The 144,179-nt window shown below is 34.5% G+C and overlaps 5 protein-coding genes across 5 annotated transcripts; 1 reads left to right on the plus strand and 4 right to left on the minus strand.

The window, feature by feature from the left end:
- Window positions 1-38,150: 38,150 nt before the first annotated feature.
- LOC132549610 (putative neutral sphingomyelinase) lies at window positions 38,151-49,732 on the plus strand. The gene is made up of 8 exons (XM_060213559.1): window positions 38,151-38,185; window positions 39,576-39,678; window positions 40,025-40,101; window positions 43,222-43,405; window positions 43,907-44,116; window positions 47,457-47,580; window positions 48,265-48,384; window positions 49,173-49,732. Exons 1-8 carry the CDS (start codon window positions 38,151-38,153, stop codon window positions 49,496-49,498), a joined length of 1,179 nt encoding a protein of 392 aa, XP_060069542.1. The 3' UTR covers window positions 49,499-49,732.
- A 1,024-nt stretch (window positions 49,733-50,756) lies between these two features.
- LOC132549539 (deoxyribose-phosphate aldolase-like) lies at window positions 50,757-57,942 on the minus strand. Its single transcript, XM_060213481.1, has 8 exons — window positions 57,899-57,942; window positions 56,161-56,258; window positions 55,510-55,657; window positions 55,078-55,176; window positions 54,189-54,323; window positions 53,504-53,632; window positions 52,769-52,881; window positions 50,757-52,464 (listed from the first exon to the last, which is right to left on the minus strand). The coding sequence occupies exons 1-8, from the start codon at window positions 57,927-57,929 to the stop codon at window positions 52,258-52,260; spliced, it is 960 nt and encodes a 319-aa protein (XP_060069464.1). The 5' UTR covers window positions 57,930-57,942; the 3' UTR covers window positions 50,757-52,257.
- A 7,472-nt stretch (window positions 57,943-65,414) lies between these two features.
- Window positions 65,415-71,663, minus strand: LOC132549487 (uncharacterized). Its single transcript, XM_060213431.1, has 16 exons — window positions 71,627-71,663; window positions 71,258-71,304; window positions 71,056-71,122; window positions 70,617-70,654; window positions 70,204-70,276; window positions 69,813-69,844; window positions 69,371-69,443; window positions 69,055-69,089; window positions 68,733-68,805; window positions 68,456-68,487; window positions 68,175-68,217; window positions 67,022-67,990; window positions 66,353-66,402; window positions 66,082-66,178; window positions 65,812-65,854; window positions 65,415-65,574 (listed from the first exon to the last, which is right to left on the minus strand). The coding sequence occupies exons 1-16, from the start codon at window positions 71,661-71,663 to the stop codon at window positions 65,415-65,417; spliced, it is 1,869 nt and encodes a 622-aa protein (XP_060069414.1).
- Window positions 71,664-78,792: 7,129 nt separating this feature from the next.
- Window positions 78,793-86,414, minus strand: LOC132549497 (putative autophagy-related protein 11). The gene is made up of 15 exons (XM_060213440.1): window positions 86,409-86,414; window positions 84,446-84,512; window positions 84,009-84,046; window positions 83,595-83,667; window positions 83,197-83,228; window positions 82,736-82,808; window positions 82,420-82,454; window positions 82,097-82,169; window positions 81,820-81,851; window positions 81,539-81,581; window positions 80,386-81,354; window positions 79,731-79,780; window positions 79,460-79,556; window positions 79,190-79,232; window positions 78,793-78,952 (listed from the first exon to the last, which is right to left on the minus strand). The coding sequence occupies exons 1-15, from the start codon at window positions 86,412-86,414 to the stop codon at window positions 78,793-78,795; spliced, it is 1,791 nt and encodes a 596-aa protein (XP_060069423.1).
- An 11,908-nt stretch (window positions 86,415-98,322) lies between these two features.
- LOC132549659 (protein-methionine sulfoxide oxidase mical3a-like) lies at window positions 98,323-126,798 on the minus strand. The gene is made up of 26 exons (XM_060213616.1): window positions 126,532-126,798; window positions 124,368-124,575; window positions 123,766-123,882; window positions 123,146-123,247; window positions 122,644-122,900; window positions 121,790-122,047; window positions 121,090-121,295; window positions 120,547-120,665; window positions 120,093-120,234; window positions 119,453-119,649; window positions 118,779-118,885; window positions 118,243-118,317; window positions 117,773-117,982; window positions 117,263-117,455; window positions 116,943-117,037; window positions 116,627-116,714; window positions 114,948-115,155; window positions 114,252-114,278; window positions 111,951-112,150; window positions 108,739-111,510; window positions 108,306-108,373; window positions 107,827-108,037; window positions 107,189-107,285; window positions 106,640-106,713; window positions 103,764-103,878; window positions 98,323-102,495 (listed from the first exon to the last, which is right to left on the minus strand). Exons 1-26 carry the CDS (start codon window positions 126,796-126,798, stop codon window positions 102,378-102,380), a joined length of 6,531 nt encoding a protein of 2,176 aa, XP_060069599.1. The 3' UTR covers window positions 98,323-102,377.
- Window positions 126,799-144,179: the final 17,381 nt, after the last annotated feature.

The following is a 144,179-nucleotide window of genomic DNA, read 5'->3' on the forward strand; positions in this document are numbered from 1 at the left end:
ATATTTGAAAATAGTATGAAAATACCGACATATTATCAAAATCGACTCACAGTCAAACAGATCAAACGAGAACATAAAAAAGAAAGAAAACATTTACACGGACGCCACTGAAAAAGTTCAAAAATAATAAGACCAGGTATACCGAAAGGGTAAGCGCATTCTTCTTTATCGACGGTATACGCCATGTAAATCCGGTTTTTTAATCTGAATAATGTCATATTCTAAAAATGAGTGGCGACTCAATTGAAAAAAAACACAAGGCTTTCTAACGAGTATCATATCGCAAAAGGAAATAGAATGTTTGCCTATGAAATCATGTTGGTGATCATACATTTTCCTATTGCATTTATCAACAGGCATCTCGTGAATCCCTCCTGTGTTGCAAGTTGTTTCCGTCGGTCTGTGATATGTTCTATCATGGAGACAAGCCATTGATCAACTGCAACATGTAAAAACACCACATGCAGTGGATGTACGGATGTCTAGAAATGCAAAACTCACCGCAGGGAAATTTAAATAATCACGTTTACATCTTAGTAGGAAACTACACCTGCTAGTTAAGATATACAAGGTAAGCACTTGACGTTAAAAAGAGTACAACGTGTCTTTGATTTCCAATGCTGGGTTGTATTTTAACTGGACATACTCCATATATACTAGTTATTTAAAGACATCTTATATTCAATATATCCAAAAAGTGAATGATTTGTTATGGTAATTACTACCTGTTTCGACATATTCAGCCTCGTGTGAATCAGGTGGGTATTCCCTATACTCGCTATATGGATTAAGTCAAAGCGAAATTCTTTGTTTAGATTACACTGGAACAACGAAAAAATGCTTGACGGTTTAAAATCGAAGGTATTAACATGTTAAAAAATAAACCGAACTATTGCAGAAATCAATATGCACAGGTCTTGGCCAAATTTAGAATGTATCATATGTCTTTGAATGCGCCTCTACTTCATACAGGATGATCTACCATTAAAACATGGTATTCAGAAATATATTTATCAATATATGAAAGTGGTGTGTATTTTAATTTTGATTGAAACATATTTTATTGTATCAGTTATATACAAAGGATTGGGCACATGTTACCCAACTTATATTACGCCCTTTCCCAACAACATATTTACAAAATATGCATATTCAAGGTGGCTTTTTAAAATATATTATAGAAAATGAGTTCTGCTGAGATGAAAGGAGAGAGTAGAAAGAGAGCGAGATGGAAAGACAGAAGGTGAGGAGGGGAGGAGAGAGATAGGTGGATCAAAATCTATTTGTATTAATAATAAATTGCTGAGTGTGAAGACATATTTTACCGTTTTCGTCTTTGAATAATTCATTACTTCCATGTAAGATTAGCTGCAGGTCTAATGGGATGTATTTTAATATAGACTACGTTCATAAATACGGATACCCGTCAAAGTGTTTTACACAGCTCTTAATAAAATGATTAATAAAGATAGCAATTTACCAACTATCAGATTAATAGTTTAAATGCTCGTTGTCCTCAGAGTTACCGACAAGGTGGGCGTGTCCTCAATGTTAGAATACATACACAAGATGTCATCGAAATCTTAGTTAAATCCTATCTTGATAAACCAGAAAATTTATTTTCATGACATCCCATCGAAAAACAAATCGACGTAATATGACTTTCTGTTTAACAAAGTCACGTAAAATGTTGTTGAGTTCCGCACAATACGGTGGTTTACGATAAAAACGCCAATGAAAGAAATCAGAAAAAAAGGAAGACACGAAGATACCCAACCAATACAACATTGCCTCAAAATTTATCTGGGTACATAAATTGTGATTAGCTAGATTACCCCGAAATGTCATATTTGATGTTTCTCACAAGATCGCAAAATTACAATGGCACAACTTCCATCCATAGTCTGGATCCCATATGGCGTAAACCAAAATAAAATATCCTAGACATTTAAATTGAGGAGATAGATGAATCATTTTTACGGAGCAGGAGTTAACATTTGGTGACGAGACCTTCCAACAGACTATTGGCATACCAACCTATCAATAGTGTCGTAATCTATACTCAAATGAAAAAAAAAATATGAACAAAGGAAATATTTAAACGTAGACTCATAAAAAAAGTACAAAGAGAATCGTAGTTCTGGAAGGTTAATAGTCTTTTGATTCATCAATGCCACACGTCATGTAGATCTGGGTCAATTCATGTAAGTAATGTCAAGTTAACAAACGAGGTAAACAACACAACAATGGAACCCCAAAGTATCTTAATATCGCATTAGGAAATGGAAGAATATTTCACACTGACATCATTATGACGGCCCTAAAACGTCTCCATTATTCTCATCAATCTGCATTTCTCGAAACCCTGTTCTGTGAGTTCGTCTGTTAGTAGCCAACATCTTGCACGCAAATCGTGATCTTGAAAACAAGCCCTTGAATATAATTAAGGCAAATGAATGAATACCAACAATGCTTGCAGTCTATTGGCAAATGAAAAAAAAAAAAACATCTAAAGTGATCGAGCGGCAGATCGTGACTATCTTTTTCGCTCTGGTACACAAATCTCAATGCCAATATTGAACTTATCCGGAACATCGTGCGCCACATTTGTTAAGTAAAATGATGGAGGGACGTATCCATTGACCAAGTAGTGCCTACTAAAGTATTAAGGCTGTATGGCATGTAACATTGTGACACAAAATCACAATGACCTTTAAAATTGTAAACCAGGTGCCCACTATACAATTTCAAGAAATGCGCATATCTCAATTATCATTACATGTGGAGTAGTATTGTACCACCAGCGTGTTCAGCTGTACTTTTCACATTGTTAAACTTCGACAACCAATTTGACATCACTCAGAAACACAAATTCGTACTGTAAAAAATACGCATCCGTTCGTGATGCGTGCCAGGAAATGGTTCAAATATACTCATTGCTAGAAGGAACACATAAAACAGATTAAAACAAAACACCAGCAATATGTTCCATATAATTCATGAAATTTACAATTAGAATTCCGTATCAGCAAAGAACGAATTCTGTATCAACAAATACTGAGTAACACCACTGTCCGTATCACATGAATTAAACATTCATTAGTGACAAATGATTCAAGTCGTTCAGTTTTTAAGGCCACTTAATTAATACAATGCAAAAAATATAAACACTTCTTTTATATGTTTAAAATCTTAAATATGTTATACAAGTATCAAATATATATGATATGTTATTATCTACAGTTACAGCCAACACATGTTTAGTTATTGTTACAGCCAAGATAATTATAAAAAAAACTCTTATTGCAACAAAATCATGCCTTTTGTCATCATTGCTACAATTCTTTTCTCTGTCGTGAGCCATAATTGGAACAAAACAAACTATTAGTGATGCACAATCCAACCAGCGATTATCGACTAAATAGCGAGTATTCGGATTATGCCCATGTAAAAACAAAAAAGAAATTAAATATAGGGACATATTATCTTCCTTTCGACATGCAGTGTGTATCTTCGGAGGTTTTATTACCAAACCCAACAAAGAGATACAACTATCGTCGATAATTTATTTTAAGTTTTTTGTGGTCACGGAATACATATTTGTCTGTCGGTTCTTATATACCTTATTCTCACCTGAGAACGTGACACAGCTTACTCAGAATGACCGAGAATTACATGGTGGGTGGCGTCGATGAAGCACGGGACGTTTACTCTTCAGGAACGTTTCTCTATGCATTGTTCCAGTATCCTCTGTGTAATTATTTTCTTTCATGGGTTGCACTAATTTGGATTATGAGTATATCGACATTTTGTATTTTCTTGTTGTTTTTAAAACAACAGAATCGGAAATCAACGACACGAAAGACTTTTTTCATATCAGTCGCTTATCGCGATCTTTTCCTACAATGAAACCAACATGGACATATTTCCACCAAGCTCTATGATAAACGTGATGATTTCAATTTCCCTTTTGTAATTTTTTCCATTTCTGGATAGCGACTTCCCTGCATCCCCAACCTATGGTTTCTACATGTTGTAGTTGATATTCAAGGGGCTGTTAAAAAGATGCAGGTTGGTGAAAATTATGGGGAAGTTTTACGGTCGTCAATGTGATCTCATTGAGAAAAATTCTGTTTCTTTGCACGATATGCTGCTAAGCGTGTTCGGTGCTCATTGTTTGCCTTTTGGTTCCATTGTTGCATGCCTTGTTCTCGTTTGAGAACTTAACATCACTTATCCGGATTGACCGTCAAGGAAGCAGAAGGCGCTTGCATTTCTGGAGCACCTGGTCTTATTCTCCTTGTGCTTTTACATGACTCTCTATTTGAATCTTTCTGTTGTTCATATTTTGCTCTAGTATTATTGAATTCGATCTGTTGTTATGATAATGATGACATTGTATTACAAATACATGTACTTGTTTTCATACTCTCATAGGTTTTCTATATATTCAATTTTGGAAACTGTGATTCGTCAACCACTTTCGTATACACGCCTGGTATATATGCCAGCCGATCTCAGAACGACCGTTCGAGATTTTAGGTGGCCAACTCTGCTGGTGGTCTTAAGTCTCCGAGATTTGTCGTAACCTGCATGCTACTTTTGCTTTCATTCGAATAGTGGCACAGTTCAACATAAACACACGTAACTGACTATCTTTCAAAACGATCAGCTATACATATATGACGAAATTTATTGAATCATGGGGCTAATGCACATTTCATTGGATCATTTTTGCTTTCCTCAGTCACCTCCTAAGTTTCAAAGTTAAGGTTCCTAGCATCACTAACGAGTCCTAGAAGAAAGAAACAGCTATTAGATGCAGTACAATTTATTATTTGTTTGTCTTGTATCTATCTTTAAATTTGTAATAAAAATGTGCTGGTCACTTGTGTGTGTTTTGTAAAACCTACAGAAAACTGTCACTTATACTGTCGGCACGGTATCTTTTGGACAATCCTGACAAGTGTTATGTTCTGATTTGTTATGATATAATTTAAACTCCGAGTCTGGTGAAAATCTTTCAATCAGTTATCAAAATTCCAACGTTACCTTCCGCCAGTCCAGCTGGTCGGACTAACCACACATTAAGTCGTAATCATGGGTTGAAATGTTTCGCACATAACTAATCATTATCACTGGTCGTGGTGTATATAATTCCTGGTATCCAGACGTGAAATCAATTTTCAGCTTTCTACAAGACTTGTTACGGGAATGAATAGATATAATATTAACGCCTACAAACATATTATGGTCGGATGGCGCCTGACTGGACATAAACATATATCTAGGCAGCTGTCCGGCCATGTTTCTTTTCCCTTAATTGGTGCAGCAGTTTGTACAGACAACCAATGCATTTCCGCGCTATATTGGTTTGAAACTAGTTTACATTCATGCCACCATTTTGCATCGTAACAAGAGGACACGTCATTCACATCTGTTCACAAGTAATTGTAAATATATTACGTACTATGTACTTCCCAACCACTTCCCGTCTAACATCTTTATTGGTACAAGTTAGACTTTAGACCATGATAACGAAACATCTGTCATGTTATGAACCATTATAAGATCGGTAAATGATAAAAGGGGACTTTCATTAAACCGAGAATTGATCACATCGTTTAGTTCTGGGAGTCTGTGAGGTACTAAAAGAACACCGATATACTTTGTGTAAGGTTTTGGTTTGACGAGACGGTCACAAGGGTTTTTCGTCTGATATGTAAAGGGTTCACGCGGCTTAACGTGTCGATACTTAGAACAGTAGTTTTAATGAATTCTGTCTAAGTCACCAGTGTGACTGTTGACTGTTTTCCTATCACGTGTCCTGTCTGACTTCAAATGTTTCTCAAAACCCCTTATCAGAAATAAGTAAAAATATGGTTTGTAAAAATGTACACTTATAGCTGATGTCTAAAAGGTACTGGTAACACTGGTCTTGATATTCAGTCTCTCAAGCATTTTACTATCAATAACTCACTATTTCGTAAGTCGATTTTATTTTTTTAACATCTTTATTCGGACGTTAAATAGTACAAAAATGTGAAATGCAAATCTGCTTATCAAATGATGTTGTATTGGTGGATGTTCGCCCCACGATATTGCATCAGTCACGGTTAATACATTTCCCTGTCTTTCCAATTATTGCATCACTGAACCTCTTAACAGGTAAGATTAGTGAATGGACTGTTTCTGATAGGGCAGCATGAATCAGAAAATTGATACAATAGTTATACGTGATGTATATATATATGAGTTTATCTCGTAAACTGTAGAGATGACAAAATGTTTTGTATACTCCCCTGCAATGGCCATATATAGCAGTGTAATTTCCTTACTACGACGTCCGCACGTCACCACAGACAGCCAAGGGGAAGTGATGCGTCTCTACCGTCTACCGGCTATACATCATCTAAATTCGACGGTCCTCCCTACTGTTACGTCATAATAAACCATTAGATCCGTCACGCACATGTTGATGTCACATAAGATTTCAATTTTCTGACCCAATTCACACGAATGTATTCCAGTGACCTATTACTGCAAAGTATTAAAAATAAAATCGTTTAAATTAATTGGTACTTGAATTTTAGAACTACGTACTATTTACGTATAGCCTTACCATTTGCGTCATATTGCATTTAATCCGTTACGCACATGTGGAGCTGCGCATTCTCACACTTGTGTATTTTTAGTATTAATTTACAAATGCTCGGATATCTATCTGGCCTATTCTTATTTTATTTTAATCAGTCCTGCTACTGGTGGTTCAGTTAGTGCTTTGGATTTTAACTGAGATAGAAAGTTTTCCCATTTCAAAATAATCAGAAACTATTAAATCAAGAAAAACGAGGATACCGAAAAATGAAAATCAGTCCCTTTTTTTTTTTTTTTTTGTTGTTGAAGAAAATGGTATTCCATACTGATTCTGTTGTATTTTTAATTGGGTAAACAGATATCTGATTATAAACAACAAAGCTAGGAAAGTTTTTTTGTGAACATGACCTTGCAATTGGCAAGTTTTCTGTCGAAGGAATTCCGATGAATCTTTGTTGAATGTATTTTAAAATAATTGTTTCACCTCCGTAAGTAGAAATACTTCAACAACAAACAATCATACACACCTAACATTCCTTATCGAACTTAAGTGATTTTTACGAATGAATGAAAACTTAAATAAGAAATTAAAATACATCGTTGCAACTGATTGACTTGTGTGTGTGTGTGTGTGTGTGTGTGTGTGTGTGTGTGTGTGTGTGTGTGTGTGTGTGTGTGTGTGTGTGTGTGTGTGTGTGTGTGTGTGTGTGTGTGTGAGAGAGAGAGAGAGAGGGGAGACAGAGAGAAAGAGACGGAGAGACAGAGACACAGAGAGACAGAGAGAGCGTCTTTTTTGGAACTTTACCATCTAAGAATTTAATATTTGAACATAAATGTTAAATGATTAACAAGATGGAAAGACCGACCACAGAAGTGCGCGCATTACCTCAGTTGCCGGAGGTAGAATAATTCATTACCTTACCAATTCCCGTAAATAGCTTATCTAGGCCAACAAGTGATTTCTCGATTATCCAAACACAGATCAGTGCAGCCCAAAGCTTACGTTCTCGTCAATTACTAACAGAATAAACCAAATTCACAAAATAAGGAAAGAATATAAATTATCCGAGGTACAGCATTTACCCTTTGTTACTGGGAGGGTACCAATCGGTCACTTATCTTGTATATATTGAATCCTGCAGAGGTCTACGTATATACTACTAAAAGGTCATGGACGGCTGATAGATGGAAATCTACATAAAATACGACATATTCAGTGAAAAAAACTAAAGAAATTACAAAGTTTATGATGAAATATATGCGTGTCTCTTGTCATCACATATGTCTCTTGTTATCACATTTGTGTCTCTTGTTATCACATTTGTGTCCCTTGTTATCACATGTGTGTCTCTTGCTATCATATTTGTGTCTCTTGATATCACATTTGTGTCTCTTGTTATCACATTTGTGTCTCTTGTTATCACATGTGTGTCTCTTGCTATCATATTTGTGTCTCTTGTTATCACATTTGTGTCTCTTGTTATCACATTTGTGTCTCTTGTTATCACATGTGTGTCTCTTGCTATCACATGTGTGTCTCTTGCTATCACATCCGTGTCTCTTGTTATCACATCTGTGTCTCTTGTTATCGCATGTGTGTCTCTTGTTATCACATTTGTGTCTCTTGTTATCACATGTGTGTCTCTTGCTATTACATGTGTGTCTCTTGCTATCACATCCGTGTCACTTGTTATCACATCTGTGTCTCTTGTTATCGCATGTGTGTCTCTTGTTATCGCATGTGTGTCTCTTGTTATCGCATTTGTGTCTCTTGCTATCGCATGTGTCTCTTGCTATCACATGTGTCTCTTGTTATCACATGTGTGTCTCTTGTTATCACATTTGTGTCTCTTGTTATCACATGTGTGTCTCTTGCTATCATATTTGTGTCTCTTGTTATCACATTTGTGTCTCTTGTTATCACATTTCTGTCTCTTGCTATCACATGTGTGTCTCTTGCTATCACATGTGTGTCTCTTGCTATCACATCCGTGTCTCTTGTTATCACATCTGTGTCTCTTGTTATCGCATCTGTGTCTCTTGTTATCACATCTGTGTCTCTTGTTATCGCATGTGTGTCTCTTGTTATCACATGTGTGTCTCTTGTTATCACATTTGTGTCTCTTGCTATCGCATGTGTCTCTTGCTATCACATGTGTCTCTTGTTATCACATGTGTGTCTCTTGTTATCACATGTGTATCTCTTGTTATCGCATTATCGCATGTGTGTCTCTTGTTATCACATGTGTGTCTCTTGCTATCACATGTGTCTCTTGTTATCACATGTGTGTCTCTTGTTATCACAGATGTGTCTCTTGTTATCACATGTGTGTCTCTTGCTATCACATGTGTGTCTCTTGTTATCACATGTGTGTCTCTTGTTAACACATGTGTGTCTCTTGCTATTACATGTGTCTCTTGTTATCACATGTGTGTATCTTGCTATCGCATGTTTGTATCTTGCTATTACATGTGTCTCTTGTTATCGCTTGTGTGTCTCTTGTTATCACATGTGTGTCTCTTGTTATCGCATGTGTGTCTCTTGTTATCACATTTGCTTAGTGTCACAACCTTTGACAAGCAGAAATATATTAACTGGAATAAACTTGAGTACTTTTTATTTACTAAAATATCTTGTTGATTTAAGAATCAGCTTTGACTCTCTACGGTTCCATAACTTCTGTTAATCAAACAATTTGAACCACAGATAATGTCTACTAAAATCAGAAAGATGTACGACTTATTTAGAACACGTGACTAAACAAACTTAAAAGTGACATTACCTGATAAAACTACACTGACTGGGGATTTCTGGCTCATTATGACCAACTTAGATGTCTTGTAACGTGTTTATAGGGGATGCGTTATCGGTCATGGTCCATCTCCCGTGCTTAGAGACAGCTAACGAGGACGTGTCATGTGAAAATAGGTGACAGTAAGGCCTAGAACGCTATAGTTAAGTAAACAAGCATTTCATAGCATATACTTATCGTTATGTATTTGAATTTTGTGTACATTAGATTGATAAAAACAATTTCTGTATTTTAAAGTTTCTGTTAAAATATTTTTTTTTTTAAATCATTAAATTATCATTATGCAGAAAACAATTACTTTAGACATTTTCAAAAAAAGTAATTACCATATCTTAAATTAGCAGAAACCAAAATGCCATCCTCGATACTCCAGTGGTTACGCTTACTTTCGCTCTCCGCATCCCTGAAAGATTTCATGGTAAAATTAAACGGACCAATCACAGGCTGATACACTCGTTTTGAAGATTACAAAGGAGCGACACCCAACTTCAAAAACCAGTACATTATAGCGTTATGCGATGAACATCAGATTATCAAATTAGTCTTTACGTCTTATCAGCAAGATGGCGCACATTTAACCTTCAATAATTTTTGCCATAAAATGTTCAAGGGTTTTAAAGAAAGATAGTGAGCGTAACCCCTGGAGTATCGAGGATGCAAAATCGCCAGTTTGAATCTACCATTGTTATGTTGAAATATTGTTTCAAAGATAACATTCTCTTTTTTATATATATATATATATATAGATAAATTAAATTATTTGTAAAAACTGCCCTAAACGTAAAGACTCCACGCCTCAAGCCTGGGCTCAAATTTCACCATCTATAAAACGTTTTCATTCAGATTCTGATCTTTGGTACAACAAATTCTACATCAGACATCGCGATCGAGTAACGACCTGATGTAATCTTACAAAAGATAACATATTGTTATAGTATGATATATTTCCTTCCTAATATGAAAGTAATATGTTGCATTATCCGTGGGCTAGAAAGAAAGTGTAAGATTGATGATAGCCAGTTATTGACAAGCAGGAAATTAACCAGCTATCTCATGAACAGATCACGTGATATATTATACGACCACGTGAACATGATGAGTTTGTTGTAAACAGCGATTCCTGTCATTGTCTATCACTAAAATAAGTTATTCTTTCTTCGTGTCTTCTCCTGTAATCTCCAAATCACATCACAAAGAAGTACATTATAAATTCTGATTAACTCGACTGATATTTCTGTTTATTATCAGATAAATAAGCATTTCACCATCCCTTTAAGATTATTCGTCTTCTTGCTGTTGATGAACGATCTGCTCTTATCGATATGAATTTTTTACTTGATATTAGGAAAGTAGATTTACTGTTTCAAGAAGTATTGGTTTTCAACCTTTTAAAGAATAAGTACAATATACAACGGAAAAGCACAACAAAGGGTTAAACGGAAAACTTAATCTTCTCTAATTTTTTTAGTTATATTGCATAGATGTTATACTAATGGACAGGACCCAAGGTAACACAACTATCAACGAATTCCCCATAATAGGAATCAAAAAGGAAATATTATATTCAACACTTAGGTAAATGACACCATCTATTGATCTATACTTACGTAAGTTATTTACTATCAATAATTAAGTTTGGAACAAACTTACAAATACATTGGACAAAGAAATATAACATGTTCTACGTTCTTCATTTGACTAAATCGGCAGGACGTGTTGTCTATAAAACTGACATAGATTTCGTATACGACGATATAATATGTTCACGCGCCAAATTCTCATCTGGGGGTTTATTGTTTAGTTTAATGGAACTCTCAAAATGTTAAATGAAAAGTGGTGCTATTTAGAGGCATTATTTCCTCAAAATACAGGTATTGTGTTAAAAATAACACACAGTATGACAGAGATGAGAATGTTGATATTCTTCTCTGTTTCTGAGACTATAAGCAGACATATCAGACACTTTGGAAGTTAGATGAGAGGTAAGACATTTTGGTGAATTTTCTGATTGAACATTATAAAAGAAGACTGGATTTTCTGAACATTTTCTTCTTATCAAATGATTTATTTCCACGCCGGGTTATTTCAACGATACCAAGCACGGAACAGGCCAAAAAAAATACATCATTTCACACAAGGAAATAGAATGTTTCAACTTTGGATCGTTATGGTGACCACTAATTTGAAAGTTGTCCTTCAGCAAACGGCATCAAGGATTCCAGTTCAAAATAGGGATAGTTTGATCATGGTGTTGTAATCACACAGCAGCTGTTGGCCTCGTTGATCGAGGTAAGCAGCTGAAGCAAAGATACCGTAGAGTCCTTGATTCCAAGTTCATAAACGGTAACTCACTAAAAGGGCTCAATATAGTGAACGGAATAATTCGCCTTTGGGAATAAAAGTCATAACGCCCTGTCGTCTTGATCTATTCTCGCGTGTTAATTTATCATCCTTATGAATTGTTTCCAACTGTATTCCACCTAACTCCTTAAGCATTCCGTCTTAAATATCAAATAATAAAAAAACCTATATATCCGGATGTCTATATATAGCTTCTTATCTGTTATCTTGTCTACTGTTTTCTTAGTTTGAAATTAAAAATAATCGTATTTTGTGAATGTATATAGAATTCATTAATAAGCTAGGAGTGGACGCTTTTGTTTTTTAGGGAAACAGTTGATTTCCTTAACAGTGAAAGCTTAACAATAAATCATGAAACTGATAATGTCCCCTTCCGGCTTTGTTAGATCATATTTGAGGTGTGTCGATGTGTACAACATAATGCTTCTGTTGGGGAGGAATAACAAAATAAAAGCCCTTTTAATAACAGATAAACCGTTCAAACAGCGGAACCTCGAGACAGGTCGTAACACTCGATCTGTTTTAATAAATCTTATAAATCACATGTGGTATACGATTTGCGGACTCAGCAGATCATGTTTTGGAATAAATCTGTTAGATTGACATAGTATGTTGATTTTATTCCGTTAATCTACTGGCTTCCAAACTGAAATAACACCACTGTGAAATAAGATGTAAGGGAGATAACTCGAAGACTCTACCTTCCCTGTCACCTTTCTATCCAGCTTATTGACTCCATATTACTTCGAAAGCAATGTATACAAAATGAAGCATTCATTTGTAAATATTTGTTAGACTTAAGTGAACATAAAAACAAATCAACAGCACAATCCATGAAGAAGAAAAACATAAACAAATATACATCAAAAACCAAATATTTTGAATTTGAATCATGTTTTTGTGTTTAAATGTTAACAAAATCATTATTCAAACTAAACATCGATATTTCTCTTTTTCTATTTGTCTAGATTTTTACCTCCATGTAAATATTGTGTAGGAGTGATGATCTTTCTTTTTTCTTTTCTTGTTTTTGTTTCCATTATCTCGTTTTCTGTTGTCTTCACACTTTGTCTACCGTACGTACGCTGCGTATAATATTATCATCATGCCGTAATATAGTATATGAGTATAAGCCTGAATGATTTTTATTAATTCAGAAACAGAATCATAACCTACCGATTGACATACAAACTATACATATGTAGGTATTGCATACTTGTACATGATTTACTTTATCAGAAACTTTTCTTCTCTGTGACATTATATTTTTTTCATTTTCAAATAACGCAACAGCAACTGGGGACTTTACATATACCATATGATGTGCTGATACATAAGGACTTGATTTTCATGGTCTTTATCATATTCTTTGCGTTTTCTTAATTCGTATAATACTGCCGAAAGGTAAATTCAGTAACCAATAGCAGCGTGGTGCAATGGAACAGCCATATCATGCTTATTTTGTCATATCTGTAACACCAACCTCCCTTTCTCTGCAAAGATGAAAAATAATGCATCTTTTTTACGTCGTTCTTTTGATTCTTTGTGACTGAGGGATCATCAGTTTAAATATCTATTTATAGATTCATATAATCTGATTTAAATCTTTATTTAGTCTCTCTAATATCAATAATTAGTTTGGAATATATTGGTGCAGATATATGAGAGTCAGCGACCGTTGATACAATACAATACCATACATTACAATACATTACAACACACTACATTACAACACAATACAATACAATACATTACAATACAATACAATACACTACATTACAACACAATACAACACAATACATTACAGTACAATACAATACAATACATTACAACACAATACAATACAACACAATACAATACAAAAACAATACAATACAATACAATACAACACAATACAATACAATACATTACAACACAATACAATACAATACATTACAACACAATACATTACAACACAATACAATACATTACAACACAATACAATACATTACAACACAATACAATACATTACAACACAATACAATACATTACAACACAACACAATACATTACAACACAATACAATCCATTACAACACAATACAATACAATCCATTACAACACAATACAATACAATACATTACAACACAAAACAATACAATCCATTACAACACAATACAATACAATACATTACAATACGAAGCAATAAAATACCACACGATACAATACATTACAATACAATAAAATACAATACATTACAATGCGACACAATACATTACAGTACAATACAATACAATAAAATACAACACAATGCGATCCATTGCATACATCAAAAAGCCTGGAACATTACTGCAAGTGACAATAAAGAGGTCAGCAACAACCATCCAGCAATATTTATTCTAAACATGTCTGGAGATATGATCAGTCAAGTCCTATTTTCGCCGGTTTGGGCTCGTATTACATTAACATTCCCACCAACTTTCAGCTCAATGGCACTGGTAGAATTTGAAAAAAAGTTTAAAATAGGTATTCCGGGAATACATGATTGTGCAATTATGTTACAATACAGCTGCCATGGTAGCCATATTGAACTTTTGAGAAGGCAAAGAGATAATAACACTTTGTCACCAACATTTCGTCTGGATTATATTTCAGTCAAGTTTCAGCTCAACCCCACAGGTGAAATCTGAGAATAAGTTTTATAATGTTAAAACATTATGAACAGCAGATGGTACATGGTAGACGGGGCACAAAGATGGATAAAACACATTATCAGATGACCTAACAAAATGTATTCAGAGATTTTCAAGAATATTAACATATCTATTTGGAATGGAACAGGCCTCCCCTCTTTCCCTATCAAAGGCTAAGGTACACACACATTGTTATTTTTGGCAAACTTTCTTAACGATATGTGAATGTCAATTGTAAACATTGTCATACCTCATCAAAGTCGGCGATGATTTCATTGAGGAGACGTAGACACTCTTCACCCTCATTGTTTCCCTCCAATTCCATGTAGAACTCGGAAAAGTTAGTGATTCTTTGAATCCGTGTAGTACAAGTCCTTCAACACATAAACATATTGTAAGCCTTAAAACAAACATTGTAATAACTGATTTGTCTGTAACAAATCTTAATGACCAATTTGCTTGTTAAACGACCGATTTATCTGTAACCGATTATAATCACTGATTTGTCTATAACCAATTGTAATCACTGATTTGTCTGTTACCAATTGTAATAAAACAGATCCTGTGTTGTATGCCAGTCCTAACTCGTTACTGTAGTTTTGATGATTAATATTGATAAAAACAGTAAAGGTATTGTAATATGCTTCGTATCACGGAATAACAGTAAAATATGACCTAATTTATTTTCAGAATTTTGTCTATCTATTATCTGGTATATCTGTTACACAAGTGTCAATAAGACAAATGATCCACATCCAGTGGCCACACTCACTGGCCACACCCACTTACCCTGCATGCCTAAATAGCTATATCTACTGGCTAACTGCCTGCCAAGTCACACCCATAGACCTCACCTAGTGACTATATTTACCTGCCTACTACATCAAGTGACTCAAATTACACCCCACTGTCATTACCTTCTCACCACAACCTGACACCCCACTGTCATTACCTTCTCAACACAACCCCACACCCCACTGTCATTACCTTCTCAACACAACCCCACACACCACTGTCATTACCTTCTCAACACAACCCCACACCCCACTGTCCTTGCCTTATCAACACCACCCCACACCCCACTGTCCTTACCTTCTTAACAAAGCCCCACACCCAACTGTCCTTACCTTCTCAACACATCCTCATACCCCACTGTCCTTACCTTGTCAACACAACCCCACACCCCACTGTCCTTGCCTTCTCAACACAACCCCACACCCCACTGTCCTTACCTTCTCAACACCACCCCACACCCTACTGTCCTTACCTTTTTAACAAAGCCCCACACCCAACTGTCCTTACCTTCTCAACACATCCTCATACCCCACTGTCCTTACCTTGTCAACACAGCCCCACACCCCGCTGTCCTTACTTTCTCAACACAACTCCAAAACCCACTGTCCTTACCTTCTCAACACATACTCAAACCCCAATTGTCCTTACCTTCTCAACACAACCCCACACCCCACTGTCCTTGCCTTATCAACACAACCCCACACCCCACTGCCCTTACCTTCTCAACTACACCCCACACCCCACTGTCCTTACCTTCTTAACAAAGCCCCACACCCAACTGTCCTTACCTTCTCAACACATCCTCATACCCCACTGTCCTTACCTTGTCAACACAACCCCACACCGCACTGTCCTTGCCTTCTCAACACAACCCCACACCCCACTGTCCTTACCTTCTCAACACCACCCCACTGTCCTTACCTTTTTAACAAAGCCCCACACCCAACTGTCCTTACCTTCTCAACACATCCTCATACCCAACTGTCCTTACCTTGTCAACACAACAAACCCACACGCCACTGTCCTAATCTTCTCAACACAACTCCAAAACCCACTGTCCTTACCTTCGCAACACATCCTCATACCCTACTGTCTTTACCTTGTCAACACAGCCCCACACCTCGCTGTCCTTACCTTCTTTACACAACTGCAAAACCCTGTGGCCTTACCTACTTTACACAACCGCAAACCCCTGTGGCCTTACCTACTTTACACAACCTCAAACCCCTGTGGCCTTACCTACTTTACACAACCCTAAAACTCCTGTGGCCTTACCTACTTTAGACAACCGCAAACCCCTAGTGCCTTACCTACTTTACACAACCTCAAACCCCTGTGGCCTTACCTACTTTACACAACCTCAAACCCCTGTGGCCTTACCTACTTTACACAACCCTAAAACCCCTGTGGCCTTATCTACTTTACACAACCGCAAACCCCTAGTGCCTTACCTACTTTACACAACCTCAAACCCCTGTGGCCTTACCTACTTTACACAACCCTAAAACCCCTGTGGCCTTACCTACTTTACACAACCGCAAACCCCTAGTGCCTTACCTACTTTACACAACCGCAAACCCCTGGTGCCTTACCTACTTTACACAACCGCAAACCCATGGTGCCTTACCTACTTTACACAACCGCAAACCCATGGTGCCTTACCTACTTTACAGAACCTTAAACCCCTGTGGCCCTACCTACTTTACACAACCCTAAAACCCCTGTGGCCTTACCTACTTTACACAACCGCAAACCCCTAGTGCCTTACCTACTTTACACAACCTCAAACCCCTGTGGCCTTACCTACTTTACACAACCTAAAACCCCTGTGGCCTTACCTACTTTACACAACCGCAAACCCCTAGTGCCTTACCTACTTTACACAACCTAAAACCCCTGTGGCCTTACCTACTTTACACAACCGCAAACCCCTAGTGCCTTACCTACTTTACACAACCGCAAACCCCTGGTGCCTTACCTACTTTACAGAACCCTAAACCTCACTAGCCTCTCCTACTTTACACAACCCTAAACCTCACTAGCCTCTCCTACTTTACACAACCCCAAACAAAGTCAGCTTACCTCATCCTTTTTGTATTTTTCATGAAGTGTTCTGTAACATTAATAGGAAGGATGTTTGTTACAAGCCTTTTGTCATAGGCTTGAAGGCTTTCCATTTCTTCTTTCTCATCCGTTGCCTACAAGATAGCGATACAATTATTCGTACATATGAAGATTCATCCAGATTTTATACCATCATTCCTGAAATAGTCATACCATTATGTTCTATAACGAGGACAGAGGACTGACAAAGGAATAGCCATCTTCACAAGCACTAACCTTTCACAATATGATACAATATCAAATCATGACAAAAAATGCATGATAAATTAGAGAAGCAAGAATATGACTATAAAAAAACAGAAACATCACATTAGGAACATTGTTATAAGACAGCATTGATATATAAAATAGTGAAAATGAGGCACTTTATTAGTTGTTCAAATAAAGCTCTTTGATAAATTCAGATTTGTAAGAAAAGCAAAAAGAAGTTGGTGATGGGCACTTACCTGAATCGACCACTTGTACTGGATAATGACCTGTGTTGACTGTTAATTATTTGTCCATCTAATTATATTGACCTGTACATCATAGAAAAAAAACTGTCCATTTAGCTATATTTACCTGTACTTTCCAGAGAAAATCCAATCTGGAAGTAGATTCCTGTTGTGTTTGTACAAAAAGAATTCCAACTAGCACCACAAGTACAGCGACCGTCTCCCACTTCAGAGAGATAAACGAAACAGGGTCACCCAGCTCCTTCTTAATACATAAAACACACCTGATTATTACACCTTACATGTACCTGGAGTATTATCAACATTAGGAAACTGTTACTTTGACCAGCTATTTAAAAACAACCCACTGATGTCAGATAAATTTAGATCACAAAACAGATTCAAATACAGTATACCCAATCAATTTCATTGCCATTTCTGTGAACTGTAGATGAATTTCTAGATCATCTTATTTCCATTTCGTCAGTGACTTAAGTACATAGAAAAAACACCTAATTTCGTTATCATTAAAAGTTTGCTGGAAGAAACTTGTACAGGTAATTGATATACAAATGTGTATATGTTTTTTCTAAAATCTAGACAAATTTGTATGTGTGATGATTTTTCTTTGTATTCTTTGCCAGTTTTAACAATCATTTTCAATATTACAATCCGGTTTTTATTCTTAAAAGTGAAAGTAAATTTTCATACAAGGTCTAAAAACTTCATCTACAGGTACAATTTATAACTTATTTGTAATATACAAGTAAACAACAAAATTCTACTTACCCACTTTCTGCGACCAACAGTAAATCCTGATTGTCATACAAATTTACAAAGAACACTTCCACTAAAATACAGTACACTAGTAACATTACAAGCAGTACTATAAGCTTGAACACACTACTGGCTTTTAGTATACTGCACAGCCAATCATAGCCATCATAACACAGAATGTAAAATGTTCAGGGAAATGTGTTGTCGCATCTGATTGGTGACAAATATTAGTTTCTGATGCTCGTGTGATATTAGCCAAATGTACCAAGCTTAAGTTGAAACTTGAGGGATATGCGCCGAGGAAGGATGAAAGACATTCAATATAACTTTTTGGTTGAACCATGCACCTATTAAACTATGTTTTGTAACAATTACACACTTAAAAATACCGTGAAACAATTTCACAAAGCTGGGAATAGGCGTCCTTATACATTGCCTAACAGCAAGCAGTCGTTATGCGTGGCGGAAAACCCCGATCTCCGTTGCATGGAACTAGACCAATCATCTATTACAACAAGCAACATGTCATCAAATAGTACATGATTTTATTCAATATAATCGAATCTAGTTTTGAAATCGGTTTCACCCGTATTTTAGGAGTTTCCTTAGGTAGTTTTCTAACCGGTGTAAACGGAATTAAGCGCCAACCAAAAATTGGACCGGCTTGAAAAAAGTGAACAACGCATTACTTTCATTTCATTGCATTTAATACTGATAAAACGAATGCCTTTCAGGCATTTCAGCAAATAAAAAAATAAAATGAAAATGATGAATGATAAAAAAACATACATATAACAAACGAAAAATAAAAAGTCAAAAATACAGACATTTGTAAGTTAGATATATGTAAATTGAGAACTTTTTAAAACTCTTGTATCTAACGGACATTGCAAATAATCTACTTAATACATCTAGATTTTAAGCATTTTTTTTCAAAAGTTTCAGAGTTATATTGCTTGAGGAAAGCAAAAGCAAAAATGTGTTTCACCTTTTTATAATTTCACGTAAAGAGAGAAATGGGGTCCTTTCGAAATAAATGATCACAATATTATGAACCATTAATGTGTATACTGGTAAATAATCATCTATTGGATATATAATGCATTTTGGCACTTAACGAGAAAATAATTAAGAAAATAAATTTAAATCACAAAACATGTAATGAAATACCATTTTGAATGGATCTTTCAATTACATGTATACACCAACAATATTTAAATGTGCATTATACAATTAATTCAAATTGGATTATACAATCAATATCTAGAAAGCAATACCATTTTGAACGGATATCTATATCTTATGTAAAATACCATTATGAATGGAGATGCACCATACAAATTACCCGCGTAGAACCAGATTCAAAATGCAATAAAAATTTTGATCTCCTGATAACAAACGTTTTGTATAAATTCAATATTCATTTGGCATGACAGGTTTTGGAGTTATGGTCAGTGGCCATATATTTCCAATACATTTCTTTCTCCTTTACTCTCTTTTTATGTGAGAAAATTGTGAGTCTGTTTTCTTTTTTAACACTTCTTTAAGCGCACATGTACCTTTGTGAGAAGTACCTCTGAAAAACTGCTTTGTTACAATATCGCTGAGATTTTCTAAACCCTGCTGGGTTTTCTGATGAGTTCACCTACATGATACCTAAGCATATGAATGTACTGGGTAACATCATTGGCTTGATAACAACTTATGTACAAGTCACACCACAACTTTACTTTGTATTCTATGTCATCAGCATCTGGGGTGTCAGATTTAATAAACATGTTCAGCTCTCTAAACCCATCCCATAACTTCTGAATCTGAACAGCTTTTTTTCGGTCATCAAAAAACTGCATCAAAACGTTCAAACAGCAAAAGTTTCTCTGGACTAGTGAGCTCACAATACTCCAATGTTTTACGATCAACGTTTACACCAAGTTCAAAATGTATTCCCAACATTTGCAACACATTTTTGAGCTTCAAGACATTCTTTAACTTATATTTATCTTGCACTGTAGAGGTAAAAGTTGAATTTTCTGTTGTTTTCCATGCACCTAAGATCAGCGACAAGAAGATTAAATAATTTTCTAGCAATGCGTAAAAACATGTGAAGGTGATCAATCACAACACGGGTGGATGGAATTGTAGGGAATTAAGGTTTGTTTTACACAGAGAAACAATTATTGGCATTTTTTCTCCTTTTTCCCTTGGACATATTTTACCCTTGTGCCTCTTTGTACTTGTATTCAAGCCTAGCCCCTTATGTAATATCATCCATAGACCAATATTTTGACAGATCTAATTTCTCATTTTTGCTACATTTGCAGTAAAGGCAAAAGTATTGGCAAGCAATTGAAGGTATTCCACAAACTACCAAAAGAAATTTGTAATCACGCCCAAACATTATTTTAACTTTGAAATTTCTTTCATTGACTGTCAGTATAGTTCCCTGTAACTGGCCTACTTCTTTTCTGAGGTCATCTAGACCAATTTCAAGGTCTTGATATTTTCTTTTGTTCTAATAATAGCTAATGGGTCGTTACCCTGCGCAGAAGCAATCTTGTTCTCATTGATAATGGTAAAAGTCAAATTTACAACATGAACTCTCTTTCCCACATTAGTGCCATCCCTAGAAATTCTAATTCTGATGTCTCCATCTGGTCCAAAGTTTTTGTTCATATCTAATATATTACACAACACATTTATCAAGTGTTTTTTCAGATATTTTTTAACACCAAGAACATCTGGAGTAATTTCAATATTGAACTTAGAGTTTAATTCAGACACAATCTTACTGAAATAACATACTCAATTCTTGGTATGCTTCATTACTAGTATTGAAAGTATCCAAGACGTATATGAGGGTATTTATGTCATCAACATTTTGATTCAACTCTGAATTTTCGTGATCAAAAAGTTTCAAAACCTCTTCTTTGTTATTTCTCATAACTGTAACTGAAATAGGAGTAACCCCATTATCTGTCAGGAAACTCAATGCTGTTCTACACTTATCTGTGTCTCGTTTCCTAAGCTTTGATTGATACCCAGGCGTACATTCTGTAAATGGTTTGCGCTTCAATGTTTTTTCATTTCTTGAGTTTCTGTTGCTAAACTAAGCTTTCATAACTTTTTCTTAAGTCATTGTTTTCTTTTTCCTTTTCTTCTAACTGCCTCTGACTGACTGCCTTTATTGTCTCAACCATTAACTGTGTCTCTTCCTTGTCAACCATGACATCACAAATATGTTTTGAAAACCTGAGTCAATCCTTAAACTTCTTGATCGGATTCCCACCCTTTACTTTAGCTTTCAAAGCCTTTGTCTTTAATCTGAAAAGCTCCGCTCTTAGATATTTAAGACTAAGGTCATTTGGCAAAAGTTTAAGTGTACAATGCTCTTGCACAGCTAAAGAATTTTTTCAACTGTTTTTAGATCCAAAGTTTTTTCTTCAAAAACTGATCTGATGATAAAATCTCATACAAAATCTCTCTAGAAATTACAACCATTTTCTATGATAGAATAACGAAGTCATAAAAACAGAAGTCTTTTGATTATTTAAAGTAAGGGGTCATTCAGGAGATGTGGCAACTTTCTGTGGTTTCTGGCACACTTAACAAAAGTTAACTCTAGCTATGTTCCTCTAGAATTTGAACAAGCTTTCAATTCCACTTGATCACTCGGGTTGCTTCTTGATTTCATATTCTCTCAAATCTCTTCGTACTCTTAAATAGAATTTCAAAGTGGCAGTCTTAACATAGCAATTGTCCCCTTCTGCATTCAACACACGGAAGTTTTTCCGAAAATTTTGGTCAACATAAATCTGGATGAAATAGTATATGTGGTCCTAGATCTTGTCACTTTGTGGACAATAGCAACATCTCATAATGTTTCAAAATCTTTTTCAACTAATGGAATCCTTAGACATACAGAGCTGTCAATCTTGGTACCAACAGTAAGTAGTTCTTTGATAAGGACACGTAGATCCTCCAGAGCCTGAGGGTTGTTTTCAGTTTCTTGGTTCCAATTTATCTTCTTCTATTAGACAATCATATTTTTTACTCCAAACTGTAACAGAAATGGAATTATATAGTATATAAAAATATTTGTATGATAAAGAAATATAAAAATGTCTCTGCTACCTTAAAATCAGTGGATCGCTATATATAGTGATTTGGGACAGGGCACAACGTGGCGAACAGATGGACATAGGTGCAACTCTTGATACCCCTCCCTCCCCACCCCTCTATTTAATGGCGAAGGCATCATATATTATTGTTTACATTACGTCATAATGTTGTTACCAAAACATTAAAGTAATCGCCTGAAGATAGCCGAGACACGGCTTGAAAACGTTAGCGATAATCAAGTTTATTTGCCTTGTTGGCCTTTTATGTTTACATATATATATATCTCACATCTATATATATAGATATATATTTCACATATATATTATAGATATATATACAAATATATTTCACACACATATATATAAACATATATATTACACCTATATATATACATATATATTTCACATATATATTCAAAGTGCGGTGTAGTTTGATATATAATATTGCTATTGTACAGTTTCTTCATCCAAAATTTATATTTTCATTAAAACTTTTCGGGTTTATTTATTTATTTATTTTTTGTTTTGTTTTGTTTTTGTTTTGTTTTGTTTTTTTGCGTCTTTTTTCACATCCTTTAATTACAATATGTGCTGGAACTATCTATAAGAAATCCTAAACATAATGACATGAAAACCTGTGTGACTGTAATCATTATCTATGTCGAAAACAACGCAATTTATCGGTCAGTCTCCATATAAATCAATACATTTCTCGGTTAATCCATTCAAGTAAGACAAAACAAACATAGACCTTCTTAATCATTTGAGAATGTTGTGGTTAGTTTGTACGTCATCTGCTTAAAGTTTGCTTGCTTCACAACCGGTATTTAAACCATGAAGTGTTAATACATTAAAAACTCTATATTTAATCTGTGCAAGAAAAAACTAAATACATTGTATCTTTGACTGCATCTAATTTTGTCATGACAGAATGTTATTATCACCACAAGACTTATCTGACCACAGACACATCAACTGAGACATGTTTATTATATCTATCATGCAATGGAGTTGCTTTCATCTCAATAAAACAACTATTTGGCCCTGTCAGTGCATAGCTATGTCTCTTTTTACGACATGTCACATCAATTTGGCAATTATTCGCCAGTGTGTTTTGTAAACAACTTTCGTTGTTCTAGGCAGGCCTACGTATGTGACATGAGAATAACAACTTCGAGGAAACATATTATTTTAACCTTTACATAACGTTTTTTGGCTTAATCTTATTTTTTGCAGAAAGCTGTACTCGCTTGCAAAAGCGGAGATTTATACTGTATATTCCGGCTAGATAACTCTTGCCGCGATCATTGATAATCACGAACAGTATTAAAAATCAAAGGTTCAGGCCTGGATTAAAACAATCGACAAATTCAAATAATCGCGGACCCATGTCTGTCTTGATGAAAGCACTGTTTTAGCAGCCTGAACATTGCTAGGTTTATAAGACAGTTCTAACCTGGATTGTCCAGGATTTGTCTGATGGCAGTCACCGTGAAACAAAAGACGCTTACGCTTCCGTAACATCTGGTATGATATATCTCTTATTGTATCTTGTAAATCTATTTCTTGTTCTTAGTTTGCTCTTGTTTCATAGTTTTGAATTTTGATTAAGATTTTTATAGAGAAAAGACTGCAACTTTTACACAAGGAACTGGTTGGTATTTATGGACGTAAATAAATGGATCATCTATATTTTCAATTTATCTAACACCTGCAAATAAAACAAAATGTTTGTAAAATGATGGAAAGTCTCATCACAATATTGATGTTAAACGTATGAAAATTTTCAGACTACATGTAAAAGATAATTACCGTTACATGTGACAAGTGAGTATATATTTACCTGCTACAGGATATACACCTATTCGTCAGGTTAAAACGTCTAATGATATTAACATGCAGGTGATGGATGGAAATGTCAAGGTATCGTTTATTTCATGGACTGCAATGTTTACGTTTATCATTCCGTCGCTATGAAGTCGTTCCGTACGTTTTGTAATAGTTTCCCAGACCTCTTTTTTGGACGAATTTTTTTCCCAAACTTTACGCACTTATAAAAGGGCTTTCTGAGACAAGCTCGAGCTTCAGGGTTGTATAGTGTCAAGGCCATCGTAACTATTTTGAGATAATTCTTGTCAGTGATGTAGCAGTTTTAATTCTAACGAGAGTTTGATCACACTTTACACAGTTATAGAGAATCATAATATCAAGGGGAAAATGGAGTTTGATGGTGGTAGGGTCAAAGCCAAGGTAGACATCACCATCGGAATTTCTAAAACATTTGCTGACCACTTGTATCTGTGGCGATGTTGATCTCATTCTTAGCCATCTTCTTTAGAAGTAATTCAAATGAAACTGAGACTGGATTAGCACAGCTTTTGTAATAAACATGTATGTTGTCTGTCAAAAATATTACTCTGAGACAACATAATCTAATTGTCCTTGCTTGACTAACGTCATATATTACATCACAGACCTTACTTTTAAAATATGTATTTAAACACTGTTGACAAAGGATATTTAAGATGATTTACTAGATGACAGAAGTTTATGCCAGATATTTCAGAATTCGGCCATTAATTGGTATTTGCCCCCAGAACTTTATCTATCTACTATACAGTGTTTTGTTTGTTTGGGTTTTTTTAAATTTTTTTTTATCAAGTACACTCAAGTAGACATTTTATAGCTAGACACATATTTAACCTTAGTCTGGCTGGCGTGGGCTGGTGATTGGTTCACCAGCATTTTAATGGCTTCACCACAAATACCTTAACATTATAACCATTCTGTGTCACGGCAAAACACACAGGGTTTCTTCCGATAGTTACAAGTCTACTTTTACATTGTTATGTTATTTCATTTGATTACAAATCATTGATGTTGCTGACAAACTATTGAAATGTCAGGGGGTAACAGATCAGTTAAGTTTCTGGATGAATTTAAGAGTCTTTCTAACTGATACCTGTATGTGCGGTTTACTGTTAACATAAACACTATTATTAGGTTACATGACCGACGGTACAATAGACACAAAATGAATAGCACTTTTCAATATAAATTTAGAGTTAGTCAAATAATGACTTAAACTGCATCATACAATTGTTTCGTCCTTCTATGATCTATGATCAGTGATGCATGTCTACGCTCTGATTCATTTATGTCCGTGTCTCTTTCATTCGATGTTTCTGAATATGATTTCCATAGATAGAGATTATGTTTATAAAATGAACTACTCAGTCAAATCATTAACAAATTCAGTTCAGAACTTCAAAGAAATAATAAAAAAAAACCCAATAAGATAACATAATCAACAAAACAAAAACATGTAGAAAAACGAAATTTGTCCTCTGTGGCCCTAATCTAGTGTATCAATTACAAGGTCAATTAAGGTCAAATAACAATTTTTGAAAAAATAACAAAAACTAGCGGCTAAATTATCATTGTAACAGAATTTTTATAGCATTAAAATGGGGTTTCATTTCTGATGCTTTGAAAGCGTTATCGGCATAAATAATATCTAAACAAGGTGGTGGTTGAAAATACATTTACAGAGGAGATTAAAGTCAATTCTATTATTTATTTGAAAGCGTCGACGTCGCATACCGATGTACTAGCGTATCGATCAGTGTTAACTCTATGCCAGTTATGGTCTGCTTCCCTAAACTGTAACAAAATAATTCACAACAGCTAAAGTGTGACGTAAACAATCATTAGTCTGAATCTTATTGACACTTTGAATATGTATTTGTTTGTATATTATCGGTCCTTAAACCGTAATAAAAACTATGATAGTTCGGAAGGTCAGACACCTTGGACGTAGAATAGTCCATGCGTGTTTTTTCCACATGCTTATGGGGCGTTCTGTTTTGATTACAAACTGGAATGTTGCGGTGAACAAACAACACACAAACAAGCACATTATTTTGCCCAGTGTCTATATAACCATATACTAACATAAATAACTAACTAATTAACTTGTTTACTAAAGTCTTGAGCAACATGACGGCATGTTTCCTCCAATCTCACCCCCGCAGAGGTCGTAACGCTCGATTGCCTTTTCTAATGAACCTAGACAAGGGAAACACATAAAACGGACGGCCTGCTATTGAGTAGACATGTACTACGCATGCTGTTCATGAATGAAGGTACACTGCCGTTGTAAGGATAAATCCTTGCAGCTATTTCTTACATTACATATGTGTAATCACATGATTTTTAATTATTTGTTATTGTGAGTTATATTGTATTCGAGTTTAACAAACTTTCCTGTAAAAGGCGAATTTTGACTACACAACCTATTTTGACAGGACAATCCGTGAAGGAGTTTGCGTTTTGATTCGTCCAGAGACCCTGAAAACAAACTAACAAAATGAAGGCTTCGGTGCGACAGGAAGTAGCCGAGAATGGTACAGTATATTAAAGGGCAGCTGTATATATATAGATAGCCCCCATTCAGGATATATATAAAAGCCCCAAGGCTAACTATATTTACAGTGCTGGAGACTGCTGAGCCGGAGTGAAACTGTTGGAATCTCATTCCAGTCTTCTCACACGATGACGCTTACGTACCTGGCAGCATTTGTTTATATTTTTTGTTTTAGTATCATATATGGACGAAGATGCCCAGAATATCCTTCCTTGATAAACGATCTTATGGATGGAGACTGCTCAGCTCAACTTGAAGACATTTTACAGGTCTTGTGTTCAGTACAATTGCAAGGTAAGTTCTTCGTATGCTGTGATTGTATTAAAATATCTTAACAGACAAAACTAAAACTGTGATTCGTTTATACACAAATGAGCAGAGTTGTTCATTTTTCGTATGTCATACAGAAAAAAAGTTTTCTGTGTTAATCAAACTTATCATTATCAATTTATAGGTTTCAGCTTTGAAAACGTGAATCAATCCATATTAAGTTAAAAAAAATGTACAGGTGTGTAACAGAATCAAAATCTTTAAGTAATTTTTTCTTCAAACAAGAGCAAAAATATTTTCAGAATATTTTCAGTTAACACAGGGTATATTTTCCTAGGACGTCATGAAATAATTTGCATCTAAAAGTGTATAGAATTGTTCTGGAAATTTAGGTCTTTTGATCTTTAAGACAATCAGCTAACACCGATTTTGTTTTACTCCTTATCAATCTCATGATTTTAAAATCGATACTGCCAAGGTTATAAAATACTCCATAAAAAAAACAGCAATGCACAGTCGAATCCTCGTAATCGCGATACCGGCGGGACTTTGGTATTATTCGACTTGAGTAAGATCGACTGTTTAGTGTAAAGTTTGGCCGGGAATGACGAAATACTTCAAACCTTAAGGGTCTTCGAGTAATATGAGTTCGAATAAACGAGGTTTGACTGTATCAACTTATTGTTTATAGAAAAACTGAATATGGACTGCAATGTAAGAAATAAGATGTTTTCTCCAAATTTAGATGAAGTTTTATACAAACGAACACAGACATTTTATAGTTACGTATTTGTCACCGTGATGGAAAAAGAATTGTGGATTAAACGAAACAGAATTACTATTGAAATGGTTATGGTGTAAGATTAATCTTTTTGGGTTGTTTTGTTTACATGACAACAGGACGTATACATTTTTCTTTTGTTACGTCTCGGAGTAGTAATTAAGGAAATAAATATCACTCAGTCATTATCAACACCTTTAATGGACTGACGACATGAATAGTTGTTTTTCTCCTTTATATGAAACCTGACTTTATACAAAAAACGACTCCTGTAATTAATTTGTCAAATATCAAACCACACCCACATTAATGATTTGTTAATAGTTTAAATGGGAACACGTGTAATTGTAACTATTGTTCAGTGGCGAAACATAACATATCGTGACAAACACAAATCACTTCCTCATCAATTCGAAAGATCTGGGGCCAAACTCAATTATATTTATAAAAACTGTGTATCATAAATTGTAAAAGTGAAAAAAAAAACTTATGCGTTCTCATTGTGATATTACAAATGACTTAACGAACGAGTTCGGGAAACAGGTCGTCTATTGACAGCAACTCTTGTTAGAATGAAAAAAAAGAGCAATTAAATAAAATCATGTTTTTTCTATGAATAACAAAAACAATACCATAGGTTACTCAAGGTTTTGTTTCTATTCTTTATTATTCATTCGTTTTTTTACTCATTGTTTATTTATTTATTTTGTCTTATTCTATTTATTCAGTTTCATTTTGTCTATCTACAATCTTGCAAATCTTGTAAAATATTACTCTGGCTTGTCAGGAAATCAAGAACATCCCAAACCATGATGAATAATGTAACGTTATGAGTGCTAGATGGATTTATTTTTTAAGGTTTTTTTATAACGAGTGGCATGAATACTGCCACCATGGCTTTCCGTAACGTATTTTGCTTATTTTTCATATTTCGGTGTCACGTTTTAAATTGGGAAGATAAAAAAATACATGATATAATGTCATGAGTTCTAGACATATCAATTTTCCAAAGTTTGTTATAATGATTGGGCATGAATACTGCTTTTCGTTACATTTTTAGGTAGTTTTTGTATCAGCGCAGATTCTTAATTTTGATTTTGGTTGTACGTCTGGTAGCATGAATTTGTATAAAAATAACTAAATCTTTGTCAATTTCACGTAACTCATTTTCATTACTTGTACTATGAACTCACGCCCAATAAGTTGGAAAGTAATTTATATATGTCCTCGGTCGAGTTAAATACCCAAGACTCTTGTGTTTACCAATCCGAGGGACATCCAAGGTCAACATAAACCATAATACTTATGTGACCTTAATATCAATAAAATGCTCCCTATTTAGGACGAATAATCACGTATTAAGATTGGGTTGAAAAGAAATCATGAAATCAACATATGACGGGATTCTACACGTTCACATTCTGACTAAAGATATCAAAGCATTAAATATGTCAGATTAATTTTGGCTAGGATGCATGTATCTATAGCTGACGCATATTAACAATATCGATTTGCAATGGTATCGTCGTGTTATACATGGTGTTTTCGTTGTTGATATCCTCTTTCTCATTAACTTGCATGGATTGACCAATATTAACATAACGGATGTGGTATAAATGATATAGAAGATGCTTACTTTTCCGGAACAGAAAGTCCTATTCTCTTGATACATTTTCAGGGATCTCGGTGTAAAAATTTCTTTCATTCATAGCGTTGAAGGTTACGTCGACGGGTCGGTATTTCTTGTGATTTCTGTATGCATTTAATTTCTTCCTTGTAGAACACAAGAATAAAATTATCTTGAAATATATTTTGTCGATAGAAAAAAAAGTAGAAAATTGCAAAAAGGAGATCTCAGAAATACAAATGTATGTTTATAATTTATTCTCCAAGCCAGTAAAATGCTTTTTTGTAATGTTTTTGTTATGTCACAATATGTCTCTCTTTTCACTAAAATGTATAATTAAACATACCAACCATAGGACTCCGACACATTCCAAATATACAGGTGATAGATAAATGCCATTATCATACCCATAAAATAACATGCTACTTCGGAACTTTTTCCGGATTTGACATATTAACAGAATCAAACTTCAGTGTGATATTTCGATGACTATACGGTCACCTCCGACAAATTACCAGTGTGTAGCCTACAGGCACAAACATAATCTTTCCCACGCTTCACACTGTTCACTTGTCTGATGAAGGTAACCGTGTAGTCATCGAAACATCCCATTCAAATGTTCTACTGGTTGTGTTATATTCTAAAGTGAAAGGATATCTGGACGTTGTCCCCGGCTTGCCTTTTCGTGTTAGCGGTGTCCCTCCTGTTCCTGTAAATCTACTGAAATACATTTCATATGATTCAGAATATACACATGTACTTGACGTTGTATTAAAATTACCAAATTTATGAAAGAAATGTCAAAATTTATTTTGGGGATAATGCACCTTTCCATTTTCTCCTATAAATTTTGACATTTCTTTCAATTAACTGATTTTTCTGAATCGCCTCCTATGGGCTTCCACATGTGGTTCCTTTATATCACTCACGCGACTAAGAAGGACGAAATAGCTGTTTGAAGAAGTTCAATACATTGTTTAGCTCTTCTTTTTCCAGTCCAACATTCATATTTAAAAATGTCATTCGTTTCAGTGTCATTATACAATTTGTTCAGTGAGTAATTAGGTTCATAAAATTCTATTCTTTTGCTTCTTTAGATATACCTTACAATTTACATTTTAGTGATACAGATAAAATGAATTGGTCAAACATTTATGTCCTGCTAGGAAGAATAATCCCATCTCCATCTGAGATATTATAATTGATATCAGTCGGTAATGATTTTTCGACATTTAAACTTTCCATATTTTTTATACCGTCACTTGGAATGACTTTTACATAAAACATAAAAATGAGATGCGGCGCTCTATATTATTAATAATTGTATGAAATATGGCGAAGGATATCGACGAAAGAGTCTTCTTGTTTTTAAATTCACAAAATAACCACATCATGAAGTTTAAGCATATGAACAGTTGAATTCAAACAAGCCTAAGTTTAATTACACGTATACTTTGCTTGTGCTTAAAACTAGCAGGACTTTGACAATAACAAAATATGGTTGAAGAATGATGAAATCCCGCACTAAGATATCTGTTAAGTAGGTTTTTAAGTGCGACCGTCCGACCGTATTTTCTACTTAACTCCTGAAAGAAATGTTTTTCCATACAATCTGAATGACCTTGTCTAGCTGACGTGCCAAGGTGGCACCAGATTAAAACAAATATCAGCGTATGTGGTTTAAAGCATTGAGGGCACAGGTGTTTACGCTCTGACGTTAACTGTAAGTCGTGTATTGAGAAGGCCCTGTCTTTTTGAAATAAGCAAATGTAGATCTCATGTTTAACAAAAATAGAATATCCAGCTATCCGAGAGATGTTGTACATATGTAAGTGTTTTGTTTCGCTGTGTATAACTTCAGGTTATGTTTAATATATTTGGAACAATTCGGGTTGTTTTTTTTTTTTTTTTTTTTTTTTTTTTTTTGTGGGGGAGGGGGGTTGGGTGGGGGGATGTTCAAATTTTGTTAGTGATTCATATTGTTATCATATGGTATGGCATTTCACTTTTGGTTTGGTGAGTCTGTTAAAATCAGATTTGATTTAAGAATTGACGTTGTTGTTTTGTATAATATAGGTACAGTGATGTGATATTGTTTCATTTTGAGGAATATATGCTCAAGGGATAAAGAAACGCAGATTGACATTTTTTTGCAATATCTTGCGAACGCGTTGTTCAAAAACAGTGAAAATCGGTCGAGTTACTCTCTTGGTTACAGTGCATGTGATCCTGTATCGAATGCATTATTTTGTGACACTGAGTTGCACTGCTCGCCATACCATTTGGTATTCTTCAAAGAGACACGCCATTTTCCAATATCTTGATTAATTTTTGATAGCATTAAACAATGGCACGGCTGACAGAAGTTCAGACGGGTCAGGCCATTGCGATGATTATGCAAGGTCACAGGCAAATACAAGTTGCCAGACATTTTGGTGTCCATATTTGCACTAAAGAATGTCTTGTTAGACGTCTAAGGGAAACTTAGCGGGTTGCTGACAGACCTAGGTCTGGGCGTCCGCCCGTGACGTCACAACGTCAGGACATGTTTATTCGTCTCACGCATTTGCGCAATCGGCACAATTCTGCCACTGAATATGCCGTTCATACATGAGTACTCATAACCTTCCTAACCATGCAAAAACTGTAAGGAAACTATTGGGGGAAATTGGTCTGCGGGCACGCCACCCGTTTGTAGGTCTGTCACTTACCGCTGCTCGTCGCAAGCGTCGTATGTCTTGGGTGGCGCACATGCCCCCAGAATATTTCCATTGAGGCATTGGAGGCGGGTCTTGTTTACTGATGAGTTCCGGTTCACCCTGTTTCTAGCAGACTTTCAACGTCGTATATACCGACGTCGTTGAGAACGTTTTGCTGACAGCTGTGTAGTAGAGACGGATAGGTTTGGGGTGGATCGGCTGTGGTGCAGGGAGGAATCTCACATGGGGTTAAATCACCACTAGTTATGGTAACGGGTAATTTAACTACAGCTAGGTATACAGATGAGATCCTCCGATCACATATTGTAGCAAAACAACCTCACATTCCAACAGGATAATGCTCGGCCCTATGTAGCGATGACCTGTCACGACTTTCTCACCAACAACACTATCCACCCACTGGACAGGCCGCCATACAGCCCCGACCTATCCCCTAATGAGCATTTGTGGGACAAGCTGGATAGACAGATTCGACGACGCCAGCCTCCCCCTGTTACTCTGGCCCAACTGAGAGCAGCCCTCGTGGAAGAATGGACCAAACATCCCAATGAGGAGGATAAACTAACTCATGAACTCCATGCTTAAGAGAATCAGGGCTGTGGAGAGAGCGAATGGGGGACATATCCGGTATTGACTAGCCAGCTCCCGGAATCAGTTCATTTCGAATTTATATTACAGAGTTCTTTAAATTCCCTTCAATTACTCCTAAATCATTTACCAGAAACAAATCGTTGATTTTGCAGTTTGTTCTGTATGTATTAATCTTCATTCTTACTAAAATTATTGAACATCATACTTGACGTCTTGCCTAGAATCGTCTTAAAAGTTTACCATGCGTTTCTTTATCCATTGAGTATACATCAAAAAGCCATTTTAGAGACCATAAGACAAAGTGCCAAATTTACAAAAGAAAACCACAACATATAAAATGTATTGGATAAGATAACTCATTAGTTAGCTATGCAACAAGAGCACTGTGTACAGATCAAATCTTATATACATTTTCTTTGTTATTTTATTAACAGGTAGAGTGGTGCAGCACAGTCGTGTTAAACGTGATCAGGGAATGACGAGACTCGTGTGTGACTGTTGTCTACGGAGTTGTAGTATTCAGAGACTTCAAGATTTCTGTTGGCTTTTATAGTCCCACAACTGCCACCAAAAAGAACCGAATATGGAAAGATTAGTAATGAACATCTGGCAAGAATTGTCGGAGAAAGCTTAATAATAGGATTTAAATAGCTTGTATTGAATCTAATGCTTATATTTTCGAATTTTAAAAAATTCTTGTTTGTTTATTGATAAACATTAGCTGAAATTGTGAAATTAAAGGTGCGATAACTTTGAACATGAGAAACTTGACATATAAAATGTACAATGTAATCATTGTGTTGTTGTTATTGTCAGTTAAATACTGGTTTAAAAATATAAGTTTCTTAAAGACCTGCTCGTTTTCATCCTAGCTCCCAAAGCGCAAACATTTACACTTCATCGTCAGGAAGAAAACTAGATAAAATATATCCTGTTTCACACTGAAAATCGGTGTTATTCAAGGAAAAATTACTGTCTGTTTCTTTATGGCACTTATATTCCCTGTGAAGCACTCAGTTGTGCAGACATATAGAGAGAAAAGACGAAGAAAAATGTTATTGCATGCAAAACTGCTTCTGTATGCAAGCACAAAAACGAAAATTCAAACCTAAAATCGATGAAACGAGATATTTCAACACAATATCACAACATTTATTCCAAAGTTTATATCCAGGATATTCCATTGTGTGAAATGATAGCAGAAGGTTACTTTACAGCTAGTATCACAAGAAAACAAAATGTCAGTTCGTGGATATAATTTTTTTGTTATACATGACTCCAGAAGGGATTAAACAAACGACAAATGCATAAAATCTTTCAAATACTTTATAGAAACAACATTCCACACATTCTGATAAATCTAAGCATTCAATTGTTCTCTGCTGACATTTATGATCTTTATAAAAACCAGAACTTTGCCTGCAAAACTTTGTCATTTATAACAACTATAAATGCCAGAACATTTTAATTCAATTCTTATGTTTACATTCACTACCCATTTTGCTGTGTATACTGATTATGACTTTATTTAAACTAAACGAAATGATTCATGGCAGGCCATTTTGATGGCAAACTGTCGCTGTTTGTATAATTTTATGGTATGACGTCCATTTTTTATGACCGGTTCGTAAATATCGAGCTAAGAAAATATGGCTAGCTTAGTACTCGTGATCAATAAACTGTTTTTTCAATACAGCATTTCTTTGTATATCTGGGAAAAAAACGGAGAACTAGGTGAGGTCTTTGCTTCCTGTTTTCATAAACTCTCAAGGACATGCAACATCAATCGAAAACAAAATACGAGATTGTCATGACAGGAACAATCACCGTTTGTTCCCGAGGGAACACCAACGGCCTCACAGAATACCTTGCTCAACATGATTATCAAAAGCCGGAACCCATCCCACGCATACTATTATTCGTATCATAATAGCATCACATCTGTTTCGTGATATTTTAACACAAATAGGTTCCATTGTAGCTCAAGACTAGATATAAAATTTAATGGAAACCTTTTCAATCGAAGTTCGAAAGAATTTATGGTCTTAATGTTTACAGATAAAGATGATATTAAAATTAGACATTAAAGTCTTTACTATGTGCATCAGAATGATGTCTATCACATCTGATGTTGAGACTCGTAAGAAACTTTGAAGAGATGGCCTGTTGTAATTCTGATAGTTACAGTGATGTTGAGCATCCAACTCGTCTGTGATGTATCTGGATGTCTCTGGATTTCACTTCATTATAGACAGACGTAGAGTTCAACCTCCTAAATTTCAACAGTGTCTACACGATCCATCAGATGGCCCCTCTTTTCACGATTGTTGATTGATGGCAAACGTGGAGGAATTGATGGCAATCACATTGAAGTGTTTAAAACACTTGAAAGTGGAAATGTCAACGCATAGAAAAGGGAGAAATGTATGCCGATTTTAAAAAAAAAATGCATCACAAATAAATTCCTTGCTATTGTTTTGCCATACTGCTATATTTCTAGTAACATTTTCAATATCAGAAACACTATTATAAGTTAAATCTTAAGATTATGCTGGACAAACCTGGATGTTTCTTTCAATTGGAAAGGGGTATTATCCATTTATCTAAAAAGAAACATTTAAACATCGATGTTCAAATCATGGATAGCGAATGCAGTGGCAACAGGATTTCATCACGTAGAAAGCTGATGGGAACAAGCGAACGAGAAACAGGAACTAACAACACCAAAGTCTTTGTTTTGAGCAAACACAACAACTCCGATATAAGAATCTGATATATATTTTAAGTTTTTACCCATTTCTAGCTTCCATTTGCTGTGAATTTGCGTCTTGAGACATAACAGACGAGGTATCATTGTAGATTTTCATAGACTTCCATCACACTGACACCACGTCATTTAAGCGAGCCAAGTTATCATTTATTCATAGAAAATGCATGGTTGATTCAATTCACCAAATTATGCCATGAATCTTATTACATCAGATGGTTCATATAAAAATAGAATGTTTTTTATGATTATATAAGGTATTTTATATAATTTAGTTAAGCACATGATCACCATTGGTCCATGAAGAAATGATTACTTGGCTTCAGTTCCATATCACCGTTTGAAAAAGAAACATGCCACAAGTATCCAAGTAGGAAAGTGAATGGGAATGAAAACATACTCTTCTGAATTCTCTGGGGTCTCTAATCCTTTAGTGATATGGTTGAAGGGAGAAAGCTAAAATACAGCTGTTTTCCGTCACTGCCGAATATAGCATAAATATATTTGGCAAGTGTATTCCGACAACGGCAGTGCAACTTGTAGGATAAAAATGTATTTATATCTCTGATCATAAGGGTATATCATTCAGATTTAGATTTCTTATTTTCAGTTATAGACATTTGAACAACTTGACTCTTTAAGGCTTTTTGGTGACACTTTCTTTAAAACTATTCCTGTCCAGACCTATCATTTCTGTTTGTGATCATCTCTCACGTGTCTCGGGCGAAAACAGCATATGTCGCTTAGGTTCTTCTAAAGCACATCACTAGTTCGAAGTAAGTTTTGATTTTACGCTGCATAGCCGGATTGCCAATTTGTCATTTATTCACGGGGAACCGTTGATCCTAGACCTAACTAAGATATATAAAATATCTTATCTTTTATGAGAAACATTTCTTATATATTTTTTTCTTTAAGATATGTTACATGTTACATGAAAAAGGACGCATAGATCATCACGCTGGAGACTTTAGATCCGGTTCAAATGATGTCGGTGCACTCGACAGAAAAAAACGGTTTTCAGGCCTGTTTTTTCACATATATAAGATATCTAACTAATAAAGATATCTAATATGGAAATTATACAGAGATAAGGTATCTTATATACTTTAGTATTGAATAAATATTGCTCCCTGAATTAGGATGACGATATGGCTTGCCATATTTCATAAAAAGTTGTGATTAATGTTATGTGAAAAATGAATAATGATATTACGTGTAGAAAAAATGCATTTCTAGCATTTTATTGTGAAACACAAGCCTTTTCATGTAATGTGGTGATATAACACTGCTCTTTATTCTCTAAATATAACTTTCTCAGCTTGATTTTTAAGGGTCCGTAGATTTATGCACAGTGTTTCATTTAGATATCACTTTTTGAACGATTATTATTGATATCCGATACTTTTATATATAGTCGAAACTCGTTATCTCGAAATTCAAGGGACAGTGGAAAATATTTCGACTTATCCGTATTTCGACTCAAACGAAGTACAAGGTTGACGATATCAGTTTCTTACGAAGTAAGGCTACGATTGCACGAAAAATATCGTACATTAACATGATACTCGAAATGGCAGTAAATAAATAAATGAATTAATCCTACTTTCTCTTTTTATTGTTTATTCATCCAAATAACAAAACTTGTAATAACAACTCTAATCAAATGCAATTGTACTCGCGTCGTTCCGTCCCCACACGTGTACAATACCCTTACTGACCAAACATATATATGTGTAAACATCCCCCACCCCCACCTCCTTCTTCAAATGATCTTCAAAAGAATCAAACATGATGTATGTACACATTGTATATTTAGAAGTTTGAAAAAGAAATGTGTTTAAATACAAAATACATGTTCAACAATGAATTAAGGTTTTTATCGTAAGGTGCCGCTTAGATTCATATGTACCTTGGGTTACAGTCTTTGAGAATCCAAAAGAATTATTGTCAGTCTACAAATATGTGTCTTGAATGCGGTCCTAAAAAAAACATTAAAACCTGGTACGTATATTCTACAGTTTAAAGTTTGGTGCAATTAAGGTATATCAGAATTATAGAAACATGCGGAATGACTACATGTCTTTGTGATACAGTATTTTGCTAATCTGATATTTAAGGAGTGAATATATCCAGGGACGTTCCGACACAGGCTACTTTCATTTTCGATGTATATTCGGATTTCTCGGGTTTTAACGTCACTAACGACGGATGTTTACTTTTACCTTCGGATTGCTCTAGACTTTTCTATATTTATTTAGCATTCCAGTGGACCTAAAATGTCGCAGCTGAAGGTTCTAACCCTGAATTGCTGGTACGTATACTTTACACGTGTAAAGGCAACACACATACATAAGCATTACAGGACATCTTTATTGTACAAACTGTCACAAAATTATTGTAATTTTACGCTCGTATTTGCGGAAGTGGTAAAGTAAGAGCGAGTGTCATCCATTTTTTAGTCTATTCACAGGTGTGTGTTTCACTGAAAGTTAAATTTCCAACTCTGTGGTAGATGCATTTCCATAACAGATATTTTATTTAAGAAGTTCTCTCTATATAGTCTAAGCTAAGCACGGATTGTTTACATATTGGTGTATATTTTACACAGTGACCATTATTTTGCTCACAGCAGCCTTGCAATATAACCTACGCCCACCAGTCTCAATTTTTTGTCATTAGAAATGTGGTCACTTTCCAATTGAATGTTAGAAGCTGTTAGAAATGTGCAACAAAAAATGAACAATTGAAAGTAATGCCTGTAAAATGTTTTTGCTATCTGCTTATTCTTTTCAATCCCTTTAGTCAGGTGGTATGGTGTCCAGCTGGAAATCAAAGGGTCCCTAGATCAAGCCCAAGTGGGAGTTGGGTATTTTACATTACTCCTTCCTATTGCATATTAAGTTTAGAAGTTGAAAGTTGAGGTTGCCGTACTAGTCTTGTCCTGAGAGAATTCACCATTAATCAAGTAGTAGATTGTCCAGTTAAGACTGAGGGGTCACTAGTTTGAGCCCCGATGGAGGCAGGATATTTTTCATTACTCCTACCTACATGATTTATAGAATTGGTGCTATTTACCACTCCGACAGTAGACATTTTAGGAGATAGAAATGCTTGCATTAATGATATCACACTTGTGATGATGGATTGTCATCGAAGTTGAAGACTTTGTACAAACTCTTGCAGAACCTGTAGCAAGTTGATTTTTATTACACCTTATTTTTTACACTACGATTAACGTTCTGACCATGATCTACTAGACATTTTTGGTTTGTAGATCATTATAACAAATTATCTGCACATACTTGCCAGTGTAAAATAGCCTGTGTCATTTGGTTTTGATTCACAATGTAAAACATGTTCCAGACCTATGTATATATTTACCTCAAGAGAGATAATTGTTTATTATGTCCCCCAAGCGAAGTGGCCAAATTTTAGATATTGTCTGTGATGTTTTAAAAATTTACTTTCTCATTTCCATTCAAAATTGGTGTCTACATGTTCGGCATGACTGGAGGTCTGATTATTGTGATCATTTACTGCTGAAGGGGTCGTCTGGGGGACATTTGCAATGGTCCCCATTACAATTAGTACTTGTTAGAAAAAAATACATCTGACTTAGCGAGTGACTTGGCTTAAGGAACTGTATGTTCTGGTGTATACCTCACTTAATCTCTCTTGTTTAAAACTGTTTGTTCTTAAAGGGGTGTTCCTACCCCAATAGCATGCCAACTGCGCTTGGAAAGGATGACAGCGATTGGTGACCGCCTAAAACGAGGAGATTACGACTTGGTTGTCCTTCAGGAGGTCAGTATAAATGGTTGGTGAGAATGCAAACTTTTCAACCATTCAATATTTCAACATTTATCATAGTTGTACAAGTCAGACACAATACCTATTGTTCAAAATGCCAGTTTTCATTGTCAATTTATAGAAATTACAATGAAATACTGAAGCTGGATTACATGTCCAAAGGTATATCAGAGTTACCTCCCTTCTCACTATATACTTTTCCTCGAGATATCAATCTATCAATGCTAATGAAAAGATATTATGGAAAATACTTCATATTTCAAAATTTGATATTTAACTGAAGATGTTTCATTGTTGTGAATGGACAAATGTAATTGTCAAATATGACTGTTGTTTGTAGGTTTGGGATAAAGCTGACTTCAAAATATTACTAGACAGAGTGTCAGGAGTGTTTGTCTACAATCACTACTTCTACAGGTAAAATTTTTAGCAGTAATTTTATTTCTATGCTTTTCACACTGAAAGTATCACACATGACTGCTTATTGTCTCTTCTGGATAATGTTTATATATAGCAATTATATCTGATGCATGAATTTATCATTGCAGTTATTTTGCCAAAAAGTGATAATGCACTAAAAACTCCTTTGTGCTAAATTAAGGACATTTACAGTAAATATTCATGATTGGATTTTATCTTAATTGATTTGTAAACACAAAACAGGTGAAAATACGTAAATACTTTAACACTTCAAGCCTCAGATGGTTCCTAACATTTGTGTGAAAATCTATTACAGATTTCAAGAAAGGAACACAAACATACCTGATCCTCCCTTCGGGGGGTCAGTGTTCAAATTTCTCCAACTTCATGTTTTCTTACAAGTTTGATACTGTTTTACCCCTAGGCCTCCAAGCTTGAACTGAGAAAGGTTTTATGCCCCAGACTGCCTAACTGGAACTTGAAAGGTTTATGCCTGCAGGCCTCCTAACTATAACTAACAGAGTTTTAATGTCCCAGGCCTCTTGTCCTAACTATAACAAAGATAACTGTTTTGCTCCAATGCCTCCAAGCTCAAACTGAGAAAGGTTTTATGCCCCAGACTGCCTAACTGGAACTTGATAGGTTTATGCCTGGAATGCCTCCTTACTAGAACTAACAAAGGTTTAATGTCCCAGGCCTATTTTCTTAACTATAGCTGAGATAACTGTGTTGCTGCCCTCCCCCCGACCTCCAAGCTCAAACTAAGAAAAGTTGTATGCCCCCAGACTGCTTAACTTGAACTTCGTAGGTTTAAGCCTGCAGGCCCCCTAACTAGAACTAACAGAGGTTTGATGTCTCAGGCCTCTTGTCTTAGCAACAAAGGCGATAACTGTTTTGCTCCAAGGCCTCCACTCTTCTTAACTGGAATTTGATATGTTTTAAGCCTGTAAGCCTCCTAACTAGAACTAACAAAGGTTTGATGTCTCCTATGTATTGTGCCCTCAGGCCGTTGACTAGAAATTGGATATTTTTATGCTCGCAGGACTCCTAAATAATTAAGTATTTTGATCATGAAAAGGTTGAATACTACAGAAATCCATATCAGTATTTTGGTTGATTTTATGTAGAACTGTGCCTGAAGCACAAAATCTGAATTAAAAGTGATTTGCATTGTCTCCTCCGCTCCTCTGCCCTTTCTTCCACTCCTATCATCATAGTGACGCTTGCCCTTGACAAAATTATCATACACTCATTTCATCTTTATCTGTCATGACATTGCGGATTTTTTGCAATGAAAGCGTTTGTCACATATGACGTCACGGATAAGGGCGATAACTCAGTCAAGGCCTTTGTGTTTCGCAAGATCGACTGAAGAACGGCAGTTTTTAAAAACTCAATTAACCTACCAAACACTCTAAATTTGTGTAAAATAGCACGTTTTTGTTTTTTATGATACTTTTATAACACTCTGGCATCATCGGCAGTTATTTTATTGGTTTTGGCTTTCTGTCACCTTTAATGCATCTTTTTAGGTCATCTGACCCAAAGGGTCAAAATGACTGATAGCCATTGTGCATCATGGGTCGTGTGTTAAATTTTTCTTTAAAACACTACTCCTCTTTCATACATGAATGGATTTCAACCAGATTTGGTCTGATGCATCATTTGGTGAGGGTTATCATTTCAGAATTTTGATTCAACTCCTAGGGATTTGGGGACGGAGTCCCAAAAGGGGAGTTGATGAAATTAGATTTAAAACTTCCTTTCTGTCTGGGTGGATTTCAACAAGCTATGGCCTGAATCATAAGTTAGGATAGGCAATTATTTCGTAAATTCATAAATTTGATTTTACTCTTAGGGACTTGGGGGTGGGTCCCCAAAAGGGAAAATAAGACAACATTTTGTTTCAAAATGTTACTTCTTTTTAATGCTTAAATAGATTTTAACCAAATTTGGTCTGAAACATCATTGAGAGTGGAGAATCATTTCTTAACTTCAGAAAATTGATTTGACCCCTACAGACTTTGGGATGGGGGCTCCAAAATGAGAAATTAGTCAATATTTTGCATCAAATCCCTATTCTTTCTTAATGCTATAATAGAATGGGTTTCAACCAGATGCTTTAATAGAACTTGAGAGTTTCAACCCTTAGATTGGGGGAAGGCCCCCAAATGTTGAAATTAGACAATATTTTGCTTCAAAATGCTATTCTTTCTTGATGCTTGAATGATTTTAACGAAATTTGGTCTGAAACATCTTTGAGAGTGTAGAATCATTTCTTAAATTCAAAAAGTTGATGAACTTCAGAGAGATAAGTTAGTCAATACTTTCCTTCAAAAACCTTGATGCTTAAATTTGGGAAACATCATTAAGAGTGGAGAAGCAATTTTTTAAATTCAGAAAGTTGTTTCAACACCTAAGGACTCAGGGACGGGACCCCGAACAGGGAAGTTAGACAAGATTTTGCTTCAAAATACTACTGTTTCTTAATGCTTTAATGGATTTCACCAAATTCAGTCTAAAACATCACTGAGAGTGGGGAATAATTTCTTAAATTCAGAAAGTTTATGTGAACCCTAGTTAATAGAAATGACCTTGTTCTGCTTAAAAAAGTTACAGGGATTAGATGTGTTAAAATCTTAAAATGACTTCTTCTCACTAACCAAAAGGGCAATGATGATGATATTAGGCCTATAGCATGCTAGGATGGAGGGCTACCAACTTTGTCAATATGAATGACATTGACCCACTTTCAAGGTCACAGGGGTCAAATGTGTTGAAGTACTGAAGCTACTTCTTCTCAATAACCAAATGGCCAATGACTACATGTTTGCAGAAAATGTCTCTATGAACCAGCCAATGTCTTCAAAGTAAGCTGAGGTGTAGTTGAGCAACTTATTTAAGGCCTATTTTGCCTCTTTCATATATAGGTCTTTATAGTCAGATCACTGTTAAGGCCCATGGGCCTTTTGTATGGTGTATTTTTATGTTGTCTTTTAGATTTTTATGAATAGATATCTATGTCAAATGTTGTCTTAAAGGTATACTGTTGTAAAATAATTGGTCTCAAACCGAAAATGTCATTCACTTAACTCTGTTGTTCTGACACCCTTTCAGCGGGGCTATTGGAAGTGGAGTGTGTGTGTTCTCCAAGTTTCCAATCCTGGAATCCTTTTATTATCGTTTCTCACTGAATGGCTACGCCCACAAGGTGTTTCATGGTGACTGGTTTGGAGGAAAAGGTGTGGGAATGTGTATTGTTAAGTTCCAGGACTTCAGGCTTGGTCTCTTTTGTACTCATGTAAGTGTAGCTGACTGACTATCCTGATATTGTGGTTGGTTTATAAGTCACATAGAATTAGAAATAAATGTCTATAAAAAGATCAACCTCGAATAACAAAAAGATGTTATTGTGTCATTGTAGTGAAAAAAAACATGGAAGTACATCTGTGCTATATTTTGTATTTTGCTTTTTATTTAAGATATAATTTGTTGACTAAATTACTCTCATCATTGACTAAAATTTGTGGACTATTGAACTTACCGTACGATTGCACCGGACATTGGATCTCTTTTCCTTTGTAAAATTTAAAATAATGAGCTTCATAGTATTCTTTTAACATTGATATATTACAAACATACTCAGTATTCTATAGAATGCTTCAAAATTTTTTTAAAAAATCTGAAATATTTAATGTTAATATGACAAGTGATTGCAGTGTCTTGTTTATTTATAGATTTTGTATAGAGATGAAATGATAATAAATACAACAGGAAAGGTATTTTGTATGCTTTGTTTCAGCTCCATGCAGAGTATAGTGAAGCAGATGACGAATACTTGGCTCACAGAGTCTCACAAGCGTTTGAAATGAGTCAGCTGATTAAACTCACAGCAACCAAGCACCTGTGTGACTTTGTTGTCACTGCGGGAGATTTCAATCTCCAGCCAACAGATTTGGGATATAAACTCCTTAGAGAAAATGCAAAGCTACGTGATGCATGGCTAGAGCTAGTAAGTGTGAACAGAATAAATTTTGAAAGTGAAGCATCGCTTACTAATTGACCTCTTGAAGATCTGTAATGAAACTAAATACTAAAGAGTCATTTTCAATGTACATGTATCAGATATTTAACATAAGTCACAGCAGTGTTAGGATCCAGATCCTTATAAAACTGGATCTTCAGTCTGTGCATGTTCTGGCCAAATTTCCTATACCATCTGACCTAGTGCTAGCAATATTGCACCATGAATGCACAATTGTAGGTCCCATATACATAATGGAAAAATTTGGTCAACATGACCTTGACCTTTGATACCAATCATATAGTGATAAATGTTTTATTTGAATTAATTCTTCACTATTTTAATCAAGTGTTGCCACTGTTACACTGTGAATGTACATTTAGACGGAATGTTGCATAGTAAAATGGGTTGGAAGATGGTACAGTGGTCATGCACTCAGCTTTGACCTAGTCAACTGAGATTCACTTACCCAATCATATGTGAAATGTATGGGGTCTTCTGCAGGACCACATGGGTTTTCCTTGGATGTTCTTGTTTCCTCACACAGTAAGACCCACTTTCATCCAGGTCAACAAGAATAATTGATATAAGATAGTATAACTTGTTTTCCAGTTTTTGTAAAAAATAGATATGAAGTTTATATTATGTCTTATAAAATTAGGGGACTGTGACCTTGAATTTGGTCCTCAAAATTGTATTGTTTTCTAAAACTATATTTCCTATACAGTTTGACCTGGTGTTACCAAAGTCTTGACACAATATCACAATGACCTTGGGTTGGCCAGGTGTCATTAAATATAATTCTGTTGTGTTAACTTTGACCTTAGACATTGATAATGTAAATAGCTTGTTTGGATCATACTATTTAACCTAGTACCACCATTACTTTGCCTTGTAAATAAGGTAACATCAGTGCTTTAAGAAAAATGTTGTTTATTGAAATTGTTTATCATATCTTTCCTTCTGGAATTCATATTCATATGACAAGAAATAGGCTGATGTGACTTGTGCTTAGTGTTAAATACCGTCTCTGCCAATATCAGAAAACATGTTCCTTTAGCTCAGCTGGTAGAGCTGTGGATGACACACCAGAGACCTCAGTTCAATTTCTGTATGGGAAATTATCATGAACTTGTTTTTCCCAGTTCTTCCTCACTTACATCCAGTATATTCTGATAGATGGTGGAATTAAGAGTCTTGATTGAGATTTAGGAAATCTTTTGAAAAGCAGGAAGAATTCTGTTAAAAGAGTAGGTCATTTTTACATGAGTGTTAAATACAGTCTCAAGTTATCTCCTGGCTGAAAGAGCGTGTTGTATAAATAACTAAACAAATACATAGACTGCTACATCCACAATTTATTGGTCAGCTCACAACAAATAAACAAAAGAAGAATGGAGAATATATCATACCCAGTGGTATATATTCTGTGCCATTGTAAGTGCTAGTATAAACTGAACATGTCACTTGATGCAGTGCTGTTATGCTGTCTGCTGCTCAGACACTCCTCGACACTACCTCGGTGAAATACTGGCCAGCCTCTGCCTAGGTGTACACCATCATGGTCCACAAACTATCCCCACTTCACCTTCACCTTTACTGCGATATCTAGCTCTCACCTGTGGAATGGTCTAGACCGCTGACCTGAGGATAAGATAACTAACATTTACCACATATCTATAATACACAATGTATACAAATACAGGTAGATATTACAGGTGACACCTGAATAACTCAAACACACGTGAACATTCATTACGTGCCTCAAATGTCTTCCTGACCCAGATACAATTTTGCTTTGCACAACAATTCATGGCTTTACACACATATTCATCACAAAACAAATATGTTCATTCAGTGACCCATCCACTCTCCATACTTACAAAACATGGCACCTTCTGACTAAAACACTGGTAAACTTATAAACTCATTCACAATCTACAATGTACACAACAAATTATTACATAAAAAAGTTTAAATTTTCAAAATTATGATATTCATCAGACTATGAATATATATACAAGTCATGCCAAACAAAAATACTTTTCCAATAATGCACTCCCCCATCCCTTATAAAGTAGGATGCCCCGTCCTTCCCGTCCAACAAGATGAATACAGTAAATAATCCACATTCCACATGAAACTCAATTTAACAGAAATCATTTTATTGTCCCACTTCATCACTTCCCACATATGTCATGTTCTGTGTATGGTATGTCCCACATAACACATATTCTACCAACTCTTTAATATGTGATGAGCTTGTCACCGCAGATTCTCCATCTGGCCCAGCATCATCTTGTTTTCACTTCCTCATGCCGGTATCATTTCACTGGTATGCTGCATTGAATGGCTACATCCACAATGACAACGTCTGGTTGCTGCTCTTCTAAAACTATAGGCGTACAGTCCTGCATCTCATTCCCAGTTGTTAGCTCACCTGGCCTGAAGGGACAAGTGAGTTATTGGTATACTGCAGCATATGTCTGTCTGTCAACTTTTTCTACAAATCGCAACAAGTCATGAATGACATGGTGGATTTAAACTAAAATTTGTCAAAAGCATCCTTGGTGAAAGGGGGATCATGCTGTATAAAAGGTGGGTCTTGGCCCCAAGGGGCCTGAGGGGTGGGGCCACAAAGGGGAAATTTAGCATGTTCTTTAAAATACTACAATTCCCATAGGAATCATTTGATGTGCTCAAATTTGGTCTGAAGCATTCCTGGGTTAAGGGGAATCAATTTTGTATACAGAGTAGGTCTTGGCCCTCTGGATCCATGTTTATCCAATGAGACCCACTGAATGGGTCCTGTAGCAATTTTTTTGTCCAAATTTAGTCTACAGCATTCTGGGGTAAAGGGAAATCAATTTTGTGTAAATAGTTGGTCTTGGCCCCATGCCGCAGTGCCCAATAGGGGAAATAGAGCAAATTAGATGATTGTACTTTCATTATGAAACTTAAATCGCTGGAATTGTGCCCAGAGGGATTTCAGCTCGCTCCCCTCAGTGCTGACATCCTTCCAATCAGGTGGATTCCCTGTTGGACCCAGTCAACTATTTGACTGATTGTTTTGTCTTTCTTTTGAGCTTCAGTAATCGGCTTGTAAAACTATTTTACATTCCCAAAATTATTCTTTACAGGTAAAAGTACTGATGATACTTAATTAATAGAAATACAGGTAAATTTTACAGACAGCACCTAATTAATAGAAACACATGTGAACATTAATTTCATTAAGAATGTGTACTATCGCGGTTTTTTTTCATATGTATCAGATATGCTGGAATATTAAACTGTTTATTGAAGGCAAACCGATTGTATCTTTCAGAATGATGAGACAGATTCTGGTAAAACTTGTGATATTCCCAGTAACTATTTCACAACTCCAGCTCAGCTGAAAGTTTGTCCTAATGGCAAGAGGCTGGACTACATCCTGTTTAGGAACAATGAAGGTGAACTGTCTCTTCTTAAAGACAGAATTTTAACTCATATGGTATTTGTTCTGGATATAAAATTAAATAATTTTCATACTGAAACATATCTATCATTGGCTTTAAAAGATGTGTAACATCAAATTAAAATTTTTTGGCAAATTATGAAACATTCAGTTAATTAAGGAAAATCAAATTTTCCAATAAACAAGGCTTCAGGAAGTAAAATCTCACATAAGGGCAAAATTGATGAAAATTCTTCTTCACTTGTGTGTCTTTTGTCCAGTCTTTCAGATGGCAGGTGGTAGACACTACTGGTGGACTTTAAGTCCCTGTGGTTCGCTGTAACATGCTTGCCACGTTTTTATTAATTTGAATAGTGACCCAGTTCAGAATTTACACATGTACTTGACATTTTTTCTAAAATTGTCTGATAAATGAAAATTACAAAATCTATCCAATTTTTTTAATGCTACACCTCCCTGTCTAGTGAGTTTGACTTTTCATTCTGTCACTTTGGTGTTTTGCTCAGTTGCCTCCTAGGCTTCAAAATTTAGGTCCTTAGCATTTCTGACGAGTCCTAGAAGGATGAAACAGCTGTATAATGCAGTTTAATGCATTGTCTTGCTGTACTGTATCTAACACTTAATTATTAAAAGGTGCTTTTCACTTGTATGTCTCTAGTATAGTCTTTCTTTGACTCAGGCACTAGTGTGGAGGTAGTGAACTGTCAGGTTACCATGGGGAAGATACCAGGACACCCGTATAACTACTCTGACCATGAAGGAGTCGGTGCCACCCTAAACATCTCCAAAGGCAACAATGGTCAGTTGATATCTAAGCTATATCTCACTATACCACCAAGAAAAAAGAACCACAAACTATCGATATATTTTATAAAATGCATGGTTTAGTAATTACCATTTATTGATGTCAAAATGTAAAAATTACAGATTTGAAGTGCCATGGTTAAAGTTACTGAAAAGTAAGATAAATTTATTATTTGAGGCTGGCAATTAGGATGAAAAGCCTAGAGTCACCTAGAAAAAAAAACCAGAATGGTCATAAAAACAGCCATGTTTTGTGGCAGTTTCAAATTAAAGCAGTATTTTGAGTCATAAAAAGGGTTCATCTGTGTTGAAAATTCATATATGCTCTGTACTTTTGATCCCAGGTTTTGGAAATATCTCTAAAATCATTATATTATTTTGAGGTCAGATATTGTAAGGAAAAACTGAAATATTTAGCACACAAAACATCTCGCTCACAGAAGGGTCTTCATGTGGGCTTATTACTGAACATCATTTTATGGTATACAGCTTTACTTGGCAACTACTGGATCATAGCAAGTTTGTTGTGATTAATTTTTACCAAGCAGACTATTATTTTATGCTATTCTTTAATAATCATCGATTGTCTTTGACTTAATAATTGTGATTTTTTTCCCCAAATTTGTTTCGATCTCTATAGTTGTGAAAGTTAATTATGTGAATGAAAATTGGTAAACTATACATATTATTTGTTTTGCTGATATTGCGATATATGTGGATGGTTTTAATGGGCATGTATATGCTAGATAAAAATAGTATGTATTTTGAACGTTTCCATTGCAGCACCTCATGATAATGGCGACCCTACCCGCTTGGAACCATTATTGTCAGAAGCCAAGAGCCTTATAGAGCGGGGAATTGGAAAAGTGTCATCAAACAGTCAGTTCTACACAATCTTGGCCATCATATCTGTATGTCTGCTGTATATGTTGTCCTCCCTCGACATCCCGCCCTGGCTTGGTCTGTTCCGTGGCATGTTATTGGTGGCCCTCACACTGTTGTTTGGGTTCTGTATATGGAATAAGGCTATCCTCAGCCGTATAGAAACACATGGACTTATGGCCACAAAGAATGATATCAGAAATCTTCTTAACTCTCAAAAAAGTTAGTGTGTAGTGGAGATCTTTTGGTACAATCATTGTTTACAAACTCTACACATATCAACATATTCACCCACACATAATTTAACACATCATAACATACTTTAATCATTTTCCCAAAATGAAACCAAGATTATTTTCTGAAATATCACAAATGTTCCAAAGATTACTTTATATGTACGTTCATAAGCTTATATTTACAGTATTTATTTTGAATGAAGTCTGATTATTGAATTGAGAAGGACCAAGATTTTGTAAATCAAATACAGAAATTAAGTATAAAATTGTGCAACAATATCATGAAAAAACAAGATATCAATATATAATTTTGATAATTTTCCTTATATATGGGACCAGGAAGAAATTTGTGTTTGATAATCTACATATTATTTGAATTAATTATCAGTATTGTTTGAGTGTAAAATGTTTGACATATCAGAGATAAATGGAAATGTACATGTATAATGTACCATGTAATAAAATGAGGCCTTAACATCACTTTACAATTTGTTTTAATTGTTACTGTTTGCATTTTTAAACCAAAAGCTTTAATACAGGTACTGGAATTGATATACAATATAGAATAAATGGATGTTTCTGATAATATGTATATTTCTTGACCCAAAGAATATCTTTTACTTATCGGGAAAAATCATCTTTCAGTTGTTTCGAATATGGTAGTCACATATTTCATCATGTTACATCGTTACAGGTAGTATTAAACAATGTTGTATATTGTAATGTATGTTATATATCAATGCATCGTAATTCTGTTCTGTGAATAGCCTCAGTGGTAACATCATTGGTAATAGCAGTCTAGTCTCTTAGTGCTGTTTATATAGCATAATGGTGCAGCCAGCTATGTACTTCCTTGTAATGTAAGCTTGGCCTGGAGTTTGTCCGTCAACTCTCCCAATCAGATCTGCTTTATATCGAATTTGAAGTAAATGTTGCTTCGTATTGCATATTGATTAGTATCATTGTCATCTGTCAATTAGCCATATGTGTAACCAATATGGCTGGGAAACCCCGGGCTTGTCTGTTTGGTGATCTTGATTATTTATTTATTTTATAATTAATTCATATTTTGTGGTTAATATGTAAAAATAATCACCTGATTAGTACCCCACTACCTGTACTATAGCCAAGGTAATACTGACATCGTTATGTTACAAAGTACAGCTTGACACCTTCTTTATGTTGTGAGAGTGATGTGTAAATGAAAAAAAAACTGAAAAAATTATGATGTAATAAAAACTAAAGGAAATTTTGTCTTTGCATTTATCTTTATTGAAGTATATTGTACATACAAACTTAATTGTACAATACAAACTAGCACTTTTTGTGTTTATATATTTCATAAGGGTAACAATTCACCATACAGCACAAAGTGTATCAAACACAAAACTAAATAGGACAAAACACATAACAAACAAAAAACACAAGAACCAAAACATACTGAACAAATTTAAAACACATTCAAACAAGGCAGTTGTTACCATGGAAAAAGAAATGTCTAGCACTGGTATCAATAAATGAGGATCAATTCAGCAGGGTATAAATCAAAATAATCAGACATACTAAGGTAATCAATAATGAGTTTGCTTTTCAAAATGAAGGTCAAGGCTTGTCAAAAAACAACAGACTACAAGATAAATTCCTATTTCAAGAAAAAAAACTAGTAAAAAGGTTAAAACATTATCAATAAAATTATCACTGCCAATGAATCATATATTTTAAGTTACAAAAATGATCGTTTGAGTACTATCCACATCCATATTTAAACACATACCAAAATCCATTTGGTAAGAGTAATAGAGTTACAAAATCTTCAATTCAACAAAGGAGATTCTAAATACAAAAATATGTTTCTCTCACTAAAATGACTACCTCTGACAGTGAGGTATGTTAGTTAATGAAATTCTCTGGAGAATTCAGTAAGAACACAATTTAATTGCTATCACAAAGACATTTAGACTTTTCTCCCGAGGTTTGTTCTACACTCTTTCATATATACATGTATGATGATAGTAACATACCTCCTTTTATCTATGATGATAACTACAAATATTACGAACTCTATAGATATACACTAATTATATATATATATACTAGCAGCTTACAGAACATATGTTTGATAAAAAATACCAATTATTTCATTGGATGTTGTAATGAATTCCTGATTACATACCACTGGGAGAATAAAAAAATAAGTACCTACTCTTAATTTTGAGTACAAGTGAAATGACTAGATTTTTATTTAGTGAATGTACTCATTAGTTCTAGAGTATATAACCTTATGTAAAATAATATGAAATCCCTTATTGACATTGAGTGTACACAGATAATCACTGTAGGTTATCAAAACAATATCAGGTGTCAATATTCAAACATGTCTTCAACTTTGAGTCTTGAATATTTTCAAATACCATGTATAAATAAGGGAAAATATCAAAGTTGAAAGGCACTTTTTTATTTTAAGTTTTTAAATCATCTTAAATTGTAGTTATACATTTGTAGAAGGAAACAACTTCTGGATAAATCAATTCCATGATAATCTTCATAAAGTCTTTCTCGAAATAAATTTACTTCCTGTTTTAATAACTAACCGGGTACATGATTTTCCTCTTATAAAAATTAAGTACAAATTACGTTCTCACTTAAAAGGATTATACTTGTATGATACTCACACAGCATCAAACATTTTGAAATAATTGAACCATGGTCTTTTAGCTAGCACTAAACATCTTCACACATAGGTATCCATTTTAAGACATTGGAAATTCATGGGCAGCTGCGTAATTTCCATACACATGATGATACAGCTGTCGTTCAATGTCAATCAACAGAGAACTGGCCCCTATCCTGAACATGTCACTGTTGAGCCAATCGTCACCGAGCTCTTCTTTCATCAGGATGAGCCAGGCACAGGAATCCTTAGCAGTACGGATACCACCAGCTGGCTTGAACCCAACCTATTAACACACAAATATTCCAAAGTTACAAATGAAAGCACTAGAATTTAATGATTTCTGATTAACATGTAAGCTTTCTGTATATCATATTTTCACAATGACAAATAGAAATTAATATTTCTGTTGCTAAACTGCTATTGATGTTAAAGCTATTTAAATTTGGAATGACTTCAAGTGAAGATGGCTTATTCATTTTTTACAGCATATTTTGATATCAACAACAAACACATTCTCTTATAATGTTACACAGCGTTTGAATTCCAATGCTCCAACAACATGCTGTTCTGCGGACTTTTTATCATACCTTAAAACCTGTTTTTTGGTAATACTCCCGGATAGCCCTCACCATCACCAAGGCAACAGGGAAGATGGCATTTACACCCTCCTTTCCAGTGGAGGTCTTTATGAAATCAGCACCTACATATACAAATAATCAGAAACATTTGTCAATCAAAGTATGGTTTCATTTTTCAAACATCAGTTAAAGAGATAATTGACATGTTGAAAATATGATTTTCTTATTGGTAGAAATACACCAACTTGGAAAATGTTGCAATTTCTATGCAAGTATGCCTTATTTATTCATAAATATGAAGTGTATTTCAGCACTGCCAATATTATCAACATATTTCTTTTCATTTTATTCTCTACAATATCCTTTATATTTATATCTTGATATAATGTCAAAACACTTAATAACAAAACTTTGCAGGAGTAACAGAATAACAAGGTTTTCCAGTACTTAAATCAATATATGCACTCATCCCAGAAAACACAGTAAAAATTCTTTAAAAAGTTAAGAACAGCTATGAAATTTCATGTACATATTACAAATTTCTACATGCCTATTATTTTCATGTTAAAGGCATATAAACCAGCATCAGATCCCAGTACTTTTAATTAATAAAGTATAATCTTCAAACATATGCCATATTAACCATAGTATGGCACAAGCTCCTGTGCTTAATGTGTCCCTCCTACAAGGTTTGCTAATATGATGTGTGATTAATACCATTATAATACCAATAGGTGTACTGACCTGCCATCATACAGACAAGACTAGCCTTGTACACATTGGTCATGTTTCCCAGTTCTCCAGTAGCCAGGATGGTCTTTAGATGGGCATCACCACAAGCCTCCTTCATAGCACGTACCTCATTGTACACACCTGAAGAAAGACATCTAGACTGAAGAACATTCTGTAAAACTTGTCCACCAAACTTATATACACATCTATATTGCCTTGCTTAAGCACACAATTACAAACTTTCTCCCTGTAACTGAGGTACAAAATAAAATCCCTTTCAAAGATTGTTTCAGAGAGTGACACCGATAGTAATTTAGTTTTTTTGTTTGACAATGTTAATATGAACACAATTTAACTACTGTATTTCAATTTTGACAACATTTCAAAATGTTTGAAAGGAACAACCAGTTTGCAGGATTTTTCTCAGAGTGTCTCATCCATTTTCATTCGAAATGCATCGTGATATAATTGTTAGGTCGTTCAATGTAATGATAACATTGACAAACTCAAATTTTCATGTAATGGAATTCATTGATCATTAGAGTAATAGATGGTTGTCTGGCATGATTCACTTAACTATGTACATATGTATATCAAAATATGAGTACAATTTCTCTCTATCCAGTTTGTATGTATACCTATTTCAGTCCTGTTATATAACTTAGACAATACCAGTTTTATCAACTAGGATACCTACCTAACCAATCACCAGACAATGCATACTGTCGGTTTATCACAATATCTATCTCAGATGCGCCATCACTAACTGCAAGTCTGATCTCCTCAAGTCTTGTCTTCAGTGGCATCTGTCCTGATGGAAAACCGGTAGCCACTGAAACAGGAAGAACAACATGAAATTTCTTCTGTGTTAAATACAATCACTGATTCAGCATCATGTGTTCCAGATTCTTACTACTTTTTGTGAATATAAGAATAAAGTAAAACAATATCAAGATTTTTATTGGGGGATATTTATAAATACTTGATTGACATATACTTATTATGTCTTTACAAATGATATACATACTTTATTTTTATATAATGTATTAAAAAAATCTAGTTTCTTCTGGTTAAAATACCAGGCCCATGTTACATGAAGTTTAGTTAGAGTAACCACTGGTTAGTGAAAAAAAATTGTTGCCAATAAAAACTGAGAGTATTAAAGGCAAAAATTAAAATTCAAAATATATTAATCAAACCTGTCTGAATGAATCTACAACTATGAAATGATAAATATAGTTTTAAATTTTGTTCGAATCACATCTGAAAAATTTCACTAACCACTAGTTATACCTATCCAGTCTTAAAACAACTGGGGTTGTAAAACATCTGTCAAGATGTCTAACTTCTGATGAAAGAGCCAAAGGAAACAAATCAACTAATGCCATAAAACACAGAGCTAATACATCTATTGTGTACAACCATTATTGATCTGTTTTGAGAAATACAGACAGCCACCCAAACTACATCTAACTTTTGATAATATTAAAAACTTGAGGTAGGGAAAAACATTTTTTTAACCATAATTTGTCATCCCAGTTTGATGTTATACAATGTTACAAAATGTTTAACCTGTGTAACCTTACCTGATGCAATAGGTATGTGTGAAGCATTTGCTGCCTTTAAGTATTTCTTACACTCAGCCACTCTGTTGGGATACACACAGACAGCTCCAACTGTCAATCCTTAAACAAAAAAAATTAATCTCTTCATTTTCATTGCGATTACACAATTTTTCAATGAAATCATCTTGCAAGAAGAAGTCTGCATAATTAACGTCTGGTATAACGACATGAAAGGAAAGGAGAAAAAAGGAATCAAATTGTAACTGTAAATCAACAACATACACTGTATTTCTCCTTTCTAGTCCAGTGGACAGCAAATAAACTTAACATCAGTGAGTGGGATTATTACACAAATGTAATGTATGATTTGCTGATATTACTTCTGAAACTAACAGATATGATTGTACCTTTTACCTAACATTAATTTATTATCAGACAAGCATAATAACTCACCTTGGTCCTTCATTCCCAGTGCACTGATTAAATCATCACGCACAGGGTTTGCTGCTTTAAAACAAAGTCGACTGACATTAGTGGCTGTGTCGTCTCCAGAGAGTGTGGTCAGATCTATACATGTTACCGCTCGCAACAGCCACGCCGCCTATAAATACACAAACCAAATGTTTTAACCACAAAATCATATTCCTCAGTTACAACTGAAGTATTTGGGTGGCTCATCATCGACAAGATACCTAAAGTGGTTATGAGATATTTAACTGTATCATTGTATTTTGTTTTGATTTTTGTTGAAATATCTAACAGAGTGAAATGCCATTACCCATAACACACCTGTAGATAGCTCACATTCTGATGGGCGTTTAACATTGAAAAATCAATCAAGATTCACAATCAACTTTTTACTAACCAAACAATAACATTGACAGCTAAAACTATTACAGCTGATCACTCTACTTTATCTTTTTGTGTATCTGACTTGTAAGTTGTTACAATTACACTAACAAATAAAGTTTTACAATTGGTTACTTCAGTACCTGACATGCCACTGTTTTTTACCTGTGCGTCTAGCTGCCAGGGTTTCACAACTCAACTATACAACACTGACAAGTCATGTCTGATATTGCACTGATCACTGTAATTACTGACCTGCCATTGTTTTTTAACTGTGCGCCGTGCTGCCAGAGTCTCACATCTCCGTTTCACTGCTGGTAAGTTTACACACACATTCTCTAACCAACAGGCATCTGAAAGATCACACCAGACGAAATAATTGACTACATTAACTGATCAATATGGCAGTTAGAAATTAAATTATTAGTAAGGATGATCAAAGCAAACACCAGTTTGGGCTAATACTGGAAATAATCTGTTTACTAATCCTGTTACAGTACCAGGTATACTGTAAAATCATCAATTGGTATTTATTTTCATTGAATTCATGGCTACTCTAAAACCATGATTTCATATATCCATGCAATGATAAACAGATAAGCTGATATGGCTTATAATACCAGTGGATTTTGTGAGCAAGATTTATACACAAAATAAAAAGTGCCAAACAAAAAGCATATTTTTCGGAAACCAACAAAATTTGAGCTCATCAAAAGTAACTCATTTCACAGTAGCCTATTCCAAACAAAGAAAACATCATAAAAGTAATGTTAAGCATAGACATTTATCATTCATGTCAAAATGATTGTAAAGATGATACTAAGGTGGTTGCTGGGTCATGGATGGACATTAACTTCATAGATTCAGTGTTGTCATTGGTAACAATTAATTGGGTCAGCATGGTTTCCTACCAGGTAATTTATAATAGAAGTGTGATGTCCAACCAATGGAAATTAGAGTTTATCAATGAATAATGAAGTATACCAAAGTTATGATACACATACATATGTGGTAAATCAGGCACCAAACTCAGTAACTTTTATTAATTCTAACCCCGAACATACCATGTAATACAGTTATATTGTCTAGTATGCTGGTTTTGTCACAATGACAGGTTTCCAGGTGAGGCACATGGCAAGCCTTATATCTGTGCTCTAAATAAAGGGGGTATTTCATCAGGACCATTGAAAACTGCCTGCAGAGACCGGGCAACCTTGGATGGCCTGGGGTATGTTGTATGCCAGTCCAATCCAGAGAACAGCTATATTACAACATTACAACATGAGCAGGACCACTGACTCATAAAGAGGGAAAAGCATAACTCCTCTTCTGGCCACAACTCCAGCTTCTTCGGTAAAATTAGGGATGCTCAACCATAAACAAACAAACCTGGGTGTAACGGTTTTGACAACAGGAAAAGGTCTAACTGTAATGTCGCTAATGATGAGGACAATGGGGGCAGTGCATGACTATGATTAATTGTACTATATGTATTTTTTACGTTTTGCCTAGTTTGTGTGAATCAACGCCACAAAACGTCAAAATATCTTACGAGTGGTATCAGGGAAGAAGAAACTTGGGCTAGGTATATGGTCACAATACATGTATGTACAGCCTGCCATATCTACTGATAACTTCCAGGCAACACAAGCATACTACCGCCAGTGGATAAGATAAAAGCTTAACTCGTTCAAATATATATATAAAAAAAAAACATGCGTATATCAATTCCATTACTTTATATCCGTGAAATGACCAGCATATTATGGAAAAGTTTCCATTAAAAAAATTGACCCTACTCTTGGCCTAGTTTGCAGACGACTGCAGAAACACTAATAAGTAGGTCAAACTAATGTTTCCAAAATAAACGCATTTGTCGAAATTGACATCAATGTTGTTTTGTTTGGTTGTATGTTTTCGTGTCATGATACCTTTCGGTAAATATCAACCATGCTAAATTTTCGAAAATTTGTAAAAAAAACACAGAAATTACCAAACTCTGTCCCCGGATTCCTTGCTGCCATCTCGTCAACACGATTTAGTCCCAGTCTAAAAGATGCTTGCACTCATTTACATCCTGAAAGGCAGTCTCGCCATATGAAAGCGTCTGGGTGACCTATAGAGAGCTGATTGCGAATTTAGTGTAAAAAAGGTTTTTTTTATTTGGTTATAAATGTAACTTTTAAATTTTCCGACAATGATTTGTTTTATAAGGCAACAAGACTTAGTCTACATATAAAATGAAGAGGCACATGTATACAGATACATGTACATGCACGTATGTTTGTACTACAGGATGTTTTTGAAATTTTCTTTCTGCCTATTTGCAGATACTATGGACTTAAACTATCTGAATTAATCATTTAATAATTATGAATAAATGACAATGTACAGAATACTGATATTGTTTATTAAATCATAAGGCAAAAGGGAACAAGATTGTCCCGATAATGTATTTACCTTTTTTCTTTCATGTAAGTGATGTGATACGTTATACAAAAATGAAGCAGGATTTCCTGGTACCGGTTCGTAAAAGATTTAGCTTAATCAATCTTATATTAACATGCTTCGTTTTGCACACATATCGTAGCGTACCTACCTCCGGCGTATGTCACTAAGTTTTGTTTCTACTCTGAATCATCTTTAAACAATCTTCATACAAGTACATAGTAGCTACCCATACCCCTGCGCGCATGTCACTTTATTTCGGAATCGTAAATTTTTCTTGATTGATCATAATTAAATCCTTTTATCATATATCTTTGTCAAATTATAAATCTTAATTACATGTCTAGTTGTATACTTACATAAAATCATTTTAAACCTACCATATATTACACCTACCTCTAGCGTATATTGGTAGATTTATTTCCCTTGTTTTATCTTCATTAAAGCTTATACATAACATCTACCTCTGACGTGTGTCGTAAGATATAGTCTCGTTTCACTTACGTTTCATTCTCAAATATTAAATTAACATTTACCACATGTCAAATATTTATCAAATATTACACCTACCTCTAGCAATTGTCGTCAGATATTTCCCTAAGTGTTTCATCTCCATTTTAATCCTCATATATAATAGCTACCTCTAGCATTTGTCGGCAGATGTTTTTATTTCTGTTAACACCATTTAATATTCATATATTATGATTTACCTTGGCGGATGTCGACAAATATTTCCATTGCTAAATATTATTTAATCTACATAAAGTATAACCCACTTCTATCGTACATTTATATCGTCAGATATTTCCTTAATTTTAACATCATTTAATCACGAGAACGTGTTACTGTTCTTGTAGTGATACATATATAAGCTTGTTCATAAACACAGAAAAGAATATAAATCTTTATTTTATTAGTGACTGGCAACTGTTTTATATTTTCAGTGTGCTTTATTGTCCGGTGTCCAGGCAAGTTCAGACTAGTCAGATTGCGCGCCATAAAAAAATTCTTTACTTTCTTCCGCCGTCGAGGTTTCCGACACGTTTCTCGAAAACCATTGGAAGGAATTCAACGGAACTTTACAAAAGTATTATGGTATGAGAGGGAACGTGCAAGAGCATTTTTTTTCATTTGCGATCGGTCATCTGACTTGTCAACTGCAGCCTAATTGGTCAATTCACATGCTGTCAGATTTTTATGAAAATTTCTACAAACAAACACAAAACGCTGATGTTTATTTTCTTATTGGACAAACTTACTGCCCTACACAGACGACTAATATTGTGATAATCAAATATTGTTTCATTTTCATCACATTTCATATAAATCTTAATTTAACACTATGGACAACAATTACGAATCCTTTCTCTCTCTCTGCCACCCCCCCCCCCCTAAAATATGTAGTTAGTGTATTTGTTGCCATATGGCTATTACGTTGTCTAACTATATTTTGTTATATATTAGTACTTATTAGTATTACCATGGCACATCTGTTGTGTATGTATATAATAATATCTTGAAATCATTTCAAGCATAGTTTTATCACATTAGACGTTTGTTAAAATTAGTACTTATTAGTATTACCTTGGCACATCTGTTGTGTATGTATATAACGGTCATAGTCTTCAAAGGGAAAAAAAAAACGCACATAAACAGATAGGGTTACCAATACCAGTGAGGTGAAATACAAAAAGCCTGTATATATCTGATAATAATAATCAATAATTTCCAATTTTCTGCTATTATGATATAAAAAAAAATAGGTGGTAACGATAATTATTATGTTAATATTCCAACGGAGGTGAAGAAAAACGAGAGTTTATGGAGAAAATGATATGATCTACAATTGAAGTCTAAATGGCTTCTTGGAGTATCAGATGATTCAAATGATTTTTCTATATTATGAAGTTGTTCGTGAAGATGAGACGAGAAAAATTAAAAATATAAAAAAAAATAATAATAAATAAATAAAAAGAGGGCAACATTTTTTTGCGATCGATACGAGATACACTGATTTGCACTCCGAGTTAACCCTGTGATAATGCGAGCATCATGTTGTGTAGAATCCAGAAAATTTAATTCTCTCTAGTTATCGTTTACCATTACAATGTCTGTCACGATTTTCCAATTGTTTTCCTGTTTTTGGTGAAACTTTACTTTTTCATCTCACTGCTGTTTGATCAAACAGTTACACGTGTTTTAGTAAATATACTATTTATTTGCAAGACATAAATTTCACCAACGACAAAAAAACAACAACTAAAAACAACACAGGTGCAGCTAAAACATTATGCGCGAAAAACACGTGCATTTTCGTTCTTGACCTACACCTTTAAACATGAAAAACACTCACATATGACCAACCAATCAAAACTGAGCATATGTTTAAATGGCGTATACCGACAAGTGTGGGCCTATGAGTGAATTCTAAGGAAAATGGTGTCCTGTGTACCTTTATGAGGATTATATACTGTCGATACACACTGTGGATGTTACCCTAAATATTATTTACAAATATAATGTAAGTATTTGGACACCTTATTAAACAAATGCATGATTTATTTTCAATAAATTCGATCATATACAAGTGAGTTCAATCGGTACATCTGCGTGTAGGTTTCTGGCAAATAACAGTATTACTTCCTTGTAACGGCAGGAATTTGTCAAAACGGAACGTTTTAACTTATCAATTTACATTAAATGTATGTACGTTTGTGTAAATATCTGCATTTTATCGATAACGCTTCAAACAAATGCCCTAATATAGCACGAAGCTAACAGTGCTGAATACTCGAATCAAGCAAAGTTATAACACAGGTGTTAAACAGAGCACGTCGTGTAAATATTACACGTGCTTTGCGTGATTATCTTCTTCAGTTCGTTCTTGCCTGATCACAACTCTAGATCTGTCGTTATTTTGAAAATACTCCGTTTCATATTTCAATTTTCAAGGCGATATGCTCTAAAGTCCTTTAGTGTAATTATACTATTGTACAGAGTGAGAAGAAAATGAAATGAAAACTTGTTTTGTAAACATATATATTATGAACAATGTATATGTAACTGCCACACCCTTCCTTTAATTGATGCCATCATTGTCATCCACGATCCATCTCAGATACTGCCCCTATCATACAATGTTGTGACTTCCCGTACATTACCGCCCCTCATCTACAATACTGCCCCTCCCATACAATGCTACCCCTCCCCTACCATGCTGCCCTTCACCTATAACGCTGCCTCTCCCCAACAATGCCGCCAGTAGCCTACCATGCTGCCCCTCCCATACAACGCTGCCCCTCCCTTACAAGGCTGCTCCTCCCTTACAATGCTGCCCCTCCCCTACAATGCTACCCCTCCCCTACACCGCTGCCCCTCCCTTACAAGGCTGCTCCTCCCTTACAATGCTGCCCCTCCCCTACAGTGCTGCCCTTCCCATCCAATGCTGCCCCTCATCTACAATGCTGCCCTTCCCATCCAATGCTGCCCCTCATCTACAATGCTACCCCTCCCCTACCATGCTGCCCTTCACCTATAACGCTGCCCCTCCCCAACAATGCCGCCAATAGCCTACCATGCTGCCCCTCCCATACAATGCTGTCCTTCCCATCCAATGCTGCCCCTCATCTACAATGCTGCCCTTCCCCTACAATGCTACCTTTCCCTTCCAATGCTGCCCCTCATCTACAATGCTGCCCTTCCCCTACAATGCTGCCCCTCATCTACAATGCTGCCCTTCCCATACAATGCTGCCCTTCCCCTACAATGCTGCCCTCCCCCTACAATGCTGCCCTTCCCATCCAATGCTGCCCTCCCCCTACAATGCTGCCCTCCCCTTACAATGCTGCCCTTCCCATCCAATGCTGCCTCTCCCCTACAATGCTGCCCCTCATCTACAATGCTACCCTTCCCCTACCTACTGCCCTTCCCCTACAATGCTACATTTCCCTTCCAATGCTGCCCCTCATCTACAATGCTGCCCTTCCCATCCAATGCTTCCCTCCCCCTACAATGCTGCCCTTCCCATCCAATGCTGCCCTCCCCCTACAATGCTGCCCTTCCCATCAAATGCTGCCCTCCCCCTACAATGCTGCCCTTCCCATCCAATGCTGTCCCTCCACTACATTACTCACCTTCCCTTACTGAGCTTCTCCTCCCCCACAACACTGCCCCTCGCTCAATTACTCCCCCTCCCATACATTGATGCCCTTCCATACAATGCTACCAGCTCTCTCTCTACAATACTGCCGTTCCACTACATTACCCCCATCACATACAGAGCTGTCCCTCCCATACAGAGCTGTCCCTTCCATACACTACTGTTCATCCACCACATGACCATCCTCCCATACATAAATGCCCTCCCCTAAAACGTTAACCCTCTCCCTATGATGCTACCCCTCCTCTAAAAAAAATGTTCCTCCACTACATTATTCTCCTCCCGTACATAGATGTTCCCACCCCTCCCCTAAAATACTCTTCTCATATATAGCCTCCACTACAATATTACTTTTACATTACATTACTCCCCATCCGTACTAATAGTATCTCTCTCCCAATAGTACTTACCCTTGAAACTCCCTACAGGACTTCATTACTCTCCATCTCCTACATAGCTGCCCCTCCCCTACTGCTTCTCCACTACATACATCTCTATATACTGAACATATCTGTCGCTCCAATTGAAACTTCCCTATATACTGGACATATCTGTCACTCCTTTTGAAACCTCTATATACTGGACATATCTGTCACTCCTTTTGAAACCTCTATATACTGGACATATCTGTCACTCCTTTTGAAACCTCTATATCCTGGACAAATCTGTCACTCCTTTTGAAACCTCTATATACTGGACATATCTGTCACTCCTTTTGAAACCTCTTTATACTGGACATATCTGTCACTCCTTTTGAAACCGCTTTTTACTGGACATATCTGTAGCTCCAATTGAAACTTTTCTATAATGCTGGACATATGTCACTCCTTTTGAAACCTCTATATCCTGGACATATCTGTCACTCCTTTTGAAACCTCTATATACTGGACATATGTCACTCCTTTTGAAACCTCTATATACTGGACATATCTGTCACTCCTTTTGAAACCTCTTTTTACTGGACATATCTGTAGCTCCAATTGAAACTTTCCTATATACTGGACATATATGTCACTCCTTTTGAAACCTCTATATACTGGACAAATCTGTCACTCCTTTTGAAACCTCTATATACTGGACATATCTGTCACTCCTTTTGAAACCTCTATATACTGGACATATCTGTCACTCCTTTTGAAACCTCTATATACTGGACAAATCTGTCGCTCCAATTGAAACTTCCCTATATATGCCTCCTAGTGTTGACCCTTGATATACCAGATACATACATCCTTTACTGTAGAACCTTTGTTTACTGGAAACGGGGGCTATTCATTCTGACACCTGTATATGTTGGACCTCTGTATACTGGATACATCCTTCACTTGTGTGGAGACTTCATACATTTATACTGAAAACACACCAAATGAACACAAACAAGCAGATTAATTTCACAATTTTATTATAGTATCTAAATGACACTGTTTGTATATAGATGCTTCGTAATTAATATCATTAACTATTGATGAATCCTGTTTCTAATATAATTATCAAAAACTTTAAAATCTCAAAGAACCATTTCCATTTTTTTGTAAAAATAATGTTTTGATAAAGAATTCGAACACATTCAAGTCTTAATGCTATCAGTATAAATATACATTTGAATGATGAAAAGAAAATCTGAAATATTTTTTTTTAAATGAGGTAATACATGTACATGTAGTAATAAGGATATCATTTTATCTGATAAATGTATTTGGTGGAAATGTACAAAACTGTATATAACGAATAGATAAAAAGTTTAAGTTCAATTAAAAATCGAAATAACCGGACTCTTATTTTTGTTATTCAATAATTCGATTACGCTTACCTTTAACCTTAAAGAGTCCTACTTCACATTTAACAGATGGTCAGTCTTACTTAAATACGGTTCTAAAAAGCCCAAGGGGGTCTGTATCCCCATCGAATCTGTCTTCTAGACAATACAGACAATTTCAATGACATCTGTCTCCCAATCAAATCTATCTCTTCATGGAATCCAGATCAAAAATGTAAAAATATATTTTATTTTAGACACAAAATTTAGACCTACAATTTTGTACTTTCCACACGATGTTATAAAACATTACTAAAAAAAAACAAAATATATATATATTAATTAGTACTAGTTATTAAGAGCAATTTATATAATTCTGTTTCTTATGACCATTTGTAAATTTTATGAAAAAAAAATAAAAAGACTTGTGAGTAAATAAATTGCAGAGGCTATACTGAACAATTGAATGTAAAATGAAAGTAGAAAATGTATAGAAACATACATGTATGATGTATAGGTAGATAAAATGTACAATCTATGTACTTCTTATTTTCTTACAACAAATGCACTACTCTAGATATAAACAGACCAGTAAATCATTAAAAACATACTGTATAACAATTGTAGATTTGTGAGAGAAATTCACATAAAAAAACCCAAAACACACACACACACACACACACATGCACAGAATAACATTGATAAATCTATACAACAACACTATTTTTTTAGTCTTCAACTGCGAAAATACAGTGTGGAAGACTTGTAAGGCAGATAATGCTAATTACTGACGGATAATGAGGTACAAAGTACCTTGTTATTAAATAAAAATGTCCATATGACATGTAATTAATGTGCATGACTAAGTGTTAACTGATACAACTTTCATGGAAACATTGAAAAGTGTGTAAATACTTCAACTTTAAATTCTAAATTTAACCAAATATTTTGAATAATGAAATATATTATTTAAGTTATAACACCTGTTCTTCAGTCCTAAATGTGATCTTGCATGATAATATGATTTTTTTAAAACACATTTTTTCCCTTTTTAATCCAAGTTAAAAATCTAAATGTAAAATTAATATATACAGTTTTCAGTTTTCGTTCATGTTTCAGGAATACATCTCTGTTTAAGTTGGTAAATTAGCGGCGCTGTGGTGCTACATGTACGATTTTCCTCCCCTGTCCAGTGTGTTGTTTATTTTGGTGACAGTACACTTTCTTTTGTTTAGTATAGATCCTTCTCTCGCTCTCATAGGGAGGAATCACATAGTCTGCTTCAAAGTTCTCATCATAGTCATCTCTACAATAACACAAAAACAGGCTTAATCTACAAATTTACATCATGACTAAATACATGTGATATTTTTTGTCTATCGGTGAAAAATCAGTATTAAAAGTGATCTTTACATTTGTTAATTACATACATATATATTCACACTTTGATGTTTTCCTTTCATTAAATTTTCATTAAATTTGCAAAAAGTCCAGACAACACTGATATTTGTCATCTATGAAAGAAGTGACAAAATTAACATACCTGCTAGAAAATAGCTGGGTCAGTACACAACTTGCTTGGAAATCTAAAAATTTAAATATTACATCTTAAACAAATGGATATTTTTCATTATATCATACATTTATCATATTTGTTAGATTAGTGTTGGCTTTTTATCAATTTTTCCAAAACATAAATGTTCAATGAAATCACTTTGTTCCATGAAATGTGCCAATATTGTTAAACTACTGTTTACATCACAGGTCTAAATATTATTTACATACAAACAATAAAGGACAGTTGACAACTTACTGTCAATATACACAGGCATGGGGTCGAGTGTGGGTAATGGCAGAATCACTAATTCCTTGGAAATCTCTCCATCACTTTCTTCTTCACACACTGGCTGCTCACTCAACTCATCAGCAACATCTACATCACTTCCTTCCTCATCCAGTTCCTGCATCACAATATCCATGGTATCCTCGCCATCATTTTCTTCCTTATCCAGTTCCTGCATCACAATATCCATGGTAACCTCGCCACCATTTTCTTCCTCTTGATTCAGTGGAAAATCTAGCACCTCAGAAATGCTGCTTACACTTGTCTCTTTCCTTTTCTTTGGTCTTCGTTCTATGAAACAAAATTAATATATTATCTATCCTTGTACAATGTTCTGTGAATACAGCTAAAAATATAAAAGGATGGTTGTCAGATGATAACGTACAAGCGTTTCACTGGTTTCTTTTGAAAATAACAATTTCATTTTAAAAATCTTTAACATGTTATCTAAGATGGACCTTCACTGCTTTATATCTAATTGGTCTTTAAAAGTTGGATTTTTTTCTTTCTTTCTTTCTCTCTTCTCCTTTTTCCTTTGTTTTTGCTTTTTATTATATGAAATTTAGAAATTCCTCTTAGATATCTTCAAATCCAAGATGGCCACCTGTCAGTCATTAGACAATACATAACAACAGACCATGAGGAACATACATATGAAATTCAAGAGTTATTCATCCTATACATTTGAAGTAGCGATAACAAGAATTGTATAAGAAAGACCCAATCTCTAATGACAACAAAATAAAAATGTGATTTCATCGGCTCATCAGGCAGTTTTATAGATGGTGGCGGTTTAAAAGGAAGGAATGACTTTAAATGGAAGTGTGGAAATGATATGCTGTGCAAATCTCCCTTAACCAATCTATGATTGAAAGAAAAGCAACAAGATAAATATACAAATTTTACTTACTTTCTGCCCTTTCATGATCACAGGAATCCACGTAAGCTTGAATGTCCTCCCTGGGAAGACGAAAGACTTTCTTCTTCCTCCTTCTTTCTTCCTGGACTGCCTGAGGTTGAATTTTCTCCTGACAATCATGTTGGGAGACAGTAGTCACATCATTCTTCTCACTAGATCTTCTCTGTTTTCTGTCACGTTGAGCAACCTTCGTTTTTTCCTGGAGGACGATTTTACCATCTGATTTTGTTGTTTTGACATCAGGTCTGACATCATCGTTGACGAGTTTGACATCAGATTTGACCACTTTGACAGTTTTGACTTTTGCCTTGGCGGTTTGGATATCTGCTTTAACAGTTTTGACATTGCTTTTGAGTGCATTCACATCGCTTTTGAGAGTATTGACATCGGATTTGAGAGCTTCGACATCAGTTTTGAGTGATTTGACATTGTTGTCGATCATTTTGACATCGGCCTTGACTGCTTTGACATTGTTGTTGACCATCTTGACATTGGCCTGGACTGCTTTGAATATTTTGACATCATTTTGTTGTCTTTTCTTTGGTTTGATAGAGACTTCCTCCTCCTTGTGTATCTTTCGATGAGAGTCCATAAATTCTTCCAGACGTGCAGAGAAGATTTCCAAATTCTTTTCAAATCTCAATCTCTCAGCCTGGTATGTTTCCATTACATTGGTGTAGGAATCATCTCCATCCGTGTCACTTTCACTGCTGCCTCTAGAAATTTTCTTGGGTTTCTCCATTTTAGTCTTTTTCTTAGTGTCATGTGTGGACTTTTCTACTGCATTCTTGGGCAAAGCTTTTGAAATTTTTTCAGCAGTTCCAGGTATGCGCTCAAACTTTCTCTCATCAGACTTTGGTCGATGTTTGGACTTTTCAACATTTGTCTTTGATGTCTGATCTGGTTTAGTAGCATTGGATAAATTAACCACTGAAGCCTCTGTGTAAGTTTCCTTTAGCTCTACAAGAAATTATATATAATACATTGTATAAATATAGAAATATCAAAATAAACTGATCATTGAAGATTGTGACAGCTCAATGTCTTTCTATTACAATGTGTATTTGAGATATTTCTATTTTCATTCAGTGTCATAACAACTACAGGTATTAAATTGTAATAGAAGGGAAAGTTATAGTATTACCTTTGGCCTTCGCATAATACCCTGCCAATTGGAGTACAGATGCCTGTAATACAATTAAAACAGTAAAACTAACAAATTCACTGACTAAATGTCATATTATAATGCTGTTGAAGTTTTTGTCGTCTCAGTTTAATAAGATGTTGAACGTGACAATGATAGTGTGTGCATGCATTACTGTTAAAGTGACTTACTCACAACAATATGTGAACATTTTTTAGACACGAATATATAATTGATACATCTGATAAAGACTGGATTAGATGTTAACAAAATATACTTGCCTCATAGATTTCTCTTCGAAGATTCTGGAGAGCTGGAAATGGTCGATAATTCTATGTTTAAATGGTGTATGACATTGGTAATAGAGTACAATTCATAATGACATTACTCAGGCCACACTCAATGAATGATTTTTCACATTTGGCTTTAAATATGAATTTATGTATACATTGACAATTTTCTCCTGATAAGGGAGATAATCCAGGAATAGTCCAGTCAACACTATACAGGGGAGATCACCCAGCACATAATATTCCGTCATTCTGAGAAATTACTTACCCTGTTGTCTCTTTCGGATATTGTCTTCAATTCTTTCAAAACTCAAATCCACCATTTCGGTTGCAACGAAGGGCTGGAATAAAATTAACGAAGAATTATTGACAAGTTCTTAACGTACAGTGTTTTAGAAATGGTCAGTGTAAAAAAATGAAAAACATCAGTTATTTGGTAAAGAAAATTTTCTTCTGTCATGTTCACATTTAAAAAAATAAATTTTAAAGTAAAATGTAACATCTTTAAGACAGATTATTGATCGTTGTTATTGGTTAATTGTAAAATGTAATCTCTTATCTATTGAATGTAGACTATTGAATGGTTATACCTTTGTCTTAAAATCTCGCTTAAAATCTTCTAGTTCTGCAAAATGAAAACATATTATAGAACAAATCCTTATAATAGATAAATAAACACAAAATAAAAAAATTAAATAACTTGATGTTAACATTACAGTCTTAGATTATCTAACATGTCCAAAAAGTTAAATCAAATATTTTAAATGCAGTAATGATTATATAGTGCACTCAGGTATTATGATGGCGTAATTTATTATCTGTTTCCACAACATTTCTAAAAATCAGGGACCAAAATGTACAGATGTTATTCACAACACTTATTTGATTAAATCATTACAATCTTACCATACATCTTTCGAAGAGATTGTTTGTTCAAATATTTCAGTTCATATTCTTCTTCCTTAGTGGGTCCACTCGACTGAAATTAAATTTAACTTAATTTAAAATCTTAAATCAAAAGATTAGATATAACATGACACTAGTTTCTTTGACTTTCGGTTAATATCAGGGGTGGGGGTGGTCTGTGGGTTTAGGGAGAAGGTGCATTCACAATTTTATATTTATTTATATAAATGTACCACTATCCATGTGAATTGCTGCATAGATTTTAACATTAAGACACTTGATAGTCATGACCACTGAACTCCCTTCAGTTTTAGCATAATACGATTTGTTTCTTCAGGATCTATACTTTCTCACCATTTGTATTTATTGATTTATTTATTACGATGGATTTGGGTGGGTGAGGATCGAAGGAGTGGGAGAGGGCTGTAAATTGTGTACTTACTGGACAAATATTCCGTGCTCTCCTTCTGAGATCTGAAAGAAATGGAAACACAACCATAACAGGGAGCCAAATTATTTTTGTAACTTTTCATCTCATAGTACTGATGTTATTTCTTACTTATTTACTACCACTGTTAATGATCCTTGAGTTCATTTGACCCTCATACATACATGTGACATGTATCATATCTACATGTATCATATAAATTATTGTCATAACACTTTATTGTTTCAATATTCTACCAGTTCAGAAAATAGTTATTCCTAACACATACCTTTGAACAAATAATATTTGTGTTGTAAAATACATTTTTCCCTTGAAATTTCAATATACATTTTAGTTGAATGATATGTCTACAAGTTGTTCAGAATACCTGATAAGTTTAACTTACTTCGTCTGGACTGTTTTACATCTTCCTCGGCTGCCATCAATATTGCTATTTCATTATCAATATGTACATTTGGCTGGAACAAAATAAACAGTCTGTTAAAACTTAAATATATAAACAAAGGCAATCGAGAGGACACCAACACCCTTCAACTTATAAAATAATAAAAAAGGGGAAAATAAAAAAGGTTGAATACTAACAACAACAGGCGATATAAGTAAATACATGTATACTCAAACAGATCAAGGATCTTAATGCAAAGCTGTTTGTTTTTCCCCATTTATAATTCATCTAGATTTGTTTTGCTAGCAAACAATAAACAAAGATCAATTTTCTAGTAGATATGTCTTTTCCATTCGATTCTATGAAAATCTGATTTTGCACACATAGGAATTCATGTTATTTAATTATCTTACCTTGAGAGTATCTATCTCTCTTCTGTAGTCATCATACACTACATAAATAAAAAACAAATTATTGATATAGAATAAAAGAATGAAAAGTTCCAAGATATATTGTAACAAATCTAATGATACGATTATTCAAGCATTAAAAATTAAATTTCAATTGTTTTTATTAATAGATGTACATCATAACTTCTGTTAATATTTTTGTTGTTTAATTTATTTTATTGAACACAATCGTTGATTGTAAAGACCCATATTCAAACTATGCCACTTTTACTCGACCTAGCTGAACTTGATGCAGACATATTTTATCATATCAGATATGAGTAAACGATCCAAAAAGAACTTCATGTACAACTTAAACCATAACATGATAACCTAGTTATATCCATAATATGACATCTGATATATGTCGATTATAACTTTGTTAACGGTTGATATAACTTACAACAATCCCCGAGTTTTCCGGAAATTTTCTTTAATTCTTCCTTCACTTCCGGGGTAGGGACGTATGACTGAAATTAAAAATACAGCACCGTATAAATTATTTGTGGCTTGTCGAATATAAAATATCTTTATACCGAATATTATGTGATTATTATTACAATGTAAATATTCATTTCAAATAAAAGTTTATAAAAATTATTTACCCGAGCGTAATCGTGATCATATTCACTCCTCACCACCTTGACGGTATCTGGAATCGGAAAGAGAATGGAGAGTAATGGAGTTATAGACACAAGTACACCGGTAAGATGCGCAATTGTTTCGTTATCAATGCATTTAACACACAAGTGTAACACATAGAGACAACTGTGAACAATTCACAATATGATATTTGTAACTTAAATTTAAAATATGATGTAGAACGAAAGCGAAGTCATTTTAAAGATATTCCCTTTACGACTTAAAACTTCAATAACAGACTAAAATCCGAGTCTGTCGTGAATTCATTTCATTAACGATCGTTTATCGATATATAGTCTATATGTGTAGACACATTAACAAAAGCTACTTACCATCCGCAAAGGACATGATACTTGGAACCCCTATCATATAATCTGATCTATCCATAATGATTCGCGTGAGAAGTCATGTTTTCTGAATCTGACACTGCTTCGTAACTAAGCGCCGCGAAAACTCACGTGATATAGAACAATGTAGTCACGTGATTTATAAAGTCACGTGACGGGCGAGTTCGATTCCGACAACAGTCATTTTCAACTTGCTATTTTTAGACTAAGATTGTTCGAATATTACATAATTTAATACATATTTAAGCAAAATCAAAGAAATAATTTAATTAAACATTTAATTGTGAAAAGCAATTACCAAATATAAGTTGTAAAATCTTCTCGGTAAACGAATGGAGAATGATATCGATTTCAGTAACGTGATGGGCGTACATTGAGAAAAAAATTCAATATGAATATTTAAGTGATGATCTTAATTTAATCACTGTATTACACTGTTTGTCACAATGAAAATATCTGCCATAGCTCAACTATGTTAGGGATTGTGGTTGAAAGCAACCGACGGATATACAGTGATGACCACGCCCACAGATATATAACCGCCACGCCCATCCCTACCCAGCTAATATTACTGCCCCTTCCATTTCTCCATGTTCAACGTTTGATATTGTCATTCTACACCCCAACCCCCAATATTGCTCCCCACCTATTAACATACATGTACTGCACACTCACCTTTGAATTACCAATAGAACATTTCCGTCTCTACTTAACTTGATATGAAATGTTTGTTCTATAAAATATCTTAAGTGAATTACAACGAATCTACCATACTGTATTTCCTGAAGATCTAAGGTATGATTTCCTTTAGTAACACCCCAACCCCTACCCTTTCCCCAACCCCTACAGCCATTTCCACATCCGAACAAAATAAAAATGCCAACAGCCCAAAATATTAATTAGCAGGTGTAGATATTATGTATTCAGTGTGTCTTTAAATTTTGCTGGTGCACCCTCACATTTTTTTTAGACATATGGATATTTCACCTTTTATGAAAATTGGTAAAATAAAAATTGTTATGCTGACCACAGCCGAGTCCTACATTGCAACAAGAACGACAACTCGGGGTTGTCATGTCACTTGATACAGATAAGAAAGTTGTTCACATTTTTCGATTATTGAGATTGAAATATAAACACTACTGATTTGATTTTCTGGAAAAATGTCGAAAACCATGAAAACGGAGGATGAGGTACCTATACCCGGTATCCATCCTTTTGTTATGTCTAGTCCTTCCTCGCTATCCTCCATTTAATCCCGAATATGACCATAACGTGTCGATGTGAAGTGAGGACAGAACACTTGTCCATACCTCATTTGGCGCGATTACGACGCCCAATTTCAACATGATGCTGTCACTCAAAACGGTTTCTAATGCTCGCGTTATGTTATTATGTTATTAATTACTAGATTACTTAAACATCTTTAAACACACTTGAGAGGAATGAATGAAATCTTTGGGATTTTCTTCCACTAAACATATTTGTCACTCCTTTTGAAACCTCTATATACTGGACATATCTGTCACTCCTTTTGAAACCTCTATATACTGGACATATCTGTCACTCCTTTTGAAACCTCTATATATATACTGAAACCTCTATATAACATATCTGTCACTCCTTTTGAAACCTCTATATACTGGACATATCTGTCACTCCTTTTGAAACCTCTATATACTGGACATATCTGTCACTCCTTTTGAAACCTCTATATACTGGACATATCTGTCACTCCTTTTGAAACCTCTATATACTGAACATATCTGTCACTCCTTTTGAAACCTCTATATACTGGACATATCTGTCACTCCTTTTGAAACCTTTATATACTGGACATATCTGTCGCTCCTTTTGAAACCTCTATATACTGGACATATCTGTCACTCATTTTGAAACCTCTATATACTGGACATATCTGTCACTCCTTTTGAAACCTCTATATACTGGACATATCTGTCCCTCCTTTTGAAACCCCTATATACTGGACATATCTGTCACTCCTTTTGAAACCTCTATATACTGGACATATCTGTAGCTCCAATTGAACCTCTATATACTGGACATATCTGTCCCTCCTTTTGAAACCTCTATATACTGGACATATCTGTCACTCCTTTTGAAACCTCTATATACTGGACATATCTGTCACTCCTTTTGAAACCTCTATATACTGGACATATCTGTCCCTCCTTTTGAAACCTCTATATACTGGACATATCTGTCACTCCTTTTGAAATCTCTATATACTGGACATATCTGTAGCTCTAATTGAACCTCTATATACTGGACATATCTGTCACTCCTTTTGAAACCTCTATATACTGGACATATCTGTCACTCCTTTTGAAACCTCTATATACTGGACATATCTGTCACTCCTTTTGAAACCTCTATATACTGGACATATCTGTAGCTCGTATTGAACCTCTATATACTGGACATATCTGTCACTCCTTTTGAAACCTCTATATACTGGACATATCTGTCACTCCTTTTGTCTATACACTCCTTTTGAAACCTCTATATACTGGACATATCTGTCCCTCCTTTTGAAACCTCTATATACTGGATATATCTGTCCCTCCTTTTGAAACCTCTATATACTGGACATATCTGTCACTCCTTTTGAAACCTCTATATACTGGACATATCTGTCACTCCTTTTGAAACCTCTATATACTGGACATATCTGTCACTCCTTTTGAAACCTCTATATACTGGACATATCTGTCACTCCTTTTGAAACCTCTATATACTGGACATATATGTCCCTCCTTTTGAAACCTCTATATACTGGACATATCTGTCACTCCTTTTGAAACCTCTATGTACTGAACTAATCTGTCACTCCTTTGGAAACCTCTATATACTGGATATATCTGTCCCTCCTTTTGAAACCTCTATATACTGGACATATCTGTCACTCCTTTTGAAACCTCTATATACTGAACATATCTGTCACTCCTTTTGAAACCTCTATATACTGGACATATCTGTAGCTCGTATTGAACCTCTATATACTGGACATATCTGTCCCTCCTTTTGAAACCTCTATATACTGGACATATCTGTCCCTCCTTTTGAAACCTCTATATACTGGACATATCTGTCACTCCTTTTGAAACCTCTATATACTGGACATATCTGTCACTCCTTTTGAAACCTCTATATACTGGACATATCTGTAGCTGCAATTGAACCTCTATATACTGGACATATCTGTTACTCCTTTTGAAACCTCTATATACTGGACATATCTGTCCCTCCTTTTGAAACCTCTATATACTGGACATATCTGTCACTCCTTTTGAAACCTCTATATACTGGACATATCTGTCACTCCTTTTGAAACCTCTATATACTGGACATATCTGTCACTCCTTTTGAAACCTCTATATACTGGACATATCTGTCCCTCCTTTTGAAACCTCTATATACTGGACATATCTGTCACTCCTTTTGAAACCTCTATATACTGGACATATCTGTCACTCCTTTTGAAACCTCTATATACTGGACATATCTGTCACTCCTTTTGAAACCTCTATATACTGGACATATCTGTCACTCCTTTTGAAACCTCTATATACTGGACATATCCTTTGAAATATATACTGGACATATCTGTCACTCCTTTTGAAACCTCTATATACTGGATATATCTGTCCCTCCTTTTGAAACCTCTATATACTGGACATATCTGTCACTCCTTTTGAAACCTCTATATACTGGACATATCTGTAGCTGCAATCATGAACCTCTATATACTGGACATATCTGTAGCTGCAATTGAACCTCTATATACTGGACATCTGTCACTCCTTTTGAAACCTCTATATACTGGACATATCTGTAGCTCCAATTGAACCTCTATATACTGGACATATCTGTCACTCCTTTTTAAACCTCTATATACTGGACATATCTGTCACTCCTTTTGAAACCTCTATATACTGGACATATCTGTCACTCCTTTTGAAACCTCTATATACTGGACATATCTGTCACTCCTTTTGAAACCTCTATATACTGGACATATCTGTCACTCCTTTTGAAACTTCTATATACTGGACATATCTGTAGCTCCAATTGAACCTCTATATACTGGACATATCTGTCCCTCCTTTTGAAACCTCTATATACTGGACATATCTGTCACTCCTTTTGAAACCTCTATATACTGGACATATCTGTCACTCCTTTTGAAACCTCTATATACTGGACATATCTGTCACTCCTTTTGAAACCTCTATATACTGAACATATGTCACTCCTTTTGAAACCTCTATATACTGGACATATCTGTAGCTGCAATTGAACCTCTATATACTGGACATCTGTCACTCCTTTTGAAACCTCTATATACTGGACATATCTGTCACTCCTTTTGAAACCTCTATATACTGAACATATCTGTCACTCCTTTTGAAACCTCTATATACTGGACATATCTGTCACTCCTTTTGAAACCTCTATATACTGGACATATCTGTCACTCCTTTTGAAACCTCTATATACTGGACATATGTCACTCCTTTTGAAACCTCTATATACTGGACATATCTGTCCCTCCTTTTGAAACCTCTATATACTGGACATATCTGTCCCTCCTTTTGAAACCTCTATATACTGGACATATCTGTCACTCCTTTTGAAACCTCTATATACTGGACATATCTGTCACTCCTTTTGAAACCTCTATATACTGGACATATCTGTCACTCCTTTTGAAACCTCTATATACTGGACATATCTGTCACTCCTTTTGAAACCTCTATATACTGGACATATCTGTAGCTCGTATTGAACCTCTATATACTCCTTTGGAACCTCTATATACTGGACATATCTGTCACTCCTTTTGAAACTTCTATATACTGGACATATCTGTAGCTCCAATTGAACCTCTATATACTGGACATATGTGTAGCTCCAATTGAACCTCTATATACTGGACATATCTGTCCCTCCTTTTGAAACCTCTATATACTGGACAAATCTGTCTCTATATACTGGACATATCTGTCCCTCCTTTTGAAACCTCTATATACTGGACATATCTGTCCCTCCTTTTGAAACCTCTATATACTGGACATATCTGTCCCTCCTTTTGAAACCTCTATATACTGGACAAATCTGTAGCTCAAATTGAACCTCTATATACTGGACATATCTGTCCCTCCTTTTGAAACCTCTATATACTGGACATATCTGTCACTCCTTTTGAAACCTCTATATACTGGACATATCTGTCACTCCTTTTGAAACCTCTATATACTGGACATATCTGTCACTCCTTTTGAAACCTCTATATACTGGACATATCTGTCACTCCTTTTGAAACCTCTATATACTGGACATATCTGTCACTCCTTTTGAAACCTCTATATACTGGACAAATCTGTCGCTCCAATTGAAACTTCCCTATATATGCCTCCTAGTGTTGACCCTTGATATACCAGATACATACATCCTTTACTGTAGAACCTTTGTTTACTGGAAACGGGGGCTATTCATTTTGACACCTGTATATGTCGGACCTCTGTATACTGGATATATCCTTCACTTGTGTGGAGACTTCATACATTTATACTGAAAACACACCAAATGAACACAAACAAGCAGATTAATTTCACAATTTTATTATAGTATCTAAATGACACTGTTTGTATATAGCTGCTTCGTAATTAATATTATTAACTATTGATGAATCCTGTTTCTAATATAATTATCAAAAACTTTAAAATCTCAAAGAACCATTTTCATTTTTTTTGTAAAAATAATGTTTTGATAAAGAATTTGAACACATTCAAGTCTTAATGCTATCAGTATAAATATACATTTGAATGATGAAAAGAAAATCTGAAATATTTTTTTTAAATGAGGTAATACATGTACATGTAGTAATAAGGATATCATTTTATCTGATAAATGTGTTTGGTGGAAATGTACAAAACTGTATATAACGAATAGATAAAAAGTTTAAGTTCAATTAAAAATCGAAATAACCGGACTCTTATTTTTGTTATTCAATAATTCGATTACGCTTACCTTTAACCTTAAAGAGTCCTACTTCACATTTAACAGATGGTCAGTCTTACTTAAATACGGTTCTAAAAAGCCCAAGGGGGTCTGTATCCCCATCGAATCTGTCTTCTAGACAATACAGACAATTTCGATGACATCTGTCTCCCAATCAAATCTATCTCTTCATGGAATCCAGATCAAAAATGTAAAAATATATTTTATTTTAGACACAAAATTTAGACCTACAATTTTGTACTTTCCACACGATGTTATAAAACATTACTAAAAAAAAACAAAATATATATATATTAATTAGTACTAGTTATTAAGAGCAATTTATATAATTCTGTTTCTTATGACCATTTGTAAATTTTATGAAAAAAAAATAAAAAGACTTGTGAGTAAATAAATTGTAGAGGCTATACTGAACAATTGAATGTAAAATGAAAGTAGAAAATGTATAGAAACATACATGTATGATGTATAGGTAGATAAAATGTACAATCTATGTACTTCTTATTTTCTTACAACAAATGCACTACTCTAGATATCAACAGACCAGTAAATCATTAAAAACATACTGTATAACAATTGTAGATTTGTGAGAGAAATTCACATAAAAAAAACCCAAAACACACACACACACACACACACACACATGCACAGAATAACATTGATAAATCTATACAACAACACTATTTTTTTAGTCTTCAACTGCGAAAATACAGTGTGGAAGACTTGTAAGGCAGATAATGCTAATTACTGACGGATAATGAGGTACAAAGTACCTTGTTATTAAATAAAAATGTCCATATGACATCTAATTAATGTGCATGATTAAGTGTTAACTGATACAACTTTCATGGAAACATTGAAAAGTGTGTAAATACTTCAACTTTAAATTCTAAATTTAACCAAATATTTTGAATAATGAAATATATTATTTAAGTTATTACACCTGTTCTTCAGTCCTAAATATGATCTTGCTTGATAATATGATTTTTTTAAAACACATTTTTTCCCTTTTTAATCCAAGTTAAAAATCTAAATGTAAAATTAATATATACAGTTTTCAGTTTTCGTTCATGTTTCAGGAATACATCTCTGTTTAAGTTGGTAAATTAGCGGCGCTGTGGTGCTACATGTACGATTTTCCTCCTCTGTCCAGTGTGTGGTTTATTTTGGTGACAGTACACTTTCTTTTGTTTAGTATAGATCCTTCTCTCGCTCTCATAGGGAGGAATCACATAGTCTGCTTCAAAGTTCTCATCATAGTCATCTCTACAATAACACAAAAACAGGCTTAATCTACAAATTTACATCATGACTAAATACATGTGATATTTTTTGTCTATCGGTGAAAAATCAGTATTAAAAGTGATCTTTACATCTGTTAATTACATACATATATATTCACACTTTGATGTTTTCCTTTCATTAAATTTTCATTAAATTTGCAAAAAGTCCAGACAACACTGATATTTGTCATCTCTGAAAGAAGTGACAAAATTAACATACCTGCTAGAAAATAGCTGGGTCAGTACACAACTTGCTTGGAAATCTAAAAATTTAAATATTACATCTTAAACAAATGGATATTTTTCATTATATCATACATTTATCATATTTGTTAGATTAGTGTTGGCTTTTTATCAATTTTTCCAAAACATAAATGTTCAATGAAATCACTTTGTTCCATGAAATGTGCCAATATTGTTAAACTACTGTTTATATCACAGGTCTAAATATTATTTACATACAAACAATAAAGGACAGTTGACAACTTACTGTCAATATACACAGGCATGGGGTCGAGTGTGGGTAATGGCAGAATCACTAATTCCTTGGAAATCTCTCCATCACTTTCTTCTTCACACACTGGCTGCTCACTCAACTCATCAGCAACATCTACATCACTTCCTTCCTCATCCAGTTCCTGCATCACAATATCCATGGTATCCTCGCCATCATTTTCTTCCTTATCCAGTTCCTGCATCACAATATCCATGGTATCCTCGCCACCATTTTCTTCCTCTTGATTCAGTGGAAAATCTAGCACCTCAGAAATGCTGCTTACACTTGTCTCTTTCCTTTTCTTTGGTCTTCGTTCTATGAAACAAAATTAATATATTATCTATCCTTGTACAATGTTCTGTGAATACAGCTAAAAATATAAAAGGATGGTTGTCAGATGATAACGTACAAGCGTTTCACTGGTTTCTTTTGAAAATAACAATTTCATTTTAAAAATCTTTAACATGTTATCTAAGATGGACCTTCACTGCTTTATATCTAATTGGTCTTTAAAAGTTGGATCTTTTTTCTTTCTTTCTCTCTTCTCCTTTTTCCTTTGTTTTTGCTTTTTATTATATGAAATTTAGAAATTCCTCTTAGATATCTTCAAATCCAAGATGGCCACCTGTCAGTCATTAGACAATACATAACAACAGACCATGAGGAACATACATATGAAATTTAAGAGTTATCTATCCTATACATTTGAAGTAGCGATAACAAGAAAGACCCAATCTCTAATGACAACAAAATAAAAATGTGATTTCATCGGCTCATCAGGCAGTTTTATAGATGGTGGCGGTTTAAAAGGAAGGAATGACTTTAAATGGAAGTGTGGAAATGATATGCTGTGCAAATCTCCCTTCACCAATCTATGATTGAAAGAAAAGCAACAAGATAAATATACAAATTTTACTTACTTTCTGCCCTTTCATGATCACAGGAATCCACGTAAGCTTGAATGTCCTCCCTGGGAAGACGAAAGACTTTCTTCTTCCTCCTTCTTTCTTCCTGGACTGCCTGAGGTTGAATTTTCTCCTGACAATCATGTTGGGAGACAGTAGTCACATCATTCTTCTCACTAGATCTTCTCTGTTTTCTGTCACGTTGAGCAACCTTCGTTTTTTCCTGGAGGACGATTTTACCATCAGATTTTGTTGTTTTGACATCAGGTCTGACATCATCGTTGACGAGTTTGACATCAGATTTGACCACTTTGACAGTTTTGACTTTTGCCTTGGCGGTTTGGATATCTGCTTTAACAGTTTTGACATTGCTTTTGAGTGCATTCACATCGCTTTTGAGAGTATTGACATCGGATTTGAGAGCTTCGACATCAGTTTTGAGTGATTTGACATTGTTGTCGATCATTTTGACATCGGCCTTGACTGCTTTGACATTGTTGTTGACCATCTTGACATTGGCCTGGACTGCTTTGAATATTTTGACATCATTTTGTTGTCTTTTCTTTGGTTTGATAGAGACTTCCTCCTCCTTGTGTATCTTTCGATGAGAGTCCATAAATTCTTCGAGACGTGCAGAGAAGATTTCCAAATTCTTTTCAAATCTCAATCTCTCAGCCTGGTATGTTTCCATTACATTGGTGTAGGAATCATCTCCATCCGTGTCACTTTCACTGCTGCCTCTAGAAATTTTCTTGGGTTTCTCCATTTTAGTCTTTTTCTTAGTGTCATGTGTGGACTTTTCTACTGCATTCTTGGGCAAAGCTTTTGAAATTTTTTCAGCAGTTCCAGGTATGCGCTCAAACTTTCTCTCATCAGACTTTGGTTGATGTTTGGACTTTTCAACATTTGTCTTTGATGTCTGATCTGGTTTAGTAGCACTGGATAAATTAACCACTGAAGTCTCTGTGTAAGTTTCCTTTAGCTCTACAAGAAATTATATATAATACATTGTATATATATTGAAATATCAAAATAAACTGATCATTGAAGATTGTGACAGCTCAATGTCTTTCTATTACAATGTGTATTTGAGATATTTCTATTTTCATTCAATGTCATAACAACTACAGGTATTAAATTGTAATAGAAGGAAAAGTTATAGTATTACCTTTGGCCTTCGCATAATACCCTGCCAATTGGAGTACAGATGCCTGTAATACAATTAAAACAGTAAAACTAACAAATTCACTGACTAAATGTCATATTATAATGCTGTTGAAGTTTTTGTCGTCTCAGTTTAATAAGATGTTGAACGTGACAATGATAGTGTGTGCATGCATTACTGTTAAAGTGACTTACTCACAACAATATGTGAACATTTTTTAGACACGAATATATAATTGATACATCTGATAAAGACTGGATTAGATGTTAACAAAATATACTTGCCTCATAGATTTCTCTTCGAAGATTCTGGAGAGCTGGAAATGGTCGATAATTCTATGTTTAAATGGTGTATGACATTGGTAATAGAGTACAATTCATAATGACATTACTCAGGCCACACTCAATGAATGATTTTTCACATTTGGCTTTAAATATGAATTTATGTATACATTGACAATTTTCTCCTGATAAGGGAGATAATCCAGGAATAGTCCAGTCAACACTATACAGGGGAGATCACCCAGCACATAATATTCCGTCATTCTGAGAAATTACTTACCCTGTTGTCTCTTTCGGATATTGTCTTCAATTCTTTCAAAACTCAAATCCACCATTTCGGTTGCAACGAAGGGCTGGAATAAAATTAACGAAGAATTATTGACAAGTTCTTAACGTACAGTGTTTTAGAAATGGTCAGTGTAAAAAAATGAAAAACATTAGTTATTTGGTAAAGAAAATTTTCTTCTGTCATGTTCACATTAAAAAAAATAAATTTTAAAGTAAAATGTAACATCTTTAAGACAGATTATTGATCGTTGGTTATTGGTTAATTGTAAAATGTTATCTCTTATCTATTGAATGTAGACTATTGAATGGTTATACCTTTGTCTTAAAATCTCGCTTAAAATCTTCTAGTTCTGCAAAATGAAAACATATTATAGAACAAATCCTTATAATAGATAAATAAACACAAAATAAAAAAATCAAATAACCTGATGTTAACATTACAGTCTTAGATTATCTAACATGTCCAAAAAGTTAACTCAAATATTTTAAATGCAGTAATGATTATATAGTGCACTCAGGTATTATGACGGCGTAATTTATTATCTGTTTCCACAACATTTCTAAAAATCAGGGACCAAAATGTACAGATGTTATACACAACACTTATTTGATTAAATCATTACAATCTTACCATACATCTTTCGAAGAGATTGTTTGTTCAAATATTTCAGTTCATATTCTTCTTCCTTAGTGGGTCCACTCGACTGAAATTAAATTCAACTTAATTTAAAATCTTAAATCAAAAGATAAGATATTGAATAAGAACTATAACATGACACTAGTTTCTTTGACTTTCGGTTAATATCAGGGGTGGGGGTGGTCTGTGGGTTTAGGGAGAAGGTGCATTCACAATTTTATATTAATTTATATAAATGTACCACTATCCGTGTGAATTGCTGCATAGATTTTAACATTAAGATACTTGATAGTCATGACCACTTAACTCCCTTCAGTTTCAGCATAATACGATTTGTTTCTTCAGGATCTATACTTTCTCACCATTTGTATTTATTGATTTATTTATTACGATGGATTGGGGTGGGGTGGGTGAGGATCGAAGGAGTGGGAGAGGGCTGTAAATTGTGTACTTACTGGACAAATATTCCGTGCTCTCCTTCTGAGATCTGAAAGAAATGGAAACACAACCATAACAGGGAGCCAAATTATTATATATTTTTGTAACTTTTCATCTCATAGTACTGATGTTATTTCTTACTTATTTACTACCACTGTTAATGATCCTTGAGTTCATTTGACCCTCATACATACATGTGACATGTATCATATCTACATGTATCATATAAATTATTGTCATAACACTTTATTGTTTCAATATTATACCAGTTCAGAAAATAGTTATTCCTAACACATACCTTTGAACAAATAATATTTGTGTTGTAAAATACATTTTTCCCTTGAAATTTCAATATACATTTTAGTTGAATGATATGTCTACAAGTTGTTCAGAATACCTGATAAGTTTAACTTACTTCGTCTGGACTGTTTTACATCTTCCTCGGCTGCCATCAATATTGCTATTTCATTATCAATATGTACATTTGGCTGGAACAAAATAAACAGTCTGTTAAAACTTAAATATATAAACAAAGGCAATCGAGAGGACACCAACACCCTTCAACTTATAAAATAATAAAAAAGGGGAAAATAAAAAAGGTTGAATACTAACAACAACAGGCGATATAAGTAAATACATGTATACTCAAACAGATCAAGGATCTTAATGCAAAGCTGTTTGTTTTTCCCCATTTATAATTCATCTAGATTTGTTTTGCTAGCAAACAATAAACAAAGATCAATTTTTCTAGCAGATATGTCTTTTCCATTCGATTCTATGAAAATGTGAGTTTGCACACATAGGAATTCATGTTATTTAATTATCTTACCTTGAGAGTATCTATCTCTCTTCTGTAGTCATCATACACTACATAAATAAAACAAATTATTGATGTAGAATAAAAGAATGAAAAGTTCCAAGATATATTGTAACAAATCTAATGATATGATTATTCAAGCATTAAAAATTAAATTTCAATTGTTTTTATTAATAGATGTACATCATAACTTCTGTTAATATTTTTGTTGTTTAATTTATTTTATTGAACACAATCGTTGATTGTAAAGACCCATATTCAAACTATGCCACTTTTACTCGACCTAGCTGAACTTGATGCAGACATATTTTATCATATCAGATATGAGTAAACGATCCAAAAAGAACTCCATGTACAACTTAAACCATAACATGATAGCCTAGTTATATCCATAATATGACATCTGATATATGTCGATTATAACTTTGTTAACGGTTGATATAACTTACAACAATCCCCGAGTTTTCCGGAAATTTTCTTTAATTCTTCCTTCACTTCCGGGGTAGGGACGTATGACTGAAATTAAAAATACAGCACCGTATAAATTATTTGTGGCTTGTCGAATATAAAATATCTTTATACCGAATATCATGTGATTATAATTACAATGTAAATCTTCATTTCAAATAAAAGTTTATAAAAAAATATTTACCCGAGCGTAATCTTGATCATATTCACCCCTCACCACCTTGACGGTATCTGGAATCGGAAAGAGAATGGAGAGTAATGGAGTTATACACACAAGTACACCGGTAAGATGCGCAATTGTTTCGTTATCAATGCATTTAACACACAAGTGTAACACATAGAGATAACTGTGAACAATTCACAGTGTGATAATTGTAACTTAAATTTAAAATATGATGTAGAACGAAAGCGAAGTCATTTTAAAGATAATTCAAACTTCAATAACAGTCTGTCGTGAATTCATTTCATTAACGATCGTTTATCGATATATAGTCTATATGTGTAGACACATTAACAAAAGCTACTTACCATCCGCAAAGGACATGATACTTGGAACCCCTATCATATAATCTGATCTATCCATAATGATTCGCGTGAGAAGTCATGTTTTCTGAATCTGACACTGCTTCGTAACTAAGCGCCGCGAAAACTCACGTGATATAGAACAATGTAGTCACGTGATTTATAAAGTCACGTGACGGGCGAGTTCGATTCCGACAACAGTCATTTTCAACTTGCTATTTTTAGACTAAGATTGTTCGAATATTACATAATTTAATACATATTTAAGCAAAATCAAAGAAATAATTTAATTAAACATTTAATTGTGAAAAGCAATTACCAAATATAAGTTGTAAAATATTCTTGGTAAACGAATGGAGAATGACATCGATTTTAGTAACGTGATGGGCGAGTTCGATTTAAGCAACGTTCGTGCGTATTTTCTATCTTAGGTACGTTGTTCCAGTATTCCTCATTTTTACACATTTATTCAAAATCCCCTATGCAAAATTTTGGTTTTAATCTTTTATCCGGAGTACTATCTGACTTTCAATTACATTATTCCATGGGCAAAAACATTGGCAAAAATAACGCATCATTTTCATTAAACATATTTGAAAAGTCACATATAACGTAATCCGTGTGCCTCAAATGCGATTCGCACACATAACATACACGTGTACATCGTTTTTATTTCAACGGACATTCAGCTAGGTGAAACACTGTAGCTCTGACATCACATTTTGATAAGAGGAGACCGGGTATTATTATCGATGTTACTTAAGGCATAACTACTTATGTGCATTTAGCTTCGGGATCATACTTCGTATCGGGAAACGTTGACATTTTTTATCCTGATTTATTTAATTTAATTTTTTTTCGGTAAGTATTTAAACAATAAATTTACAACATGAGTTTTTGTGTGTGTTTTTTTTACTTTCCTTTTGTTGAACATTAAAATGAAATGCAGTCGATTTGAAGCAGTGTGGATACAACGAAATTCGTGAAACAGATCCTTAACAAAAAGTTGGAACATCCAGAGCGATATCAAGACTGTGCAAATACACAATTTGTGGTGTTTAAATAGATACAGTATCAAAATCTTATCTCAATATGTATGTGTAACACGTGACCTGTATTGATAACTTCCTCTTTTTATTTCAGAATAAAAGTCTGTCTTGAAAACTGTGTTTCATTTATTTACAAATTAATGTAATGTTTTTGGTTGCTAGTGTTCCCTCGTCGATTCAGATAGGAAGAGAATTCCGATTGACTGAAAATGATGACGGTTATGAATCAATACAAGAAATATGACATTTACTTTTCAAAATAAGAAAACTTTGTATATTTATGCGACACCACTCTACTAGCAGCAAACGCAGACCATTTTGGAATTGATGATACTATTAAAACCAAAACTAAACAGTCTAACATGAGACTTACCTCCATTACTAAATACTATATGCACTATAACATCATGGCCTCTATGACCTCATCAGTGAATTGTTATTGTTTATAAAGGATATGAAGTGCAAGAAAGCACTAGTGCGTAACACGTTTGTTTTTTTTCCTTTCTGTATTTAGATCCAAATATTGAGAAAAAATATACTTTTACATAGACGAAAACTGAAAGATGAAGGTCTTTGAATGAAATGGAGTTAAACTGGCCAGCTCATCAAAGTCGGACGAAATTTGATCTGATTCGGATAATCGCAATATATTTATCAGCGCCTTCATCCCGATTCATGTAAAGGTGTTCCCTTTTTGCAAAATAAATATAATTTTCATTCAAATCATTACAACACATAAAGTCGGTACACATAGATGGTATAGAGATATGTTTGGCAGCCGATGGGGGACGAGAATGTCTTGTAAGTGAAGGACGTGGAGACAAACTACAAGACAAGGACGTGGAGACAATATCTCCCAGAATACATTGCGGTACCCCTTTGACAGTGGACTGCAATGCACTGTGGGAGAGATTGACGTGAAGGACAAAGGGATCACAGACCTACTTTACATGATTCTGAATAGGCTGACTCGTTGTCTAATTATGATGTTGAAACATGTGATCTTTGTTGACGTGTATTTTGTTTATGTGTGTGTCCCAGATTTACATAACACTGTAACACTCAGGTTAATAGGAACACCGAAACTTTAAAAATACAACAAAACGTTGTAAACTGAAATCTCAGGAAATCTGCATAAATTGGGTATTACAGTATCTAAAGGAATGTGAGATCTATTAAAGTTAACATACGCTTTGGTTTTTTATCACACAATTTGTGATGTCACATACAACCAACGTACTATATACTCATTTCCGAATCTTCACAGAAATGAAAGAAGACTTCCAACATCGGTGTCGTACAATTCATCCAACAGAAATCTGAAAGACCTATCAGTTATCATTCTTTAATTGATTAAAACAAACAAACAAACAAAAAATAAAAAAATAAAAAAAACGAAATAAAAAACCAATACACATCGCAATAAATTTTGATGACATTGTAGGATGCTTTGTTTGCGAGATTGTTTTAATTTTTCTGACGACGTACATGTTTTTTTTTTTTTTTTTTTTACGTTATACACGTAATAATTGCACATGTTTTTTTACGATTTGAGCAATGTAACATTTAGCGCGATCTATGTGTAAATTACACGAGAACTTAGTTGACGTATGATACGTTGACATTGTGTACATTCTTGTACGTGAAGGTAAAGTTTGCTGCATTGAATTCTTTCCGAGACGGGCCTCCTTATAGCAAAATGGTGATTACTGCACTGACTTGGTATCAAGAGGAATTTAAGTACAGTGTTTTGCCAATGGACACATTCAAGATAACACCGACCGGTCGATTTCTCAGCTTTCAGATTTTTCAGTAACATTATACCTTTTATAAGTTGATGGTTAATTTCTTTCCATTCCATATGTAAAGCAATGAAATATATTTGAAGAGACAGTTCAGTAACAATTTATTAAAAGCTACATATTATAGTGTATATCATAACCATGATTTTGTATAAAAAAAACAAAAATATTTTATTTTGGAAAACATGTAATTGTAATCATGTCAGGCGCAAGCTACACATTGAATTTAACATAGTCTTTTAAAATAACTAATAATAACACATGCCCGGAAAAATTGGGTAACACGTACACAAGATATATATGATCACATACGACAAAGAACTGAATACTGATGTTGCCATCCCACTACATTCCAGGACCACAAGATAAGTCCACTTTTTTATACTATATACCAGGTTTTCTGTTAGGAAAAAATTCACGACGCATTTTCTCGTTCGCGTCACTAAACAGCTTGAAATAATGGTCAGACAGACGATTTTTTTCAAACTGCGTCACAAAAACGCTTGTAAATCATGTTCTGTCGGACGCTTTTTCTCGATCTGCTTCACTGAAAAGCTTGAAATTATGGTCAATCAGATGCTTTTTCTCGATCTGCGTCACTGAAAAGGTTGAAATCATGGTCAGTCGGATGCTTTTTCTCGATCTTAGTCACTAAAAAGCTTTTCAATCTGCGTCACTGAAACGCTTGTTAATCATGGTCAGTCAGACGCTATTTCCTCGATCGGTGTCACGAAAACGCTTTCTCGATCTGAGCAAAGGAAAAGCTTGAAAGCATGATCAGTCAGACGCTTATTTCTCGATCTGTGTCGGGAAAACGTATGTAAATCATGGTCAGTCAGGCGCTTTTTCCCTCATCTTAGTCACAAAAACGCTTGTAAATCATGTTCTGTCGGACGCTTTTTCTCGATCTGCTTCACTGAAAAGCTTGAAATTATGGTCAATCAGATGCTTTTTCTCGATCTGCGTCACTGAAAAGGTTGAAATCATGGTCAGTCGGATGCTTTTTCTCGATCTTAGTCACTAAAAAGCTTGAAATCAGTCAGACGCTATTCAATCTGCGTCACTGAAACGCTTTTTCCCTGTTAGTCACAAAAACGCTTGTAAATCATGTTCTGTCGGAGGCTTCACTGAAAAGCTTCATGGTCAGTCAGACGCTATTTCCTCGATCTGTGTCACGAAAACGATTGTAAATCATGGTCAGTCAGGCACTTTTTCCCTCATCTTAGTCACTTAAACGCTTGTAAATCAATTTCAGTCGGATGCTTCTCGATCTGCGTCACTAAAAAGCTTGAAATCATAGTAAATGTTACAATACATACTTCAAGTAAAAAAGAAACAAAACATTGCGCATCAAAACATTAGTTTAAATATATTTTATTGCAAAAGCAAATGGATCGGGCACAAGTTATCTCAACTTATAAAAGCCGTTTCCACAATAATATATACAATGAATGTGACAACAGCTATGTACAGTTACAACTTATTTTCAAATGTAAAATGTAGTAGGGAAAAAAGAAGGGAAGAAAAGATGGGAGATGAAGAGAAGAAATTGATTTAACAATCTGACAATCAAAACATATTACCAAGATATTTAATGCATTGTCTGTTAGGTTTCCACAATAATATATACAATGAATGTGACAACAGCTATGTACAGTTACAACTTTTCAAATATATCACATAATATGTAAATAACAGACTTTTGATGGGAAAAGTTGACAATCATCCATGTTCTCTGTCATACAATTAGGACACGTATAATCAATGTCACCATCTTCAAGGTTGGAAACCGTGGCAGGGGATTCTGACATCCACTGTACAAGAAAAAGGGATAATTTCCTCACATACACAACCTGAGAGCATTTCTAATGAATTCCGTCATCTATTACAGACTAGATGTCAGTATTGAACCAAGAATTTGTGTCATATATTTTAACGTAAGCATTATACAAAATTCAAATGAAATAAAAATATAAAAACAGTACAGAAAATGGAATGTTGAATAAAATTGAAAATTAATAATTCAATTTACATATTAACAATGCTTTTGATCCAATGAGAATGTCACTTTTTATATCACAACACTAGTGGTAAAGTCACTTAATATAGTTCAAAAATATTCCGCCAATCACAAGAGTCCGGCATTTTCTATCTTCAATCAATGTGATTTGTTGAAACATTGATTTTCAGTTGTTTTCTTGTTCTCTAGGTCAATGATCACTTTATCTTGTTCATTTCTCAACCAGTTTACCAACAAGCGTTGTTGATGAAGCAGAAGCTTACCCTTCTGGGACATCTAGTCTTATTGGCACTTTTTCAAAGATCTCCATGTTGTGCATACATGTATAATTTTTCACAAATTTTATTGATTTGTTGTTATCATCCACTTAAAAAAAATCATTTAGTCCAGTATCCGATAAATGAATAAACGTGTACATGTTTTAGTTCATTTTCTCAAGATACTGAAGAATGTTGATTCAATTCTTTCCTCAAATACAGTTTCATTTCTTTGCAATATCTCATTCTCGCCCTACTTTTCTGTGATGACGTCAAGAGTCGATCTTGCTATCGAAACTTCCTTATTGGTTCATAATCTGAAATTGAAAAAAATCACAAAGGTAATTAAGGACGGATAATTTTATTGTTTAATCACAGTTATTACTCCATTTAGAAATATATTTTTTTTTCAATTACACTGATTAAAAATGTCCATTATATTAGTTAAGTATCTAGAATAAGGTTTAAATATCTCAGAATAAGGTGTAAAGAAGCACAATGGGCCTGTATTTCTCACCTATTTATCCGCTCACCACCATGCCCATCAAAGTCTTTATTTAAACAACATGATTAATGATACTTTACACATGATAGATTTTGGTATATTTAAACACGTGTGATACTTAAAGACCAATGAAATCACTCTTTCAGTCCTACTGTATAACGTCCAAATTTCATTATTGCGGGACTAGCTTTGTGGCAAGTTGAAAGGATGAGAAATAACATGTCCTCCCACAAGACGTTTGTTGCTGATAAGGTCCATATCCATTCCCGTGTCCTTAGTAATTCTCAGAACAACAATGATATCGTGGATGGCGATACAGTCAAAGGTCACAGTGAAGTTCTATTGTGTGACTTGTAAATCATAACGCCATTCAGTCAGTACCACACATCATCTATGTGCAGCATGTACCTCAGTGTACAACAAAAGATCCCAGAGGGATCTTGGCGCCCACTATTGTTTGATCTTTATATGCTCTTTGAAAGTTGGATCTTTTCCCTTCTTTTCACTTCTCATCTTAAAGATAAGACATTTGAACATTCCGTTGCAGAAATATTGATGATAATCTTTAGCTGCCAAATCCAAACTTACCACCGGGAATCCATGTCGTTTATTTTTATCAGTCCCATAATACAACGTGCACAAGCAGTGACTAAAGGAAACATAAAAAAAAAAAAAAAAAAAAAACTTTTCAGGTAAACATGATATAATGAATTAAAATTCTAAAAAATGGAAAATGAATTTTAGAAAAATAAACCTTTCAAATTAATTAAAGCAATTGTAAATTCCTGGGACATTTTCTGCCCGAAGAATCATAGTTGCTAGGTAGTAATTTTTTATGGACACAACTAGGGACCAAAGGGAACCTACATATGATATTGAAGAAAGATCCATCCAGTACTTCTCCAGAAATAGCAGTAACAAACTTTCAAAGTCAAAATCTAATATGGCTGCCTTTCGGTCATTTTGTTTTTTTGATCAGTCCCAAAATTACACAGGCACAACTAGAGACCAAGGGGAACCTATATTTGCAATTTGAGAAAGATCCATCCAGTACCACGGACTCATTGGAATTTGAATAGATGGTGGACCAAATATGATTGAGTCCTTAAAACACACAAAAATAAGATACAACTGACTAAATACCATTCCAATTAAAATATATTCCATGTTGCCTCAAAATCGAAATTCAAAGGACTTAAAACAATACACATGTAATCGTGATGTTCTTGTGGTGAAATAACGACAAGGTCACGGGGGTAAGGTCCGACATTTATTCCGACATTGATCAGGACATGTTAAAGGCTCTGTAACAAATATAAAACAGACTTAACTACACATTCAAGCTAACCATACTTTCTTAACTTTCACACACAAAGGAAAATAACTCTAACAGCACTAATAAAATTATTACTTATCAATCGTATACTATTACGATTTACAAATTAGACGTTTGCAACGATTATCATAGACTTTTATATCGATCAATAAATATATAGTTACAATGCAAAGATGCAGTTATATTGAGTTAAAAGTTAAAATATAACCATACATATACAGAAATACATATATATACCTGAATAATGGCTCAAGGCCCACTATATGTCCTAAAACTGACCATGGAGCTACACCAATCCAAGAGACTGTCTAGTTCAATATATATCAATACAACTAGGCTTGTTAAACACGTCCAGTCTGTTCAAAGGAACGCCTCAGTCTGACAAGACAAAAGCCTGAACAAAGAAATATCCCGCCAAATCGCCCAATAAAAACAACCAATGAAACAACAGGAACTATGTGACATAACACCACAAAGACTGACAACTTGGACATTACAATTACTGGTACAATACAGACGAAACGAAACGGCACTAAATACAGATACATAACTATGTGATACAGACGATACTAATTCCGGCAATCTGTGTTACGGACGCGACAATACAATACTATGGAAGATTGGAGAATAATATTAGAATAATGCCAAAACACAATGATACATATTTAATGAAACAACTTAAAAATACACGAAATAATGTCCCTGCTACACACAGTCATCAAAAAATACATTACAGGCAAGTATGATGTAATGAATTAAAATCCTAAAAAAAAGGAAATATCTTTTAGATAATTGTCCATACATTTATGAAGTTAGCATTTAAATTTTAAACAAAAAATTATTTTAGGAAAATGAACCTTTCAATTTAATTAAAGCGTAAATTCCTGGGACAGCGCTAGGGACATTTTCTGCCTGAAAAATGATGGTCGGTAGATTGTAATTTTTTATAGTGTTTGCTTGCTTTTGACACTATTTCTAAAGTACCCGATATTACATGTATTACGGTTATGTGTCAGGTATATATATGTGTCACATATATCACAATACATATCGGAACATCTATGCCCGTGGCCTCGCGGAATATCACATTTTCGTGGTGGGCAAATCTTCATATTAACTTAAAAGAGTCTGTAATTGTATTATATCTACATTATATATTAATAGTCAAAATACCTGCCTGTCTGTCATTCTCATCCCCGCCCACCTCCATGAGAGCTGTATCCTTTACTTAACACACAAGAACAGCTTGTAGAAAAAACTGTCATCGAAAAGATATAACGAAATTAACTTTTTACTTCGAAGTCATTGTTCCAGGTCTCATTTATTTTCCTATTGTTTTGCTTGGTACTAATCTCAGACAGCACACACACACACCCTTGCCAACACAGGGAGGGGAGGAGGGGTGTGAAGACAGAGTACCAATGTTACGATCGCCAAAATATTGACAGACAATAATAGGCCAAGTACAATTATGTATATCAAGTCTGCCTCTATCCTGATGCAATTTAACTTCTGGTCACTTTCCTTCCTTGAAAACATGAACGTGTCCATATATACAACATACCACGTGGTCACTATAACACTAATTACAGGGTTAATCGTTAATTCAATTTCGGTATATATATCTGTTCATGGATTATTTACTTCAATATTTACCATATCTACATTATGGACAACACTCACTAATGATATATCACATCAATTAAATAACTTACATATATTATGAATTCATTGTCAACAAAGTGTTCGTCACGCCTCACTGAAATGCATGTCCACATAAACGAATAACCGAAATATGTATTAGAACTAACAAGTTGATATCCAAGAACAAAAAGTAAAACAAATGCATGATACATACCATTGTCTACGTCCGTATTTTGGGCGTAGTATAATGCTTTCGGGTGAAAATATATATTTACCTTCCTGGCACAGGGTCCGTTCTGCACGCGGCTGGCATGGTCTCACTGTTTTCTTGGTATGGAGTACGGTAGCCCAGTAGGAACAATCTGGACACGATAGTTTTCAAAAAGAAAATAATATCTGGTTTGAAAAGCTTTGTTAGGACTCATCACAGTGTAAAATATGATTGGTACATCTGTCTCTGTTTCATACTGATCATACAGTCTTGAATCCGACTCCTGTACGGTAGCCCTGTTGTCATTTATTACGTATCAAACTGTGTTGACCGTACGGTAGCCCAGTCACGACATACAGATTACACATGCATCAAACAAATCTCATTTAGGGTGGCCTAGCCACGACTTCAAACATGGTTTTCGTTAATTGATCTACCCACGACACACAGACTGCAAGTCAAACGGGTCTCCAACAACACGGTATCATTATCAGACTCAAGGTCATATTAAAGTCTTGAAAACATCGGTACCAGACTCAAGATCATATTGATGTCTTGAAAACATCGGTACCAGACTCAAGGTCAATTTGATGTCTTGAAGTCATCGGTACCAGACTCAATGTCATATTGATATCTTGAAATCATCGGTATCAGACTTAGGGTCATATTGATGTCTTGAAAGCATCGGTACCAGACTTAGGGTCATATTGATGTCTTGAAAGCATCGGTACCAGACTCAATGTCATATTGATATCTTGAAATCATCGGTATCAGACTTAGGGTCATATTGATGTCTTGAAAGCATCGGTACCAGACTCAAGGTCATATTGATGTCTTGAAATCATCGGTATCAGACTTAGGGTCATATTGATGTCTGTAAAACATCGACACCAGACTCAAGGTCATATTCCTATTGCTGCTTAATGAAGTTTTCAATAACAATAAAGTAAATGTTGTGATTAACATAGAACTTTTCATAAATACTGGAATATGAAACCAGACTTCAATCTTTGATTATTCCAGTGTGTCACATGGTTTAGTACTCCATGTACGGAAAGTACTGAAGCTCGCCTGAAGTACTACTTCGAGCGATTTTATTTTGTTTTGTTCCGATGACAGCAAGTATTCCTAGTTATATAAAGAAGGCATGGACAATCAGTGTATTACCAGTTACTGGTTTTGGTATCACACTACATGTTACGTAAGGGAGTTTTTTTGTAACTCGTAATTCTCTTTAAGATTATAATCTGAAAGCACGATAATTTTCTCTTCTTATCAATGTCATATCTCAAACTCAAAGTCAGTATAGCTAAGGCAAAATATGAACAAAAGAAATATTTATGTGGAGACTCCGTGTGTTCCGGAAGAGTAATCGTCTTCTGCTTCATCGACGACACCCGCCATGTAAATCTCGGTCAATCCAATAAGTAATGTCATGATCTCAAATGAGAACACCGTATACAACAACAAAACCAACAGACAAACCAATGAAGATCATATATGTCCAGTTTCAATCGCACAAAGAAATACAATCTGTTTCAATGAGATCGCTATGGCGACAGTAAAACTTCTCCAAAATTTGGCGACAAGGGGTAAACGAGGGAAATATCTGGCGACATACGCAGAGGTAGATGTAATATATGAAGTTTAAATGAAGATGAAACAGAAGATATAAGATGACATAGCGCAAAGGTATTAAATAATTAAATGGAAATAAAAGAGATGTTACATAACAAGTGCTCGTTTTTCATAGCACTTCTTTTCATCGCGTTATACAACTACCAAGAGTTTGTGTCGTGTGCATTTTGATAACAATATCAGTTGCAGTGTTATGATGTGCAGATCAGATATCAGAAATATGGGGACATCTCATTTATCTCAGGCTGTAGGAAATAATAGTGTTTGTCTTCTTCAAAGCAATTAATAAATAGAAACCCCTATCAACATTGAATTGTTAAAAACAAGCTTACAGTTCGTGTTTCAAGCAACACACTTCTGCCGTGCCAAAATTGGCATTTTTGAAGCAACTTTTCAAAAACCTTGGTCAGAACATGACATGGGAATTTTAATTAGTGCGTAACCCAATATAATATACATGTCAATTTCTTTCAGAAGTATGTTTACATCATCATGAAAATGAATGTGTGTGATATATATCTAGTTCAGGCATTGTCAATGAGCATTATTTCAGCTGTAGATATTGTGAAATGGAAATGTCATTTCTAATTCAAGTTATCATTTGGAAACCAAAAATCTATTTTTGGCTACAGTGACCTCTGTGATATACATTTTGATAAAAAAAAAAAAAAACACGACCACAGAGTAGGTATTCTACTAAACTAACATTGTGTTAAGTTTGAAGCTAAAAGGTCATCCCTCACTCAAATCATCATCTGGAAATTAAAAATCTATTTTTAGTAACAGTAACCTTTGTGGTTGACCTTTTAACCCCAAACATCACCTTCATGGCTGACATTTTGAAAACAAAATCCCAAACTAGGACTCCTACTAACCTTCATTGTATCAAGTTTCAACCTAATCGGCCATCCCTTACTCAAGTTAACATCTCGAAACCAACTGGACAGACAGACAGATGGACAAATGACGACAAACACTAAAGTGCACTGCGGTTTCACCGGTAGGGGACAAACAATTGTGAATAACTTCTTCCTTATTTAATTTCCACAAGTTCCAGAAGTACCCTCTGGTCAAAGTTTGAAATGTCAGCTATTTAAAACATGTTTAGACTTTCATCCAAGTGTGGTTTATTAATTTTATCTACACAACAGCCATAATGATTCATTGATAACTTCAAAATTGAATTTCACAAACCTATTTTGGTATAATTATAATTATCGTTGTAAAACATATTTTAATTTCAAATCTGCAGACTGTTTACAGTCAGAATTGTCAAGATAGGGCTCTGGAGGAGTCAAAACGTGTTTAGCTTAATATATATAACCAGTTGTCCTTCAAACTGTATTAGAAGACATGGAACAGTTCAAACAATAACTGACGTTTCCATGGACATCAAACATCTTATGGGGCTTTCTTGCTGAATATGCTTGCACGAGGTCACTTTCTTAGATATGAAGGTGAAATTTCACTCTTACCATTACCTAAGCCTCCTTGGTCTATCTAAACTTACTTACTGAAAGTGCTTACTTCATGTTATTTTCAGTACCTTGGTAAGTAAACTGATTTCCACAACTAAAATTAGCTTCTAACATGCTGTTGGAAACAATGGCAGGTATTGAATGTTATATGGCACTTCTTTTTTCCTTCTCAAAATTTATCGGGCTTTAACATATTTCTACCAGAAATTCTGCTTCTTGCACCAGAAGTATTTGGCATCTCTGACCTTGAAAACAGGCTTCATCCTAGAGACCTACCTGTCAAATATATTGCTTCTAGATCTTCTGGTTAATCAGGTGAAATTGTTTCAAAGTTTAACAAATTTGACCCCTGTGGCTTTGCATATAAATCAGGTCAATTCTATTCCAAAAGTATGCAGGGTTTCATCCTGGAAACTAATCAGCAAGGAGGTTAAGGTCATTACTGTTCACAAACTTTATCAAGCTTCATCAAAGGAAGCTATCAGCTAAATTTCATGCTTCAGCACCTTTGGATTCGTCATCAGAAGTCATTTTCATGTTTTAGCAAATTCAACTCCTGTGACTTTGAATAAAGGTAAAGGTCATTTCTTTTTCGAAATTGGTCAGCTTTCATCCCAGCCACCAATTAGCCAAATACCATGACATTTGGTCTGTTGACTATTTGAAAGAAGTTTTTTTAGATGGAAAAGTTGACACAAGACAGACAGACAACAGATGAAGGATGCCACATCAGGGCATCAGGTAAGCTAAAAAATCTTGTTTGCAGAAGGAACATATTTGCTTTCTGAAATGTCATTCTGTACAACTTATGCAGTTTTTATCTCAGGTGTTTATCTTGGGTAAGAGATAAAAAAAAAGAAAGAAAGCAGTCGATTAGCTGTAGGTAATATTTATTAGCCAGATGTCACAACCCCAGAAAGATAGTTTGTGGTGGTTACTCTTTTACACCTGACAAACTACACATACAAAACAGTTTTCAGTGCAGGGTTGTTGCAATACAGTACAAAACTTTCGCAGCTTGAAAATGACTAGATGAAGTTTAATGCTAAAACAAGATCCTCAAATACAATGAAAAATAAAGCAGTCTGAATCCGCAGAAATCAGAGACTGTACACTTACAAGTTACAGAATAAAAACACTCACAAGAACCTCTCTGGTCAATTTTTTGAACAAGCATTTTAACAAATATGTAGGAACAAAGTATTACTTGAATGGATTTCATTATTTTTTCTGCTTCTCGTGAATGACATACAAAACTTTTATTAACAATAAAAATCAGATTCCATAAATCATGATGTCATTTGTCGATGTTCAAGGCTTAAATAATTTATTCCAGAAAACTTAATATATGCCACACCTCATAATATTTTGAAAATTTCCATTGGTTAGAATAATATTTTGAAAATTTCCATTGGTTAGAAGTTTTTAATTAGTTTTAAGCAAGTAATTTAGTTTTGTAAATATCTTACTGTATTTTGATAGTAAGGATGTTCAAATGAAAAAGATCAACAATGTTGAGTCCCACAAAAGTTGTGTTTGGAATTTTGTTTCTCTACATAGCATTTCTTTTAGACTAACTATAGTTTCAATGTTCATAAGCTACTAACAATCTGTTTGAAAACTCTAGCAAAAATCAGAAACAAACAAAAGTTATTTTAAATCCAGGTATCAAAGATTTAAAGCATAACACCCCTTTTTATTGAGTTTTGATTTGTGCGTGTTTTCTTTAATTGAATCCAGAATACATTTAAAAGTTTGTTAAATATCTAAGCTAGAATTTATGTTTGCATTCAGAAATTTTCTCTGTACATTAAAGTGTGAAATACACTTTATTAAAATATGTAATTGTGGTTTTGTAAAATTAGTAGTATTAGACAGTGAACGGTATATTTTTCTGTATGCTGACAAACCATTACTGAGTACAATAAGCCATACAATAGCTTACCTCCCTTTAGATGTTTACGATATCTGTACATGGTACCGGTGATCAAGATATCAAATATCAGATAAACACACTTCCATCACTTATCTCCTCCTCCTCTCTGTCTCTTTTCACCAATAACCTCTCTCCTTCTTCTCTCTATCTCACAACATACAGCCACTGGCTCAAACAAACTCATTCAACAATAAATATATCTAAAGAGAAAAAACAGTTTATGTATTATCGGAAAGGCAAAATGTTTTAGTAAGACCTAAAGCATACAAAAAACTAAACTGCATGATTCATATTTGGCCTCTAAAATAACTATTGATACAGTCTTATACAACAGTGGGCCTTATACATTAGACAGGCTTACTAAACCCCTGTAGAAAGTGAATTCAAAACAAGATAGTGAATATCAACAAACATTAAACAACTATCAACATTTCCCAACATATTTATAGCAACCTCTCTAGAAACTTAATAGTATTTGATATATTTATTATTGTACATCTCTATCATTTTTGAAAAAAAAAACATAGAAAAAAGGAATAGCTTCCCTCTTAGGGCTTCAATGTCTCAAGTTCACAGTGCCTCTAGTGATAATTTTAAAGATGCTACAGCAGTGCTTGTACAGAATATATCTGCCTTATGACAGGTTTCAAATGTACCAATAATTATTCTGCACCAAATATTACCCAATCACTCACTTCATTATAAATGGTTCATCCAACCTCCATGATACCAAGATGATAAATTATCAAGTTTGAAATGATGATAGTATTAAGGTATGTTATGAATTGTCTACGATCATGACTCTCAGCTTTCCCACACGTCAGTATCACAATGAGTCAGTTTCATTTCCAAGGAAAATTCCAAATATTCTTTGTATGAAATACAAGATAATGGAGTTTAGAAAGAATTAATTTGTATGTCACCACAGACATTCTCTTCGGACACTTGTTCAACACAATGACTTTTTAAGTCACCATAGTGATGACCTATGACCTTGGTACTTCTATAGGTATTGTAACTTAGACAAGGAATGTTGTACATGTACATGTGTCATCACTGTACAAAACACCTACAACATGTCTTCATAACAAATCCTAATAAAAAAAAATATAAAAGCCGAACCAAAAATACACCAAAAGTATTATTGATAGTTCTGGTAATTATCAGAAGCACAGTGTGGTAGATACTTTAAGGAACATTTACTATAAGTACCTTCTTGTATAATAGGGATAATTCATCTTTTGTAGTATAAAGTTATACAAACTTGAGAGCTGAATAAGCATTTACAGTAGACTTGCAGAAGATGTTTCAAGGCTGGCAAGCATCACAACAACAAAATTAAGATTCATATCTAAAGAAATCTAAAACACGGCCTGAACTTTTTATATCTATATACACATTAAAACCTTAAAATTGTAGAAGTCTCGATATCAAAAGAGAGAACTGTAACAGACTGATCATGTAAAATGTGATCCGAGTTTAATAAAGACTACCCCCATCTTGAGCATATTATGACTTCCAGTTCCTCTTTATCTAAAAACTCCAAAGCGAAGTTTAGGGAAAATGGGGTGAATGATAATGGGTCATTATTATATAAACAGAAAGCTTTATTTATCCATATAAGTATGTTTTATATATCCTGTTTCTTAATAAAACCTATAGAATCTTTTAATCTAAATATAGCAGGACTCCTAAAAAAACATGTCTAAAGGAAAGGTAGATCACAGAATCCACAATTTGTATCATTAACATGTATATTGCATACCAAGACTCCAGAGACAATCACATAAATATATATGCCTAACCTAGTCTATCGAAGGCAGACAGAAAAGTCACATCATTGCATAAATAATATCAAACAAACAACAGTTTACCGGATAACTAAAGCTATCCTTAGACATGTTTACGTATAATCTGTATCTTGTTAAATAAAGGTGTATTGTGACAGTTACAGTACTGTACAACAGGAAATATTCATTCTTTTGTTCATGGCTTAAACCTAAGACATCATTTCAAGGAAAAAGAATTTTTGTGTGTACCTAAACACATAATTCTTTAACCAGAAGTCTTGGTTGTATTTTCTTGGGATTTTTCCCATGAATACAAAGAATTCTTCAAAGTAAAAGCAGATTTCATGTTATACAGTAACTTACATAAATATATATATTTATCAGATCAATAAAGATTAGTCTATAGCTGTCATAATCCAACATCACCTTTTACTATCAGAAAACTGGCCATTTCCATTGTTTACTACTTAGGCAATTATTTGTACAAAATCTAGTGATGTTAATACAATGTTTGCTTTACCGGGTACACTCTTTTGTATGACTCAGCATTTGTACTTTTTTCTTGTACTGATGAAATATGAAACAGACGTTTGATGCTCCATATTTCAACACTATAGTGTTATGTTACCATCTCTAGGTTACAAATATTATCCAGTTTGCTAATCCAATACCATATGTATAATCTTATAAGGCTTGAAATTTCTTCAAACTTTGGTTTACGGGAGAGCAGTTTAATTGCCTCCCTTCCCATATTTAGTAACTGCCAACCAATCATTTCTTTTAATCTATAAAGTTGCCTCCCTTCTGACATTAGGTAATAGTATCGGCATTGCCAACTGATCAATTTTTGAAATTTTTCAAAACTGTTTTAATTTTTTAGATCACTGAACATAAAAGACTGATTCTACCGACATATAAATCAGACCAGTTCATTGGCAGTTTGTTTAACTCTCATTAGAATTGGAAATGTTAAGATTATAGATTTGTAAGTAGTGATAATAAATTATGGCTGGATCTTCAGTGAAGTTGTCCTGACTTTCAGTCAGGCCCTATTGGTTTCACATAACAAAATACACATCAAAACATATAATTATCAGAACTAACCTGAACTTCATGGAAACATGATATTCACATGTACAACAATTATACAAAAATTTTTATAAGTTGATTGCACTTTTCACCCTGGAGTCTACCAGACTCCATAGAAATATGTTCAGTCACTTGTAGACAAGATACAAGGATTCTCACACTTTTCACACTGGAGTCTACCAGACTCCACAGAAATATGTTCAGTCACTTGTAGACAAGATACAAGGATTCTCACACATGATATTCATTGCAACAGTGCTACAAATATAGGTCTTGTCCCTAGATTCACCTATCTGTAGCACATGAATGTCTCTGATGATGTGTAAATTCTATATCATTCTCAGAGGGGTATGTATGAGGATGGCTTTAAAAAGTCTGTTTCTTGTTATTTCAAGCATATCACTTTGAACTACTAGGGTATGTTGTCATAAGCATAATTGTGTTTCTTTGTGGCACCAAATTTATCAATAAATGTCAGGCAGGACTCACTCTCTATAGTCCAGTACTGCAGCCAGTTTGAGATAACGGTTCTCAAAAATGTTTTCCCTGCAAACTATTGAATTTAGACATATTTTAATTCTTATTTATGAATCTGTGAGGCAGTGATATGGTATGTTCCACCAGAGGTGGAGTATGCTAGCAGGACAGAGGGAATCCTTGGGAGTCGCGTAGCTTGCGAGTGCTGTCTAACGGACTCAGATTAAAGCCTTTGTTCTGCATCATGGACTGGAGCTCGCTGTCTTCTTCTCGCTCTCTGTAAACACAGAAAAATAATGAATATGTTGGAAACAAAGATAAGATGGACAGATGATCAGGTCAATGTAATGTCTTGTCCTCAGTCTTTCTTCCAACATCTGATAACCACAATGTATTTGTTTTGAACAGTTAATTATCTTACCCTTTTAAATCTATCCCTTGTTATGACAATTTATCACTGTGTGTAGAATTGTCAGCGGATTTTTTTTTCACTAAACTCTCTCACCTTTTCACCTGCATTGGTATGGGACACACTTAGGTTTCTCTATTCCTTTCAAATATTATATAGGTATTAACAGGTGTTATCATACAAAGTATTAAGCCTATTGCAATTAAACAGCACATATTGACATAAAACATCTTTGACATGCTCAATTGTAATCTCATTGCAGTCATGCAAACAATCCGCTCCCCATGCAAAAAACAAATTCTGCGACAAGACATTCCTTTGTATGGTAAGCATGTCATTCAATCAATTTCTCTTAAATATCTTACAAGCTTATGGTACCCATGTTTTAGTAGGCAATAAAAACACGTCTTCAGTCATTAGGTAAAACCACACATTCAGTAAAAGTAAGGTGGAAATTGTCATACAATGATGTCACAAATTGGTGTACCATATGAATACATTTTTGATAAATTTACCAATGGAAAGACTAGTCAGAGAAAACTGAGGAATTTGTCAGAGAAAATCAAAGTTTTCAAGGCTATTTCCTGTACACCAGTATATTTCCTTTACATTCTGTTGCATAATGCAACATTTGGAATATTCCAGTTGTATTTTTCTAATACATGTATTAATATCTAGCAAACTATCACTTGTCTGCTTTGTACATGTATGATCAGGTCTGTTGCTTTCAACTGTTGAGGGATAGGAGGTTGGGATGGGAGGACCATGGCAGCAAATGAAAGCTGTACAGCTAACCTCAATGTGAAATGGGTCAGAATTGACAAAAACTGTGTTTTGAGATAACAGGATTGAAAATGTGCAAGAGTAAAACACAAAATAAACAAGTTACAGGGTACCTAAAAAACATGTGCTACCTTCTGTCTTTAAACTCTACAGGAATTTACTTCCTGAAATAAACTTAAATCGCTGCATCCTGCTGAACAAAGCACAAGTCACACTGCTAGAAGCCAATTTTCAAAACCAAACAAACATTCTTAGCAATGGCATCAGCGGACCAGTCAAAATAGGCAAACCTGGGAACTATAACACCTTAACGAGTTGGCACACCTATAAAGGTGTGTCGGTCATCATTCTACCTGAGTCTGTCTTCCTCCAACATGGCCACAAGATTGTTACGTTCCTCCACAACTTCAAGAAGTTCATCCAGAATTCGCTTCTCTTCTGCAGCTTGTTCCTGGGTTTTAACTATATCTGAAAGTGAACGGTTTGGTTTTGGGTTATAGGGCATGCAGCTTACTTAAGTAGAGAGACCTATGTACCCAATACTGGGAGACTGTGAACTAGCCATCAGAAGACCAGGAACACAACACAGCCACATGCTACTTTGTTAAAGGATAAACTCAAACAATACAGTGAAAACGTATTGAAAAGTGACCATTCACTCAGTGTCCCTACTTTAGACAGTATCAGTGAGTCCCTGAAACCATTTATAACTTATTTTAACTCTCTTTTAATAACATTAACAATAAAGAGTTTGTTTCTGAATTAATGTAATTTTAAAATGTATCTTTTGGATCTTACTTATTTTATTAATAAAGATTTTGAAAAGCTTTTTAATGCTAAAGACAGAAATTGGAGTAGAGAGGACAGTCAATTACTTAACATGACATGTCAACTGACAATGTTGTCTGCTGTATAACAGTGAAATCGTCATGTATTCCTCGGTAATAACTTCAGGAGCATTCTATTCCTTTATTGAAATGTGCTATCATAGCAAAGGCAAATTAATATTTCTTCAATCATCACTGTAACTGCTAAGGACCAACTGATACATCTTGCTATAAAATCTGAAATCGGAGAAAAGTGAAATGGTCACAGATAACAGGTGTAATATTAAAAAAAACCCAATATTTGTTTTCGTCCATTCTTCAGAAAAATCCCTTTCACCAAAACAAATAAAAAAATAAACAAGAAAATTTTCCAGTGAAGTAATGTTTGATAGTTTGACCTAGACAAGGTAGCATGCTTATATGATACATCTAGCTAAGACACAATGATGTCAACAACAACAGTTGATAGTGTTATGATATGAGATGAAATGACAAAGCCTGATATCTTAATGGATGTGATATATATAACTATGTTTTCCTGTCTCCTTATAGAAATGCATATCTTCAAGGGAACTGTAAGTTTTTCTTTTAATCATATTGAACATTTTATAAAACATACATTTAACGAAGCCACACCCTTTCAGTTTTCTTTTAATCAATTTAGACAGTTTTGAGGGAAATAAACAGCTTCTTTATTAATTAGTTAGCAGGATATACCCCGTTTTCAGCTTGTTTAACAAAGCAAATTGAAAGTGCTGACATACTATCAAGAAGTGTATGTCATTAACATTTTGAAATGCATATCCTTTTCAAAATAAAGCAATGATTTTTTTAAAAAAGATTTATCAATATTTTCTGAAATATCAAATAATTTACGAGATTTGCTTTGTTGAGCAAGAGTTCATTATTCCAGTAGTCCCAAACATGATGTTGTTTCTAAAAAACATCAATTAAATAAATATTGTACTTAATATATCCCGTAAATGTACCATCCACTAGAACCAGTCTTGGCTAGCAAGACAACCGCTTAATGCCATACACCAGACAGAAAACCAATATCTTTTGAGTGACACAAAATGTGTGGAATTATTGAATAGAAAGTTTCCAAAGAATTTTCTGACTCTAAATTCTTCAATCTTTTTAATGAATTAATCAATTAAGTGGTTCTTTCTCTTTGAATATTTCGATTCATCATTGAATTTTGAGTCAGACAGATCCAAAATGAATCAGAAGTCTTTGTATTTTGAAAGATGGTCTCACACAGATGTTTATGGGAACAAACTTGTGATGATTACAATACAAGGTCAAGTGAGACTACATTGACAGGATTGGTTAGATGTTAATCAAGGGAGATAATCTATGATAAATAAGGAAGAACCACTGACATGTTAACATATAATTTGGGACCACCACACACATGGCTACACAAAAACAGTGCTGGGATACCTAATATAGCAAAATCTCGAAACATCTCAGATAGGCTCCGCTCTCCAACATCGTAAAGTAAAAAGTCTGAAAAATCCGCCAAATTATCAACAAAGGCTTCCCGATAGTTATGTCTGCCAGGAAATGACATCATTTTCTCAATGTTAAGAGCAAAATCTGAATGAATTACACATATTTTGAGGTCATCTATATATGATTTCAACCTAAATACACATTTGAAAACAAAACTCTTCAGATTTAATTCTCCAATGTCACGTTCAATGGATGACGCAATGTACTTAGAAAGCCATGAGTAGGATGTTGGGGAAGTTCTTGGTAGATTAATCTACATATAGAGGACTTGGGGGAAATCTAATGACAAGCCTCACTCATATATGGTATACATTGAACTACTGGGTCCATGACACATGCAACAGACAATGAGATGACATGTTCTACAGCTACACATATCACACACTTCTACATAAAATGCAATTCAGACTCTCTAGATTGTGTCTCATCCATATCATCAATGGATAAACAGATTTTTAAGCCATAGCAAAAGCCTTCAAATGCAAACCTAACTCTTAAAAATGAATGAAATGAATTTTATGATAAACAAAAATTACACAACCAATTATACATAATGAAGCACTAGCTCTTTATAAACAATTCTTACACTGTACGTTAAGTTTGTATGGTTACCACGTCGATCAACACTCAGATTGTATGTATCCCTATAATTACTAGTTTTTCTCGTAAACCCACATCCTTAATAGACACTTAGTAGACAATCCACCCTACATCCTATAAAACTCATCAATCAATAGTTTGACTTGAACTTTACTTCAGATTCTTCCTCCTTTATTGTGAGTAAATATGTTTTGTTCTCGTCTTCAGCCTACTTGAACATGAACAACCTAACCCTGTTTTTTTTTTTAACGATCCACTTTTCTGATGACTGTGATTACACTTACTGTCCATTGCCATTCTCTCTCGAAGCCTCTGTTCTAGACGACCATGCCTGTCCTCAAGTTCCATATACTGGGCACTGAAAGTATAATACATGTATAAGTAATGCATTCAAACCTGCCTTTAAGGTCACTTCTATGTCACAAAAGCCTGCCTGAAATTTTAGGCTCCAGTATAATACCATTTATAGTAATTGAATCCTTTCTATAAAGACCACCTGCATATTAAGGTCACTTGAGTGATAACCAGGACCAAGTTACTTATTCAAGGGAAACAAGAAAATAGTCTATCAGTTCAAATAGTCTATCAGTTCAGAAAGAGTCATATTAAAACTTTTGGAAGATAAAGATTATTCAAACGGCATGCACCTGTGACCTTGAAAAGCATGAAACATTAATCAGTATTATATATAATTCTGATAAACAGTAAAAAAAATTCAAGATCAGTTTAGTTGGTGGCATCTTAAACTCCTGAAAGATTGTTCGGTAGAATTGAATTCGTGAAGACCATATAAAATATAGATTACAACATTAGAAGATAACAGTAGTACTTACTTGACCATTAACTCAGATTCATATCGGACAAGTGCATTCTTTTCATACACCAGATTGAACCATTCCTGCATCAATTCTTTCTCCTCACGCTCTGCATCTGGAAAGTGGAAAATCGACATATCACCAACTCATGATGAACTGGTTTTGTACTGATACTGAATATTGGTTACTTATTGTCTTGTTGATGTCCTGACATTACACTGTAGAAATTCTTTCCTGTGTATTAATTTTTTTATTTATTTTTTATCTCCATTTTAAGTGTTTTTTTCATTGTAACTCCTTACATAAAATTGAGAACAATCTTAAAACTTGATTACACTTAATCTTTGCCTTTTAAATGGATTTGACCCACTAGTCTATAATGTTAAAGTCATTCATTCTTACACTTTATATTAAAATCATCTTTCCACTTATCTGACGAGCCAGTCTCTACTCTATAAACTTTATTATTAAGACATACACGACTTAACTCTCATATCTTCAGTAAAACATATCATCATGACTTTATGACATTTGATATCATAACCTATCCTGCTAGAGAATATAAATCTAGTCATTTCATGTTGTAAAGTGACATACAATTGATACAACATATTAATACAATCAATACGATCAAACATTAACCAAGTGCCAACTACCTGGTCCCTCTCCTCTAAGTGCTTTCTCTATGGAGACACCACGTTCCTCTAGCTCCCTCTGTTTGACGTCCACTTCCTCGAGCTGCCTCTGTATCTCCTGAGCCATTCTCAGCCGTTTCTGTTCACGCTGCTTCAGTTGTTTCTTAGCAGCTGATTGTACACGACGAGCAATCTTCACATTCACCTCGTCTTCTGACATCGTCCTTCGATCCTGAAACAATATCAAATGCTTGTAATTACAATTGGTCAGATTTTAACACAGAGAAATATGGAAATTCAATCATTCTTCTTTATAAATTTCAATAATGATAAGAGATATCTCACTTGACTTTTATCGACAATTTTCAGTTCCATACCTATACAAAAAGAAATTTGTGAAATAACAATCTTTCCACCTAGAAGAGATGAACTGAAATCAAAGTTCTAAATCATAACAAAACAAGTGATCATATTTATTATTTCTAAGGAGATTCACTAACCCTTGACCGCCTGGATAGTGTGGTTTCAACAGACACATGACTTTCATCAGAATCAGAAAATTCTTCCACTGAAAATTAAATGTTGCAGAATGTACATACAGAAGAACATGTCATTGCATTCTCATTTGTTCAAGGAAAACCTATTCAGAACATATCAAAATCCATCACACACTTCAAATAATGCTATCCTGCACTACAAAGTCAATAGCTCTGAAGTGGTACTTTAAACATGTGTATATATTTTCAGAAGCACAACATAAAAGCACATTATCAATCATTAATTTAAAGCAAAATTTCAATATGTGTTATTAACAAAATTATGCACATTTCCATCTAACCATTCCATATATTCTTAAATAAAATTTCATTTTTGTTTTCTTTTGAATTTTATCAAGTTAGGTTATTAAACAAAAGAATAAATAGGTATACTTACAGTCAGCCCTGGGGGCCACAGTCCTACGGACAGCATGGCCTGGGCGTCGTCCTGTGGGAGTCCCCTTTTGTCCAAACATGGACCCAACAATTTTTAAGTCTTGCATGCCCTCACTCAGGCCCTTGTCTAAAGCATCCCCTTCAGATTTATGAAGCTTTTTCTTTTTCTTATCAGATTTTGGAGTCTTTTTAACTTTCTTTTCAGTTTTCTCATCAAGAGTATCATTTGATGATGACCTCTTGTCCTTGAAGTCTTTGCCTTTTTCTTTGCTTGGTCTTAACATCTGAAGGAGTGATTTGCGTTTTTTGTTTGTGGATTTTGTCTCAGTATCTGACTTATCAGAACTTTTACCATTGGTACTGTTATCTAACTGTTGGTTCTTTTTATCTTTGGAGAACTTTGGTGGTTGAACTACCTCACCATTAGGTGTAGAATGCATCACTTTCACTTTTGATCTCTGATTATCATCACTGTCTGAGAACACTTGGTCACTGGTGCTTGGGGTGGTACTGTTTCCCCTACGATATCTGTGACCTTTATGACCAGCTACAGGTGTGTATCCCATGTTTGCTAATCCTAACTCCTCATCACTTTTCAATCTTGCCTTCTCTCGAGCCTTTTCACGTGCCTTGTCCATATCTGTTCGCTTCAGTTGTCTTATGTGGTCAATTGTTGGAACAGCAGGCGTGCTTTCCCCTTGAGTTGGAGGAGTAGGCAAGATCCGTTTCCTGATGTCCCGCTGAGGACTAGGACGTTTCATGGCCGGAGCTGGTTTACTCTTAATAGAGGTGGCTGGCGTGTAGAAATTGTCATAGTGTGGATCTTCTTCGCTGTCATCAGCAAATGGAATGTCATCCACTATGTGCTCTCCTACACTCACACGTGGCTTGTTTGACTCTTCTTTCACTTGATTTTTCAGTTTTGAATCGATGCCAATTTTCTTTTTCCTGCCACTGGCATCTTCATTCTGACTTGAACTATCCTCATAACTACTGAGAGCTCTAAGCTTGGTATGATCTACAGAGACTCTCATTTTCTTCTCCTTAGATTTTGGCACTCTGTCTTTTTCTCCATTTGCCGATGAAGAAGATGTATAATTATTTCTAGAACTGTCAGTGGAAACAGACCTGTGTTTGAACTTCATTTCTGGACTAGAAGAACTCTCCTTTCCACTTGTCGTACTGTCACCACTTGTCATAGTCGTGGTAGGAGAACCTATCTTCTTTTTCATGAACTTGCTCTGAAACCCTTGCTGAGATACTTTACTTGTGAGGTTACTGATATCAGGGAGTTGTCTCCCTGTTGATGGGCGTCGCTCTTTTCCAGTGTCACTGCCAGACCCTGTACTGTTCTGACGTTTGGTAAGCGACTTGGTGGAGGATTTCACATTGTCATTATTATCTACAGGGGGTGGGGGAGGGAGGGGACGCCAAGCACTACCATCACTGTTGGTTTTGGTAAGATTACTATTACATACCACATCTGGTGATATTTCTGTCAAATTCTCATTGGCTGATGAATACTTGTCACTTACATTAGCACTTTTATCACTTGCACTCGCATTTGGTGTTGCATAGAAACTTTTATCTTTGTCTACAAGTGAATTCTCAAATTCATCCTGTTCTGCATGAAGAGTCTCATCCAGATTATCCTCATTTGCATTGTTTCTGGGTGTTGTATCATCACTATAATCTTCACCCAAAGCCTGACTTAGAGTCAGCTGATAGTCTCGTAACATATCCTCATCAGGTTTCTCATCATTTTCCTCGCCCTTAATATATGGCTGATTGTGATCCAGCTCTGATGACAGTGAACTCACAGACGACCTCCCAGAATGACTAGGTGTTGAGATGGTGAAACTGGAGTCAGATCCAACAGAATCTCTGTACATTGGGCGTTTCTTCTTTTTCACGGCACCTTTCCTACCACCACGTGTCCGTGTAATAAATCTATCATCTATGCCACTAAAATCTGGCATGTTAATATCATAATTCTCAGTGTTCATGCCTTCCACACTATTTAACACATCCTGTAACGTTGTACGTCCTGAAGAAGACGAACCATTTTCACTCATTTGTTGTATACTCTTAAGCACAGCTTGTTCTGTGTCCTCTAACACACCAGCCTCCATTCCTTCTCCTTCCTCCTGCTCCTCATCTGTTGAAGGAGAGGGAACCTCTTCCTCATCAGTCTTAAGCAGGTCAGGAACACTTTCACCACTAACACTTGACTTGTGGTCAATGTCAACCAATAACTTCTCCATTTCATATTTCAATGCGTCTTTATCATCAACTTCCTCCCCATTCTCCTCCGAATCAAACACCTCATCACATTCCTCATCCGTCCTCTGATCATCTTCATTAGCTTTTGCCATGATGTCTTCCTGTATTTCTTTGTTCTCCTCCTCATCCAATATCTCTGTCTTTATTTGACGATCTGTTGCCTCTGTGTCAGACCCTATCACTTCCGCTGCAGCATGTGGCTGTGTTGTGATCACTTCTTCAGAGTCCTCAGTGTTTTTATTAATGTCTTCGTTTGTCTTTCCCATACCAAACATTTTCCAGGGATCAAGCCTGACAACCTCCGGAGGAGTAGTGAAGAAATTAGCTCGCCTTGCTTTACATTCGACGTTAGAAGTATCTGGAGGAGGGATGTTGAGTGAAAGTTTTTTATTGGGTGTGACAGAAGGTGTCTGCTCAGCTTCAGCCTCCTCCCACACATCATCTTCCATTTCTGTGTCATCATCCTCCTGGTCTGTTTCAAAGTCTGAATCTGTAACATATAAAGTGACACTCAACAGATATAAGAATATTGGTACCTCATCTGATTTTCCATGCTTTAACCTCACCTCTTTCGAAATCCATAAATTTTCATAATCTTGATTTTCAAAGCAAAAAACATTCTTCCCCATTGAACATGGTAAACAAAAATAATAACCTTCCTTCTCTTTTTTTACCCCCACCCACCAACCCCTCCCTGTCCCCTTTAATAACCTTATTTTGCACCATCCTTCAAGAATCTAATTACGAATCCTGTATAAGGAAATATTTCTTAAACTGTAAAAACAATTATCCATATAGCAAAAAACTCCAAATCTACCCTTATTAAAGTCTGCTTTATATCAATTATTATATACATTTTAGTGTTGATAACAAATTTAGACTAATTCATCCATTTTACATATTCAGTAAATATTGTTTCCATAAACTTACCATCCTCCACCTCTGTGTCGTCATCCTCATCGCTATCCATATACTTGACTTTGCCCTCATTGTTCACAGCATCTATAAGGTTTTCATGTGACTTGCGTTTGAGAGTCTCCACTACCTCAAGAGCTTCCTCTAATGTAAGGTCCTTCTTGAGACCAAACGTCTCCTCCATCACCTCAGTTAGCTCAGCATCATCGCTTGACCTGAAGGACACAATAGCTTATTCACCAACCAGTAAGTGTTTGACAATTTCAATACCATATCTAATCACATGTCATATTTGTGATCATATTTTTACTTTGATTCAATATCTCACAAGTTCAATATTAAGTAATAGTAAAATTAATTTTCCATGATTTTAGCATCTGTTTCATGATATTGAAAGCTCTTTATACCAAAACATGCATTAAATGTGTAAAAGTAAATGATCAGTAATTTTATTCTGTCCATTTTTTTCAAGAAAATGTTTCAATGCTTGTTGAATGTGGTTCGACATATGCCTGGTCAAAATCCATTAGCTTCTCAAAGAAATATCATCACATGTTTAGAAATAAATGTGGAACTGGTAGAACTCAGTAGGGACTTTCCTTAGTACACAGTTATTGTTTGTAAACAAAATGAATCAAAACTTTATTTTCTGCTATCATTAATTTCAATTTAAAGAGCTTACTTCTAACATAACAAAACAATTCAACATTTTCATTTTTATCAACTTATTAATCTTGCAATGTCCAAAGATTGATTTTTCTTGAAAAAGATTAAATATTGAAAATTGCTGTGATTGATTACTAAAACACTGTAGTGAAACAGTGTGGTTCATGGCCTCTGTGTAACACACATGCTTCACATGGGGGTAAACAACTACAAAAAATACTATGGAGACCATGCAATGGAACACAGGACAAATCCTTAGGTAGAACTTATCAGTCAGAAAGTTAACTCAAAGATATTTTCATCACATATTTAGCTTTGCATCTTAACTAAATCGGATACATGTCACATGATACATGATAAATGTCAGAAACAGTAGAAACAAATTTTTTTTTTTTTTTTTTTTTTATAGAATTTGACCTCAGATATCCAATATTCATAAAAGACCAGAAAATTGAATACAGATCAAGATGCTTACATGTGATCTTGATTTTGACTTTTAATAAATGTCTTGTGTGTGAAGTGCTGCAAACTCAAAACCACTGGTCGTAGCCAGTATACTAGTCTAACAATGGCAGCATCACATGCAAAAGGACGGGAAATAGTCAGGGACAGAAAACCTGGCCTAACGGTGAAAAGGAAACGAGCAGACAGAAACAATAAACAAATTCTAGCGATCTTCTATTCATGTGTTCACTTAATATTATGTAACTAATATGGAGAGAAGTTTATTGACATATGTAAAATATAAAAATTCTTTTTAGTTGAAATATTAACTTGCAAATTTAAGGAACTATATTTCAATATAAACTGCACAATGTTGTTTGTTATACATGTATCTACATCTTTTAACTAAATCATTGAGAAAGAAACCACAAAAAAACATGCTTCTTTGATGGAACATGCAAAATTATTTTCATCTTTGAACTGACATCTAGACAAACAACTGTGTTTAGTCACCATCCCAACCAAATCCTTTCTGCATATATATATATATATATGATACAATATATCATAATTCTTCCGATGCATATATTTAAACAATTTGATATTACATTAAAACTATATCATTTAGGTTTTAAGTAAGATCTGAATTTCATAAGAAACAGGGTTGTCATATAGATTTAGTTTCATACAACATGTTATAACTATAAAAAGGAGTTATGAAACTTCTTTAATCAGGGGAGGAACAGACACAGATTAACGGGAACAAATCAATTTTATTTTCCTTTGTGAAATAATGCTCGAAAAAGTCAGTATTTAGAATAAAGTGCGGTCAGTGCTGACCATCACTTGAAAAATTATTTTCAGTGAAATTGTTATAATTTACAGCCTGTGGATGCCGATTCCATACAATGTTAAGAAGCACATTTTGCAGATTTGTATATTATCCATACCTTAGGAAGCTGCGCAAAATACAAAGATATCAAATGGTTTCTAATCAGAATATAAACTGAAATACTATTTCAGGAAAGATAAAATTTTATTTTACTATTTCACATTTTGAAATCAGATGTTTTTCAAATTCCAAAAAAGCCTCCCCTTTTCAATGTGTGTCTGCAGTTAGTATGGTTGTACATCATAATTTATCTTCAGAACTTATGCAACAAACAAACATCTATTGTAACTAAGGCAAGGCAATTTTGTGCCTACCAGTCACTCAGCATTTCATAAAGGTCTCTGAAATTAAAAGTCAGGTCCCTGTGTTACTTTCCGATATAAAAGAATGAAAACTATGTCGCTGCTACATGCTCCCAATCCCAGCCCTTGTTGTCCTCTCACTAGATCATTATCACTGAAGTGCAGTAGATACTGCATACCAAGTGAAATGTAAAATCAAATTACTAATAAAATTTGAAAGAATAAAACTAAAACTAAAGTACAGAAAATGTTGATGATTTCTGACAAACAGAATCCAAAAGGTTAAAGAGAATAAATGAATGTGTAAGGAAACATGATTCTCTTTTACTGAGTTTTACATACCGATAGCTGACAGGAAAGAAATGGAATACAAGAATGCATTTTAGAATCTAGCAGAAAAAGAGTATTTTGATGTATTTCATGGAAAGTCAACATGACTGAAAATAAGGTAGAAAAACAGCATCATCATCAATGTTAATAGATCTGGTTAACAGCAGAATATTTGAAGATCTACTTACATTTTAAAAACCTCTAGTCTGAACAATAGAAAACTTTGTTTTCAAATCTAGATTCAAAAAGATTTTTAATTAGGAAACATGTCAATTATTGATATTTTTAAATGTTTTATCTTTAAGAAAATAAATATTTACTTGTCTGAGCCTGTAATGAAACAAATTGACAGTGGCCACTATAAAATTAAATACATACTCAAGGTCAGAGTCCGACATATTTTCCTCCTCTTCATCACTGAGGATAGCATCAGATGACATGGAAGCACGGAGGTTGTGTTCCGTGAGCTCTTCCTCAGATTCCTCCTCCTGAAGGCCATCAATGCTATTCTCAAATTCTATTCTCTCTGGTGTTTTCTTGGCCTTTACAAAATCGGAGTCGGGCATCAGGGGTGGAGATAGGGGACCTTATAAAGAAAAAAAATGATGTGGCTGGTTACAGTGAATTCTGACATGAGAAACTATCAAGGGTGGTGAAACTATTTCCTTTGGACATCATGCATGAGGTATGAATTGGCTGTTTCTGTTCCCTTGAAATGAGATGGTCTTAAAATGCACACATATTTCCTAATTCACAGCTCTCTCAAATTTACATCTACCTTTTTATTTTTAAACAGATTTGTAATGTTTTTACTTTTTCCTGTCATTGATAAAACCAACTGTTAAGATATATCAACAAATGAAAAATATCAAATTTTGAGATACTTCTGTAAATCTATATGTACAATTCAATGAAGACAATGTTCATCTTTTCACTTCTCCCATTAAATTTGCTGTACATGATAACATCCACTTTTACAGCTTACAGCAGTGCTCCAGATAGCCTGCGTGAATGCGTTTTCACGCACAATATTTCTAATTTCACGCTAGGAAAAAAATAAGATTTGTGTCATTAACCCGTGCGAAATCCGGACTCTGCGTCAATGTCCGGCTCCAATATTACGTAGTTAGAAAACTCAATAATCTAAGTCAAACAGACACTTATCAAGTAAACGAAACTCGTAACAAGCGCTTTCTTGATCGTGATTATAAACCAGTCGCATAGCAAATATGGCGCGGTCAAAAATGTTTACAAATTCAGTGTTACCCTAATATGGAAAAACCCATACACTTGATGAAGGCAGGGGTGAAAAAAACCCTCAATTTATAAAGGTAGGAGTGAAAACCCCACATGTCAAAAAGTTATCTGGAGCACTGTTACATTTGCTTCCTTCCCCGTGATACAAGTTTTACATCCATTGCCATAAATAAAGAAGACACTTTCCACTGCAATACACTATACATCTCTCTGATCTGATTTATTAAGTATGACAAAATCTTGGTTTCCCTGTACACACACAATGTCACACCTTAAGTTCTAAATTATTCAATGACATCTTTATCATATACACTATGGTCTCTTACACCAGGTCAAGCAAGCTATCTACAGCAGGTAACAATCACACAAAGGTTGAATATGACTGGATTCAAAGAAATGATTGGACAATTTTACGACTTCAGATTTAAATATAATTGCCCACCTTTGAAATTTAAATGTCCAATGCCTACCTTTACAATTCATTTTTATGGTTTTATGAGTGACGTGTTTACACTTAGCCCTAACATTGTACACTATTGACACCCTATACACCTTTAATCCAATATAACAGTTGTCACTTTCAATACCTTGTACCTGTACAGAATCTCAATCTAAAGTCAGAGTTTAAACACATTTTTCTAAATCCTACAGCCCTAAATCTAAAGTTGTGACTACAAATGATTCTAAACTACAGCAATATCAACTCACAACAATGAATTCAGCATTTATTGCTCTGAACTCAAGAATTCCTTTCTCCTGCGTTACATATCATAGCTCTTTCGAAACTTCTCCTCACTTACTTGGTACTTTCTTCGGAGAACCATCAGTTTTCTTACGCTGAGGTGTTGGTGAATCACTAGTGTCTATCGATATCTTAGGAATGTTTTCCTGTTCAAGAAAATACAAAAAACTTATGAAAGTGCATCAATTACAAAACAATTAGGTACTATGAAACTTCTGATGAAGTCAAATTGAGTTATTTTAATTTTCTTTTCTTCTCAAGGACCTGTTCTTTTTCTATTTACTGGATAACTGGACATGTCTCCGTAACGTGGTGGAGGAAACCATCACCATAAAATCATTTTCTAAACTACTTAATAGTAAAAAATCACTGACCTTGAGACTATCATCTTTAAGCCAAGACCTTTTCCGTCTGCTCCTAATAGGAACCCTAGATTCTGGTCGTTGATGTCGGAAACAGTAGAACTTCACTGCAACACAGAGCAATAAAGAAGTTGAGAACATCTTCATTATTAAACAATAAAAATGTCTGGACACAAAACTTCTCTTTCTGTTAAAACAAAATTTTACAAAGATTTGACTCATATTTCATTTCTGTTTATGTTCAAAACATTACTGTCCTCACCAGAAGACTCCATTTCAGTGAGCTGTCACTTAAACCATGATGTCCTATAAGATCGACCAATAAAGCCTACCTTCTCCAGTATGTGAGCGTTCATGGCTGTAGTTACTAAGGCGGAGACCAGCAGAGCAGAAACTACATTTGAGACATTCACGGTGGAAGAAGATGCCCTCGGCACTCATACGCTCCATCAAATACACCCTCTTCTTACAGAAGTAGCAAAACTCGCTGGCCTTAGTAGCAGCTAATAACACACCTGGCTGCTTCTGTGAACATATAACATTTAATTAATAAAACATAAGTAGTCCTCTATCCCACTATAATTCAGTTGATTTTAAACAGATTTTATGCCAATTTTATACCAATACCGACTAAGAGAACTATTACATGGCAGAGCTATGAAGGAATAAATAATACATTTTATCATATATTGATGTGGGAGGTAAGGAAATTCTATACAGTGATGTAGAGGTACCCATATCACACATACCTACATTCTACTTTTTAGATTTTTTAAGTTTGAATGAGCTGCTCAGGAAAGAGCTTAATCTAGACACAGTTATGTGAGTCTGACCTAACTTACCCTTTTGGTGAGTGGTGATGTCTTCACCGGCTCCTCCTGCTGACCTTTGAACTTTGACACTAGGATCTCTGCCATGGCGCTGACCTTAACTGCAGCCAGGGACTCTTCTTTCTGTTTGACATTATCATTTTTCGGCTGGACGGTCAATTTATTAGCAATCTCATCCATCGGTAGTTTGTTGTACTTGGTCAATTGTACATCACCGTTGGTCTAAAAGTTTTGAAAAATTGATTTCAAAACAACATTCACTTTATTTTCAGATTGATTCAAATACAAAATATAAAACATACTGAAAATGTCGGAGACTTTTAAGAGACATAAAATACTCTTACCATTTAATTTTATGGGTAGAATTAATTATATATTAATGGATATTGAAATTAAAACTATATGCAGAGGGATGGAGTGAATATCAAAATCGTTAAATTACCAACAAGTTCTGTATAAACATATAAACAATTCCCACTAACCGCTTTGACTTCCTTATCTTTGAGTCGCCTCTTACTAAAGGATGTTTCATGTTTGTCTCCATCTTTTTCTTTCCGCTGTACACAAATTTAAACATCAAAGTTTTTAATGATAATACATATTACAATCAATGAAATTGTTGATAATTTATACATATTACAATCAATCAAAATTTTTGATAATTTATACATATAATCTCTCAAACTTGAGATAACAATAGGTATAATGATTAAGATTTTCTCAGATCCTTGAACAACTGTTAATATCTTGATACTGACTTTCAAACTTATACCTAAAAATTTCTCTCTGTACATACATGTACATGACAATAAAAATTTCTATTCTTAGCATTTAAATTCTGCAGTATGACTACTAACTTAATTCCAACAAAGAAATTTTATATCTCTGTTTAAAATATCACTTAACATGATATTTGAACAAGCCATTATAATTCTAACGACAAAAAAATCATCTGTATTCAAATTGCAAAAACCAGAATTTCCCACAATTTCATACTTCTAGCTTGTATTACACGAACCTTTTTTGACCTTGAGAATCGTGCACTGACTCTCAGCTTCTGTAGGATGGACAGACGATGATGGGGTGACTTATGACTCTTGTGACTTTCCTCTCTCGGTGACTCAACTGTAACAATAACAATATCAGCATTTTCTTTCACAATCACGTGGCAAGTTTTTACAGAAACAATAATCTGTAGAGATACTAAATTTTTACTCAGCTCCAAGCACTTACCGCTATCGAACTATCAAATATGTCTTGTTTATTTCATGGATAATTGATAACACATTAAGAACTTCATTAATACTTCTTCCTTAATCTATACAGTCTATCTTATCACTTTCTAATATTTGAGCCTCAAAAATAAGTTGTTTGAATTCCAGTTTAGAAAATTATGCCCTATTTTTGAAGATGGCACACAACCATGTATATGCAGGCATAAAATCTGTTTCATTCAGAGAGCAAGCAATTTGAATAGTAGAATAGTGCAATAGCCAGGGCAACCCTTTATCATACAAGCTTAAGTTTGAAAGCTTTTATTTGAAAAAAGAAAATCTTGTAATGCCCTTCTAGAACAAGTCAATTTAAAATGGACCACCATGACAGCACTTAAAAACATCAGTTACAGGGCATGTGCACCATGCAATAAATGTTTTAAAATATGTTCCAAATTTTTTTAGTTGTAAAACGTACAGCTAGATAATCTGTCTTTTCTGAACTTCTGGTAGAACTGAGAGAGGTATGAGATCATGGCAAGTTTGTCTGTAGCAGAACACTGAGTCATCTCTTCCCCGGTCATCACAGGAGCAATCCCAAACTCCTTCTGTGCCACATCAAATGCTAGCTGACAGTTTTTGGCCCCCTCCTTTGAGTTCAACACATTCATGTCACTGTAATACAACAAAATCTGATTAAATAAGTATATTTTTTGTGTTAAAAGTACAAAGATTATTGATACTTAAACTACAAGGAATTTTGACCCCAGAAAAAAATAAGTATATTAATGCTTAAACTGCAAGGATTTTTGCCTACGGAAGAAATGAATTTATTGATGCTTATCAAAACTTATCAAAAAGAGTACAATACTACTATATGACTTAGGTTATCATCACATTAACATGTAAAGAAGGGTATAGTCGTCAGTTTGTTTATTTTTTTTTTAAAATTCACAGCAATAATGTATTTCAAATCAAAACACCATATATTCTAAACAGACTTTTCTGAGGAAAACTTCAATTTTCTTTTTATTTCTAAAGGAACCTTTTTTACCCTATAGAATGATGGATACGACAGACATCTATGTTTATATCATGTGATAGGAGCCAGTACTTACATGAGATTTGGTTTGAGGATGTTGATGAGATAGCAGAGAGGAAATCCATTACGCCATGAGGATGTTAGGTCTACTATGTGTACAGTTCTGAATGTTCCAGTGTTCAACAGTTTCTGACACCATCTAAGTAATGTGTAGCTGTCTACGAAGTCATCCGCTATAGACATAGAAAAATACTTTACCAATCAGTGTGATGACATGGAAAGGATTTAAATAAATGGAATGTGAAAGAATATTTTGAACTCCGATCAGTGACAACTATAAGTACTGTAATGCCCGCCCCCCCCCGCTATATGCCCCTGGCCATAAATGGCGGGGGGCATAAAAATCTGATTATTATAGATGTGATCCTGTTGTGAACATATTTCATAACGTAATCAGCAGTTTAAAGGCATAACAGTTTAGAAAATAGCTTATCTAATTACATTGCTACCAGATGCTGTAGATCACTCACCATTTCTAGCCCGCTTTGCTGGTATATCAATGATCTCGTCCAGGTTTGTACCATCACCACAGTCATAAAGGTGTCGCATTTGCTCAGGTAAAATGGCCTTGCTATTTAAGTTGGGGTACCTGTTTGGAAAAATCATATTAATTAAAAGCTGCTATACCTAATATGGAAAATACAGGAATTACTTATTTATTTTTGTAAACTTGAGTAACGACATAACTCTGTTTTTTCTGTTTTGTTTTTGTTTTCTTTGTTTTATCTTAATTATGATAGATGCAATGTTGATCCTTCACTTTTCACCTCCTGATAACGTCAGAAATTCCATAAATCTTTATCCAGATGCAATCTATATACATCATATACTCAAAGTTAGCGAACTGTTTGATGGAGATGAGGCCAGAGAGAACAACATAAAAATAACATGTACATCAACAGTAAAATAAAACCTCATGTGATACTATCTCTGAGTTTCTAAATAAACTTCAGGAAAATTTCTTCTAATTGTCTTATTCAATTAAATCAATCTTCATTGATTTTCTATCATACCTGGTGTTTGGATCTATCGTGTACATGTGGTGATTTTTGTGAAGGTTTTCAGGAGTTGTCTGTGAGAGACGTAGGAAGATGCTCTCCCTCTCAGCCAAAACCTGCAGAGGCGTCATCTTTCCTGATGCCCACCGTCGAACCATCCATGCAGCATCGAGAGAGCTGAGGAAACCTCGAGCACAACCAGAGCCAGTGGGCCAGAAAGGCTATAAATGGATAACAAAATGAGTCAAGTCCGAGTAAAAGCTATAAATATCACATGCACAAGTAAACATCTAATGTAACATACATTATTACAATTTGTCTTTGCGAAGAATTGAAAACTTCAGTTTGTGGGGTAGTCCAACCTATTAATCAATATGATTATAATCATTTAAGCTTCCCATGTTAAACTCAATTGTGTCTGCAACAAAACAAATATAGGTACTGCCATGTGTACAAATAAGAAGCTTATTTTCAAGAATGTTTCCAATTCATACCTAATCCATGAACGTGTATCTTGGTATCTGATCCCTATAAGAGGGTTATTTTATTTCAAATCAATCTCTTTCTCCAACCCCATCATTGTAAATTTTTATACTAGCACTTCGAACATTCCTGAAATAAAAGGTCAACATTGACATACCATTTAATATCTTTTACAATTAAAAATTCAACTGTACATATTTCAATTCTGTACATGAATTTAAACGTTATTCACCTCTAAAAGACTATCTCCTACTAGTCCCATCAACAAGTTATGACCGTTTCTCTTTATGACACGTGAGGCATTCTGGGCGGCAAACATGGAGGTGAAATCAAACATGGCAATGTCAGGTTGACCGTAGTGGTTGATTGCATAGTCCAGGTGAGGGAGCTGTTGATTGGTGGAAAAGTCAGCAGCCTCACGGGCATAATCCATCAATCGATCCCGGTTCACGTTGTTGGGGGATAAGAGAGAGGCCGTGTCGGGATAATCCTTAGGTAAATAAAGATAAATATACCATTGATAACTGTATATAGATGTCTATTTGAAGTGGTCACGAGATGGAATTAAAGCCACATAAAAATTTAGACAGTGCCATTTGTATTTCTGCACACTTAAAACCAGCATTACAGGCAGAAGAATTTCCTTAGTGTCAAAATGTGTTCATGTTGTGATTATTTTAATTGGCCACATAGCAGCCAACCATCTTTCTTCTGTAGTTTTCAACTTTTTGAAAGTAAGAGCAACACTTTTAATGTCATTTGTTCTCCATTCGGGCTAGTCAAAATCTCTTTTGATTTTGATTTGGTAATTAAATATATATACAGGTCAATTGAAAGATGAAGTATTTAACAATTTAAAACAGAGAATTTTAGGAGACATGAATATCATGCACATCAGCTGATCCTTTTTTTATTGAAATTAATAACTACCTTTACCTATGAACGATGAAAGATGAACTCATCCAAAGTATTTTCCTACTAAGCTTGTGTTTTAACTTCGATGAAAATTCTAAACGAAAAAAAAACCACTATAGTGATGTCACTACATCAATTAGGCATTCAAAACATGCTACATGTTACACTTACTCTGACAAGTACACCCTTGTCAAGAAGACTGGTTTTCTTGGCGGTCATCACAAAGTAGTGGGTATCATCTTTGTAGTAGACGATGTTCTCAAGGTCTATGCCTGTTTGTTCTGTGAGATCTTTGAAGAACTTCTGGTTGAAGATAAATGCTACCCCACTGATTTCTTCTACACTCGCCTCTTCTGTCGTGTTCCGATTAATGAAATTGGCAGTGATTGCTATTGCAAGCTTCCCGCGAAATTCCTTCCGTTTGAAACCTTAAAAACAGAAAAAAAAACTTCATGTAAATAGACATCAACTTTTCCATTTTGTCAATAAACAAGTATTAAATGGACTTTTAAAATCGCTTTCTTGATAAAAATTCTCAGTGTGTTCTTGACTTTTATCAATAGTGATGATCTACATACAAGATAAGTGTGATAACAAACATGAGATCTTTTAAGATCTTTTAACAAAAACAGAAGTGATAGCAAGGATACTATATTCTATCAAAATATCTAACCCTGAAGTGTGTTCCTCTTGCCATCAGCCCCAATAAGAACATCAAACTCATATTCTGACACTGGGTGATCTGGGGGTTCCACTTTACAGCGCCATCCCAAATCTGTAATATAAGACAACATGTAAATGAATGAACTCCTCTTTGACAACTAGCATTCTTGAGATTGTTGTGTCTTAAACCTTTTTACACCTTTTGCTATAGAAACAGACTCACAGGACACAATCAATGCTAGATTGAATGATGTTGAAGAAAATTCTTATTAGTATATCTAGCAACAAGGCCATATTTAGTAATATGCAACCCCCCATCGCCCTTATCTTAACCTGTTCGATAGTATTACACATATCTCAAGTTCAGTGGCTTTACCAACTACTGTTTCAATGTCTTGTAATAAGCCCATCCCCTTTCTTTCCGTCAGAAGTAATTCGTTGGCCCCCAAGTCATGACAGCCAACATTGGATTATTCATCAAAGCAGAGCTTCAAATGTTATATTTAAAAAAAAAAAAAACCCAGTTCCTTTCACTTAATCATTATTTTCGTACATGTTTAGACTGTCATTGTCTAGATACTGGGTCATTAATTAAAGAAAGGTGAGTTAGAGTGTTTATGATTTACATACTGTGTGTAGACTGGTCTTCTGGAGGCTCTATGAGGTCCTCAAATCCTACATTACAGTGTATCTCCACCCCCAGGATCAGCGCTGCCTTCGTCAGGATACATTGGAGTTGTCGAATACCTGAAGGCGAAGGACATGTGTGTCAGAGTATAAATAATCAATCAGTACATAATAAAGATTAAACAAAGGCTGCTAAAAGGTTCTTTCTTCTGTATATTCACTGATCAATTTTAATGAAGCTAAGGTCTTCAGAATTCGGGGTACAAACGATTTGGCCTGCTTTCTACATATAAATTGTAAATAATGAAGGAAATCTACTAAACCTTTGTATAAAATACATATTTTTCTCTTCTAACTACACTTCCCATCTGTTTAGCACTGTTCACAGTATTTCACGTCAATCAACATATGAATTTCAGTATGGATATCCCAGGAAAATCAAATTAATTCACTAAAATTAATACAAAAATAATAATCTTTTACAAAAGGATACAATTGCAGTACACTTTTTGTAAAAGAATTTGACAATGTTGCCAATTACACAATGTGTGGCTAAGAATACAAATGAAATATAGCAATATTTCCCAGCACATAGAGATACTTACTGATGTGATCTATGGCTCCAGCACAGAATTTACCAAAGAACTTTTTAGCGCCAAGATTTTTGAGGTCTGTGATAAGGTAGGGCCAGAGATGAAGGACATTGTTCCTGGAGAAACTGTCCCTCTTCTCCACCAGCACCACACGTGCCCCTAATAGGGCACACTCGATGGCCGTTCTCAGTCCACATGGTCCTGCACCAATCACTAGGACCTGTTAAGTACATGGTTCGTTGATTATGTAATACCATAATGACCTGTCAGTAATTTGATCAGCAGAGCAAATCAGAACTTATATCAGTAAATATGCCAAAAAATTCTATGTCTTAGTTTGCCAATAACCTATCTCTTACTTTTAGTAGAGAGTAATAAGTTGGCCTCATTTGGTTACTGTAGGATAAATACTGTGAAATATTTCATCAGCAGTACTTAATTGTGCTCAGAAACATATTGTATAATTAGCAGTACTTAACAGTGATCAAAAAAATATTGTATCATTAGAAGAAAAGCAAAATATTAAACAATACAATATTATCTTCTAGACATTCCTTGATCATTTAACATGTGTCTTGATGAAAAAAAAATAAAGGACATGCTTTATTAAGCAAGTATGAAAAGCTGAAAGAAATTCTATAACATGGTATTATGATAGAATTATTATATATTATTACTTAGTAGATAAAATTTTCTATTGTTTTGTAAAGTAAAGCCTTTGTGTACAGAAGCCAGTACTTTTGCCGATCTCTTTCCTAGAAAGATTTTTGCTTGTTAATAAAGCATGTTACTTAAATCCTTCTTGAAGCCCTGATAACTGGTTTAGGGCATTCAGTCAACCCTACAAAGTATCTGGGTTTTTTTTTTCTGGCTGAAAGGGACATGTCTATATTAAGACCCTTCAGAGCTTTTACATCTGAAACTGCCAAACTACAAAGGTCAATTGAATGACCCTGTGATGCTTTTAATTTGTTGAGTCATTTTTAAAGGTTCTTAAAGGAAAATACTGATGACTGCTAGTTATCCCAGTGATGTAATGCTATGGTGACTCTGACTGTTGACAGGGTGATAGAAACCCAGTACATAAACAGTCATGTTGTCAAGTCAACACAAAAGAAAAAACTGCCTGTCCACAGCTACACCAAGACAATCGAACTGATATTCTCTACAAGAATGGTCTATACACTAGCCGAGTCCCTCCTGTATCCCACAGGTAATCACTGCCATCAGACTTGTGGCTTCAAACCACAGACACATCAACATCAATTCTCTTTGTAAGTATAGACCTTCCACTAATAAAAATGTTTATAACTTCATCAGCTTCTCTACAAGTACATTTTTATCTAACTTGTTAGGAGCCAAGTGTAGATGATTTTCCATTAAGTGACGAGCTTCCAGACAAGCAAGTACATCAATAGTAATGCTAACGCTTCATAGTCATTTACCGACCCTTCAGTTATGAGAAAAGTTGAAATGAAAGTTCCATTTAGCCAACATGAACTAGACCAGTGGACCTTGAAGTCTAAACCTCGGCAAGTCAATGATTCAGTTTGGTTTTCTACTGTTTAATGTCCTATTCATGATCTATAGTTATTCAAGGACAGGCTCTCGGTGCATGCTAGGTATGTGAACATAATGAGGATAAGTACACGTTTTTTCGGAGGCTGCAATATGTTTGTGTAATTCATGTGATAGCACAGAACTGAAGCTGACATCACAGTGCTGTCTAGTCACACTATATACTAACAGGCAAACCTGTTGTTACACGACCACAATGCTGAGTGTTAAGCAGACAGTAGTAACCAGTATTTTGAAAGATTTTGGTTGGTCTTAGCCTTGGAACAGAACCCAAAGTCATCCTCACAGGAAAGAATGCTTAGCTGAAGGTCAAAAGTGAGACAGTGTCAGGCAGACATTCAAAAGAAAATACTTGTTGAAAAAGAAGAGAAAAGATCCCAAATTAAGTCACCTCTTACAATCGTTCAATTGAAATGTCAAGTACAATTCTTATCCTACCTGCAAGTCCATAGTACTAAGTATATATCAATACAAGACAAAATGTGTCCAGTCTATCTGTACCAGTACAGGACACTACAGGGGTCATCTAGAGAAGTATTTCCAGGACATACCTACATTGTTATTGAGTACACTTTTCTTACACCTTCCCCATACCTACCCTAGTGTCTGAGCAGGCCTCTCCCTTCCTGTACTCCTTGAGCCCTGCTCGCTTGTCGAGCTTGGCCCAAACTGTCTGAGCCTTCCATGAGGTGATGCGGTTGCGGAGTCTGCGGTAGAAGTGTCTATGTGTGGTGTGCTTGATGTCCAACTCCTCACATAATTGTTGGAATGTGGACAGAATATGCTTGCATGTTCCTGCCTTAATGAAGTCGTCAAACAAGACCTCCACTGAAACTTCCCCTACCTCGCCATGGCGATAATCCATAATGCATCTCTATAACCTGTAACAATGAAGTAGTTCTTTAAGGAACAATACAAAATCAAACATATGCCTTTTTGCCTAATTCTGAAAAAAAAGGAACTAGACACAATGTAGTACCTATAATATGAAGTATATCAGAAAGACATACTAGCTAGCTTAAATCTCATATCAAAACATTAAAACATTGATTTTTTTACTTTTAAAAATCCCCCATCAGATCAACACAGTAGAGGGTCAAATACCAAAATGAAATATTTGTAAGATATTATTCTGTGAAACCAATGCCTGCTGTGTTTTACCATCGATTGAATCTGATCAAGACCAGGCTTCATTTCTCAGCAGTGTATATGTTTATGTATATTTTATACCTTATGTTGGTACATGTACACTTGGTAAATATTGTTGGAGTTTACACACTCCTGCATTATGGTCGACCAGGATCAATTCCTTCTGTCAATCACAAACACCTCTTTATTACAGCAGGTATTTTTCCTGGGCTTGAATCGTTGTACAGTTTATACTGGTATAGCACTACCAGCGTGGATTGTATCCCCAGGGATGTTGCATTAGTCAGATCAAGTTTTCCTGCTGTACAGGCAAGATACTGTATTAATCACAAACAAACTAGTAATTTTCCTCTCGACATATTTTGAGGGTCAGTAATTTTAGTGATATACTGACAAATATAACACACAGTTTGGGAATGATGTAGACATCATCGCTTTGAATGACATGTTTACTTTGAAATAGACACCATCTCATTAACTGGTGTGATATTAGAGTGGGGAAGTATCTTTACTTTTCTACTCTGTCACTGACAAGTCTAGATACATGGAGGTGTGTATAGGGGATGACACACAGGTGATGGTCCTTTCCTCACTAACAGTGTGACCCCAGTAGGAAACTACAGCATGGCTCAATGTCCTCACGCAGATGAACTTGTATAATGGGTAGATCTAGTGACCTTACAAAGATGAACTTTACCAGGGGTAAATCAAATACGCTTGACAATAACAAAGGGACATGGCTGAAAAAGAGTATCTTACACAAAGAGATACAAATATACATTACAGTAGTCTGAAGGTTTCAGACAAAAATAAAATTGCAAGTAAATTTTGTCACAACCCTTAAGACTTCAATTTACATCAACATTACATTAACTACTACTTCAGTATCCTCATATAAGCCTATCCTCGATTTTGAGTCTGATGTTGGATCTTTGTGCTCATTGCATGATAAATATGGTGCTGTACTAATTTAGAATTAATAACAAAGAAACAATAGGTCAGGTGATAGTCCCATAAACATTATATTGGATGCTGACCTCCCTCCACCGAGTACATTAGTCTCTGACACATGTGTCAGTGGCTGGGCCTATTTCATTATGACAGCAAGATACAATGGATGTCATTCCGTATATAAGGATAATGATTACAACACACCTACTGGTACTCAGAGCTATCTTGTTATACTTCAATTATGTATCAACGTGATCATCATACTTAGATTAAGAGTTCGTTACGAGTAATTGGACCGACCGACTGGAAGCCATATATATAGGTTATGAATTTGGTGATATCAGTGTGTCCTTTGTTTTCTTCATGACATATATAGCAGGTGATACTAACTCTGAGGGTTACCTCCCTAGAAAATGGACAATGTGGGGAAAGTGTACAGATAACATTTAAATTTAGACCACATGACCTGGTGACCTAGCTGTTAACACTGGATGTAACAACTAGGATAACCTAATCACCGTGACAGATTAGTCAGGGCATCCCATTGTCTGGCTGTCTCAACTGATAGCACCTGATACATAGACATGTATCACCTTCTACTACTCACATTATCCTGTTATTTCTCTTTTCATATCAATTTTGTTATCCCCAAATTATATAACCACAGATGGGAGAAATGATGACACAACTACAATCCAGTTACAAAATATGAAAAAAAATTACAAAAATATGATTTTCAATAGAGACAAAAATGTGGAAATTTCAATGTTTAAAAACGACAGTAGCACTATCAACAGAAATTTTGTAAATAAATAATGTCAGATTTGAAAAGAAATTTTCAGTAAAGTCAAAATTAAGTTTAGATATGACATGTTTCCTGTTTGTGTAAATGAATTACGTTGTAAAATGGTCCAGGTAGTGTGGTAGAAATGTATAGTTACATTTCTACATACCTGAAATTCATTGCTATACAATGTATTTTAGATAAACAGGAGATATGATTTTCTCTTCCTGAAGAGATACAACACGGTGTACATATGCTGTATACAACGTTGGAACTTGAGATTATAACAAGTGTAAACAGACAAGATACAGCTAAAGCTTGTGATGGTTTTATAAACATCTTATAGTGTTTACTGTAAACCTGATATTATTATACATACCAGCTAGATCATATTTATACTACCGTCTGGACAGCTATACAAACTGGTGTCGGTTGTATACAGAACTTATATCTTAAACCTTGACAATTGTATAAGAAACCAAATGAGTTTAGACCAAGCTACAGTATACCCTGACCAAACTACAATATACCCAATCCCCTTCGTCCACAGACTTTTTTGGGACCATGTCTTTTCTTTTTCAGAATGACTGACAAGTAGGCAAAGTCCTTGATCTGTCATTATTGTAAACACAGTCTTAAGAAAATGCTGATGACCTAATGATAAGTGTCAAACTATCAGAGATATAACACAGGCAGGTATACTATCTTATGTACTATCTCTGTCACCTGTCAGTATTACTTAACACAGAAAACATCCCTGTGTATATATATCACCACTGCTTAACTCAGAAAACATCCCTGTGTATATATATATATCACCATTGTTTAACTCAGAAAACATCACTGTGTATATACATGTTCTACACAAATTAACAAACAGTACTTACATCACCATATATTTTCTAGTGACCTTCAGGAAAACACAATCCATTATATACTGAAATAATAACACATCTCTACACCTGGAACAGTACATCTAACAATAAGACTTTCGTAATCATCTCATGACAGATCGTAGTGGGAGTGAAAGAGTAATGAAAGACTTCCGGTTTTATTGTTATGTGAAGCATGGAGATATGTGGGGAAACCCGATTACTATGAGACATACAAACCATCCCTATACCCTATACACTATTTATCTATTATCGTACACATGTACACCACCATAGGTAATTTTCACTAAGGTGTTTATCCAGTTCAACCTTATCTAAGTATATTATAATGTCTATCAAAGGCACACACACCTTCCTTCTACATTTCTGAATGAAGGTATTTACATTTTAGACTGTTAAATATACAGTATATGGTGTATACTTAGGTACACTATAAATGTAGCTGTACCTGTAATAGGGTGTGACATGACGAAGGTTCACCTAAGCTGAAGAATTTGACATATGAACCCAGCATATGTAATTTAATCAATAAACATCTGTAACATAGCCCAGATATCAAAAGTATTAACAAGGCAGACATTAAACCTATCATTATTACATAACTTTCTATTCATACATCTGCAAGTACAATGGCTGTTTATACACTGAATAAATTTAAAATGACAAACCACATTCAACACCAGTTTTAACTTGCTCACATTAATTACTTCTGTATTCTACATTACTTTCATTTGGTGCACTTAATCTTCCTAATTCCCAAATAACGAAAACTTCATCAGGAATGGTAACATTTCAGAGTAATTTAAAACATTTTTGACCAATTTGTATAATTAACTTGCATATTTATAGGTAAAAATTATAAAAATTTTATTCATAATCTGTTATATCATATAAAAAGGGACTAGGACATACGTTAAGGTGTTCCAATTTATTTTTGCTTAGGAAATAACTGTATACTATAACTTGCCGTATGTGATAAAATTTCATTACTTTGCCTCGTAAAATATGTGTATTCATTTTTACCTCCCGGCATTATCATTCCTCATTGTGAAATGTAATAAACAGTTTTAATTGTAGCAATGTTATGACAAATGTACTTTAGTAATGCAGTACAGCTGATCTGTCTCTGGAAGTCATACCATCACTATCTGCCTTGAATTCTTTCACTTTACATCAATGGAGCTTTTTACAAGCAATAAATCAACCAAAGTGTTTTCATAAAGACCGATAAAGTTTTTTGTGGGTTTTTTTTCCAGCAAATCTTAGATACACGTACAAATGCAGGAAACACACCAATGGAATCTTCATGACCAATATTGTATGGAAAATCTACACAAAAATTAAAGTGTTTAAGATTCTATTATGTAGAATTTTTTGAATCAAATGCTGAACTTCAAAAGGGCAATAACATTTTTGTAATAAAACAGAATCAATTGCACTTAAAGTTTAAATTTTTCAATTGTCATCATTCATATGGAAGAACCTATTCATGTAATATTCTAGGTGCAAATACAAGATATGCTGGCAGATCAGTGGGACTGATTGGTGCTCTGACTGACCCTTAGAGACTGAGATAAGACAGATAAATACAGCTAGCAAGTCAACTATTTGCCTCCCTCCTCCTTCCCTTACAACAGACTTTCCATGTTTTTGCTTTCTGCAGCGGATATTATTTTCTGGGGATAATTATAGTCTCTCAATGATGATAGGATGCTTAGCCTTCTGAGAGGCATGACATGTTCAAGATCTTTACTGTTCTTTCTGTATCTGTCATGTGGTGGTAGACAAGTGGATGGGAATCAAATGTAGACTTAGTCCAGGAACAAAGAAGCAGTGTATTGATCTCTTTCATCTATCAATAAAAATGCCTTTATAAGACTACCTGTAAGAAATTGATAAGATGAAGAATGTTAAAAGATATTACGTAATAATATTATGTATTAATATTCCTTCGTCACCTGTTCATATATTTTGTGACATATTATTCAACTTTAATTATTACCTAAACAAGATGACATGTAGAAAGAATATGATGTAATTACATGTACCAATAGTTTAGATAGGCAATGCAGATAAAATTTAATTGATTTAGTGTGAAAAGTAACCTACAGTGTGAAATAACACTGGCAGTGGCATATACCAAATGTAGCTTAATTCATTCATACCAAATGTAGTCTAATTCATTCATACCAAATGTAGCCTAATTCATTCATACATCTTTGAATACAAGAAAATATACATATCAATAATCTATTATCAGCCTATTACTCATCACCAGAATCAAAATATGCAAAGCCTATGACATTTCTTTCAATCTATTGTCTGAAAATTCAAGTCTTACTAGCTAGCAATGCTATGTTAAATCAGTATGACGCTGTGTACGGTACATACACTACTCTATTCTTTAAAGTGAGTCTTACTGCCTGGCCCATGTAATCGTGATAAATTTCAGCCTCTTGTTTCAACAACAGAAGAATTTTTCCTGTAGAGTTAGCGTTTGCATATTTACAAAATACTGTCTGATGTTAGTCTTTATCATTTGATAACCTTCATTCCTGCACAGATTAACACTGATATATGGCTTTTTCTAAACAGTAAAACTTGTGTATGGTCTGAATTCCAAAATGAAAGGTTCAGTATTTCATAGTAGGATTTGATGATCAGATATCTGGACTGGAAACTTTCCCAAGTCATGAGACAAATTCTCAAAAAGAATGTTGATGAAAACATACTCATTCATATTGTTAAATAATAAGTGTATTGTACTGTATAACATATTATAACATTCTCCATAAATGATGTGCTTCACATTACACTGCTGCAGGAGTGACAAAAGTGTCTTTAGAGCCAACAAAAATACTGGGATGTACACACCACAATTATTTGAAGTCAGAAAAGTTCATGCATCCAAATGGAGTGAGTTGCCATACTGATCTAACCACAAGTTGTCTGGGGTCAAATCTAATCGGCAACACATGTCTGTGGTACAACTGATTTCCTACATCTACAATGATAAAATAACACCCGTCCCTGTGTGGCACATAATCAAAGCCCCCCCCCTTCCCCCTCTACAATCTTCCCCCTACCTAATCAAGATCCTTATGTTACCAAGTTCTCCACACAATCTGTGTCTATATCACCTTCTTTTCTTCTTCCAAACTATAACCAATTCTATTTGTCTTCCCTGAACCTTAAACGAAACAGTCAGTTTACATCTTTTTCTGCTGGAAGCAAACATGGCTGGCAGCTAATTAACTTTGTAAAGAGACAGTAGCCAAACAGGAAACTCTTAAATGTGCAGATGGCAAAGTGAACACCTATCAAAAATCCTTTCATTCAATAAATTTTGAGCAAACAGTATATATTTTTCAATATTAATTTGCTCAACGTGTACAGCGAATAATGCATGTGGACAAAATAACATAATACTACAATATATACAGCTCTAAAATAGGTGAAGTATGGCAAAGATGTTTACAACAGCCTCTTTATCTAAAGCATTGGCAACTTTCATTACAAAGTTATATCATAAAATCCTCTTGAAAACCAGATAAAATGCTGCAAGGTTTTTACTGATTGGACATTCTAACAGGAATGACTAAAACTTTTCAAACAGACGTGCATACTACAACCTCCCAACAACATACCAATGATACATGGAATACAATCAAACCTGTCTATAAAGGCCACCCATAAGAAAAGAGAAAGTGGACTTTAAAGGCAGAAGTCAAAACACTGATGTGCTCTAAAGTTACAGTTTTATAAAATGTGACCACAAGTTCTAAGACAAGTAATTTGCATGTATTAAAACAATTTAGAGCGGTTAATCTATACAGATTCTGGTATTACAATTTTTTGTCCAAATTCTTACAACATCAAACAACTGATATATGCACACTTTTGAAAACATTTGGATTTTCCTATGTAATCTAAAACCAATAAACAACAAAATATTGATACATTTTGGTCAACGTCCAAATTTCCTGTTTGATCCTCAAATTCAGGATAAAAATTTTGTTCTGGGTAAAATGCTGCAACCTTTATCATTTACTTTTATGATATATTGATTTACCAACCAGGTTGTGCAAAAGACAACATCATTTTTCCCTTAAGGCACATGGTTCTGAAAACCTGAAAAGGTCAACCTGAGTGAATTAAAAGGAAGTTTATCTTACCAATGATTTTACAGGTACAACAAATTATAATCTGGCCTTTCCTTTCCTATCATTAAAATGAGCTTTTGCAGACTGTTATAAAGTTCTTGTGTTCTACTGTCACAATAAGTTCATAGAAGTCCAGTGAACCCTTCCATATTTCTGTCTCGTAAAGAACATTACAGTGTATTTTAAAAATGGAGAGATGTGATTTTTTTTTTATTTTACTGTTGAAACTCCAGACCTATCTTTATGAATAACACTGAGACTGGGATTCCAGATATGTTGCCCCCATAGTCTCATTCAATTAAATGTGAGTTCACCAAATACACATTCCAATATATAGAATTCCAAGCCCTTTGGGTATACATTATAGTCATAGTGTAAATATTTTAAACTTTGATATTGCATTCCGACCAAATTCATACACAAAAGTTAAAACTTTAGGGTCAGCGTGTTTACAGCCATGACATTGTTTTTTTTATTTATGTGTACAGGTAACCTTAAAAGTTTGACAGGATTCCCCACTTAATCAATGACAACACTGATATATGGGGTTAAAGATTTTCCCTTCCAAGTATTAGATCTACTGCATAGGATTCAGTCTAGTATTGTATACTATCCTTTAGGTATAGATAGGGCAACTTTTCAATTTTATAACACTGAAATACACTGCAACTGTACCTATGATCGTAAATGTAAATTAAAGTCAGTGTATGAGTTGAACCATTCAGAAATGGAAGTATTGTCTCTTGAAATATGAGTTTTTTCTGGAGGTTAACTGTATACCTATACCACACAAATCATACACAAATAGAAAGAAGATTTAGGCCTGTAACATGCCATCCCTAGCAATTATGGCAATGTGTCTTGTCAACATCAGCACTGACTGGTCCATTTCTTCTGAGAAACACAAACGGTCACAAGTAGCTATAAGGAGTGTCAAACCATGCAATGCTGATCTTCACCTATGGTTATATAGGCCAAGCAACTGATGTGTTGTGTCCCATATGAAAAAGATGTTGGGTCAAGCTTAATTTCTGGGATATACCCTTTATTTAACTGCAACAAGTTTCATGTTATTCTGATCAAGTGAATGTAATCAATAAAATATATTGTCTCATAATTCCTATAATCTAAAACACAGCAACTGACCTTGTAATCCTATGGCAATGACGTCAACACAGAAACCCATTTAATATAATGTGTAAGTAAATTGATCTATTTTATTGTTTGTTTTAGCATGTAACATTAAAGTGAATCAAATATTGATACAGTCACAAAAAAATGTAACTATTATAATGAAAAATATATAGTTTATGTCATAGCCATCGTATACACAATACCTTAAATGATAGTGCTTTAAATTACTTTGTTCAAGGTGTGTCTGAACTGTCCTGTTCTCTTCATTATCAATATGTAGATATTGATGTATAAACCAGCTAAGCAAAAAGAAAACTATTTTGGGATTGAACTGTGGTGGAAATTGATTTACTTCACTGCCAAAGTAAACAAATTGTTTACAAGTTTCAATGTATATAGATAAAAGAGTTTAAATTACATTTGTGTCAATTTTAAAAGGAGAAGATTCTAACGAAAATAAACAGGAATTTACAGGAAAATAGCTTAATATCACTAAAGTGTAGATCTACAATATCCTCCTAGCAGTCTGGGATACTACACTTAAAGTCTGTATACAAGACAGTTCACATCTATACAACATGGAGATATGTACATCATAAAGCCTTGCTAATTAGGCAGAAAGATTAGCCAAGTCTCCTGGCTCAGATAAGTTAAATTCCACAGATTATCTTTTCATAATACACAACAGGTCAAGCCAATGTTAATTATGGCTTTACAAATTCCATGTCTCAGCTAACACACAAGCTATATCTTGCCTATGTATGCCATACACATCTATAGAACAAATACGAACTCAAGAATGTTATCAAGATATCTGTCAGAAAATCAACAAAGTCTTAAATATTTAAAACCAAAACAAATGTTTACGTGGATTCTCGGTTTTACTATTCTGGGGACACCTGAATTCTTTCAGCATGACCTATTGAGCTGGACCTGCCAGTGCTGATAGTTGCTAACCTAAATTTGTATTTTATTGTAATGCTAAAATATCCAAATAAAGTATTCCTAATACTGACAGCAAAACAAAAAGACATACCTATAAACTTATGCACTGTTTGATCTTACACATATATAACAAATGAAAACACTAAATTTTACCAACAATAAATGTATTGATATCTTCTGTAAGGCTAGTGAAAATCAATTGTAAGTGACAATGAATGCTTTTGGCATGTAACGAAGAGATGCAAATGGACTACAGGGCAAATGGCTCTTTTAAGTAAAATTTGTATTCTGATCACGAAATGCTCCATACATATGTCACATGTTTTCCTGTTTTCCAAGGGAGACGATTTTCACAGGTGCTCATAGGCACTGCAGTCTCCATTTCCTACTAGTATAGGCATGTTTTCTGTGGAGATGTACCCAGCAAGTACAATAATTAAACAGTGAAAGGGCTAAAGATCGTAACAGTTGCATAATGTGCATGCAAAGAAGTACTGATAAAATAACCATATATGGTTGAGTCAAAGCCATTAGAGTATAGAAAATTATACTTTACATATACAGACCATTCAGTGACTGGTTACAGCTGTATCATTTATTTCTAGCAATATGAACAGGCATGTCTGATGATATGCCTACTCATATGTATTGATACATTTCAATGGCATGCATTAAAAAAATAATATAAGCCGAGGATCTCCATGTTTTGTGATAAAGTTTCTGTGAGGGATCGCAGCTATCGCCACATCCTCCTTCACCATCCCTCCATCAACCACAGAGCTTAGATTAAACAGGATAGGGTTTTATAATACATGTAAAAGAGTCATCCATTCTAATTTTCATTTCAGTTAAAAATGCTGAGCCATTCTAATAGGCCTATGATATTATATGCACGTGTCAGAAAACAGCAGACAAAAATCCATGTCCACATATGGGTTTGAATGATAAAAGTGACATCTACACTCTAAAAAACCTGTATCAAATGTTTTCCCAAGATGCCAGAAATTTTTAAACAAATGGCAATGATATATCATCAGGTTAAAGATAACGTTTTCGAAGAAATAATGCACTTAAGAATATGACTTACTTTTTCAACAACATGGTATGATCAATATATCAACTGCATGTCTTTTTTCTAGTTCAATGACACAGGAAGTATACTGTACATCAGAGACTGGTTCACGATGACACACCATTATAACGTGCGTTGAAATCATTATATAAAATTATCAAGCGACCTTCCTGTAGCTATAGATATGATATACTGTGGATCTATTTTGGTATAAACATATATATATATTAACTGAGGAATGCCAAATTTTTAAAAAACTTAACATTTACATTCACTCTGAAGATTTTTGTTCTCATTTTACAATACATTTAAATCAATTTTAAAATTATAGTAAATACTGGAGTTCCTTTTAAATCTGGTTTATTAATTATAAAAACTTAATGATCTGGAAATTGGATATTTAAAAGTGAAAAGGCATTTATCCATATATTGGTAAATATTTAATTAGAAGCATATCTCTTATCTCTTTTTTTAACTCCCAAAAAACTGTGAATTAGCTAACTAATTAGGGAACTAAAACCTTTAATTTACAGGTAATTTTATCAAGAAAACGATGATTGCTGTAAGGTCCAAAATAGCAGATGTAAACAAATAATTACAGCTGGATATCATATCTGTATGATATCACAACAACGCTTACTTCTGCAAAGTCAACGTTTTTTATTCAGAGTCAAAAATATTTGTGACTGGGAAAATGGGTGATGTGTATTATAAAGACAATCACAGCTGTTTTCAGCTCATCATCATATTTTATCCTACAGTAATACTACAGATAGATCCTGCATTTCTGGTCTATTTAAACCTGTAAGGAAGTAGAAGGTAATACCAGGTAAATGTATATCAGACATTTTTTTACGGTCTGGTATTCATATATGTGACCAGACCAGGTCAAGTCTATTTACTGTGTACCTTACACTTGATAAATCTGACACACCTGTATCACAGACATGGGTGGACAAATACAAAACACATGTGTACTAATTAAAGCTCTAAACTGGACAGGTCAAATCACATGAAAATATCCTACCTCTGCCCAAAGGTGTAACCAATATATGACCCCTCGTACAAGTCTTCATAGATCAACAACATATTCCAGGTAAGACACTCTGAAGTCAGTGTTGACAGATGTATACACTGTCGTTTTTGATCCAGTCCTGTACAAAAATGACCACTACATCTACCTAGTGGCCATGAGATCACACCTGTCTCAGGTAGATACAGGTAAATCTTGTTAAATCCTGGAGTATAATCAGTCAACACAAAACCTTTGATGATTCTTTAACCACTAATTTCACAATCATCTGGTGAATGAACTTTCCCGATTTTAAAGTACTTACACTAGTATCTATATTTACCTGTCAAAGACCTAGATATATATCGAAAGTCCTTAGATTACTTTGTACACTCAGGTAACACACTGTGATGACTAGACCTGATAATAGGTATGTTACACGTGCACCCGCCCACTTGTGTACACCTAACATAAGGTGTACAGTACCTAAGCTTAACAGCTCAGTTATATACACAAAGGCTCATTCAACAGCATGTCGTCATCAGCTGTTTCCAACATCAGGCACCAGAGACTTGAGTGCTTATTATGCACAGACAGAAAGTCTCTGGATCATAGCACGCAATACTATAAGGTACCTACATATATTGCACAATGAAACAAACCGTTCTTTTTAACAGTTATTTCAATATCATACATGTTTTGTGTAGATCTTACATTTCACTGAATAATTTTCCATACCAATAAAATTATATGAAAAAAATACATACTGTAATAATTTGTTCCTTTATCCAGTCTGCCATGGTACATAAATAAATGTAATGTAAAATGAACAGCTAAGGACATTGTATGCTCCATTTGAATTTCCTCATGAATCAAAATAGTCCACACACACACACAAAAGAAAAAGCATCACCATAGATTCACTCATACAACCAAGAACAAGATTTTCAGAGTCAGTCAACAAGAACATTGTCAATTTAAGGTCTGTCACGCAAACTCGTTACACATATATGAATGACAATGTCTGTCTATGAGCTGACTTCAGAAGGACTAATAATAGCCTTGTAACTGAAGATAAAACAAGATAAACTGAAATTATCATCATCATCTAGAACAAAGAGTTCTGTTGTGAAATGATATTACCTGATGTTATTCTCACAGAGCTTAAGCATTATCACTATCTGGTGATCTCAAGCTTGTATCACTCAAGATGAAACTACGTAAGAATATAATGTACATAACTTGAGCTTGGAAAATCTAGAAAAAAATACTTTCTTCGAAAATTAAGTTAAATCTCAAATAAAGTTTTGTTTTTAATATCAGATTTACTAATTTTCATAAAAACATGTTATACTGAAAAAATATAAGGAAGCTATAATCTTGTTCTAAACAGTTCCTTGCAGACCTACAAGGATAAAAAAGTATGTTTGTTTATCAAGGCTGTGAAATATTTGCACTTGTATGTGTATAAACCTGTAGTCTTATTTGTAACTGTAGGTAAAATAAATATATATATATACATTGTATATATGCAAGTCATACTGCTAAATATTCTGAATGTCACCTTCTGCAGAGGATAAAGCCATATTGCTATGTGTACATAAATATGTCTTACTTAATCTACGGGTAGTTATCAGATTTCACAACCAGACATTAAATCAAGGAAAATTTTACAAAGTTTTGCATACCTTTTGAAAATCTGTGTCAAAGAAATTTAACACTGTGGAAGGTGCTGCGTAATAAATGGTTTTAAAAGTGTGTAAAGCTCTAGAAGATCTAACTGATGTTCAGAATCCTTATTTTTCACACAGAACTACTCTATACAATTGTAGATAGTACAAACACTAAAAGATTGCTGTTCATTTGAACATCAAAATCTAACATAAGACATGTTAACTTCAGGAGATTATTCATAACTGATTCTGTGATGCAGTTTTTTCTGTTGTGTTTAAATGAAACAGCATACATCTAAATTTTGCATGTTTGTGTGACTTTCAGGTTTCAAACTAAAAAAAATAAAATGGTTTGCGCTTCTATACCCAATTCTATTGTGCAAAGGTGTCTACTGGATTTGCTTTAGGACTATACAATTTCAATAAGTAGTTTCTTCTGTGACACATTAGAAACCTGAACAATGAAGTTCACATACAGACAAAAGTACTCTTATTTCATTATTCTATATAATCCTACCTTAAGAACTTTACTTTACACATCTTTCCTTACACACTCAGATACATACAAAGACTTCAGTCTGCCTTACAACATGTGGGAACTGGTATAAATAACACACTTCTTTAGGTATAAATAAACAAAGGAGTTTTACAAACACAAACTATGTTATTATCTACCAACTAACCCATCCAACAAAGTGTGTCGATGGTATGTATATAGCATTATCTATTGGCATTCCACCATACTCCCCCCTGATCTATCTAAGTACACTACCTTAAGGCCAAGGGCTGATTTCAACCCAATACACTAAGTATCATCCGAGTCCATCTAGGTGCATATATTATTTATATTAGCTTAAATATCATATTAGAAAGAATTTTTCTTTTCACTTATATCAAGATCCCATACAGTGATCTCTACAGGCCACATCTAAGAACTTCAATATCTTTTTGTATGTACATACCGGGTAATATATTAATTATCTGAAAAAACTTCAATTTGGCACAACACATGGGCATGCTGTATTATATACGCTAATATCACACCATCATTATACATTAGTTCTATTGGCCATTGTGTACAAAAAGCTACTGCCAAAACATATACACCAGTATATGATAACAGAAGTTTCCATAAATTTACAAACACTATCTCAAGCTTTATTACCATCCATTTGTAGGCTGAATTTCTCTCTTGGGAGAACATGCTATTTGTTTCCATAAAATGCTCCCTTACAATTGGATTATTACTGGTTTTGTCGTAGCTCATAATAATTTTCAAATATCAAAAATGCATTTCATATCTAGGAAAGGGGTCATGAGGTTGGAAATTAGTAACTGCCATGTATATACAATGTATTGTGGAAGTCTTATTACTGTTCCTACAGGTATCACTATCTGATAACTACACAGTCTCTACTACTTCATGCAAATGATGAGATTGCTTACAACAGCTGACATATGTGGGTACCCATGCATTTTTCAAATTTGTATGATACAATTTTCTTTATAGATTTCACATCATGTAACAGGTGTGATCTGATAAATTCCCATACGGTAGACACAACTTGTCATAACGACTTTCACATGTTAAAATTTACTTATGTTATATAAATGTAACCCTTTGTTATATTACCGGTACTAATCTATGAAATTCTTAAAGATATGTTAACATGAAAGCAAAATGCGAAGAAATGAAAATTTAGTACTTACTGAATAAACACTTATACAATGTAGATCAAATTGTTGTAGATAAGACAATTAATGCTCAGTTGTTTTTAACACTGTGTAATAAATATTCAAATTTGAATTTCTGCACTGAAATGAATCAATCATAAAGTCAGATCCCTGAAACTATAAACAGAGATTTCTGTTTAATTAAAACAAAACTTACATTGTCATAGTTGTATTTAAATATTGTTTTCTTGTTGACGCCGTCTGTTGTATCTTTACATCAATGGTTCGCTTACTATCTTCATACCAATTAGTTCATATTATTGGCCTCTTGTCAATATATATATAGATTCTTACACAGAGGCTGACACATTAAACTGTACTTATATACCTCTACATGAATTTAGTGTGTAATCTGCATCCAGCAGGAAATAAGTCAAGTGACTGACCTAACATCACAGGAAAGTTATGTACCGGTGAGCAATACCTAGCTTAAATACACCCATTGTCATGTTTGCCCTGTTTGTACTTAAACATTCACAAAATAACATAAATTTGTTAAAGACAGTCAACCAAACCTCTGAATTAAAAACCAAAGACCTCAGAGCCTCCTTTTTAATACCATGTACTTCTGTCATCAGTCCTACGTATTTGACACTTCCGTGCTGATAGGATGTTAAGTGTTCCAAATACATGTATTGTTGAGCACAATAAATAACTGATAAATAAACTAACGTATACTTTTAAATATATTTAAAAAAAAACATGATGAGTTCAATCCTCCATAAATTATTCAACACTGTGGTTTAGTAAATCTTAACTTTATTTATAACAAAAATAAAAGACAAAAAGTTTTACAAAGCCTGTATGAGTTGAAGTTTTGGCTAGAACCCAACCCTAGCATTGCACCTGTGACTCAGATGGTACCTCTAACAAACCTCCAACATATGTTACAGACTATTCCTACACAGATGTGATGGACATGATAGCTTATTTCAGTAAGTTTGTTTCTGGCTGCTCAAACTAATGACACAGTCAGCTTCTACACCCTCAAAATCATAACTCAGATTTATGAGTACTGAGCATTCAACAATCACTACAGACATTATTCATCTGACAAAAAACATGTATCAGACAATAAGCCCACACCAAAGCCAAAAAAAAAAAAAAAACAGTTAGTATATTTCTGCAAACAAATGCAACTTCATTTGCCAGCAATAAGTCTTTTCCTTGGCTGTAAGTCAGTATTTGTTTATTCATTTCTTTGGCTTATTGCAGGTCAAACACAGTAGCACACTAAAGCCTAATATTCTATGAATGACAACTTTCTTGATTTGTTTACAACAGAAAGGTTCTGTGCATGTCAACCTTGAAATTTCTTTTGATCAAATAGTCAATGTTTAAAATATGTATCACAGCAGTAGATTGAAAATACTAACTAACCTATCAGTATTGATACTGTAAACATCTGATACATTAATTGAAATATTTTGCCAAAAATTATCCAGCTGTATTTAACTTTTATATATATACCTGCTGATTTCAATCTCCTTCATCTGAAACTTGGACTCTGATCTTAAACTCTCCAGTATCAAGGTATCATAATCTCCTTAAACAATACAAGATTCTACAACTGGGGAAGACCATTTTTTAGACAAGAACCAGTCTATCTTGCATACTACATTGCAGTTGCCAAAACCATCACATATCCTGCCTTTTTATATAGGTTTTTCTATGTGATCTTGACCTTCAGCATTATAAGCTTATCAATTACAGATGAACAGGTGTCATTTAAAGTTTTAAGTTTATCAGGTTATAGACATTTAATTCCTAATGTAGTAAAGTCATTACAAGAAATATATAACTGATCATGACTTACATAGGTATGTAACCAACAAAATGAGACATCTTGTCTCTGTGTATTGTAAGACTCAAACTTCTTCATAAACAAAATCATGAAAGTTGGAACATGTGGAGAACTGGGCAAATGTAATTAAAGCCTACTTCAGAAGGTCCAGGCCTAATGTACACCAGAAATAGCTCCTGTGTTTATCAACATTTTTTCGGGAGCTATGTTTCAAGATATTCCTATTTCACTATATGCTTTATCTCTAGCTTCATATAAAGCTTCCATGAAGTGTGTAAAATGATCCAGTATTGAGGTATCCTATTAAAAAACTAATTGCATGATTTAGAAATCAACTCAGTCATCCAAACAAAATATAATTAATCGATCAGCACATCAATGCATAATGGCTGCATACACATTTTTGTCTGTGACTAGGAACATGCATGTAAATATTAATCACTAAAGAAATGGTAAACAGTTCATCTTCATCTCCAAAGTCACCAAGAGTAATCAACAAAATGATTTAATTTGTTACAAAATAGTGAAATGAAGGAAGTGTTTACTTTGAACACTACTTATTATCAATCAATATATTGTTTGATATTAGCAATTCAAACACAGATCAGTTTTTCTTCCCAAGACATCACAATCATACACCAATAACCTAGGACCTTCTCTTGAGGTTACATAAGCTAATGCTCTATATGACTGTACTATCACAGCCTGTTAAATTGACTCATCAAGGACTACTTCATCAACTGATAAATCATGTTAGAGCATATGCAGGCCTCTTTTATGAGTTATAATTTGGCAGCCAAAATGCATGCTTTCACGTTATGTAGTATCAATGTATCCAGTCCACATCAACAACAGCTGAGCTATATGACCTGCCCCTACAATTCTGAACATGTACTTAATAGTGTTTAAAATTATGAGGGTTATGTGTGATT

This window comes from Ylistrum balloti, unplaced genomic scaffold, assembly GCF_031769215.1.
Source record: "Ylistrum balloti isolate Yb309-2 unplaced genomic scaffold, AGI_CSIRO_Ybal_v1 Utg369620, whole genome shotgun sequence".
Lineage (NCBI taxonomy): Eukaryota > Metazoa > Mollusca > Bivalvia > Pectinida > Pectinidae > Ylistrum > Ylistrum balloti.

Coding starts and splice junctions, on each gene's coding strand:
- LOC132549497 (XM_060213440.1), bottom strand. Junction 83,229..83,594: donor TGTAAAACAGTCCAGACGAA/GTAAGTTAAACT, acceptor CATTTCTTTCAG/ATCTCAGAAGGAGAGCACGG. Junction 81,852..82,096: donor TATCCGAAAGAGACAACAGG/GTAAGTAATTTC, acceptor GACCATTTCCAG/CTCTCCAGAATCTTCGAAGA.
- LOC132549659 (XM_060213616.1), bottom strand. CDS start 126,798: ATGGATTATCGCCATGGCGAGGTAGGGGAAGTTTCAGTGGAGGTCTTG. Junction 124,576..126,531: donor AGGCCTGCTCAGACACTAGG/GTAGGTATGGGG, acceptor TGTACTTAACAG/GTCCTAGTGATTGGTGCAGG. Junction 122,048..122,643: donor ACAAGGGTGTACTTGTCAGA/GTAAGTGTAACA, acceptor TATTTACCTAAG/GATTATCCCGACACGGCCTC.
- LOC132549539 (XM_060213481.1), bottom strand. CDS start 57,929: ATGGCAGCAAGGAATCCGGGGACAGAGTTTG. Junction 54,324..55,077: donor ACACATACCTATTGCATCAG/GTAAGGTTACAC, acceptor TTCCTGTTTCAG/TGGCTACCGGTTTTCCATCA. Junction 52,465..52,768: donor ACCAAAAAACAGGTTTTAAG/GTATGATAAAAA, acceptor GTGTGTTAATAG/GTTGGGTTCAAGCCAGCTGG.
- LOC132549610 (XM_060213559.1), top strand. CDS start 38,151: ATGTCGCAGCTGAAGGTTCTAACCCTGAATTGCTG. Junction 38,186..39,575: donor GTTCTAACCCTGAATTGCTG/GTACGTATACTT, acceptor TTGTTCTTAAAG/GGGTGTTCCTACCCCAATAG. Junction 48,385..49,172: donor CATCTCCAAAGGCAACAATG/GTCAGTTGATAT, acceptor TTTCCATTGCAG/CACCTCATGATAATGGCGAC.
- LOC132549487 (XM_060213431.1), bottom strand. CDS start 71,663: ATGATAGGGGTTCCAAGTATCATGTCCTTTGCGGATG. Junction 66,403..67,021: donor TGATCATGAAAGGGCAGAAA/GTAAGTAAAATT, acceptor TTTGTTTCATAG/AACGAAGACCAAAGAAAAGG. Junction 65,855..66,081: donor CATGCCTGTGTATATTGACA/GTAAGTTGTCAA, acceptor TTAAATTTTTAG/ATTTCCAAGCAAGTTGTGTA.